Here is a 137,626-nt window from a genome sequence, read left to right on the forward strand (position 1 = left end):
CCTTGGACCCGACAAAGGCACAGGGAAGTACAGATGCAGAAGGAGGGCTTCTGTGCTCTGCTATGCATTGCCTCCATCACAGCCCCCACTGCCAGGCCCTGTTGCTTTGCTGAGGCAACCAAATTCCCCCTTGCCCAAAGCCCAGGACAGCCAAGAATGTGTTCACCAAAGACAGAGAACTACTGAGAAGAGCAGCCAAAAATCAAGCATGACACCCATTGCCAGACCCTGGTAGACCACCAGATGCTGAGGCACACTCCTAACACAGGCTGCATGCATGCAAGAGGAAAGGGACACACAGAACATGAAGGAGGGTGCAAACTTATTCCACAGTTCTGGCCCTTTCCTTGTTCTAGTTTCACAATTCCTTGAAATCAGTTTATAAATCAACATTGAAAAGGGCAGGTCCTCTCTTCTCCCATTCCCAGACTGTGGGTAGCCTAGTGACACCTCAGATTTGGTCAGTCTGGCCAGGCCAGCAGCCTTGGGCTGCTTGCAGTCAGCTCATGAAGCTGTGGACCTCTCCTCCAGCCCCATCCCCTGCAAAGTGACAATGGCGATGATCAAAGCTCTGCCGAAACTCTCCCTGCCTGGAGCTGCTCTAAGGCTCTATGACAGGAATTAGCCGAAGCTCCTTGGGGACAGGATCATGTTTGTACCAGATGTGTCCCTGTTCCAGAGGAATGTGATTAAGAATGTCTGGAGAGGCTTTCACAGGGTCACGCCAAGCACTGCGGCACCTGGTCCCCCAGAGAGCAGGAGCGTGAGGGGGAGTCCTCCTTCTAAGGGAGGATGGTGTGGGCTGGGGAGGGTTTATTTGCCTGGGCACCCTGCTGGCTCCTGTATCACTTCAGCCACCAGCAGTGAGCTGGTCTCACTGCAATGCACAGTGCTGCCTCTGCACACTACACTCTGCAGCTACACCCTTACTTAGTCTGATGGCAGTGCCAAAAGCTTCTTATCCCATCCAGGCACAGGACTACCCTCCAGGGCTGCCCTTTCTCTGTAGGTCAGGAAAACAGGATGTTGTCTTCATTTTCAGCCTGGGCACAAAAGCAGATCACTGGAGCAGATGGGCCCATAGGGTGGATGCTGGGCACATCCCAGCATCCATGTGCCATGTGCCACCCCTTGGCCTCTGAAGCACCCTCCTAAGCTGCATCACTGGGGCCAGCACTGTAGCTGGTACTTTCTAAAGCTCCATCTGCACTTGGCCGTCCTGATGAACCAAACCCATAATCAGGTATATCCAGCTTTCTCTGCAGATAACTGTCCTGGTCTTGTTCTTCAGTTCAACCCTTCCTTCCTTTCCCTTCCACACCCCAGGCCACACATCCAGCTCCTGGCAGTGACAAGCTGAAGTTCCCTGCCACTGCTCCCTTTGTGCTGCTGCTGGTTTGCCTGAGGCCACAACATATCTGTGTGTGGCTTTTACACCTTGGCCATGAGAAATGCAGTCCCAGTGATGAGACTTCTGAATGAGGGAGCTGAACTGCACCAGGCTATAATTACAGTAGGAGCATGTGGGAAGAAGCCAGCCGAGCGCATCCACCTCATTTCCTCTCCTATTAAGTCTGCCCTGCTTTTGTTTGACCCAGACCAAACCTTGCTATTAATGGCACAATGCTGTGGAGGTCACAGATGATTCTGCTACAAGCAGCTTTGTGGATTCTGCTTGACTAAATGCATAAGCAGGGCTTTGCTTGCAGATACCATTACTATGTGATTCATGCTGTAGAAAGTATGTCAGGCAGCTGTGGTGTAGGCAATTCCCAGACTGGGCTGTTTTGCCAGGGGAGCTCTTTGTCTCCTTCACAACCAGCAATGCAGTCAAGCAAGCAAGGAGGTTAAATCGTGTCATATCTCTACCCCTGGTTGTGGCTGAATTCTGCTGATGGGTGCTGGTATCCTGAGCCATGTACGTTTCCCCTTCCTGATCTTGTCTGCACAGTTTCAGCTTGCAAAATCATTTTTGTGCTGAAGGAGAGAGCTCTTCTTGCTGTGCACCTGCAGTCTAACTGATGCCAATCCCTTCCCTGTTTTGTTGTGCTTGTCCCTTTTAAGTCCCCAGAGGCAACCTGAAATGCTGTGCTCCTGGACTAGTGAAAGGAAAAAGCAGGCAAGGCTGTGCTAACACCTTCAGAGCCAAAAAGTGAGTGCAGCCCCAGTTGAGAGCTGCAGTAGCTGGCCCCAGCATCTGGCCATCTGTCTTTGCTGAGGAAGAGAGCCTGGCACAGCAGGAGGGCAGCCGCGCCCCAGCCTCTCCCAGCCCCAGTGAGGTTGCTGTACTTTGTGTGCTGGAGGGGGGGGACATCCTCCAGGGACACTGGGCTGACAGATGAAGGAACTCATCCAGCTGGGCTCCCACCGCAGAGATCACAAGGTCCCCCCTTCTCTGCAGAAATCATGTCCTGCTCAATGACAAGATCACATCTGGCAGCCCAAAGGGGTCACAGAACAAGGTGGCAGGAGAGACGGGGGATATTGTGCAGCACTGGTGCTCAGCCCTTCTCCTTTTTCTGACTCCTGCATGGGCCTCTCTGAGCCATGTAGGACACTCATGAGTGCCAGGCCAACTCCTTGCTGCTCCCTGCAGGGAAGAAGCTTTGGCAGTCCATTTCAGAGCTCAGGCTGAGCCTTCCCTGTCCAGACCTCCCAGCAGCATTGCCCCCTCTTTGCACCGGAGCTCATGAGAGCCATCTCTGCAGAGCAAGACACAGCAGCTTGTGATCAGGTACATCCCAGTTAAAAGTGTGCACCCGGACAGGGGAACTTGCACAGGCACAGAAGAATTGTCCCAGAAGTGCCTCAATCACTTCTGCAAAGATTCTCTTCAGAGACCAGTCCCAGCACAGGCACTTCAGAGACCCAGGGGGCTGGAGAGCCTTGAGGGGATGATGTGCTGGAGGGATGGGGCAGGGGCACAGGGCAGCAGCCAGAAAGCAAACCCATGGTAGAGGAGTGAAAGCCAGATAAATTACAGGAGTACTTGCCTGTATTGAAGAAACATGCTGTCTACTCCCGTGCCCAGAATTCAGACATCCCTACTAGAAAAATATCCTTTGCTAAGACCTGTGTGAGGGAAAAGAGCTGGACAAAGTCTCATCTCTGCCCTGTAGTTCCATGGCAATGTTTGAGAGCCTGGCAAGTGGCTCTGGGAAAGCCTGGCTGCAACACGAGGGACACATCCAAACCTGCTGTTCCCATGGGGAGGAAGGTTTTTGTCCATGCCTGAAGAAGGCAGGTTCCTCCCCTGGTGGTCAGCAGGGCCCTGCTTAGCACTTTCTTCTCTCCCTGGTGCTTTGCCTGGGGCTGGTGAGTCCCTTCTTTTGAGTGACATGAAGGGGAGGTGGATGGAGGACGGAAGACAGAGAGCACTGGGCTGGGGCCATGGCAGGGATGTGCAAGGTCACCAGTGTTCAGCAGTATTTGCTGAAGATGGTCCTCAGCATCTGCAACAGTGAGCATGACCTCAGCAGCTCTGAGCTGGGGCTGCTCTTGGGGCTTCACACTCAACCACTGTCCTACTCAGCATCAGCTCTGCTCTCCCCAAAATGGTGCAATTCACATCTGAACAAACCCACTTGTGTTGGGGATTGCAAACAGGAGCCACTCCTGCCAATGTGAGGAATGCACTGCGCTGCTGCCTCCTGCCATTGTTACCTGCCCCACACCTCCCCAGACCCCTCCTTCCCTTCCAGGAGGCTTCTCTCCTCATGGAGAAGAGGAAAAAAGGTTTTCATAATCTATTTTAATGAAGTTTTAGTGTCTGAAAAGCAGACACAAAAACCCCTGCAAGGACTTTCAGGCACACAAAGGGAAAGGGGAAACTTTGGCACTGGCTCTTGTTCACAGTTTTGTTGTAGAAATGCTTTTAGCCAGCAGTTTCCTTAACTTCCCAGCCATACGGCCATGTGAATGGGTGCCAGTGGTATCTGACAACAGAGGTGTGCCAGCCCCTCCTGGCTGCAGAGAACAAAAATAACTGGAGAAGATAACTTGAGTGCACTTGAACCCAGGTGGCAGAAACAGAAACCCAAACAGTTTGCTTAAACAATACAGTTGTTTAAAATAATAAGGTTGATAATTTTGGGAATGGATATTCTATTTTTAAGTCTCTGGACAGGCTTACTTTTGTAAAGATAAACCTCTTCTCATATGGCAGAGGGAGAAACTTCTGGTAGGAATGCAGTCCTGGTCTGGCACGAGTTCCCCCCTATCAGGGAGCAAGTGAACCATCCCAGAGCCCATCCCAGAGCACCCCCTGGAGAACTGGGGGCCTACAGACTCCTAGGGTCTTCTTCCCATCCCCAGCACAGGAGCATCCCCTGAATCTACAGGCAGCCTCTCAGTTACTCCCCCTGCACTACAGCAGTATTTTGTGATCCATCAGGTTCCTGGTGTGTCAACACCCAGAAACCTCTCCCTCCTCTTGTCTGACTAAAGTGGAGTGCACCCCTCGTGCCCCTTGCAGCCCTTTTACTCCTCCTGCCTCAGCTCATCCCTGTTGCCCTCCTCCTTATCCACCTGCAGTCTCTCCTTTGGCAGAGTGACCAGGACTGACTCCTGCAAGCTGGACAGACGTCCCACTCTTCAAGCAGCACACCAGTCTTTGGTAGAACTGATTGCTGACTGAGTTCACATGTGTGACCCAAATCAGAGCCCCCACAGCAATCCTGCCTACATTGCATCCTGGTGCAGTGTGTTCTCCAGGACATCCAGGATGCAGGATCATGTGGATGAGCTGTGATCCTGGTCAACTCTTCTCCATCACTGTGGCCACCCTTAGAGGTCCTCTATTCTGCCCTTGAATGGGAGATCAGCACCTTCATGAGGCATATTAAGCAGTGCCAGGAGGGCTTTGACCTGTACAGCCTGTACCACGTGCTGCTGCTGGTGCTGCCATGGAGCCCCTCGGGGCAGGTGGAGAGCTAGCAGCACCTGCAGAGGCTTGGCCACTGCCAGACTGGTTTGGCCAGCCCTGACATGGCCAGTGGCTATGTGGACTGGCTGGCCTCCTACCTGCAGCACCTGAGCACACTGAAGAGAGGTTTGATGCCAGGGAATCAAGGTGGTCCCTCTCTGTGAGAACTTAGATATGCATGAGGAGCTGACTAACTGCCCTACCCAGTGGTCCCCACTGGCATCCATCCCCCACCTGGCTGCACAACTCTTTGCCCACTGGCGTAACTGGGGGCTGCTATTGCGGGCGGGGACCCTCAGCCAGAGGGTCTTCAGCCTCCAGAGCTTGCATGACCTGTGTGGCTTTGCTGATGTGGGACCCTTTGTGAAGGTCTTGAGACTGGTCCCTGATGTCTTTCACCAGAGCTTGGCCATAGTAGATCTCACCCAGAAGTGGGTCTCTCTTCACTGCAACAGGCCACTCCCTGCCAGCATCAGCATCACTGTCACCATCACTGCCACTGCAGCCATTAGCATGGAGCAGAGTTGGCTCCTGGCACTGTACAGCCCCTTCCATGCAGCAAAGCCCCCCAGAAGCCCAATTCTCCCCTGGGCTTGCCCAACCCCATGATCCCACTGCAGCTTTCAGGCACAGGCATCAGTGCTAGGGCACTGGGAGCCCAGCTGCAGGAGAGCCAGGAGGACCTGCTGGCCCTGCTGGACTGCAGGGAGTGGGTGGCCACTCTTTGTGCCCAGGCCCGTCCTGTTTCCCAGTGCATCTGCCTCCTGTGCCTGCAGCAGCAGGGCAAGGGGCCGGGGCTGGCCCAGCCCTGGCAGAGCTCAGGTGTGGGGGTTCGCTGGTGTGAGCCTGCCCTGGCCGAGGAGCGGCAGAAGAGTCTGGAGCTAGAGGAGTACCACCACAGCATCCTAGAGGCTGACTGGCTGCTGGAGCTGGAGGTCAGGCCCATCCTCATCCGGAGGATTGATGCAGTAAGGGGCCCATGTCGCTCTGCTTGCGCTCCCTGGTCTGCATACCAGGGTGGGTGGGGGCACTGCTGTGGTCCGGGGTGCTGCACATCCAGGCGGAGATGTGAATCTTGTAGGACTAGGTACAGCCAAAATCTTTCCAGTCCAAACCAATGGCCTGGTGGTTTGGACATTGAGATGTGAGGAGTGAGAACTGAAGATGGGGAGTGGGAGTGTTTCCTAACATGGCAGAGCAGCCTGTGGGTCATGGATATTCCCATCCAGCCCAACTGAATATAGGCTCAGGATATAGGCACCCACATTGCTTCCTCTCCTGCAGATTCTGCAGCACTGCCAGACCCTGGAGAGGGTGCTGCCAGGCCAGACATTGCCTGCCCCACAGCACACCCAGCTCAGAAACAGGATGGCCACCACCTGGTAGAGGCACAGCCCTCTGCCTCAGCAGCCAGCCCCTGGAGCAGCCAGTGACTGACCATGGGCAGTGGGACTTCCACCTACTCCCAGCAGAAGCATCCTGGAGAGCAAGACTGGAGGACACCCAACCTGGCTCAGTTCTTGCCTGGGAAAAAAGCATGGAAAGAATATGTTTAATGAGATGTTTCTTCTGTGCTCAGCCCATGGGCCTGCCATTTGGTGTGTGGCTACAGACTGCACAAGATGGGCACTGTGTGCTGCCAAGCACACAGGCACAAGCATGCACATGTATATGGATGCAAGCAGGCAGGAGAATGGGTTTGTGGCTAAACATGGGGTTCAGCATCCTGTTTCCAGCAGCCACAGTAACCAGCCTGCTTGATGATGATGATGGAAAGCCCACCTCTATGCTGCTCGTGGGTAACATGGTGACAGTCCTTGCTCCAGGTGGGGCTTGGTACCTTGCTGGCTGTAGTGGGCAAGGAAGCTTTGTGCTGGGGAATTTAAATCCATTTAATTTATTGCCATTGGTGATAAAACTGAAAGTGTAGAGCCAGAGGCACAGTTCCTGTGAAGAGTTTATTGGTGTAGCTGTTTCCACTACAGTCAGAGAAGTCACAATGCACAGAAACAACAGGCCTCCTACACTACACAGGGAGGACAGGACACACATGGCCACAGACACACAGAGACACTCGTCTCTCTGCCCCAGGCCCTGTAGGGGACCAGGCTGTGGGCAGGACCTGCTGTGGGGGAGGCTTCTTTCTCTGATGGGATATTTCTGCAGCCTCCTGAGGAAGGCATTGGACCCTCCTGGTAATGAAGCACCAACCATCTCTCGCAGGAGCCAGGCTGGTAAGTGGGAATGGGGGCAGCATCTTCTCCCAAATCCAATGGTGAAGTGAGCATCCCAGCTTCCTCTAGAAGATCAGTCCAGCTCTGACCATCAGGAACAGGCTGGGCTGCCTTTCTCTTCTGGCACTACCTTTGGAGTTTTCAGGGGCAGCAAGGGCACCATCAGTTTCTGGGCCAGCTCTGAACAAAGGCTGCCAGCTTGGGGACACCCCAGGGAATAGCTGTGTCAGGTGGAAAGGTGTGATGCACAGCAAGTCTCAGCTGAACATGAGGAAGAACTTTACTGTGCAGTGACTGAGCACTGGAACAGGTTGCCCAGAGAGGTTGTGGAGTCTCCCTCACTGGAGATATTGCAGAACTGTCTGGATACAATCCTGTGCCATGTGCTCTGGGATGACTCTGCTTGAGCAGGGAGGTTGGATCAGATGATCCACTGTGGTCTCTTCCAACCTGACCCATTCCATGATTCTGTGGAGCTGCCCAGAGGTGATGGGGGTGGAGCGCTGGGCACCCTGAGTGCTGCTCCTTGCTCCCCTGGAGGGCACTGCTGGATGTGAAAGGCGATCTCAGTATGACGGCAAAACTGGGGCTGGGGTTTCAGTGACTTCCTTGAAGGCTTGCAGGAAGCCAGACTGCACAAGGAAAGGGAGGGGATCCAAAGAACTGTTTTGTGCTCCAGCATTTCTTGTATAGCTTCTTAAATGTGTTTTGTTCTCAGAGACAGGAATGTGGGGATCAGGAACTGGGATACAACCCTGTGATGAGTGTTTACTCCTGCAACCTCTGTGGAGGTGCAGAATGGCAGAGGACTCCTCTTAGTTCCTGAAAGAGGGCAAGCATTCAAGTCTTCAGGATACCTGCTTGTCTCCAGCTTGCCCTCCCTGTGCAGTTTGCCTTTGGAAATAAGGTAGGGAAAACTGAGAGGGAGAGGAGCCAAACAGCCTCTTCTATGTCAAGCAAGAGCTGAAAACAGTCATGTGGGAAGGTGACTGGACAAAAGATGGTTTGGAGTACTGGGCCAGGGTGCCAGTCCCTCTTTGCCTGTCTGCTAGGCTGCAGCAGCCCCATGGGCCAGTAGCTGTGGCAGAGGCCCAGTGTGAGCACTCCCAGAAGAGGGCAGAGGGACCAGGAGCAAGGCATCTGCCAGCTGAATAGAGGAGATTGCTGGCCTGGGAGAAGAGGCAGCTTCCAGCCCATTCCTGTGAGTGCTCAGTGTCACGTGCTGAGCTACCCAAGCTACCCAAGCATCATGGTAGAGGAAGAGAATGCAGTGGCACTAGCTGGCATGGTTCCCCTTCACCACCTGGAGACCAGGCACAGGCTGCCTCCAGCAGGGAGGGGACAACAGACCCCTGACCCATGGGCACTCAGGACCCACAGAGCTTTGGGATGTGAGAGACATCTCTCAGCCCACCAGGTCCAAGAGGAGAGAGACTCACAGCCTCTGCTGAGTGAGCGATGGGGCAGCCAGAGCCAGGGCTGCATCCTGCAGGGCTATGGAACAGCCATTCATCGGTCCAGGCAAGAGACAGTGTGACTCATGGCAAGTCTCCAGTTAGTTCTTGGGAGGGGTGAGCAGGCATGAGCCACCTGTCTCGCGAGCAGGGAGGGCAGCTCCCAGCTCACACAGGCATGTGCAGCTCGTTGTACTCGTCCCGGCCGTCCTCGTCGAAATTTGGCTCTGCATCCTCTGAGTCCAACTGGGAAAAAGCAGAGACCAGGCTATGAAGGCCACAGCTACCCCCAGTCTGGGGTCAAGCCTGGCACAGAGAGATCAGCACACAGCAACCCAGTAAGCTGGGCTGTGCTGGGAAAAGCAAAGCTCTTATTCCTTCCCCTCTCAACAGGCTCCTTCTTTAGATCCTCACGCCCATCCATTCGTCCCCAGCCCGAAGCCCTTTCTATTCTAATGTCTGGGGCTTTGGTCCAGCACTGCAGCTCCTTCCTCTCCCCCTGCTGGCAGCACTCACTTCTGGGTGCTGCTCCAGGCTCTCTTCCAACAAAAGTTCAGGATGTTGACAGCAGCAGAGGAGCTGCCAGCTCTTGAAGAGCTGCCAGCACCCTGGCACTGTGGTTACATGCTGAAGTGCCAACAGCCATAGGCTCTGATTTCCTGCTGGACTGTTGGAAGATGGAAGAGGAAACCCTTATTACAGGCCTCTGCCTGATAGGAACCTGTTTCCTTGCCCCAGGCTGCCCATCCATCTCATACTGCACTCCCAGGGCTACAAGACCCAAGGAAGCCATCCACCCACTTACTGCTATTGAGCAAAGACCCTCAAGGCTTTGCTGGCCCATGATCTCCCAGCCTTTCAGGCTGCCAAATCCCCCCAATCTCATTCCAGTGTTGCAAGCTAGACTGAGGACAGCTGTCTGCTCACCGCTTTGAGCTCCCTGTCGTGGAAGAAGCGGGGCAGCACGAAGCGTCGCAATGGCACTGTCATGATCAGGACAAAGGGGAAGGCCAGTGATGCCACTGTAGATTTCACCACCCAGAGCAGCACAATGCAGGCCAGTTGAATGCAGGTGAAGAGATTCATTCTCCAGGTCTTCACCTAGTAGGTAAATCCAGTCTAAGAACACCTCATCTTTCCACACAGATTAACAAAGACCCAACTGGCGAAACAACACTCTTCTGCACAGCATATAGTACAGCAGAGTACCTGCTGCTGCAGAGTCTACCTGCCTTTACAGCCAGGTGGGAACTCCATAACACATCAGCCTCTGTGCTACCTGGCAGCATACCCACCTGGCAGTGCAGTGTCCCTCTACTCCCTCAATGAGCACATCACTCCTACAAATCGTCTGTCCATCCATACAATACCCTGGCAATATATTCCTGAGTGCAGCCTACTAGCATTGTACCATCTCTGTGCATGGTTTACTTCTCAGCACAAACTTGCAGCCAAGCAGGATCACCAAGCCAAGTATCACTCTAGCAAAATACCATCCTCCCCTCACCTACTTCTTCCTCCTCTTGTGGTCATTACCTGTTTCTGTGCAATCTGCCTTTGCTCACCTTGACAACATAGATGTGGTCAGGGTGGTGCTTGGATGGCATGAAGATCAGGAGCAGGCGTTCGTAGAGCTGGATGCCAGTGAGAGACGTAACCCCCATGTAGAGGAAGATGCCGAAGAGCACAGCCAGGGGGATCTGCCGCAGCATGTTCCCCATCACAATGGACAGACCTGCAGAGACAGAGCTCAGGGCATGTGTGTCCCACACCAGCCTCTCTGCAAAGCACCTCAGCCTCCATCCCTCTCCCACCTCTCCTGTGTCCTGGGGCACAAGGGAAAGGAAGCTCAACATGGGTAGGTGTGTGCAGTCCTGCAGTGAGCAGGCAGAGCACGGACTGGCCCATGGGGCAGGGACACTGCCAGGAGATTAAAGTGCTCGATCCTGACCTCTCCCCTCCCGTGTTCCCTGAGCAGAGGCTCACCGACGAGGGCGGCAATAAGCACTCCGGTCACACGCTGCTCCTTCACCTCCTCGATCCTGGGCTTCTCCCCGGGTGCGATGGCCTTGCTCATGACGGTCAGGGCGTTGACATGGGTGACAGAGCGCACTGTCGCTGCCGTCAGCCAGGGTAGCCCAAAGAGAGCGCAAAGCCCCCCCATAGTGCCAATGAGCAGAAGGTCCAGGTGGAAGCCAGAGCCTTTCAGCAACTTCCTCTCCTTCTTGCTAACAATCAGCCTGAAAGAAAATAGAACCTGGGTCAGTGCAAGGTGCAGGTCAGTGCCCAGGGACAGCACGGCAGCTGAGGACAACACTCGCTCTCTGGAGACAGCACACAGGGGGGTAACAAGAAGATGGCTGAGGAGGGGGATGGTGGCTGTGAGCATCAGGTTAGAAGTTTCCTCCTGTGCTTGACTGAGCAGATCTCCACCACACCACACATATGCCAAGAGGGGAGACAAAAGTTGGGAGAAGCCAAGGTACAGTCTGAAATGGCCAGGATCTTGCTCTTGCCGCTCCTTTGCGATGCCTGTTGCATCTTCAAATAAACCAGCATCCATCCTGGCCTTGCCTGTCTAGGGGGTTAGCAGTGGTTGAGGTTGGAGGGGGAGGTACTCACGTAGTGATTTGTGTCTCCATGAAGATAAGAATGAAGACCAGGAGGGCAGGGATGGCAGAGGCAAACATCATCCACAGCGGAAAGGTCCCACTACTGCCCATGGGGTGGATGAACCAGCCACGCTTGTGAGGGGATGTGACCGACAGGCCAGAGGGGACATTCAGCTTCTGGTGGTGCAGTTGCAAAACCCAGCAGTTACTCATTAATACAAACAAACCCACAGCTTCACACAGCTTTGATCCTCCTGCTCTCCCTGGTCTGAATGCTTCAGATGATGGGATAAGTCACCCTGAACTGAGCAGGACTTTCTCATGGATAATCCCCTTCAGTGCAAAATACCCCATGTTCCCTAACATGGCCCTGTGTTATTTCCTTTCAGCTACTTAAATTCCCTTCATTTTTTTTCCAAGAGACGAAAGAAGTATCTTCCCTCAGGAACCTCACCCTTATGTCAGTCTACAGACCACAGTTAAAATGCTCCTTGACAAATTAAGTGTTCTGAACTGCCTACCATTTTCTGAGGAGGCCTTCCAGACTTTCCAAGGCTTTTACTGAGACATTTTACAGCATTGTTTTTGCAGTGCAAACCCCAGAAGTGGCCACATTCTGTGGAAATGACCTCGCCCTGACCATGTTCAGAGGGAATATCATGTTTGTGCTCCCATCAGACCACACAGAGTCCTACTTGTACATCATCCTGACCCAGCATTCATCAGCTTTTGAACCCTTGGCTCTGTGCTGCTCTACAGCAATTTCTGCTATCTGCGCTGCAGGCAGAGTTTATGATTTGCATTTATGTTAATCAGCATAAGTATGAATAATATTTCTGGAATGTTTGTCCTTGAGTTAAGCTGTGTAACTAAGTACCATTTTCTTGGAAAGCTTTGTACATATGCTGAGTTAATACTAAAATGATAATGCTTTTGATATTAACTGTAGAAATGTAGAAGGGTATGAAAAGAATGTAACAAAGTGCATGATTTTACTAATGTCTGATAGACTGAAATTTTCATTGAAATTCAAATGAACAAAAATGCATTTGGATTCCACCAAGCCTTGGGCTGTTTTGATAAAAAGCTTGCATGATGAACAGGAAATACTTTTCACCCTCTTCCCAATCTTACAAAAAAACCCCCAAAAAACCAAACCAAAACAAAAATATATAACTCCATATCTACGGAAAAAGAAGAAAAAATAAAACCTGTGAGATACGTTTGTTTGATAACATTAACTTAACAAACTAAAGTTTGTACATAAACTGGGGAAAAAATTGTGTTTGAGATAAAGTGATCAAAATATTGGTATCCTACAGTCAAGGAGAGAATAAGTATGTTGCGTACTAAACTCATGACAAATACCTCATTGAAACCATTCTACATGCCACCTTCTTCAGTGTCCATAAACAGTTTAGGTCTTGTTGATTGACTGCAAGTGTTTAGAGTTACAATCAAGGAACGAACTGCACTGAATCTCCCTAAAGCCCCTAAATCCTCCCATGGTAACAGCTGGAAGACCAGAGGGATACCAGAGTACTCCAGTCCCTGTAGCTCTGGCCTCAGCCTCAGCAAGACCCTTGGAGATTCCCTTCAGCGTGGGAGCGGGGATGAGGGGAATGTTTCTGTTTGCTTTGTGCTGTTATGACTAAAGAGGCAGGAAATACAATTTCCCCATTGCACAAGAGCAGGCCAGTGCCACAGGGATCACTGCTGGACTGCAGGAGAGGCTCTGAGGGCAGCGCTGGCACCTACCTGTGTGTATGTGTCAGTGATGGTGTAATCCACCAGCACCATGACCAGGATGGAGATGGGGATCCCAAAGTCTCCGATGATCCGCCGCGCCTGCAGAACACAGACCTGTCATTAGCAAAAGGAACAGGCCAGCTCCATGCCTGCATCCTTCTATAGGGAGCTTATGGCCCCAGATAGCGCCGAGCACCACTCCAAACCTGAGCACTGCTGATGGGCAGGGCAAGGAAACCCAGCCTCAACCTATGGGGCTGTGCATCCCACTGCCCACATAGCATACTCTTAAATGACTAGCTAAGTGCTCCTGCTGGCCTATTTAGACAGTGCTCCAGGTATTACACAGATAACCTGCATGTAGAGAGATGCCCAAAAAGAAGAAGTTGTGAGCTCTTCTTCCTATATTCTAGTTTAACCGACTGGTATCCAGTCCAAGGACCTTTCCCAAGGTCCAGAGGACTTTCCAGCAAGCCTCACAGTCTTTCAGGAGCAGGACAGTACAGATACCATCATCGACAGTCAGCTATTGTCTGCACCTAAGGGTGGGCTACCATCCCTCCTGAGCAAGGCGTTTAGAGGATTTCTGGTGTTTCTTTGGGTGACATCCAAGTGTTCTGGAGAATAAAGGTCTGTAGCCAGAAGCATTATTTGTTTGGCCTGTCCCTTGTCCATAACATGTGAGTCCCACAAACTTCTCACCTTTCCTCCTAAGAAGCGGCTGTTCTTGAACTTGCGCATAAAGAAGGCAATGAAGAAAGTGCCCAGCATGAGGATGAGGGAGAGCAGAGCAGTGTTGGGCTGCATCCTGGTTCCCAGTGACATCGTATCTGTAGAGAGCACGCTGGCATTCAGGCTGCTCTGCACATTTGGTGGGTAGAACTTCAGCAAAGGATGTTCTGCAAACACCTGAGCAGGTGAGAGAAGCAGCAGAGAAGTTACTGCAGGGAGGGGCAGGGGGCACTGTCACTACGGGGGCAGGGGGAAGCGGAGGTGTCCTGCTCTGTGGAGAGGTGAGGGCAGTAGATGGTGGGCACGGACAATCCCAGCATCCGTCACCTCGCCTCACAACCTACCCAGCTGGAGAGGGTTGGGGAGAGAAAAGTGGCCCCTCTTTAATGTCTCCTGCAGGAAGAGAAGGGGAGAGAGACATTAGGGCTCTTCCTGCCACCCTCTGTGGTGGCACAGGAGCCAGCTGGGCTGAGGCATGAGACCAGCAAAGAACTGCTCTGCAGAATGTCTAGGAAAGTTGTTGCTGAGCTGGACCTGTTCCCTCGCCTCCTGTGTGCTAAAGCAGCAGGTTCCTGAGGGATTAAGATATGCAGCAGCCCATCTCCCCAGGGAAGGTTCACCTTGTACAGTTTGTAGAAGGTCTCATAGATAAAGATGAGGGAGATGAGGAAAGCAAAGATCTCCTGGGTGAAGGGCGAGATGTAGCGCACCAAGAAGCTTCCTTCTGCTGCCACAATAATGAAGATGAAGACGATGAGCCACAAACCAATCCACACTCTGCCTGTCAGATACTCAATGCCTTGTGTCTGGCAGAACTGAAATGAAAAGGGAAAGGAGTTACTCATGGCTCCTCAGGCTGCCTCCTGCATCCACTCCCCATTAAGATCAAAGACCATCCTGGAAAAAAGCATCTACATCTGCTCAGGCATCCAGCACAGAATCAGTGAATTCATGGCTAGAATCACAGATAAATTTGCAGACTTTGCATTAACACCTGACAGCTCACACCAAGCAGGTCTTAACTGCTTCAGTCTTTGTAGCAGTACCTCCTTCATGCTCTACTGAAGCCAGCCAATGCATAACACACCCCATTCCACCCATATGGAGATGCTGTTGCTCAAATACAGCTCTCCATTGCTCCATGCACTCAACAGCACAAGCCTGTTCCCTACAAAGGAGAGCCTGAGCTACATCCCAGTGCATAAAGGCCATGATATCAGACAGCACCCTGAGTACAGACAGTTGTGTGTGTGTGGAGAAAAGCCCCCAGGCTGTTACCACAGAGGAGACCATCTCTACTGCACATCCACATACACCAACTATTTCCAGGACACATCACACCCCTCCCTTTGCAACCTTCCTCAGTACCACCACAGGCAGAGGTACTTCTCTGTACACAGTGACTGGACAAAGCAAAAGCAGTCAGTGAGAAGTGCAGTCACAGGAGAGCAGAGAAATTCCCACTCTGCAATAGCATCACCAGCTCCGAACTCTTGACAAGGTGAAAATCCAGCTGTAGAAAAAAACATGCTTTTTCAAAGACACAGACATGCTGGGAGTCAGAGACAAGGAGAAGAACTACATCCACTGCTTAAAAGTACAGTGATACAGGGATGCTTTCAAGAGCAAAGAGGTCATGCTACTTGAAAAAGAAACATATCCATCCTGGCTGGTCAGGATACCTCTGCATAAACCCTTGGGCTCATCCTTAGAGGTGGGAGTAATGTATGTGGCACATCCCAAATGGGTGGTACATTACTGAGCTCTCATAAAAGGAAACCTGGACACAGGTAAAAGTGGTGAAATCGTCTTCAAAGGAAGCCCCAAGAACAAGAAAGTTTAGGATGCAGCTACAAGTGCTTATCATGCCAATGAGCTGCAGCACAGGGCTGGGGGACAGCGTTCTCCTCAGAGTCAGCATGTAGAGGAGTGCTGTTATCAGCGTCACACCTCAAGGGATAATGGATGTAGCAACAGGAGTTCCTGTAGTGGAACCTGCAAAGGGTCAAGAGAGCCAAGGGCAGCCCTGGCTGAGCTGTGAGCAGCCTGGAAGGACTCAAAGAATTCACACTAACAAAGACTCTTTGCAGAGCTGAGAAATGCCAGCCGCTCTCTCCAGAGCAAGGACAGAGTGGGCAGGTGCCAAACACAGACACTGCCTCACATGTACCTTGTAAAAAGCTTCTTCAAACACCAGCAGAGGCCCTGAGAAGCCAATGACCAGGAGTGGCTGGGCTCCAAGCAGGGAGAAGAGGATCCCTAAAACCGAGGTGGAGATTATCAGCTCGGAGACCCCCATGAGACCCTCAGTTTTCTCTCCTGGGAAAGAGAACAATGTATGAGTGTTATAGCGTGGACATAGGTACCATCACCACAGACAGGCAGGCTGCACAGCTCCAGACAGAGGAGGCAGGTCCCCATCCCATCAGAGGTGCTCTGTGTTAGGCAGGGAGCACAGAGGGAGCCCAGGCAGCTGAGGCTGGAGAGGCCAAACGGCAGGGAGGGAACAAGACAGCAGCCGAGGCACAGCACCACCACTCTCCCTGAGCAAACAGCACCAAAGCCCACCCCAGAACAGCATCACACAGACACAGCCAGTGTCCCAGAGTGCAAAGAGCAGACCAGAAAGCAGGCCCATTACCTAGGAGTCCCCCGAAGGTGATGGCAGGAGAGAGAGCAGCAAAGTAGATGAAGAGAACGGCTGCGAGACACTGGCTGTGCAAGGCGTCTCTGATGTCACTGAGGTATTTGGGGTACCTGCGCTTTATGTCCCGAACCAGACCTCCAAAAAATATCCCAGTTCGCTTCAAAGGGTCGTCCTCAGCTTCCTCCTCTTCTTCCTCAGCTTTCACTTCACACAGCTCTGGAGGTGCATGGAGGGCAGGGCTTCAGCAAGGAACCCAGCTGGGCCCTTGGGCTGTCCCTCTCCCCAATACCTCATAGAGCAGCACTAGCCTGGTGGGCCCCCTGTGACAGCACATCCCACTGCCTCCAGCTGTCCCCAGCCACCAGAGCGGCCCACAGTCACTGTCCTGCTCCCTTGCATCGCTCCCCACTCCCACCTGCAGGACCCAGGCCCTGCTCACCCCTCTGCTGAGCTCTGGGAGGGGAGGGCCCATTGGGCACTAGGCACAGGGCACTAGGCACAAACTTGCCCAAATGTGAATGGAGAGACCTTTGGCTTCCTGAGCAGCGCCCTCCTTCATGGACTTCTGCTCCCTCTCTTTCCTCTTCTTCAGCAGCAACTTCTGGAAGGTGGCGATGGATTTGAGCAAGTCTTTCCCCTCCACCTCCGAAGGGGGGATGACAATGCTGCAGTCCAAGAACTCGTTGATTGCATTGAGGAGATCTTGACGATCATCTGCCATGTATGCAGCCTCATGGAAATGCTGAAAGGAGCAGGGAAAAAGAGAGAGGGTGAAGGCTCAGACCCAGCTAGACCCACAGCCTGTGAAAACAACATTTGCTGTGACCTTTAGAGTAACATTCTGCTCCTCCATCCACTACTTGTCTTACTACTCTGTGGCCCACTCTCCTGAATCCCACCACCTGTTTTGAGGGAGAAGCTGGTAGAGCCCCAAAGCACTAGTTATAAAGCACAAGAACCTGAGCAGGGGGCATAAGAGACTCTTGGGAGTCTCCACATGGGAGACAGAAAAAAAGCAAGAAAATAGGCATTTACAGCATGAGGGAAGCCATGCAAAGGAAACCAGGCAGAAAAGGGGAGAGATTTCTGACAGAGAGAGCAAGCAGAGAGGTGCTGGCAAACAGGTGGAAGTGCTGCACTGCCTCTGGAACATGCCTCCAGAGAAAAGGCTGGAGGATGATGAATGAGTGAACAGCCTGTAAAGGAGGTAGGGGACAGCTAAGGTCCCTGCAGCACACAGACTCCCTGGAGCCACAGCCTCAATGTAAATGATACTGTACTCTCTCTCCACGGCGCCAGGACTGTGTAACCTTGCTGTGCCTGGCCCTGGCTGCAGCAGCTGGCTCTGCTCTTCCAGCAAGAGGAGCAGAGACTCAAATAAATGAGGTCAGCCCACAAACACAGCACTGAAGCTGGAATGGCACCTCACCTCTTCTGGCTAAAAACACATTCTCAGCTGAGCCCCATGTAACTTCAGGGAAGGAATCTCGCTGAATCTTTCAATCTTGCTGCCTCTAACATACCTTTTTCTGATTGAGCCTCTTAGTCTCCAGTTCAGTGGAAGTTGTGCAGTAGTGGCAGTACAGAAAGGTTTGTTACTTTCTTATAATTACATGATTTGTTACTTGCTTATAATTACACGGCATCAGCAAGAAGGACCTGTGAACCTCTGATCCTCTTGTGCTGTAGGTATGCAGCAGATGCTCCTTTGTCTCTCTTTTGCATTTAATTCCTTACCAAGATAATCAATTTCACTGCCATCTAGACAGAATGGGGGGCTTCTAGCAGTGCACTTGCTTGGCAGAAAAACCTTCCTGCCTCCTCATCTCTCCCATATGGATGTACTCCTCTGCATGGATGCCCCAGCCATGGGACTCAGCTAGAAAGCTTCATCCAAACACCTACAAACAGTCCCCAGGAACTGCTGGGATTTTTTTTCAGTGTGGTCTGAGCCAGGTGCCATGGTCACAGGCATCACTCAGCCTCCCCACCTCTCTGTGAAATGTCGACTGAACATCACTCCTCTAACCCTGGGTTATCCTCTTCTCCTGCTTTTACACATGGTCCCTTTCTTCCCCCAGCCTAGCACACTCTGTCCCAGCCAAGTAAGTGTCTGTCCTACTCTTTCCTCTGCACTGGTGGATTCTTCCTTGGCCAAGCCAGGCTGATCTTAAAAATCCCAGGTGCTCACACGAGCCTATCCCACCTGAGCTTTTGCACAGCTCTCATCTCAGGACTGTCTTCTAAGGAGCCAGCAAAGCTCCCTCACAGCATCACCACCCATCAGCTCCTCACCTTGTCAGACATGAGGGTGGAGATTGAGCGGCCAATTTCGTGGTAGTCCATGTTGGCCTGGCTAGGTCCCAGCAACACAAAGATGAATCTGACAGGAATTGGGACCTCCAAGACAGATTCCAGGAAGACGGCCTCATTTAGTCGGACAAAGGCCATGGTTGGCTGCTCCAGAAACTGCACACAACCTACCAGGGGGCAATGTTTGGAGCAAAGTTAATCACTGGAGTGAGCTGTACTGGGCTGCCTTTAACAGCAGAGACAGGGGTTTTGGAGGTTCCTGCGAGCCCTGCAGTCATGTACTTTCTCCAGACCACGGACACAGCACTGAACTTTATGTTGAGGACTGCTCCATGCATCACTGATCATTCACAAGTAGTGCTACTTTCTTCAGCCTCCCAGTTAGCCCATTCTCAATCCTTTACAGATGGGCTCTACTGACACTGTAAGAGGCTAAGTTTAAATCAGAAGATTGTTTCCCACTTACAGAAGGAAACCTCTTAGGTGTTACTTTTATCAAACAAACTTCTAATCTCATCAAATAATTAAATCAGGTTTGCTTGACATGACCTATATCCCATAAACCTTACTGCTTGGCAATAATTACATTCATATTCTTTAGCTCTTTATTAATTGAATCCCATATTAGCTCTACCACTGTGTTGGCCGAGAAGGATGTCAGGTTAAACAGCCTATAGGTACTGGCTCACTGTTCTTCCCTCCTTGAGCACTGATGCCATGAGCTTTTTCTGTTACCTTTTATGCTCCCTGTATTCCTAAACTTTGTTTTTTCCAGAGAAAAGTAAGTCAGTGCTCTAAAGACTCATAGGTGCAAACTGCACATTTTGTTTTACAATGTCTGCATCTCATCAGTACTTGGCAGTCTCCTGGGTTCCTAGCAGATTGGGAAGTACTCCCGCATCCTCCAGCACACCAGCCGCTTCCTTCACGTACTGAACACAAATGTTTATTGAATACTGGTATTTCTCCGGCATTATTACTGATCTTTCTGCCATCTGTGTCCAGCAAAGAGCTGTGTTCTGGGTCAGGCTGGCAAATCTGGGCCTTCTGAGAGCCAAAGCAAACCCCAAGACACAGCCTTAGCTCAGAAACAAGCCAATGTTTAGTTATTTGAGTACACACAAGTGCATTTATGAACCTGATTTGGTCTTATCGTGATTAAGCATCAGTTTGGTTGAGCTGCCAAGCCTCTTTGCCTGAGCTTTTAATCTACTGGGTAGACAATGGCATTTACTTTGCTTGTAGTATAGCAGGTTTTGCTGAGAAGTTAATGCCAGCAAAGTGCCAAGAAGGAATACTCTTGCAATCAGAAGACACCAAGCCCACTGATGCTCAAGCCTGCCTGCTTACAGCCCCCCTCTACAGAGAAATATGTCCTGGTAGTGCTACAGTCAATATCTGAGACCTTGCCACCAGCCAGGCCCTGCTTCTGTCAACTCAAAGCTTGCTAGCACACACAGTCAGCAACCAATACTGGTCAGGGACAAGGCCCAGCTGCTGGCAAGGTGTTAAGAAAGAGAGCATCAATGGTCAAAGGGCAGGGTGATGGCTTGGCCATCAGTCCCTCAGGTATCACTCACCTACTTCTGAGTTGCAAACCCAGACATTCTGTGAGCCTGGCAGGACTTCTACCCCTAAGTTGGGCCCCAGCCCCCAGCAGCACTGTCTATCACCCTCTTTTTTAATTTAGGAAAAGATTACCCTGGCAGGCCACATATTTGCTATATACAAACAGAACATGAACCATCACCAAAGGAGGGAAGGTACCAGGCTCACTTCCCAGCTGAACATGTATGAGATGACCAAATATCCCTCAGGCGTGAGGGCACAGACAGCTGGGGCCACACCAGGATCTGCACTAGTCACTGGGGGACTCTACATGCCACCTCTTACCCACAAGGACCACTGTGGCCTCTGCATCTTCAGGGATTTTCTCCATCAGCTTCAAGTATTTACGATGGCCTTCAGAGTTATGAAGATGTAGGTTTTTCTGCCAGGAAAGAATACAAATAAGTATGTGTGAAGTCCCCATGCTTTGGTCTCCCTACACTGCCTTGCACTCCACTGGTATAAATGCAGCTGAGCTTCCCTTGGCTGCACACCCAACGCCTGCTTCACAGCAAGGCACCCTCACAGCAAAGGCCACCCTGCAAGTGCCAGGGCTGCTGCTGCCATTACATGCTCAAGCAGACATCTGCATACAGTGCAAAGCCAAAAACAGGTACCAAAATCATAATGCAGCAACCTGTTTTCCAGAGCTCCAGGTGATCCAGGGAGCTCAGTCCTCGCATTACAAGGTTTCCCCACGAAGGGGCTCAGAGGCGGGTACCATGGCCTGCTATCAGCCAACAGCTGTCCCCAGAATGTGGGAAAAGACACAGCAACACCCCCAGGTCACCCTCACCTCCTTGCACTCTGTCTCATTTGCCTTGGGGTCAGCCATCTCAATGCGTTCTTCCCCCATGAGGGGCACGCACGTGTCGGTTGTGTGGTTGTGATGGTGGTTTCCCACGATGGAGTTCACGCTGGAGCTGGAGTGGTTCCTCGGGAAGAAGCCCTCTTTCTCATCATTGGGATGGCTGAGGGGGAGAGTAGTGGCCATGAGGGGACCTGCCTCCCTTGCCACCTGGGGCTCACAGATAACCCCTGAGCCCTGGGAGCCCACATCCATGTCCACCCACCTGTGCTTCAGCAGCAGGGCACGCAGCACGTTAGCTCGATCTTCTGCCCTGATCTGGTCAGAGATGATCATGGTCTCCACCATGAGGTGAGCAATGCCAGGCAGAGTGGTCTGCTCCAAGTCAAGAAGGACAGCACCTGCCAGCAATGAGGGGAAGAGCCCTGCTCCTAGAGTGCAACATTCCCTATTGCATTCACACTCTGGGGACACAGCTGTTCCACCAGGAGCCAGGCTTTGATTGGGGAACAGATTCAGCTGAGAAATGCCCAAGTCCAAGTGCCCCAGGTCCTTTCTCTAAACCCTTGTCCCAAGAGAACCCAAAAGCTCCAAGATCCAGTGGTAGTTCCGGCATCTCCTATTTCAGTCTCCCACTCTGACCAAACTTGCCTTTCCACACCAAATATTGGTCCAAGACCTGCTGGCCAAGGCACAGCTAAGTGTTGCAGCTTCCACGTGCCTGAGACCAGTGAAGCAGAGCGTAGAACCAACACAGGCAACCTCAGGCGAATGCAAACCCTGCTGAACAGGCTGCAGGATGTCTGTCTCCACAGACTCTACATGAAGCCTGGACACAGACACTGTTTTGTGCCTCCAGTGAGGGACCTAACAGCAACAGAAGCTATCCAGCAAAACTTGTCCTAAAGCAAGAGACGAACCCTGGTCTGCTCTTCCTCACTCACCGTGGGCAATAGTCTTCCTGAGCTCCAAAAGACTGCGGAAGGACAGTGAAGCCACATGGGGTTTCCCCCACCTTGCTGTATCCTCCTCCACATCCTCCTCAAACTTGATCCAGCGGGCTGTCTCCCTCCAGTGCATCTCCTGGTTCTTATCCACCACGAGCTCATTCAGCTCCACAAACACCTAGTATGGATTACAGCAAGGACATGAGGTGCATACAGCTCTACCAGCAGCACACAGAAAGCCTCAGCTCTCTTCTCAAGGTCTGACATACTACTGGAACAAACCTGCCATAGTTTAACCAGAGGTTTACTGCAGCCAGGATAAATATCACTGACAGCATGGCAGGAGCTTCTGTCAGCACATGGAGCACCAGAAAGCTCCAAGTCACATGGTGTGGGCAGAAAGGAGAGAATGATGCAATGCTGCATCCCTTTCTACCAAACTACAACAATTTTGTCCTCTGTCGCCTTCTTGGTTCTCCCTAAATTTCCCACATTTACCAGAGATAGTGATGCTATTGTGCTGCCAACTTCCACAACAACATCACCATTTCTGTGACTTTTAATGTCTCTCCTAAGGTCAAAGCTTTGTGGTTTCAGGGAAATCTCCACTTATAATGAAAAAAGTCTGGTTTTAGCTCTCATGATAATGGGTAATAGCTTAAAATGTCACCCTCAAGGTCATGTAAAGAATTAATTATATTGAAACACATTTATCACTTTATAAATTGCATGTTTCTAGTCCTGATTTATGGCTTCTGAACAAGTGTGGGAGGACAGCACATGGATACCTCGTGGGGCTTTCTATCCAACTTCTTCTTCTTCTTCTTTTTCTTGACAGATGGAGTTGATGCTAATTTTTTGCTTGTCCTGGTGATCTGACTCCGAGATGGTTTTTTCATCAGATGCCTCCTCACACCTGGGTTATCTTCAAAGCGGTGGCCTGAAGACATAGGAAAGGAAAAAAGGCCACTAATTTGTCTAGTGGATATACACTGTCTGGAAGGGAAACACACCCAAGCACATCCTTCTCTCATTAACTTAGGCTACCAAAGAGCCCTGGCAGCTGGAGAGCTCACCATCATTCTTCAGAACTTTGAAGATCCTTCCTGCCTCATCTGCCTACTTTCATCTCTTCCAGATGTCTGTGAGCTAACATCTTCACAAAGAAGGCTTCCTCCAAGGCTGTGCATACACTTGGGGCTTCATCACAAAAGCTTTTACTCATGGTACCTGAACAAGTGGTTGGGAATCCTCCCCATATTCCCCCAACAAAAAGCAACCTGCAGCCTTGCCTGCACAGTTCTGCACCCACACATCAAAGGCAGGCACCTGGCTGGATGCTCAGCAAGTATAAAGGGCAGTGAAAGGGAAGGATATTTAGCTGCTGGTCTGGGAGACATAAGGAAATATCAATGTCTGTTTTATTTAATTGTGTGATGAGACTGTAGGATAACACTGCAGCCTGGGGCTGGCTCAGAGGCTGGCAGTGAAGTTGAGCTATCGCTGCTTCTAGATGATCCGCAGTGCTGCTGTAATGCCCTCGGAAAGGTCTGCCTTAGAGACTGGCTGGCTGAGGCAAAGCCTCACAAAGCCTCCAGACAGGCTGGTGAGGCTGCTCTACAGACCCATCACTGTGCTGTTGGCTAGCCAGTGCCCACCAAAATGCAGCCACAACCATGCCAGCCTTTTTGTAATGCCAGAGAAACAGCACTTAGGCAACAGCCTGCCAGGGAGAATTTCCCTGGACGCTACCCAGAGACAGCAAGTGTATCGTTCTCAGCATGGACCCATAGGAATGTGGAAAGCCTCAGAGTCTCGTTACAGGATGGGCAGGCTCCCCAACTAGATTATGGAGTAAGGGCTTTTGCTCAGCTTGGATCCATTGAGGTTTGCTGGCTGTGCTTGTAAGACAATGCCAAGGTCTTCTCCCTGGCAGAGCAAGGGCAGCTCTCCATTGGCCGGGGTGAATGTTCTGCCTGCACTTAGCTTCAAGACCTGTAGCTTTCAGGGCATGAGAGACAGTAAAAATCACAGTGTTTTAAGTCTGAGTAGTCTCTTTGATGTTGCAGAAAAATATCTGTACACCTCTGGCACAGAAAGACACACCCAGCATTAGGCCAGGCATACCATGGCCTTGCACCTTGGAAATCTGGGTCACTAAATTAAATATAAAATGAATCAATAGTTGGCCTCAGGGCATTTTCCCCCATTGGCTGCCCTGCTGATGCACGTCCTGGTGATGGTGGGACTCCTCCCTGCTCCACTTACTGCAGTGCAATGTCGATAGGAGCCAATAACTGCCCAATAACCACCATGAACGTTTCTGGGAGCCGGGCACGTGTGGGGCTTCTGTGGAGTTTCACATGGATTTCTCAGTTCCTGCACGCAGAGTAGCCACTTCAGCACACTCAGTATGAGCTCATGCATAAAACAAGCAGTCCACCAGGCAGATGATCTTGGTATAGAGCACCTTTGCTCCAATGCCTGCAGCTTCTCATTCTCTTATTCACCCTGGGACTCCTTCTCACTGTGTCCCTGGAAAACCGGGGCCGGAGCACACTCTGCCAGCAAGACAGAGCACAGCAAGCTTTCCTCACAGTGATGACAACTTATTACACAGTGCTCTTCAACAAAAGCCCTAGAAAGCATCCACAGGCATCTAGCCTTAGCCAGAAAACAGCTGGAGGACAGATAAAAAGCAAGGAGCCACATTTCCTGACAACACCTCTAGTGACTCCCACACTCACTGACAGGGACAGGAATCAGAGTGTTGCAGGGTCAGAGAGCATCAGGGAAGGCACATCTCCAGAGCCCTACATACAGCAGTCTAAGGAGAGATCTACTTTGCTGCTCTTCCTTGGCAGTGTTTGTGGCTATTGAGATGCCAGCTGGGGGATGCAACTCATAGGAGCAGGGTGGGCACCAGGTGTTTATTCAAGAGAACCACTCGTTTTGGGAGTCCCATGCAGAACCCAGCTGAAGTGCTCCAGGCTGCTCTACAGAGACCCTTTCTGTGTCCTGTCAGATTGGTGCTTTCCCCAATGAAAGTCAAGATCAAGAGAGCACCTAAATCTGAGGTCCTTATTCAGGACAGGATCTTAGACTGAGACCAAATGGTGATATGCTCAGGGCATAGGTCCTTCCTTCTTGTTTGAAGCCAAACTCCCCAGGGAGTACTGCTCTTGCTGTGCAATTGCTCCCCAGGATCTGAGTGTGAAGACAGTGACAATGTCAGAGAACAGAGAGCAATTCCTATGGTAGCTCCACTACTATGAACTGGTATGTTACCCTCCCACACAATATCTCTTACAGTCTCCTTAGAAGATGATCTTGTCATGTTAGCTTCCACAGTCAGATTTCTTCAGATGAACAAGTTCCTTTTCCACTAGCTTAAATCTGAATATGACAAATACGACTGCACTGGTTAAAGTCTTCCCCAAGAACGCCTTTGCTAGCAGGCAATTCCCTTCAATTTACACCATAGCTCCTGCTCCTCTTCTTTCACTTCCCTCAATCCACAAGAAGGAAGACCAGAAAGAAGCATCAGAGTATTTGTATCAGTAGTAGAGAGCAATCTGCTATCTGCAATGATTAAGTTATAACAAGAAAAAAGAGATTTAAAACATAGACTCTTGAAATATATAAAAAGACTTAAAACTCAGATTCTTGAAATATTTAAAACGAGATTAAATGAAGTGCTACCCAACATACTGTAAGACACAGGCCTGTGCTGGCTTCTGGAAAAAGCTACTCCGTGTCCTGCACAGAGCCCCAATATCTCCCAGCTGATGCTAAGTGCAATGTGATAGGGATAGCTCATCCCTGCTGCCAACCAGGTGTCCAGGTCCAGCACTCCCCATGCTCCAAACACTTAGAAGAATGCAAGGAGACCAAGGACTCCATTCTTTCAAAAGCAAATTGATTCCTCCTGCATCTGAGTTGGTCCTGGAAGAGGCATTGCCATGGAGTGAATAGCCAGGCAAGTGGCACTGGCTGAAAGTAAATTGGCTCTGCACAAAACAGAATCTGGTGTTTCGGCCATGTCTGACTCTGCCATACCACTCTGCAGGATTAATCCACAATGTGGATTCATTATACAGAAATAATTAAGAGCTGACTGTACAGTGCACCTGTAGTATTAGCTGTAGCAATCAATGAATGTGTTAAATACTAGAAAGCCCAATTTCCTCACTTTGTAAGTGATGCATTATCACACTTTGCAGAGTGATCTGCCCCTTCTACCTTCCAAAGAATAGCCACATTTTCCAAGGTGAACCTGGAACAATTTCTTGACACTTTGAATTTACAGTTCATTCCGCTTGAGACAGCTGATGGGACCAATTTGCTCCTGGTTTCTATTTTGAACTTTGCTACTATTATATCCTCTATCAATTTACAGTAACAAGTAGCAGACTTGTTACTGTAACAGCCAGAAGCTAATCCCCACTTGCTGGTCCCTGCAGAAGCACGTGGGCAGACATTTTTTCCCTGAAGGCTTGTAAAGATGGAACAGATGACAAAGACAACATGATGCTGGGACGGGGAGGCAGGGCAAATTAAGTCTTTTGCCCGAGATCAAACAGTCTGCGGCAGAGACAGAAGCTGAAGCAAGACATCCTGAGCTCCTGTTATAATCACTCTGCTTTCCCACTCTTCTGTGTAAAGCTGTTTAGTGGGCTAGTTCTAGGATATAACCCTCCCATAGGGTGCACCACCTACCCATGTGCACTCCTAAAATCCCTTGAAAAATTAACACATGATCCAGATGAAGACATTCAGACAACCACCCATTTGCCATGGCTATGAACAGTATCACTCCCAAGGTGGGCATTGTGTACCAAGGAAGGACCTCTGTGAGAGGTGGGAGTGAGGCTCTGGTTTCTGCACTATCTCTGAGACAGCTCAGAGATCACTCTGCAAGGGATGTGAAGGTATAGAAACAAATGCAGAAAACAGGAAAGCATTCTTGACTCCCAGGATTCCTATTCTCTCCTTCCCTGCTTTTCCCACTCCTGCTTCCTTCCTTCCTCTTTTCCCTCTTCCAGGCACCCCAGCCAGCCTGCCATCAGCTAGTTTCACAGCCATGCTCAAGCATGCAGATACAAAGACTAGGTTATTTTTTTTTCTCTGGGCAATTAGGCTATGGTGCAGAGCTGAGAGCCTGATACCCACCTCTGCCGTCAGATCCGCACCTTGACTCAAATTCCAGCAAACAGAGCAGCAGCACAGTCACCTTGTGTTACAAATGGAAGGGAAAATCTTTGTCCTTATATATACCTCAGAGCAGCTGCTTTTTCTCTGCCCACAGCACGGGCCACATCCTGATAAGCACAAACAGCAAGATGCAGCTGCCTCTGGAGCTGCTCGAGCGAGACACACACAGGAAAGCACCTCAGCACTACAACACAGATCGGTACTAAGACCTCACACATACACACGAGCAACAGGCAGCTCCTCTGGTGTCCCCAGACACACAGTGGGGCAGACTGTACTTCCTCTAAACCAGAAGACCAACCTGACATAGAGATGGTAGAGACAACAAACACAGGAGGGGGTTATGCACTGTAGCTGGGGGTTCTGATCTACAGCTGCAACCATGGGGTCACTGCTCTGGTACTTACAGGTGGGCTCCCCGCCTGGGTAGCCCAGATGGTTTCTGATGGCCTCCCATAAATCAAAGTCTTCAAAATTGAAGGCAAATTCATCAAAGTCTTCATAGCCGAGCGAGTTGCGAATGCAGGTGCTTATCACTACCTCCGGGCTGCTGCCCCCTTCTGATTCCTTTGTTGGCTCCTCTCTCTGTTGAAGGGTTGTCATTTTGTCCTTGTGAAGGTCAGGGGGCAGGTGTCATGAGTGACACGCCTTCAGATAAGGAGCCAGGATAGCCAGGCTGATGTGTGGAAAGCAAGCTGTCCCCCTGGGGTGCTTCACTACAGCCCTGGGGCCAGCCCCAGAGCCTCTCTCCCCTGCTCACGGGGCATGAAGGTGCCGGCTGCAGCAGCCCCGAGGACTGATGAGGTTCCAGGAAGACTGGCTCCACCCAGGGATGCTTCCGTGGGGGGCTGCCCCACCAGCTCCTCCAGAGCAGGGTCCTCGTTTTTCCGTGGGGTCTTTGTGCCAGGTGCCCAGGGATGCGGCCCCCGTGGCCCAGGGACAGCCAGGCTGCCTGTGCAGCACCGCTTCTCTCCCTCACTCCCCTCTGGTGTCTCCCTCCCTCTCCAGCCTGCAGAGCAACCTATTGAATTCTCCATGTCCTCGGGCCCGGAGCGTGCATTTCCATGACGTCTCTTCTCTCTGTCCTCGTGCCACGCACAGGGGCAGTCCCCCTCTGAGGCGCTCCAGAGGGGGCAGCTGCCTCTGCCAGGAGAGCAGAGGACAGGGGAGGCTCCTCACCTAGGTTTTCTGCAATACCAGAGCTGGCAGCGTGTCACGCAGAGGGCTGATTGCTGGGAAAGTGTGTCAGGAGAGGAGAGAGTTGGGTCTCAGGGAAATGCTGGGAACCCTGAACCAGAGAGGACAGGGGGATGGGTGGAGGAGCAGGCATCCATGGGGTTAGTGGGAGTAGAGATGCTGAAAACACACTGTGGACAATGCAAAGCTGACAGAGATGAGACACTGTTGGAAAAGAAAGATCTGGGGAACAGGAAGGCGAGGACCAGGTCCTGTGGAAGGCTGAAGACCATGCCTGAGGCTGCTAGGGGACACAAGAGAAGCACGGGACAAAGGGACACACACAGTGGTAATGCAGGTAGTGTTGTAAAGCCTCACTTTTCATGCCATCCAAGTCAGCAGACGCCAGCATCTGGGCCTCGGCCTCGTCTGTGGGGACGCGCTGGTACGCTGCGCTCTCCAGGGTGGTCATGCTGCCGATGCATATCCTCTCCTTCAAGTCATAGGTTGTCCTTTGTCCACTCGCCACCTGGCCCCAGGCCTTGCGCTTCTCCCACCCACGTGACAGACGCTCTCGAGGCCCGGGGGGGCTGCAGGAACCAAAGAGATTGACAGTAGTAAGCAGGGTGAATGAGAATGGGCAGTGGCCCTCAGGGGTTGGGGTCCCACAGCCCAGCCCTGACCAGCAAGTCCCTGAGAAGGAGCAGGGCCAGGAGTCATCTCCTGCAAAACCTGAAGGCTGCTCCTTCTGACCCTCCTCTTCCCTACCACAGAGTGGGATCAGCTTGTGCCCAGTGTTGGGGACCTACCCTTGAGTTGATGGCCTCATGGTCCCCTCCTGGGGCTTCCCAGCTTGCAGTTCAGCGTGACAGCACAAGTTAGCTGGGAAGAAGGGTACTCCAGCTGTGCAGCCCAGTGCCTCTACCCCTGCACTATGGGGATCCCATGGACCCAGGAGGTTGCAGGAGTCCCATGGAATCATTGTCCCACCAGAGAGCAGCCCTCTTGTTCACAGATGCTCTCCCTCTGGGGCCCATATCCCTTCTGACTCAACAGGCAAGTTCAGGCTAAGCACAGCCACTACCCCTGGGCACAGACTGTGCAATGACCTTGAGCTAGGAAGAGCAGCAGGCAGCTGGGCACTGCTCACCTACCTGTGGAGAGAGGCAGGGCCCTTGTCCTGCAGCAGGTCAGCAAAGCGAGGCATGGGGGACAGGATGCCACACTCCTCCTCCACATGGAACTGCACGGGAGCCAGAGTGCTGCTGGACTCCTCCTCATCGCTGCCAACGGTGAACTGCAGAGACAACAGTCCTGACAGCAGGAGCTGGGCAGACAGCCTTCACCCCAATCCTTGGCACACAGAGCCTCCTCAGAATGGGACACAATGACTTTTCCCACACACTGGGATGGGTCATATTGACCCCTCCACTATACTAGAAACCTTAAGAACAGATACATTGATCTTCCCCCATGGGTCTTACAGCCCCAAAATGCTCATGCACACCCACTCCTGCATCCACACCAAGCAACGACTTATCTGTCACTGTCCTTTGGTGGCCATCTCTGCTAGGCAAGGATAAAAACACTCTTCACACAATACTGCACAGCTACAATTTCTCATCCCTGATCAGCACAATTGCTGGCACCCTCCTACCACCTCCCCCAAGTCCAAGCCCCATCCAGATAGGCATGCTCTGGCCTTGCCTTTGGTTTGCTTGGGGACTCCAGCTTAGGGGATGTGTCCTTCCCACGAGCTTCGGCCTCAGACTCTGCAGAGATTTCTTTCTCTTGGACCTCCTCTACCTCAGATTCTCCTTCTTCCTCGTCTTCTTCCTCTTCTTCCTCCTCTTCTCCTCCCTCCTCGTCCTCTTCCTGGATGGTTGGGGTGACCTCTGAGGGAGGTATTGAGGTTTTCTTCTTTTTCCTCCTCCTTTTTTTCCTCCTGCTGGCACGGGGTGGCCTCTTTTGGAACTTGAGGGCAGAAGGGAGGTGAGTGGAAAGGGGATGATGGATGTGGTGCGAGGTTTGGCGGTGGACTGAGAGAGAAAAAGAGAGTCAGGGGCAGGAAGAGGCTGGGAGGAACCTGCCAGGCGCCCCTCCAGGAAACAGCATGGTCTGAAGATCAAGGGCCAGGAAGGGCAAGGAGAGCCACCAGCCCGCAGGGACATAGCAAAGCTCTTTCAGTGATGCAGCAGGCTATGTCCATCTTGGGGTAGGTGGGGACACAGCCCCTGTGCAGTGTCAAACCACCCCAACACAGCTTCACTGCCCTGGGGAAGGCAGCACTCCTCTCCCCATGCTGCCAAAAGACATTTGCATGGCTGTGAAGAGCTGCAGTGACCTGCCCCAGGCAACATCCCCTTCCTAAACCTAGGGAAATGTTTCTTGCATCCTCAAAGAAGCATGATTTGGGTCCTTTACAAACTTTCTCAGGACATTATTTAGTGGCTAGGCCATGGCTTAGTGGTGGACTTGGTGTAATGTTTACAGCTGGACTTGATGATCTTAAAGGTCTTTTCCATCCTAAATGATAGTGATTTCTTTTCTGCATAATGTTTCTTTGAGTTGAATAGATGTAGCTTATTTATCCCCCAGGCTTTGACAGAAAGTTCCTCCTACACCGGCACAGGAGCAATAGTGCAGATGCAACCTAAGTCCACATCCCAAGTACTTTGAGGGCATGTGTCTACCAGCCTCTGAAATTCAGGTTCAGTTAGGAGGCTGTCTTTTAAAAACCAGGGTAAAGAAACAGGGCAAAAGGACTTTTCTTTAAACTAATCTACAAAGAGAAATTCATACAGGCTTGACCTGGGTGTCATGGGAATTACAGAATGAGAAGAAATTGAGGGCATTTCTGAGCCTTCACTTGAATACAAAGGCAATGCACCAGGCAGGGAACAGGGTAAGCTCAGCATCCCACTGTGAGAGAAAGAGAAGCCATTGCTGCCAGGGCTAGCTTCAGGCATAAAGCCTTCCACAGACAGTCTGCAGGATGTACAGGTCCTGGGGCTGCACCCGGAGCAGCTGAAATCAGGGGGGCACTGGCCACTTGGCAAGGGGGTGTTGCTCAACAGCTCTTCCTGAGGAATTGTTTCCAGTCTATTTTGATTTGGTTCCTTCCCAGCTTTCCTGTGACATGGCAGCAAAATCTGTTTATAGCGAAAACTACCTTCAAAGGACATTTTCAATGTAGGCTGTAACCTTCTCCCTGGGAGAGCCAGGCAGGTTCATTGTTCTGCTGTCATGTTTCCTTTCCTTTGGTTTCTCAAGTCTTTTCTCCCTTGTTTGTTTCCCCCCTTGGGAACAGCAGGGATATTTCACACATCCCCCTGGTTCAGAAGAAGCAGCTTGTGGCAAGATTAGAGGAGAGTTAGAATGGTCAGAAGTCTGCAAATTGGAAAGATTTTGGGCTCTTTATAAACACTTTTCTCCCAAAAGTGGTTTTTTTCTTTGACTTAACTGGGTGCACCCTATTTCACTCAAAAGATGCGGCAGAAAGACCCTCCTGTCCTGCCACTGTACTTCCATATCATGCCATAGATAGGTCAGGCACAAATTTCTAATATAAGAAGCAAGGAAGACATTAACTATACATATGTTGCTTCTTCAACAGCACAAAGCTCCTGGTGAGGACACAGCCCATCTTTCCCTTCTGGCTTGTTCACTTCAGCCCAAGACAGAAACATTTATGTTTTGGATCAGAAGGAAACTGAAGCCTTGGGCTGCAGGGAAGGGCAGTGATGGTGTGTAATCTGGCACAGAAGAGGGGAGCACTGCTCTTCTCTTCACTCCTGCACTCAGCCCTCCTCGTGTCAACTGATCACATCTCCATGGAGGTGGTCTGGAGGTGGGAAAAACACACCTCTCCCAAACACAAAAGGATTCATACCTCCCTCTTCTTCCTCCTTGTCCTCCTGTGCATCCAGTTCCTGCCCTCCCTCTCTGCTCCCTTTCTTCTACTGCCTGCCTGTATGGAAAGTTACTGCCAATCTAGTGTCCCAGATGTTTGATTACATTTCTTGGTGAACTTGATAAAAGAGATATGGAAAATGTAATTTGGATAGGGAGCCCAGAAGGAAGAGCTGACATAGTAGGAATTCCTGGCTTCAACTAGAGCAGGAAACATTTCTAAGCCCAGAGAGCATTCACCTCTATGGGCTGGTATGTTATCTCTAAAAGTCTAATGACCTGACCAGATGTTCCAGTTTTATGAATACAAACTGCATAAAGCTTTTGATAACCAGGGTTGATGTCCTAGACAACAGAAATACATCTGGAGTTCAGAGGAAAAAAATCTTGATTCTGACAAAAGAAAAATTATTTTCCTATTAATAAGGAAAAAAACCCCAAGCCCGTACAGTACAAATCTCTAGTCAAATTTTCCAAAAGCTTCTGCCATGCATGCTCAAGCAGATCATCCATGTCCTCCAAGCCAACCCGCACACCTGGGCACAGGCAGAGCTTCTGAGCAGGTAGGTCCTACGGGCACAGGACAGGAATTCAACCCACAGCAAAGCTATCAGCACCATGCAGCCATGTGCATGAGTGACTGTGAGCCCAGATGGGAAGTGTTATTTGAATGGAGCCTCTGTAAAGAAATGACACAGGCGAAAAACCAGCAGCTGAAGTGCACTACAGTAATAGACTTTTACCAGCAAGCTTTTATAACAGCCATTGGAAATGAGTGGCCAAGCAGAAAACAGCCTGGTGATGTACTTGGGACATAATGTTCCCAAGGTTGTATCCCATCAAAGCCAAGCTGGAGAAGAAGCACTATGTGACTGTGGAGAGCCACAGACTGGGAAAATCTTTCAACCATTGCTGTGTCTGCCATACAAATAGGCTGCTGGATGGGGGCCTCTTCCTGCCCTTCACTGCTGTTTACTACAAAGTAACATAACCCACCTACACCAGGCAATATCTTACAGTCACTCTTGTTGGTACATTCTCATTTAACACCCAAAGTGACTTTGGGCATACCAATTGCCTTCATCATGAAAGAGCAGTTAGAGGAATAGATACACTGCTCAGATGAATTCAGGTGAGATAACTACAGTACTTTAAATTCACACTCCATTTTTATTTTGCAGTTCCTTTCTTTGATCTGATAAGCCCAATGGATTCTTGAGTGCTATTTAGAAATAGACAGGCATGTCTGACTGGAGCCATCTGCTTTCAGACAGGGGAGGACAGCCTGGCTTCTGGTCATATTTGGATGTTTCTTTGCAGCCACATGGAAGAAAAAAATGTTTTAAACTGGAAATTTCAACTTGGGGAAGTAGCTGCAGAGGTCTCAGAGTCTGGTCTAGGAGGTGAGCGAGCACCCCAGGCTGAGCCACGCTGGTGGGTGGGCTGTGCAGCAGCTATGCCTATGGAGACAGAGAAAACAGGAACAGACTGGAAACAGGCCGTGGGCACTGGTGCTAAACTATGTGTACATAGCACCTTGGGAACACTCTGGAGGAAGGAAGTGAATAGCAGGCTAATACAATCTGCAGTCCTGGCACAAGGCTGCAGAGCACATGGGACTGAGTGAGGGCTGGTGGTGAGGGTGGAATACAATGTTTCAAAACCTACATACATTCAAAATCTCTCTCACTGTAGCTGCGACTTTGCTTCTCCAGATTGCTTGATGCTGACTTGCTTATCAGGTCCCCAAATCTCTCGATTGACAAAGTCTTATCCAAGTCCTCATCGTCCTCGGCACCAGGAGAGGCTTTCTCTGCGTCATCTCTGCCCTGCACAGAAACCGCCAGGTAAGAATCAAACACGGCAGACCCCTAAAGCCCTCTGGATCCTCCTATCCTTCCAACAGTGCTGGCTTACTAAGGAGTAACAGGCTCCATACAACAGCCTGGGCATACTGCAACTCCTGGGGCATAATTTCTCACATAGAAGCACAGCACTGCTCAAAACCAAGTGCCAGAACAGACCAGCGAGCTCCAAGGCACACTCTGCAGGGACTCCTTAGTGGACCTCCACACCTCTCTTGAGTGGCAGGTATCAAGGGAAAATGCCAGTGCCTGTTTTCCCCATCAGAGGAAATGCATAGCTTTTGTTTGGCTGGAATTTCTCTTTCCTCACATTTAACTGCTGCCCTCTGGTCTTCCCTTTGCCTGGTCTGCCATCTCTCTCATTCTTAGACTTCCTCTGTACTTTCCCTTGGGAAACAGCATGCCTGCTCTAGTGAGCTGCCCTTGGGTCAGTGACCACTCTGTGCCTTCCCATCTCCCCCCCACACACCTAGGGACTCCCAGTTCCTCTTGGATGCCTTCTTCAGGCTTTTCCTCCTGTTTCAGGCAATGGGAACTTCTCTGCCTTTTGCTGGTGGAAGTGGCCTGAAATGAGCATCACCAGGTGTCTCCTGGCCTTTCTTTCCTTCTTTCTTTCTTTCTCCTGAGCAGCTGCAGCTGGTAAAATTTTCCATCGATATAGCTGAAATGCCAGCGCAGAGCTGTTGTGGACTCCTGTGTTTCCATGGAAACAGGAGGAGGCCCAACTGTGACAAATCTGCTAGGCAGAAAGAGGGAGCAAGGCAGCTTTAGCCGAGAGATCCCTCTGTTCGCATCCCTCTTCTTAGCTGTGGCCTAGGAACCACAGCTTCTCCTCTCACCTTAGTGCAGGCGTCCCAAGCCCAGCCTAAATGGAGATAGTCTATTTTCAAGCTGCTTAGCTCCTCCTGTCACTTGTGTACCCTACCCAATGGCACGTGAAGGCACAGGGACCTCACAGAGCAACCTCTGTCCTTTTCTGGGCCACAGTTTGCTGTCTGTGTGGAGAGGATACGGGCTCACGGGCAGCCTCGGGGCACGCTTTGTGCAGACCTGTCCCCGGTAATCGCAGGCTGTCTCCTACGCTGCCAGGACACCAGCCCCGCTCTCAGCCGGCAGGAGCACAGCCCCCGGGGAAGAGACAGCCCCGCTGCTGCTGGATTCCCACCTCACCTGCTGCAAGTCGATGAAGACATCTCCTACGGGAGGGGACTCTCCAGCTGCCATTTTGGTTCAGGACCTAAGGGCCTGGGCAAAATATCAACCCTTCTCTTTCACCGGCAGGCACCCAGCAAACCTGGAGAGTGGCATAACCTGTGGAGAGAGGGCAGGACAAGGGAATGTCGTGGGAGACTGCTGGCCACTGCCCTCAAGCCCCTGGCTCCTGATCCAGAGGTCACCTCATCAGCCCTTGGAGAACCTCCCTGGCATCATGAGGACTGGCCTATCCCCAGCAGTGTGCAGGGACAAGTGACCCAGCCCACACTGCTTTGGCCACCAGCTCCAGCTGATCAGGAATAGATGGGATCCTGTCCTTCTTTGAAAGGTCAGAGGGGCCAATGGAGACAGCAGCTATATATAGCTCCTGCACGAGCTGTGCAAGAGAAAGAAAAGCTTCCTGCTCAGCCACCTCTACAGCAGCACACCTGTACAAAGACAGGGTGTGACTGACCACCAGGGAAAGAAAACGTCGGAGAGATCAGGTGCTGGGAGTACATGCCAGGAGCAGGCAGCAGAGTGGTCCTGTGGTACCTAGCTTTAACTGGACAGATCCCAAAAAAGGCCAGAGGGAACCACAGAGAGAGCTGTGCAGACCACAGAGACAACACAAGGACAAGCAGTTCATCATTCAAATGCCACACACAAAACAACATATTACAGGCAGAGACCAACCTTCAGGCTGCAGATCTGTGCCCTGTCAGCACAGCAGGGCTAAAGGACACACAAGTCCCTGAGGACAGCACAAAGGAACAATCTGCTCAATATCCAGCTACAGGTGAGGAAAGTAAAGAGGTGCCACACTTGACAACGACTGGGATACAGACTAACACAGAAACACCTCTGGTCAAACCATTTACAGCAGCAGCACAGCCTAAGCACCATGGGCTGCACCCCAGCAAGAACTGAAGATGGTACAGAGACTGGCATTGGGTAGACACTTGTCCCCAAAAACTCATCTGAAACAGAGAAGATGTAAGCACATACACAGTGATTTAAACACAGGGAGAAGCAAAGTGTCCTCAGCTCACAGCACAGGAAAAGGGACATTTGTTAAAACTACAAGGGTAGAATACAAATTAATTCAAAATTGGCAAAACACTTCTTTTTTAGTGATGTCATCAAGGAGCAAAAAACTGCAAAGTCAGAGGTGAGCTTGGCCGTCTCTCTGGTAATGAGTTGTATTTATGGCAAAGAAAATTAAGAGAAGTTAAACCCATCTTTCAGAACAAACCATTCTCCAGCTATGAAAGCTTTGGAGTAAATAGTACAGTCTGTGTCCTGGCTATCTGCTAAGGGGTTTCTTACTATCTCATCTGAAGTACCTAGCATGGGACACTGTTCAAGACAGGTGACTAAAACACAAAAGATTGTCTATGGATGAAACCAGTAAGGCCACTTCATCATCCTTTCTACCTTTGAAGATCTCCAGAAGGTCTACAGTCTGCTTACTCTGCCTGCATGAAGAGCTTATTCAAACCAAAAATCCCAGGGCCATCTGTAAGGCAAGCTTTTGAGGAGCTAATCTGACCACTGATGAAGGATGCTCCACCTTCCTAATTATCAGGAACAAGGTAAAACATAATGGAAGAAACCCCTGAAATACACCTCAATGGACTCATCACTAATTTCATCCTCAGTAAGACCTCAAAAGCTCAAGAGAAATAGGCTGCCAAGACAGACATCTAAACAGCAAATGCAGCATACAGTCCATCCTTTTAGTAGGAGGCATGATAGAGAAAAGGTTAATACATGGTACTTTTTCCCCTTTTTTTTTTATTTAATTCAAGAAGAGAGTATAATTCCATTAAAACAAACAGCAGTACATTTGAAACTGAAGGCAGGGAACAATTTAATCCAGTGGGAAGAGCTGGCAGGGGAACCTCACTTTGTAGGGCCATGGCATCACCACTGTTAAAGAAAGGATTGGACATTTTTAAGGAACAGAACATTCACCAACTACAGAGTGACTGCAAAAATGTGTTGCAAACACTATAACTTAGGGAGTAAAAAGATAATAGGGCCTTGGACAGCAGCTCCCATAGAGGGAGAATCCCTAAAATTTAGCCAAATGGTAAAGGTAAATTACCAAAAGAAATGCTAATGCTCAGCTTCACCTCAATGCCATTAACATGCCTTGTGGAGCCTTTGAAGTAAACCAAAAACTATCAGCAGGGTTGTGAAGCAATGTGCTTTGTTTCAGGTCAACCTTAGGTATGTCTGAAGCCTGGCAGAGGTTCCAGGGGTATTTTATGCTCTGGGGAGGGAGGAAACCCACATCCTGGAGAACTGCTGGGTGCAGCATATTCTGCTGATACCAGCTTTGTAAGATGTTACACTGAGTTTAAAACTACAGCCCAACTGCCTAAACGAAATTAAAAGGGAGGGAAAATCCAGCACTTAGTCTTTCTTTAGCCGTCATAGCAGCGCATTCAGAATTATGCTGAAGCTATCACTCTAATGAGGCTGAACAGCTAAAAGCCAGACAGTTGTAGTAGCAGTAAGAGAACCCTGGGGACTTGCTTTGAAATTTCAGAGGGACTGGGAGATACCCATGGGGTTTCCATCAATGCCCCACTCATCACCCTGTGAAAGCAGGATGTGATGTGTGGGCACCCCAAGCCAGTAGGACTTGGGGCCCAGCTCTTGGAAAGCTCTGAAACTTTGGGGGTGAGAGAGAGGTGAGGATGAGAGATGTGTTCTCCAATTCTAACCCTATCAGCTCTCCTGTTTCTGAAGAATAGAGAGCCCACAGCCTGAAGGCATTGCTGCTCCCCTTCGGCACATTCACAGCTGGCCACGGCCACTAGAGGCCACTTGCCCCTTACTCTGTGCCACCTCTGGAGAAAGGCTGGATGGACACCTACTGGGATCCTGCCTGGCATTTTTATCACCCTCAACAGATGGAGTTCAGAGAAGAGCAAAATTTTGCCAGTGGGCCAGAGAGATTGATTTATAAGGAAAGGTTAGGAGCTAATTTTGTCTACCACAATATGGAATGACTAAGATGGGGAGGGGACAAACCCTCAGCAGTCTGAAAAGATCTCAAGGGTGTACAACCAAAGATTATTTTTTTGTCAGGCAGCCCTTCATAAAGAGACTTAAGAATGGGTTAAAATTTAAAATAAAAACTTAAAAGGAGTATTGGAGAGAATTCTGCCAATAAGCACCATGCTACAGTGCCGAGCCTGCCAGCATTGCTGCCTGGGTTGCCATAAGAAGGGCAGAAGACAAAACGGGAAACTAAAAAAACAAACAGCACTAAAGAAAAGCAAATGACTGATACCTTCATCCTACTCTATCTCCTGGTTATGGGGAGTACGTGATTCAGCATTCCCGCTAGAAGTAATTTTCAATAATAGAAGCGTCATGCCAGCAGGCCAGATTCAAAGGGAGGCCAGAAAAATCCACAGCCTGCCAACCTGTGTGCACTCACACCCCCCCACTCTCTCCACAAGCACATCAGTGAACAGAACTGGCTCACATAAATCACCATTACATGTACTGACCATCTAGGCTTAACAGATTCTAAAGGAAAGTGAGCAGGCATGTCCCTGCAATGCTGGCAGCTACAGCATCTCTCACATGTTGCTCACAGGGACTCCAGCGGGGCTCCTCCTCATCCCCAAAGGCTGCTTCACAGGGCCAGTGCTACCCTGTTTTGCTGAGAAAAACGCAATCTGGCACATCTTCGAGGGCCAAGACAGCAGTTCACACTGTCCCTTTGCAATAAAGATGAGTCGGTAACGCTACAGGCAGGCTGCCCCAGCTCCATGGGCAAGGGGCTGCATGGAGACAGCATCAGGTCCCACATCCATCTCCACTGCTCTTCCCTAATCCCTCGGCCATCGGTTGAGAATAATTTAGCTGTGGAGTGTCTAGACTAGGAGTGGATGTTAAGATAGGGATAAAGCCACAGGGGCAAAGCTGGTTTGAGGATAGGGGAGGAGAAGGGACTCTGGCTGATAGACACAGACGGGAAGAGCTCACAAAGGAGAAGGATTAGAGGCCTTGGAAGATTTTCCTAGGAAGAAATACTGATGTGCGTGCCCATGGAGCAAAGGAGCAGGAGGGGTGCTGCTGCATACATCAAAGCATTTGGATGCTACTGTGACACTGACAGCCTCAAAGCCAAACAAAACAAGAGTGGGCTGCACAGCCCCTGCCTCTCCTCTGTCATGGCCGAGGAACACATACACCAGAATGAAAAGGCAACAACACATAAGACAGTAAACACACAAAGTTTTCCAGCATGAAGGTTTTAACCTGTGGATCTCTCCACCACAAAGCTGTGCTGAAATTTGTATTATTACACAAGCACTTTAGAAAGCTTAAATATTTCAACGAATCCTATACTCCACTGAACTACCCTGGATGAACCATCACAGCCATTCACTCCAGAAGCACGGTCTGTTCCGCGACTCTCCCTCATAACAGGCCCTTTATAGGGCACAGACGGGACGGAGCCCGCACGGTCCAGACACACAAACGAGCACACGGAACGAGATTCACTCCAGAACGAAGTGCCAACACCAGACAGTAACAATAAGCCACCTCTCCACTGGACGGCTCTGACAGACACACGAACAGCCGGGAGAGACAAGGGACGCGATCAGGCACTGGGGTCACCGCACCAGGTCCGTGCCTGCCCTGCGAGCCCGTGCGGGACCGCGCCGCATCCCGCCCCGAGCCCCGCGCTGCGAGCCGTGCCGTGCCGTGCCGTGCCGTGCCGTGCCGTGCCGTGCCGTGCCGTGCCGTGCCGTGCCCCGTGCCATGCACCGCCCCGCACCGTGCCATGCCATGCCATGCACCGTGCCCCGTGCCCCGCACCGCGCCACGCATCGTGCGGCACCGGAGCGCCCCGCAGCCGGGCCGGGGCAGGGCAGCCAGGCGGAGCTGCTGCAGCGCGGGGACACCCCACCTCCCGCCACCCCCGGGCCGTACCTCGCACCGCCGGAGCAGGAGAGCCGCCCGCCGCCGCCGCCGCGCCGCGCCCCGGCCCCGCCGCCGCGCTCCGCCCGACACGTGCCGTGCTGCGCTGGCGGCGGGCGGCGCTGCTCCCCGGCCTCCCGCCGGTCCGGCCCGGCCCGCCCCGCCGCCGCTGCCGCCGGGCCGCCGGCGCTTACCGGGGGGGCTGCGGGGCGGGGGCCGGGCGGGGGCCGGGGGCGCGGGCCCCGCCGGGCGGGAGGGGGACGCCGGGGCGGGCTCCATGGCAACCGGATGTGAGCGGCGGCCGCCGCGCTGGGGCGGCGGAAGGGCGCGCCTCGGTAACGCGGAAGAGCCGCGCGGCGGGACCGGCCGTGCCGAACCGGGCCGAACCGGGCCGGGCCGGGGGCGCCGCGGCCTCCCCGCTGCAGATGGCGGCGGCGGAGTCGCTGGTGCGCGGCCTGGCGCGGCTGCTGCAGGACGCCGGTGAGTGCGGCCGCCGCGGGCCCCGCCGGGCCGGGCCGGGCCGTGTGGGTGCCCCCGGTGTGCGGACACTCACGGCCTGGCCCGCCCTTCTCCCTTCCTGCAGGGGACCTCGTCCTGGACGGCTCCAGCACGCTGACGCTGCTCACCTCCACCCTGCAGCACCTCACGCAGGTCTTCGAGCAGCACCTGGGCTCCCGCAACCAGAACCGGGGCTTCGTGGCGCTGCCCTCGCACCCCGCCGAGACGGCCGCCATCCTCCAGGCGCAGTTCCTCTTCGACGTCCTGCAGAAGACTCACTCTCTGAAGGTCTGTACGGGCCGGGGCCCGGGTGCTGCAGGGCAGGCCGGTGGAGGCGGCAGGCACAGCCTCAAGCAGCCTCCTCCGGTGCCCACAGCAGCTCCAAGGGTCGGATGGCTCTCGCAGGGCTCTTGCGGGAGTCACTCAGCACCACAGTCTATAGCTACCTACCTAGAATCAGCCATGCAGCTTAGCGGAAGGTTTCTCGGAGTTGAAAACAAGGGCAGCAGGAGTTAATTGTGTTCTGACCTTGGTAAGGTGTTGTCATTGTTGGACAGATTATTATTTCCTGAAGTGCTTGAGCAGTTCGGGCAGTATCTGGCACGTGAGCACAGCCGAGTGCTCCCGGAGTGAGGATTGATCTGCCCAAGGCAGCCCAGCCGGGGAACTTGGGCACAGGGGTCAGATGTTGTACGCTCTGAGGCTGCTGCTTACTTCAGCAGCCTGGGCAGTGGTTCTGGTTCATCAGTTTCACAGCATGGGATATTTCTAGTAATGTATCCTCATTAATTTTAACAATAAAGGCTGTAGTAAGGAGGCTATAATAAAGATAAAACTGCAGATCAAGGAATTCTTCAGAAAGGTTTTTGAAAGGTGGTATGTGCTACAATGCTGCACATGATTCTGCACTGGGGTGTGCTGGGGGGGGGTAGTAGAGGTGAAAGGAGCCTGAAAGGGAAAGAGGCATTAGCAGCTGTTTTGGGTTCCACAGCAGAGCTCAAAAGGTATTGCAGCTGAGCCCTAAAATCTGTGATGTCTTTAAAAATGTGTTTTCCCGTGAGAGTGGAGTGATGTCAGAATATTGTTGGGAGGATTTTGTAACAGTGTAGTGACTGGGGAGATGGGAGTGAGGCCCAGGATCTGTGGAGAAACATGGGTCTCCTGGCAGGAGGAGGCAGGGAGGATCACTGCAATCAGGAGGATGTTGTGGTGAGTGCTCCTGTTCACTAAAAAATGTGCTCTCTCTGCAACAATCCTATAATGAAGGGGAAGCTGCCCATTAATGTCTGCTAACTGGTTTACTTGGAGAAGTTAATAATTTATATCAGCCTGACAGATTCTTAAGATAGTGGAGGGAGAGGAGATGATCAAGACACACAGCAAGAATGGTGGCTGAAATAAACTTCGCAAAAACTGATCATTGGAGCTTGCCAGTGCAAGCTCTCCGTACAAATGGTCTTGTTCAACATGCAGCATTAGTGCTGGCAGGCAGTGGACAGTGATTCATTCCTGGCAGGGCTGTAGCTGTGGAAGCAGTAGTGGTGATGAGGTCTTGGGATGTCTGTTCTGGACCTGATGACTCACTTCTGCATTAATATATATATAACTGGCAGAGATGGTCTTTCTGGTTGTGCTTTACTGTCTACAGTGGAAGTGGTAACTACTTCATTACTCACTTCAATAGCGGCCACAAATACTGTTTATGCACTGTCTTTAGAAAGCATAAGAAGGTGTTTTAATAAGCTGCTTTATGGTACATGAACACAGCCTAACTGTGCTGAAAGGGCCTGTGGCAGTTCTACAGAATGCAAAGAGGAAGTTTGCAGGCACCTCAGTCTAACACTAACAGTGCCTGGGAGACCAACTGTTTTCCATTGTATCTGCTTGTGATTTGCCTTATTTGGCCTCTTGTGAAATGCACATGCACACCTCCCACCAGTGTGCTAGTTCCACTCAGTTGCTTGATAAACATACCTCCAGCAGTTAGTTTTGTTTTTAGTAGATTTGCTGGTTGTGGCTGACGAGGGATCCAGCTGTCAGACCTCCCAGTGGTGCTGAAAGCAGTGAAGCCATGTGGGCAGAGGAGATGAAGAGGAGTTCTATGAGCTGGCAGATCACATTTGCTAACATGCTGTTCTCTGTGACCTCTATTGTACTATGGATCCGGGGAGACAGTGCCACTACCAGCACTGGGAGAGAGGTTTTAAGAGGTCACCTGAGCTGGAGGGACAGCCTGTTCAAGGTGCTGCACTTGGTGCATCAGGAAGGTGGTAATGCAGCACAAACCAACCTTGACATGAGACTTCTTTTCTCATTTCTCTAGCTCGTTCATGTTCCAAACTGTGTTTTGCAATCTGCTGTGAAGATCTTCCCTTTCAAGTCCCTCCGGCATCTGGAAGTAAGTATAGATGGCAAGAGTGGTTTTGAGTCTTGCTTGTTTGGGTTTTCTTGACTAGTTTCATGGTTGCCAAATGCCTCTACTAAAAACTGGGTAGGCTTTTGTGGCTTCCCTAGAAGGCTAAGACTAAACTCTCACAATACTTGCTTGGGGTAAAACTTGGATCTGCTCCTCCACTGTAATATTTTGATGTATGTTGTTCTTACTTTCTCATCACTGCTGCAGTTGAGGTCTGTCCCTCCACACTGCCTCCGGGGACTGCGATTTGTCTATTCTCAGCTGGAATCTCTAACATGTTGCAAATGTATCAGTACACTGGAGGTGAGTGTCTCTACACAGCTCATGCGGTAAATGGCAAGAGAAAGGCTGTCCTGATCTACAGCTCATCACACAGGGAAGATGTAGGAGACAGTGTTAGCCCTTTTATTCATTCATGTTGTATATGGCTTCATCTTTGTTTCCTGTTCTGGGGTCCTACCTCTGTCTCAGGCAGTGTTGAAGGATTCCCTGCTTGCAAGCAGATGTGCTCTGTAGTCTTCTCTTTAGCATCTTGAGAATTTCTGTCTCTAAATAACATTTGTGTCAGCTAGGTCTGACAACTCTGTGTATCTGTCTGTTTCCACATTCAAGGCCTGCAGCTGGTCAAGGTTTATTTCATTGTACCTCAGCAACCTTTTTATTGTCAGAGGAAATACTGTGCCCCAGTGTCTTACCCGTGCTCTTTTCTGAGCACGGCACATTTCTGAGACATGAAGGCAAGAACTGAGTAGCTGGCTCTGCTGGCCATGGGCCTCTGGGCTTCTTTCTGGGATGTAGAAGCAGACACCTGCTAGAGAACAGGAGCTGATGGTAGGGAGTGCTTTGAGAGCTTTTTTTATCTGTCAGGATACAAGTGCGTATCTTGCTTTTGTTTGAGGGAGGTCTGAAAATGATTTTTGTTAGCATGAATCTTTGTACTCAATGTTCTGAGCCTAAGAAATCTAACAGATTTCATTAACTATTGCCACTTTAGTGTAGGAAACTAAAGCATCTCCTCTTCTTTCTAAATATCTGGCCATGGGATTCCCACCACCTCCAAATATTTGAATTAGAGACATGAAAGTCACTGCCTCTCTAAGCAAGACAAGGTCTGTAAAGCACAGTATATCAGCCACCTTCTAGACTGTTCTCCTGTGTCCATCTGCTTTTACTGTAACAGCGAGTACTCACCAAGGAATGGCTCCTCTCTTCTTCGTAGGAAATAATTTCAGCATGTGGTGGAGATCTGAGCTGTGCTCTCCCATGGTTGGAACTGCAGACTGTGAACTTCAGCTATAACTCAATCACTGCCTTGGATGACTCACTGGTGAGTGGGGGCATCTTTCCTGCATGGCTGAGGAGAAGAGAGGAGATGATCACAGCCAAGAGCCAGGCCCTCTGTTATGGATGCTGCTAGGTCTGGGTGGGAGGAAGCGGGCAGTGTTAATTTTGCTGGCCTCTCCCAGCAGGAGAGGCTTTTCATGCTGTAACAGAGACACTTGTAGGATCTGACCTAGTATCTTTTTGTCTCTCAGCAATTATTGAATGCTCTAAGGGTCTTGGATTTGAGTCACAACAAGATCCAGGATTGTGAACACTATTTAACGGTGAGTATTTTGGACTGACCGGCAGAGTTTCCTCCTCTGCAGAGGATACTGCTAAAATTCTGTAATTGTTGACATCACATTCCTACTAGGTGAGGTATAATTAAAAAAAAAAAAAAAACATCACAGATGTGGTATGGCTTAGAGCTAGTGCTTGCAGTCTGAAAACCGTATTCCTGTATGTGCGATCTGAGTACCACCGTAGCAAAGAAGGCAGTGTTCCTCACCTCTAAGACAGAGAGCTAGCTCTAGATGTCACTTGGCAGTCCAGCATGGCTGAGTGGTAAATGCACTGATACAGGGTACTCTGTGTACAGCCCCTCACAGGGTGGGCACTCTGCTGTGGCCAAGACTTTGCTGTAATCTGTGCAGCAGGTGAAAATTACATAACCAGGCATGGGGCTGTAGAAACTTACTGTTCAGTTTGTTCAAACTGCCAGTATCATTTAGTTCTTGCTCTCAAAAACCAGTCAGTTACTCTAGAAAAGGAATAGTCCATCACAATGGCATGTGTGTTTCTGGGGAACGGCAATGAAATCCGTGCTTTGTCGGGCTAGATCTGCTTCTTTGAAGCAAAGCTATGAAACAGCTTTTTGTGGAGTTGGTGGGGCTCACAAGGTATTCCCCATTATCTTTACAAAGGTAAGAAAGGATTTCTTTTGGTAGCTCACTCCTTTTGCTGAGGCAGGATGTCCAGTCCTTTCCTGTGCTCCATCAAAGTTGGAGAAGAAAGAGAATTGTCCTGACAAATTCTGCAAAGCAGTTAGATGATGCTGAGAGCCCTTAAACAAACCACTCCCAATGTGAACATTGAACTATTCCTGCAGAAACAGTCTTAAGAAACTCACTTGTTGGTTCACCTTGTTGGGATGAAAAAAATGATAGAAGCTAGTGCCCCATCTTGAGTTCAGGGCCAGTCTTTGAAATAAGGTCCCAACTGATCCAATGCTGCTCTTCTCTCTGAACAGACCCTAACAGAGCTAGAATACCTCAATCTGGCATACAACTTCCTGTCCAAGGTGCCAAACCTTGGCATCTTCAGCCGATCCAAGCTGGTGACTCTGATCCTGCGCAACAATGAGCTCGACAGCATTAATGGTGAGCCCTCAAGGGAGAAGCATTTCTGAGTTTGAAGCCTTTGTGTCGTCCTTGAGAATGAACAGAACTTGTAATCTTGGGCACAGCTGTTTTTATTAGGGTTCAGTTTTGAGGGAGATTCCTAAATTATGTCTTCTAGCATACTGATGGCTTCTTGCTTTGTTCACAGGGGTGGAACAGCTTGTGAATCTGCAGCACCTGGATGTGGCCTATAACCTGCTGCTGGAACATGCCCAGCTGGCACCATTGTCCACTCTGCACTGTTTAAAAAAAGTAAGCATAAAGCCTGATGGGTTGGTAGATTAGGGATTTCGTGGTCAGGGCATGCAAGACTTTGTGGTAACCAGAGAGTTTTGAAAGATAAGTTCAACTCTTGAGCATTTAATTTTATTGCAGGAAACTCATGGGGGATCCTTAGACAGATGCTTGTGTTTCAGCCTTCATTTTTAGTGACCTTTCCTCAGGCTAACCTTTTTTCATATATTCATCCCCACTTCCTTGCTCATCTTTTCTGATTTTAACACTATCAAGTTCAGTAAAGATTGTCCCATAATCCTATTGTAGATTTGTATGTTCAGAAAGTCTGAAGGAGTATGGCAGTCACTATAGTGGTTGTGAAAGAAGATAATAGAATTGGAGAGTGGTTTTGGTAGGGACCTTAAAGATCTAGTTCCAACTCTCCTGCCTTGGACAGGGACACACCTCCCATGAGACCAGTTTGCTCAAACCTGCATCCAGTCTGGCCTTGCACATCTCCAGGGGTGGGGCATCAGCCGGTTCACTGGGCCTGCAAACACTTCTCAAGAGTCAGTACTGAAAAAGCTCATAATTACTTACATCATGAGTAGGAGGTACTTTCATCTCCTTCTCTATTTGCTGAACTAATTTCAGGAAGCATTGTAAAAGCCTAGTCCTCTCCTGGAGTGATAACTGTTCCACTGCAAGGATATTTTTTGAAGCAAAGTGAAAGACTGGAGCCTGCAGGCAGGATAGACTGGGGTAGAGAATATTGCTTCTTGTAACAACTTGTCTGTTTCCCTCATCCAGCTGCATTTGGAGGGAAACCCAATATGGTTCCATCAAAATCACCGATCTGCAGCCCTTGTTCATGTGTCTCCCAGGGCAGCCTTCTCCAATGTGAGTATTAGCCACCTGCCTTCTGTCCCTGCTGTTGAAGGCATAGGGTGTTCTACCACTCAGAGGCAAATGAGGGAAAAGAAACTTGCAGATTTTTATTCCAGCTGTGTAACACTGGGCATTGTTTTGTGGTTACTTCTTTGTTTTGTTTTGTTTTACCTGCAGTAGAGTAGTTTAACCTTAAATTTTTACGTGATATGCTGGCCAGCACAGAGTTTAATACTGATCTCCGGCTTGCAACACCTCAGATTTTAATATGTCTTCACTGTCTACTTCTTCAGTTTTGCTCACTAATGGAGCTTTACTCTGTTCCTGCAAGATAGTAATGATGTAGCTGGACTGTGCAAAGAAGGAAGTCACAGTCTTGGCCCGCCTTACCTAAGTATGTACTACATTGTCAGCCATGGGCACCTCTTTGTCTCCTTCACTCTGCTCTCAGCCAGGTGTCATCACTGTTCCCTTACACTCCAGTGCTTAGGTCAGTTTTTGGTAATCTGATTTCAAATAAAGAAGCCAGCAAAGCCAGTGTTCTGGCAATTTAGCAAAATAAACTTACTTGCTAAAAGGGTCAAAGGTGTTCCAAAGCTGGTCTGCCCTTCATACTAGTGACAAATGGCTGGATTCATTGTCTTCAAATTGCATCTTGGAAAAAACTTTCAATGAGCTCAAGTTACTGGAAGCTGTGTGGAATCAGGCTAGAACTAGGATACAGGCTTTGAGGTGAAAGTGAGTACCCTTCAAAACAATTCAAGTTGTTGTAGAATAATCTATTGTACCTCTTCCGCGAACTGTCTTGGATACATTTCTGGAAGTTACAAAGTCTGTAAACAGGAAAATCGCAACGGTCCCTTCTGGCCTCATATGCTATTAGGTCAGGTAGCTACAACTAAAGGAGTGGTGGATAGGCAGGAACAGGGTTGTTTCTTTGCAGTTTTTTTGCCAGGGATCCCAACCCTAGGGTGGCGTGAAGGGGAATAGGAGTCAGCAGAAGTTGTCCTGAGTATGTGCCAGCCAAATGGAATTTGACTGCAAATGGGTCTCTAATTACAGTTCTTCTTGGATGGGGAGCCACTCTCTTCCTCAGATCTAATGGTAAGTATAATTGTTAAAAACTGATCTTACTGGCTTTGGGACTGGGAACTCTAGCAGGTTTTTGCATTGTCATGTGTCCTATTAAATCTTTATGGGCTACCTTAGCTTTGACACAGATCATTTTGTCTCAGTTCATGCCGATTCCTAATAACTGCTGGAACTGGCCAGTGTAATTTATTCTGGCTTATGTAACCTTGCAGGCCTTGGAGCCTTGCCTGTTTCCTCTTCAGATACTGTATGGTACTTGACACTTGAACTACATGTCAGCAAAATAGTTATCAGTTTCCCATCTGCTGTTTTTAAGAAAGACAGAGATTGAATTAAATCAGAGTGGTTGTGATAAACAATTCAAACAAGGGCAGGATCTATTGTCAGTGCTTTGACTGAGATAATGGAAGCTTGGGGTGAGGAGCAGGAAAGCTGTCAGCCTGAGTTGTGGCTTGGTTACCTTGTCTTCCCTTTGTACGCAGGTGGTAATACTCTCTTCTTCTTGCTTTAGCACCTTCCAAGGCTTGTGCAAAGTGTGTCCCAGTCCATCCACACTTCTACCTCAGAGAAGACTGCACTGGACCGCAGCGTACTGGAGAGCTCCTGTGCTGCAGACTTCAGTGACAGCCAGTCCCCATCAGAGAATGTGGCTGTCAGGGTCCCTCGAAAGAAAAACAAGGTCTGGGATTGCATAGCTTCTTAACCATGTGGCTGGCGTGTTGGGTGAAGGGAATGCCTTGATGTGGAATCCTCCTGCAGTGAGCTGTGGTCTGGTACTGACTGTGTGGTTAGTGAGCCTCTACACTGCTGTGTAGGAAGGAATCTTCATATACCCTGACAAGCGTTTCATGATGTGTCTCTACACTGTAACAGCTATAAACCCTTCAGCTTGGCAGAGCCTCTCATCAGGTGCTGTTTTCATTGTTCTAGTTCCGCACAACTACTTTTATCCTATTTTTTTCCAGGGAAAAGTCAAAGTGCGCAGAGCAAGTATTTCAGAGCCAAGTGACACAGAACACGAGCCCCAGACATTACCCCTCTCTGCTGGTGAGGCTTGTTGTCTTCCTTAATAACATAGCAGCTAAACTGCCCACAGTAAGAGGAGTGCTCTGGCCTGGTGACTACTTTCATACTTCCCAAGTTTTCTCTCTGCAGGTCTGGTCCTAGAGCATCAGAAGGAGATGAAGCGCTTGGCCAGCTTCAGAGATCAGTTTGGTGCTGACTGGCTGCAGTACAAGAGACACCTGGAGGAGCATGACCAAGTACCTGTCATGTCCCACAGCCGTTCTGTGGATGAGATCACAGGCACACCTGCTGTAATGGACTTGCAGAGCGAGAGCTCTGACCCAGAGCAAGAAAAGCCCCAAGTATCCCAGGAAGGATCCCCTCCTCCTTTGGATGACACTGCAAAGGAGGAAGAGCCTGAAGTACAGCAGGATGAGCCTTTGGAAGGAGAACAGAGAGGAGAAGAGGAGGCAGATGAGCTAATGCTTGGAGAGGAAGAAGAGGAGAAGGTAGAAGGTAAACACATCCTTTCACTGCTGTGTTTGGGGGCTTAGATGATAACAAGATAGATTAACAAAATGTGATTTATCTCTGAAGCTGTATCATCATGCAGCTTCATCATTCCCAGTATTGTGGGAATGCTAAGGACCTGGGTCCAGCAGGACTACTGCATGTACTGACCTGTATTGTGTCTTGTTTGGCAGTGGACCTGTGCCAGCCAGTGCTAGTGAGCCAAATAGAAGGTGAAGGGGACCCAGAGCCAGACTGGATCTTCCTGCGGGTCACAGCTAAGCATGTGATTGAGGTGGAATTGAAGGCTGCCAGAGTCCTCCACAAGCTGGAGCTGAAATGCCTAAAGAATGTGGAGACCTCTGAGTTGACCTGGAAGAGGATGGTGAGTTACACTTCTCTGTGAGCCTTTGTCATCTTACTCCCTGTGTATGGCAGCATTCTGGATTTGGGCTCCTGTCGAGAATCCTGCAGGTCTTTTCCTAGCTCCTGCAAAGCCTGATTGAGCATCTCTTCAACCCAATGCATGTGTATCTAATGGCGTCTGTATTGCTTAGACTACCTGCGATAATGCAGCAGAAGCCAGCATCAAATCTATTCCAAAGCTGGAATTTAAAGACAATGGCTGGACTTGTTCCAGTATGGAGGAATGAGAGGCTTCTCAAGAGGAACTTAAATTAAATGGAGATCTCCTTCCCATCCATTCCTTGCTGGGATATCACCCTGGCCTTGAAGGACTCCCTGTGGATTGCATTGTTTCTAGAGCAGCACAGAGCCTAGTGTGATGTTTAAAAAGTTCCTGGCAGCTCAGTGGGCAGTTTGCCATGTGCTCTAGGTGCACACTTCAGCATTACCAGCCCTATTTGGGTTTTGTAGTTCTTTAGAAAGGGAGTTTGGAAATCTCTTTTTCCTTGTGGTGGGATTTTAACATTCAGTCTGTATACAACATGTATACTTGTTCACAGGTTTCTCTAATTCTGTTTTCTGTAAAAGCTCTAACTCATTTTTAAACCCTGCCCCTCTGCCTTTTTGAATGTTTGTGGCTTGATATTCTTCTGAAATGCCTTCATGAAAAGGTGTTTTGTTTGAAATGCTTTGTTTTAGGCCTTGAAAATTACTGTTGTAAGTTTCAAGCACTCATGCAATTTTTCAAGTACTCAATGCAAGTGTTGTCAGCACTTACTAGTTTTATATTTGTTTATTTATTTCTGCCCATTTTACCAGACTCTCAAGCTGTGGAGGGATGCTTAGGACACTAAATTAAAGTGCTTGTGTTTATACGCGAATGTAGTCTATGAAAGCTCCCTCATCCTAGAATGAGTGTTTTCTGTCTCCTGCAGGACCTGGAGCGAGTTTTCCCTGTCCTCACGTTGCACTTCAGCTACATTCGCAAGGACCGGCAGAAGCGCAAATATGTGGTGCTTGACGACTGCCCAGAGCAATGTCTGCAGGTGGGGGAGGCTTGGGGGGGGGGCAGTGTCACTGCAAGACACTGAATTCTTCCAGTCAGCATAGGGCTACTGTTCTCAGAGCACGTGAGCACCTGCTGCCCATGTCTTTTTGTTGGGATTTCTTCTTCTGCACAGATGACCTATGGAGGGGCCCGTGAGCTTGGCCATGGGCAGTGGAGCTCCTGTAGCATAAACGGTGCTCCCAAGGAGAGAGTCTTGCAGTTTTCTCCCTCTTGGGATGAAAAGCTTGTAGTCAAACTAGTGATCATTACTTGTGGGTATGCAATGTAATGTTTTGTGATGCTGAGCAAGCTGGCCTGTGCTTGGTCCCCTGGACAGTGAATGTCAGTGCTATGTCCACACAGCTGCTGTAGGGACTCTGGTCTCTAGTTCAATCATTTCACTCAAGATACTATTTAAGAACATTTAAACAAGTTGTTAGAGACAAGACACAAATAGTTGGGACCTTTGAGATCAGAGTTCCAGAGGGAGCCTGTCAGTATGTAGCTATCAGGCGCAGACCTGCAAAAACAAGTTGTCCTGGTCTTCTGCACTGAAGCTCCATGCCCTTGGCAAGTCTTGCACCCCTAACACTCTGAAATGCTATAGTGAGGCATGTGAAAATACTTGTTGGTGTCAGAAGCTTGATTTTATTACAACAATCATAGCTACCTGACAGCATCCTTTTCCCCATGCTGCTATTTTTAGTGTATCCTTGAAGTGTTGTCCCCAGCTGTTGAGGAGAATCGGCGAAATCAGGACCAAGAGAAGGGATCCATGAAGCTCCAGTGCCTGAAATGCAAGCAGGAGTTTTCACAGTCCCTGGGCCCCTGGCATCAAGGTTCCTATCCTTCAGAGCTTGGAGACACCAAAATCCTGGAGACCCTAGTTGCCTCAGATCAAGGTAAGCTGTGGTGCCCAGGAGAAGGATGTTTGCTAATTAATACCCAGGCAGACTTCCAGAGTGGCAGCTGCGGTGCGGAGCATGGAATGTATAGGAGATGTGTTGACTGTACTGGAATTTAAAACCTATTGTGGGATAAACTCTCACTTGGCCTACTTGGACTGAGAAGAGCTTGCCTTGTTTTCTAGCAGGAATTAGCCACTGATTTAAGGTTAAGCAAACAGTACTCCTGTTCTGGGTGGCCTGGGGGAACACAGGGGTGCTGGAAACTGGACTCTGGGAGAGGACTTAAAGGTCATGTAGTCAGTTCTGCCACAGAGACTTTATTTGTTCTAAAGAGCTTTTGCTAAAGGAAGCTTCCAGGGAATCTGCATCAGTATTTCAGGTAAAACTTTGGCTGTTAGACATCAAACAAACAACCAGAACCCTAATCTAAGTCTCCCTGTCTGTGATCTTAAGCCCAGTCTTGCTCTCAATTTGGAGGAGCAATTTATTCCTTTCTTTGTACTTGAGGGCCATTGTTTTCCACCAGAAACTCTTCCTGGTTTCTGTCCTCTAGACTAAATAAGCTCAACTCTCTAGATAATTTACTTGTCAGTCATATCTTATACACTGAGTTTCTTGCGGGTCTTTGTACTTTTTCCCATTTGCCCACATTTTTCTTTGTCTGTTTAAAACTAGATGTGGTATTTCAGCTGAGATGTGGCTAGTCCTGAGTAAGCATCTACTGATTGATGTGTTTTTCAAAGCTCAGTTTATTATTCAAAGTGGGGAGTGCCTTAGCTGAGAAGATGCTGTTTGACAAAGCATCCTGGGATTGACGTACTGCAGTGAACACAGGAGTGCTGCCCTGGCTGCAGCACCTTTCTCCACCCCAGGACACTTTCTTCTCCCTGCCAGAGTAATGGGAGTCCCATGATCCAGCTGGGAGTCTGTTCTGGTGTGGGTGAAGGGAGCAACAGGAATCAGGGTCAGAAGGGATGAGGACAGCTGGGGAAGGGCACAGCATGCTGGGGATGGAGGTGGCTAAGGAAGATTAGATTGACTGGTCATGAGCTCGGGCTTCAGAGGTTATATGAGCATTTGCAGATGTGAAGTGGAGGAAAGTCATGAGCCAAAGCCCTGATGCAATTTCAGTTGCAACCACAGCACACAATGGGCACCCTAAATCTGAGCAGAACTATTTCATGTGGCACTGATCCAGAATTTCTGGTTGATTTGTGAGGGGAGGTATGTAGGATATGCTTCTGAACAAGTTGTTCAACAAGCTGCTCAAGTCAGACTGTAACTATTCTGTACCTTGAAAAGGGAGGGTTCATGGTTTGCAGAGGAGGTGGGGGGAAGTAAAATCTTGCTGGGGAGAGCTGTTCTGGCTTTTCTTTATATCTTACAAAATCTTTCACAGGTCCTGCAGCAGCTGGTGAGCCCATAGCCTGTCCCAATTGTTCCAGTGACCATGTGGTCATTCTGCCTTCAGAGAAGTGCTCCAGCACACCTCTGCTGCCTGGTGCCGACAGCACGAGTGAGGACCTGTCAGACTCAGTGCTGGAGGGAGGCAGCCAGCAGGAGGGCCCAGAGGAGACATCTGTGCTGGCCAGTGAGAGCGGGAAGTTCTACATTGGTGAGGAGGACAGCTCGGAGATAGACACCAGCAACAGCGCCAGGACCCCGGAGCTGAGCACTGAGCCTGATGGCACTCTTCATCCCACCTCCCATGGATCAGATGGGGGCTATGGGAAGGAGCAGGGCATGAAGAGCCAGTACTTGTCCCTCAGCCACACAGACACCAACGGGGGCAGCCTGATGGGAAGCTACCATTACAGTGTTTCTCGGGGGCCCACTCCGTCTCCACTCTCTTTGAACTCTGAATCTGAGGAAACGTGGAATCTCAGTCCTTGTGAGTATGAGGAAGCTGTGCAGGGTTTAGGGGTGTTGACAGCTTGTTGCTGGCTTTATCACTGGTGCTTGCAGGGTACACTTCCTCCTGCTTAACAGGGAAGGGAGACATCAGGTATGAGCAGCCATAAACATATGGTTCTTATGAGCAGAGATTTTCATTCCCCTCTCTGTTAAATCCTCATGCCTGAAGGTAGGAGAAGTGAGTCAGCTCCTAATACCTATTATTGCTTAGACTCTGAGTAATAGGGTCTTGTTCTGGAAGCTGCATTGCTCAGTTACAGACACACTGGGTTCCTGTGGCATCCATGAGCTGCCAGCTGGAGCATTACCTTTGGAGAATAATATGCACAAATTCTCTTTATTTATTCTTTGGCTAAGTGCAGTGTGAGGCTGGTGTGCTAGTAGGCGACTCTGGTTTGTGGATCTGCAGTTGCTTGTGCTTTCCTCACTTTTTTTGTGAGCTTCAGATGACAAAACCTGTCCAAGAGACTGCATGCTGGCTGTATGAGGACTGTCATGCAAGACAGGAGGTCCACAAAAGATTTTTCTGAAGGACCTTGGATTTCTGATGTAGCAGACTGCCTTTATCTGGGTATCAGCTTGTGATTTACAGAATAACAAGTTGGAAAGGAGCTGTGGAGATATCTGGTCTAGCCCAGCAAGTGACTCTACTGCAGCTGAGTGTAGTTCTGATTTGCAAACCTATTGGTTTTTTCATCTATTGAGGTTTCCCCCAGTCCTTCAAGACTGGTGTGCCTCAGAAGAGGAGTCAGTGTAGAATCACAGTTTTAAGGTTGCTATGTTTAGTCTTGCACAGTTGAAGTATGAGAAATAAAGCAGTCTCTTTTCTGGGGTCAAATTGCAAGGTCGCAATTTAAAACTGAGCCTATGGAAAGTTCCTGCTGAGGGCCAGTTGGTTAGTGTAGTGTTTCTGGTGGAGAACAGGCTCTGCTGGGAAGTGAGAACTCTTGGGTGATACTGTGGCTGTTGTATAAATTATTTGGTTATACAGTTTCATGACAAACCTAATTATACTCTTCAGCAGTTTTATTGGTGTCTTCCTCAGGCCCCTTTAACCTTGCCTCGATCAAAGTCAGACTGAAAAATTTGACCTGAGCTGACACCAGCTGAAATAAGAAAAATCTTTCTGGCTTTGTGATAAAGAATTGCCCTCCAATTTGCCCTTGCCAAATCCAGCAGCAAAGCAATGTCCTTCTGTGACTAAACAGCCAAGCACAGTTTGAAGCTGGCTTAGACCAAAGCTTTGTATCTCTGAAAAAGTAGCAAGTGTTGGATCAGTGAAGTCCTCTTTTATCTCCACATGGAGACCTGTGGCCTGCAAAGCCCTGTGTTTGGCCCTTTGTCTTGAGGAGACTCTTGATGGAAGCAGGTGTGCAGAGGAGGTGACTGCTGCCCTGGTGTGTGTCTGCATGCTTGGGCAGCCTCTGGTCAGTGGACAGAGGGTCACTGCTGCCCCTTGCTCTCCTCAGCTGTAAACAACGTCCTGAACACGAGGGACTTCCGGTCAGTGGATCATCGCCTGAAGCTGTACCTGGACATGGAAGTTTTTGAGGAGAATGCTGAGGAGTTCCAGTGCTTCCTCAAGGTGGGTTCCCACAGCACCACTCCTACAACTCTTCAGCTGTCCCTCTTGCCACCCTGTGAGTTCTGCACTGAGGTGGCACTTCAGAGACAGTGGGATGTGAAGGGAGCTGAAGAGTTTTTGAGTCTGGCCTTTCTGTGGATGAGCTGTCAAGGGGCAGGCTAAGGTTATGACCCACCCTCTGTGTGCTCTAGGTGGTCGTGGTGAAGTTTGGCCGGCAAGGAGAGTTCCTCTCAATCCTGGTTGCTTCTGATCTCAAGATTTATGTGCTAGAAGTCACTGGAGCTATCAGGTGAGGACCTGCAGCAAGTCTGTGAGTGCTGGGTAGTGCCAGCCTGTGCTAGCCTTGCTGCCCTTACCCTGGAGGGGTGGTGATATGCACAGGCTCTTCTGGCAAGCCCCCTGCTGCAGTCTGATGTGGAAGAGGAGATGGGGCAGCCTGCTGCAGCTGAGGGCTGTGCTCTGTGATTAGGGGACAACCTGCAGACTGGCTGAAGAAGAATGACTCTCACTACCTGTCTGATATTTCTCATCTGGAAGTGGGACTCTGCCACCAGAGCTTGCGAATGGAGTTTGAGAACCCAAAAACTTCCTACAACCTGCTGATCCGGAATCAAAGCTGCTGTGACCAGTTCCTGCAGACCCTGACAGGTAAGAGTAAAGCAGTAGGAGGATGAGGAAGAGGATCTGAAAGATTTGTTCTTGGGGAACTATCAGGACAGCTATTGTTGGATATATGTTGGAAATTAACTTCTGGACAGCTCAGAAAAAAAGCTGGGAGAGAATCGCACTGGCAGCATACCTTGCAGCACCTCTCTGAACAGTAGAGAAGTGTCCTGAACTGTTATGTACGGCCCTTGGGTTTGCAATAAAAGACACCTGCCTTCTCCCCCTCTTTAGATCTCATGCAAGAGCTGCCTGCTAAGCACAGGAGTAAGGTGAAGGAAATCCCCACTGTGGAAATGAATCCCCAACATTGGCTGTGGTAAGAGCCTGTGAACAGTTGAGATTTCAGGTAGAAAGGGATGTCTGCTTGTCCAGCAGACCCTGGGAAGCATGGTGGTGGAAACAGGGTAGCACAGAAGGAAGCACTACTGGAGTTGCAGCCAGGCCTGTGTTACTGGTTTAAAGCAGCTGTCTCAAGTGCCTGCTGCACAGAGGGTGAACAGGCAAAGGGGTGTCATGGACTGAGCCAGGCAGGGCAACTTCAGCTCTTCTGGAGGAGCCTGAGCAGGGTATAATTGAGGGAGAAAAATTGGGAGGCAGAGGGCAGCCTTCCTATTTGCAAGAAAAATTTGGCTCCTGGCTGGCAAGGTGGTAGTCAGAGGACCAGGAGAGGGAGAACTTTGCATTATATGGAAGAGGACTGGGAACAGTAGCTAGTTCACATCAAACCTAGACTGGAAACAGTGCTTCCTTATCAGCCCACTGTTGTATCTCCTCCAGGCCTCTGCTAGACTCCAGGACCACAGATTCTGCAGCTGCAGATGACACGTGTTTCTTCTACCTGCTGGCCTACCTGATCCAAGGTACAGGAGATCTCAGTAACCAGATGTCCCACACGTTGTGCTGTCTGCTTACATGCTTACAGTCTGGGGGAAAAGAGCTGTGCCTGTTGTCCAGCAGTGAAATGGGGTGGCGGCATGGATGAGGACTCTTTTCTAGTGTTGGGTTGTGTAGGACAGCAGCATACTTCTGTACATCCAGTGAATCTCCCAGAACTTTTCTACATGTAAGTCTAGGCTCTAGGGAGCAGCTGGTCTTGCACACCAGTTTTGGTGACAGCTTGAGAAGCTAGAGATTATCTGAGGGCTGGATCATTGCCCTGATCTGAGGGAAAGATGAGGAGTCATAAAACCAGCTGGTTTGTGTGAGTTGCTGAAAGGCTCCTTCATTACTGGCTCCATCACTTCTGGAAAACAAAAGTAGGTGTCCAGAACCTGAGATGATAAGGGAGGAGCCTGCTGGAGCCTTTCAAGTTCTGTTCCAGGCCTTGCTGAGGGACAAATGTGTTAAACTTGGGATTTGAGTCTTCAGGGAACAATTCCAGTGCCATCTCAGCTTGGGACGCTGAGCTCTTAATCACATTCTGACCAATTTGTTACAGCTTTTGCACCCCTGGGGACCACTAACCACTGGGGAGGTATGAGAGAGTGAGGATCAGAAGGAATCTGTGGGAAGTACGTTTATTGGTATCCTCAAGCTGAACAAATAGTATGTGGGAGGGAGAACTTACAGTGCATTTTTCTTACTCTGCAGTTTTCTCCTCTTTTAGAGCATGGTGCCCAAAACTGGACACAGTCCCAGCTGAGATCTCATTACCAAGTAGACAGGATTAATTAAACATCCCATTTCTGATAGTCCTACTAATTCCCAAGAGTGTGATGTGATGAGAAAAGCAACATACTGCTACATTAGCCTGTGATCCCCTGTGACCTCAGCCAGTTTTGCTAATGTTTCCCTATTACTGTGTATCTAACTTACTCCCAAGTTCTAGTGCTTTTAATTTGCATCCATTAAAATAGCTGGATTATATTTATGTTCCCTAAAGTTTATCAAAACTACTTGCCTTCCTCTCATACTTATGACGCATCCCAGCTTGGTATTAAACTTTATATATGTGCTCTCTGTTTCACCCATCAGATATCTGCAGCCAGACAAATTCAGGCCGAAAAAGGCAGCCTTTGAGCTGCAGCTGCTAAATTTTAACTAAGGAGTAGTAAAATGTTGTTTAAGAGGTCAAAGGACTTGAGTGACTTCTCTTGCCTCACTTGAGGTCATGGGCTGGACATGCTTTGCTGGGCAGTGGTCTTTCATATGCAGTGGTCTTTCATATGCTCCTGCAAGAAGCTTGGATAAGCTGGTCAAGCCCAGCCACATTTCAGTGCCCTGGTCCCCTCTGCAGTCAGGAAGCTGGATAAGGTTGTTCACCCAAGTTACTGCTGCTGTAAAGGATTTCCCTAGGGGAGGAATGGAGAGCAAAGCTGGTTCTGTGGTGACTCAGGCTCTCAGCAAAGCTTTTCTTATTCCCTAATATCCTTTTAGGGGCATCTGCTTTCCCTGTGACCCTGCTGAGTACCCGAAGCATGCTATTTCTGCTGGAGGAGAATCACCAGTGGCAGGTGCAGCCCTCCTTGGATGAAGACCATGAGGCAGAAGTGCGTCCTAGGAGCAACATCCAGTTGAAGGAGAAGCAGCCAATCACCAGTATTAGCAATATCATAACCTATCGCCTCTGTCCTTGTGACATCAAGCTGATGCTTTACGATGAGGTAACTGGGAGATAGTCATGGGGTCAGGATGCTGGGGGCTGACTGTGCTCAGGTCCTGTTCCTGCAAGAGTATCTTGGGGCTGTCATCTTCCATCCTAACTTAGGGCCCTGTACCACAGAGCCAGGGGAGCACAGTGGAAAGTCATGCAAGGAACACGAGTGCTGGCAGCAGAGAGGGAGGAGGAGGTCACAGAGGAATTAGGAGGAGCTGGCAGCTGTGCTGGGGGATGGTGGCTCAGGGCTGATCAGTGCCTCTCAGGCCAGTCTGTTCATTCACCTCCTTCCCTTTCCTCCCTGCCAGGTACTGAAGCTGGAAAGCACTTGGCACATCCGCACAGAGTGCCCTGAGCTCCTGGTAGAGCTTGTGGAGTGGATCCGTGGGCCCTGGGAGGAGATGTTCTCAATTGAGCTCCGGAAGGCTGTGTATGAAGCACTGGAGTGAGCCTGGTGGCTGCAGCAGGCGGGACTTGGAGTCAAGTGCTGCTGTGCCAACAATGGTGCACAAGTGTGTCCCACTCTCAACTGACCTTGCTGTTCTGCGGCCTCTGCTTTCCACTCTACTCTTGCCCCTGGCCCTTTCTGGTGAGTAAGAGGGGAGCACACGATGGTTCAGACTGCACAGTCATTTATTTGCACTGGACTGGCCACAGAAGGAGAAGGTGGAGAGTGTTCCTTGTAATAGTGCGTAAATTACCCAAAGGCAGTCAGGTGCCATTTCTGGCAGATGCATTTGCTGCTGCCTTAGCTGTCTCTAGACAGCTACCATCATATGCTGATGACTTTTTTTCCCTCTCCCTCCTTCTTGTCCATGGTTTCCCTAAAGCTACCTGCTTCAAACAGGAGCCTGATTGCACAAGGAGATGAAGCATGTTGTACACTACCCCACAGAAAGCCCTTACCTGTCTGCCTGGTGGGGCATGGCTCAGTCTGCTGCTGTAGTCTTTCACTGTCACTGGGAGGAAGGAGCCTCGAGGTTCTCAGCACAGAAATGTGTTGCTCATTGCTTAGGGGTCAGGACCTTTATGGGCACCAGCAGGTATAAGCGAGGCTTAGGCTTTTCTGAGCAGTCCAAAAGCAAGAGTCTATTTTAACATGAGTTTTACTATTTTCTATTGTAATAAAAGCTTATATTTATTGAATTGTCATGTTTTCCTTGTTTCATTCTTTTGCTGTGCTGTAATGTCTTTCTAAGGGCTTCCATACTAGCTTTGCTGCTGCCTCAAGGGTTCCCTAACATGTCACCAGGTTTGAGCCATTCTCCCCTTCCTATTCAGGGTGGGTGCAGATGGGCTGCTAGGCTAATCTTCTCCCCCTTCCTGGCTTATAGGGAGCAGCAAAGGAACAAGATTTAAGCAGGATTAGATTGACACTAGGTACAGGTTGTGGTGTTCTCCTTTGACAGTTGCCCACGGGTGGGGATCCTGTGGCCATCCAGTGCCAGCATGCTGCTTACTGGCTGCACAGGCCCTCAGAGGCTTGCCTCTCTCAGGAGCTGTTGTGGTGTGGCTCTGGAGGTGGGAGTGCCTGCCTCTAAGTTCTTTCCAATACGAGGCTTTACCTTGTCTCAACCTCTCCTGCACTTAAAATGCAGCTCAAAAAATGCTGCTGCCTGGCCAGGGCTTTGCTATGTCTTAGTCTCTGCCCCTGCCCAGTAGAGAGCAAAGATAGATACTGTGTGTGGTGTTTTGATGCAGTTGAAGCTCCCTGTGGGGGTGGGCAGAAATGGACCTGTTACATTAAGGTGCTGATAGGTGGGATCTGATACCATAAGTAGGGACCTTTGTTGATGGTAGCTTTTCCCAGAACAGCATCTCTGTTTTCCTATGAATATTCAGTCCACTGCTTCAGGGCAAGTTTTCTAACTGTTCAATCCTGAGTGATGAATCTGTATTTTATGTCAATATGATCTTGATTTTTATAAAGACGTGCATTTAACATTCAGTGACCTGATGCCTATTTTCTTTGGATATTGAATATGGCAGCTATTCACAGTAGTCTCTATAACATTTATGCTTTCCACATGCCCAGAGTTGGTGTTTGTGGCTTCAGTTTCTGTCATCAAGAAAACAGCATGGACTTGGCCCCACTGCATCCTGCTGCTTCCCTGAAAAGATGCAATAAAGTTTCCCTTCCTGCTTCAACCCATCTATGCCATCCTTATAGCCTTAGGAGAGCGGGAAGTTCAATTTCCATCCTGGGTCTGAAGGCCACTCTTTCTTGGGGTCACTGTACTATTGAAGGTTCTTCTGTCACTTCCAGAGGCAGTTGAGTTGCTGAAGGCCCTCAGTGGCCAACATTTTTATCTGGCCTTCTATAGACTTGATTGCCAAGGTCTGTACTGTCTGTAGGCAGATGTCACAATTCATCCCACTTTCTCAGATCCTAAGTGAGCTCAGTCCCCAGCTTTGTCTGGGGGAAGGACTCTGAGAGAGCTGAGCCAGTAAACACCAGTAGGGTTTAATGTCTTCATCTTGCCATTTAAGGAGCTTGTGTAAGTTCTGTCTTCACCTTCTATAGTTGCATTTTTCACAAACAGCAAAGTCAAATTTGGAATTACTGGACAAGCCTGTTGATGTCTCTTCTGCTCAAGCTGATTCCTTGAGAAAACTCATCCCTGGAACTTGCTTTTCTGATCCAAGCCAAGTTGCATCTTTGCTACTCCAGTATCTGTTGAGGGGGCTGACAGAGTGTGAACTGCCACAACCAAAGGTTTTGGTTGTGTTTCTGTCCACAGCTCTTCCCTTGGTCCCGTTAACAGCTCCCTGCTTTTCTGCATTCCTTTGGCTGCTGTGCTGACAGGAAAGCTCACATGCACTGCCGCAACCTGTCTCCTGGCTCTTCATGAAACACTTGCTTTGTTTTTGCTTAGCATTTTCTCCTGGTTATTACAGATTAACCCCTTTTTGGTTACTCCATGATCACAAATGCTTTGCTGTAGGGCCTCTTGCACTTGGTGCAGTGATTACATTAACTGGTCTCCTTGCATCAGCTGGGTGTGTGCAAGGGCTCCCCTGACACACTCCACCATCCAGCACTGCAGGCATCCCACTGATGGCTGTGTGGGAACTGGGGCTGTATAGGACAGCTATTGTTTGCAGAAATGTGGAATATATATTGAACCAGCTGCAATTATCTTCTGCCTGTCTCAGTTTTGATTACGCAGTCCCCCAGCTTGCTCTTAAACAATCTGGATTTTTCCCCTTCTCCTTTTCTGTGTGTACATGGCTCAGGCACTCAGCTGCTAGCACAGAGCAAGGCTGGTCTGAATCTCCATTTCCCTGCCTGTGCTTGCCTGTAGCAGTCTCTTCTCAAGATGTATGTAGCTGAAAGGATTCCCAGGCTTGGGGGTCATAGGGCTCTAGAAGCAGGCAGCAGGCAGCCATGGGCTCAGGGTGGCCACCACTTTTCCACGGGCACATACCAGCCCTGCTTTACTCTGCTGTTACCAATGAAAATTATGCCTTCAGTCATGGGTTTGGCTATTTCAGTGCTTCCTGCTGCATCTCTCTGCCTTCTAAAGCAGTACTGCCTTGAGCATACATAGTTTGTGGGTTAACTGTCAGCCCCCTTGCACTATGTCAGAAGTCAGCACCCAGGAACTGTGAAGGACACCACAGCATGAGAGAGGTGAGCAGGGGCTGTGCTGTGTAACCCCCACAGCCCCCACTGTGCTGCATAATCAAGTGGCGGGATACAAGGGAAGGAAACTTTATTTCAAAGCCATCTCAGCCTTTGCTCAGCCTGTGTTGGAGGGCACAGTCATTGCCCTTGGTGCTCTTGCGATGGAGTGTGTCTCTGCCTGTTATCAGAAGAAGGGTATTAAGCTAGTTATGGAGCTATCCTGTATCAGGACAAACAGTCCCTAATAGAGTTATCTGCTCCCTGTCCCAGTGCCAGACAAGTTGTTTAATCTGGGAAGAGCATGTTCGCTGCCAGGGATGCATGCTGCCTACCTGCAGTGCTGCCTACCTCCAGTGCTGCCTGCTCAGCCCTGCTTGAAGAGGGTGGAGCTGGCTTCCTCACCCTGCCAAGTACCAACCAGGGATTGTCCATGTCACCCTGCAGCAAACACGCCCAGGGTGCCCAGCCCCACCATCTGCCTTACTGCCACTGTCCCCAGATGCAGAGGCAGTCACAGCAGGGCCCAGCCCATCCTGCTGCATTGATCAGAGCAGAAACTGAGGCTGCCATCAAGAACCAGACAGGGCCTGCACCCTCTCTGCACCCTGTGTCTGGTAGCCAAGGCAGGGTCTGGCACTGGTGTCTCAGAGGGTGCCTCTCTTGCAGCATTCTGCCTGAACAAGGAGGAAGGAGTGCTTGCACAAGTCCCTCTGAGCTGCAGCACTTGTCCAAGAAGTGGATGTTCTTCTTATCCCTCTGCTTACACTCCCCCTCAGCCACTATCTCCTCTTTTACCAGCTCCCCTTGCTCTTGCTGGGCTGTGCAGCTGTCCTTCCGTGGCTCTGCCCCACAGACTCAGTGGTTTGGGGCTGATCCTGGTTTTTGCGGTTGGTGGCAGTGTCCCTGTTTCCTCTGCAAAGCTGATCTTTGAGCCAGACCCCACAAGACTGCTGGGCTGTACATCCTTCCTGCCCACTATGCTCTGTCAGCCTCAGCTGATGTGGAAAGGGATGAGGGTGGGCAACACCCTTTGCCCACTGTCTTCCTTTCCCGGATGATGTGGGTTTTTCCTCTGCCCCAGGGTGAAAGGGTGATGCCTCTGCAGGCATTTGGGTTTTGCAAGCTTAAGAAAAGGGTAGGAGTGCGGGAACACCCAGGGCAACATCACAGAGGAAGCTGGAGGGCTCTGACGCCTATGGCCAGATGTTCACGAGCAGTTACGCCTGTCCATGGGGTGTGTGACACCAGCCCCAGGCCTGGCCTTCCAGGGCAATCCCTGCCCTGCAGTCCAGGCATGGGCTGAGCTGTGCAAAAATGCTGCAACAGTGGTGCCTGACCCCATCCCAACAAGCACCTTCATTCTGGGCACAAGGGCTTCAGTTTGCAGTGCCTCACAGGTCACACTCCCCAGTTTAATGTGAGGCTGGTGAAAGAGGGGCTTGTTCTTAATGTGCTGAACACCAGAGTCAAAGGGTCATATAGGTCCCTTACTCCTGGCAAACTGCTTGGCTGCTGGGGCTGAAGCCAGGCTGGAGGCAAGTTTTCCAGGCTGGAAACACTTGAAAACAAGTGGTTATTGTGGGAAAGCCACAAGTCATTTTAACTACCAGGCAGGAGCAGGAGGTTTAACGTGTGCTGCTTGACCTCCCCAGCATACTGGAATGCTGTCCTCATGTTAGCAGCCAACTGCCTTGTTCCCACCTCTCCATGCTGCACTTGCAGGTGCAACCTCCCAGCAGCTCTGGATTTCATTTCTGGAGCTGAAAGCTCCCCTACATTCTTCCAAAAGCTTGAGTTTCTGTGCTTGGCTTGCTGTCTCCTTGCATCCACCTCTTCCTGTTTCTCCTGGCCTGGGATGGAGATTGTGACTAGAGTGTCTGTGCTGGATCTGGAAGGCAGTTTTCCCTTACAGAAATGTTAATGCCACAGTTGCATGCATTAGAATGGGATTCAGTGGAAACTATTTCTTCACGTCCTGGTCAAATTCCTCTCTATTTGCTGCAGCTCTCCCTCCATAGAGCTTAATGTGTCACTGGGACTGATCCATCCATGAGCTGTGGGGTGAAAGGAGTGAGCAAGAGCCCAAAGCAGGGCCCTTTTCCCCAGCCTGTTGTGCACACACCTGCATCTCTGTCAGGGTACAGAATGCTGCTCTGGGGGGTTCCAGTTGCCCTCGCATGTAAGAGCACCAAGCCTGTCTCCAGGCCCTACGAGTGCTGGTACAATGCCATGGTGGCATTGCTGATTTAGGGAACCAGTAGGGCTGCTGCAGAATAACCAAAACCCCACACTGGATGTGATGGCCAGTCCCCATAGCTCTCCTTGCCCAAGCCTCATGGCCTCAGCCCCCAAAGCCAGCCCCAGTGCTACACCAGAGTGCCTGTTCATAGAAACCCTTCTGCAGAAGGAACACATGCTTCAGTAAGGAGAAGCAGTGCTTCGTGAGGTTACGCAGACACCAGTTTCAGCATGACTATTTGGGTTGTGCAAGACTGCTTGGCATCCCTCCTCGCCCCCACACAACAGGGCCCAGGATGTGAGGGGTGTGGGTGGCCCAGTATGGAGACTCAGCCCCAACAAATTTCCCACAGAGCCAATTATAGCAGTGCAGTGAGTGTCCAGGGTCCTTGGGTGAAAGGACAGGGCACGGCTCCAGGGTGGTGACTCAAAGGCACTGCTGCCATTGCGCTGGCCTTGGCGGTGCAGTAGGTGACTCCAAAGGCACATCTCGAGGTGCTGCATGCTCAGCCTGGCCCTGCTGTAGGATCTTGGCCTGGGACACGAGAAGCAGCAAGGGCTTCAAAAGGCTTGAGGCACGTTACCACCACACAGGCACGTCTTGTTCTGGGTTTCCACCATGTGTGGGGCCACTGCTCTGTGCCACCAGACCGCTCCTTTCTTCCATCCTCGCTCTCCACTAGCGGGGAAGATCGCTGTGAGGAGCAGGAGGTTATTGTGCGGAAGACTCTCAGGCCGGAGCGGGAGTTCCCTCCGCTAACCCAGCGGCCGGACTCGTCCCTCAATACCCGGCGGGCAGAGCCGCACCCGCGGTTGGGAGCGGGCTCCAGCGGGCAGGGAGCCGCCGCGACAGCGGCCTCCCGGGAGCCAGGGGCTGGCGGGACGGACAGACAGGGCCGGTCAGCGGGGCCGGATGGAGCTGCTGGGGCGGGAGCCGCCTCTGGGAGAGTTTTGGCCGGCGCCGGCCCCCGCCCGGAGCCCTGCGCGGCCTCCCAAGCCGCGGGCGGGGGGCACCGAGGGCGGCACCGCCCGACGGGCGCGGGGCGGGCGGGGGCCGGGGCTCGGAGCCGCGTGGTGCGGCCGCTGCCGGGAGCGGAGCGGGGCCCGGGGAGCGGGACAGGCGGGGCGGGGATGCGGAGCGGGGCCCGGGGAGCGGGACAGGCGGGGCGGAGATGCGGAGCGGAGCGGGGCGGTCGGTAGGCACCGGCGGGCGGGAGCGGGGCGGGGCGGCCCCGGGCCCCTTTGTTCGGCGGGAGGCGGCGGCGCGCCGCCCCACCGCTTTGTCCGCCCTGCCGGCGGGAGCCGCTCGGTCCGGTGCGCCGTGAGTGGGGCCGGGGTGCCGCGGGAGGGAGCGGGGCGGCGGGGCAGGGGCAGGCAGGTGGCAGAGGACGGTGCCCCGGGCGGCGGGAGCCCCAGGCGCGGGCTGGAGCCGCGGGCGGGCGGATCGGGGGATTGGGGGTCTCGGACGGGCGGGGGAAGCTGGGCTGGAGGCCCTCGGGGGCTGGAGTCGGTAGGACCGGGGACGTGGAGAAGGCTGGGGTTGAGGGGTGCGTCCCCAAGGGTGGCAGGGGCCACTGGGACAGCGGTCCCCGATGGGCAGGGGCCCGGGAGCCCTAGGGTGGGATGCCTGCTGCTGTGCCCCTGGAAGGGGAAACTGGAGGTCTCAGGGCACACAGGACAGAGGGGACTGGGAGCCCCACGCAGGGGGATTGGGGTCGGTAGGACTGAGGCATAGGTGAAGGGCCCAGCCAAGGTATATGGTGCTAGTCCTGACTCCCAGTGTGGCTGGGAGGCCCTGGATGGCTGTGCTGCTTTGAAAACTGGCCTCTGGCCACCTGCCCCAGATAGGTGACAGGCTGCAGGTAGCTCTGTGCTGCCCTGGCCATGCCCACTGCTGCTGCCATCCCATGTTCCAGCCATTCCCATGCCACACTTCCATGGCCACCATGACAATGCCACCTATGTTTTTGCTTTCCTTGGGCTTGGTACCTGTCATGGTTTGACATAGCTTGGGTTTTAGTTCCTGGAACTGTCCTCCTACCTGGTCCTTTCACCTTGTTCTTCACCCTAGTGCCAGGGTGGTGTGCTGCTACAGGCTAAGGTAAAGGGAGACACAAAGCATCCACCTTCCAGGGAGGTGGTGTGGGGGAGAGGGGCTCACACCTGGGAGACAGAGCAGCAGTGCAACCTTGCAGGGCATGTGACCACAGGAGGATGTGGCCCTGCTGGGCTGAATTTGGGTCTCTGGTGTCAGCCTGTGCTTCCTCCTGCAGCAAGAGCATGTCCCCAGCATGGATTCTTGTGCTGGAGGGACTCTTCTGCCTAGGTGAGGTAGGTTAGGAGGCTGTCTGAGCTTAGTGTAAAAGATCCTCTTATTCTGGACAATAGTGGAATCAGTGCAGCATCAATCACCATCTGCAGGTGATGGGATGGGGCTGGCAGGGGCCACTGGGGACTCTGTGCAGACACATACCCTCTGCTCGCCCTGGGCTATCCCTGCCACCTGCTGCCCTGGCTTGCATCATCTCACAGGCTGCTGAAACCAGGGGTGGCAGGGGGTGATGTGGGTGTCTTGTGTCTTCTTTGGCCGGGATATGTGTAATGGTCCTTGTAATTTCCTTGTAATTTCCTCCCCAGTCTCTGGCGTCAGCTGTTTTGCCAGGGCTTTGTGCAATTCCTTGGCTGCCCCACACTGCCCCTTGCTATCACTGTCCTGCCCCCTATTTCATCCCCCCACCAGCCCTTGCTATGGAGCTGAAGGGTGCTGTGAGCACTGGCCACTGCAGGCTTTAGTGGCTGGGGTCCTGCAGGAGAGAGGGCACAGCACTGAGGTTTAGTGGGAGAGTCATGCTGCATCTCTACTGGTCCTCGGAGGAGAGCTCTGTGGAGTGAAGAGGACCTGGCTGATTTGCACATGGGGGATGCTGCTCTGGGGACCTGCCCCCCTCAGTCAGGCTCAGGGCTGGCAGCTGCAGTGGGCCAGTGGAGCTGCCATGTGTTCCCTTCCTCCAGTGGCTTGTGGACCCCCGTGCGAGGGTGTGAGTGCTTTCACAGGATGCAACACTGGTTAGGGACCTGTCCAGTGCCAGGTGATAAATGGATGCTGTGGCACCAGGGGAGAATGAAGTGGTTCTGCTCCTGCCTGTCACCTCACAGTCCCCAGCTGGTGCTGCCCTGCACTGGCATGTTTGCTCTGGTTGTGACTGTGTTCACTCTTCCCCTAGATGTGTCCCTGCAGGCAACCAGGATGTCCCAGCCTTCCCCCGTTGCCTCCACTCACCTGTCTGGCAGCAGGGCAGGAGCAGGATGCAGATGGGAGCACAGGGAGGCAGTGCTGAGCAGGGGATAAAATTTTGGGGTGGCAGCTTCCTGAGCAGGGCTGTGTTTATGGATCTGTGGGTAAGGGAAGGAACACTAGTGCTGGAAGAGAGAGCAGGACAGAGCTGGGCCAGCAGCTGGCAGACTTCAGGGTCCTGGTGAGGTGCATGCGGATTTGCTCAGTGCCTCTTTGCCTGTCCCTTTCTTGCAGGATTTGAGTCAACTGCCTGGTCAGGATGAGCTGGAGTTTCCTGACGCGGCTCCTGGAGGAGATCAACAACCACTCGACCTTCGTAGGCAAGATCTGGCTGACTGTCCTCATTGTCTTCCGCATCGTGCTGACCGCTGTGGGCGGAGAGTCCATCTACTACGACGAGCAGAGCAAGTTTGTCTGCAACACGCAGCAGCCGGGCTGTGAGAACGTCTGCTACGATGCCTTTGCGCCCCTGTCCCACGTCCGCTTCTGGATCTTCCAGATCATCATGGTGGCCACGCCATCGGTGCTCTACCTGGGCTTTGCCATGCACCGCATCGCTCGCATGCCGGAGTCCTCGCGGCGCCGGACGCCGCCAGCCCGGCGGGCACGCATGCCTGTGGTGCGCCGGGGAGCCGGGCGAGACTACGAGGAGGCAGAAGATGACAACGAAGAAGACCCCATGATCTTTGAGGAGATTGAGGTGGAGAAGGAAAAGAGCCCAGAGGGCGGAGAGAAGCATGATGGCCGGCGCCGTATCAAGCAGGACGGGCTGATGCGTGCCTATGTCCTGCACTTGCTGTGCCGCTCGGTGCTGGAGATGGTTTTCCTCTTTGGGCAGTACCTGCTGTACCGCTTTGAGGTGAGCCCCTCCTACGTCTGCAGCCGCAGCCCCTGCCCGCACACTGTCGACTGCTTTGTCTCCCGCCCCACTGAGAAGACCATCTTCCTCCTCATCATGTATGCCGTCAGTGGGCTCTGCCTCTTCCTCAACCTCTGCGAGCTCTTGCACCTCGGTGTGGGGCGCATCCGTGATGCCCTGAGCCAGGCTGATGGCCCCCCACTCCCAACTGGTGACAGCCCTGCGCCACAGTACCCCAAGAAAGCGCCCAGCGCTCCCCCCACCTATCACTCGCTGAAGAAGGAGCTGCCACTGACCAACAACAAGCTAGACTACCGGGAGAACCTGGCCCAGGGGCGCTTCCCCCTGGCTGGAGCTCCCCCAGTGCACGAGCTGGACCGGCTGCGTGAGCACCTGCGTCTGGCCCAGGAGCACCTGGAGGTGGCCTTCCACCTGCAGCCCCCGCCGCGGCCCCCCAGTCCTGCCCGCAGCAGCAGTCCCGAGGCCAATGGCATCGCCGCTGAGCAGAACCGCCTCAACCTCGCCCACGAGAAGGGGACCGCTGGCTGCGACAGGACCACAGGTGAGCGGGAAGGGGGATGGATCCAGCCCACTGGGGTGGAGGCATGGGGGGCTGCCCTTCCCCCTGAGGTGGGTGCTAATCTGCTTTTTCCTCCCCGCAGGGCTGTGAGTGCTGCCAGGGACAACAGTGGTGTCTGCTGGAGTGGCTGCCACCGCCACCGTGGGATAGGCGTCCTGCCAGGAGCACAGGGCAAAGGATGCCACGCGCCTGCCCAGCGGGGCGGTCTGGGAAGCCCTGTCCTGGCAGGCAGCAGAGGGGTCAGGGGCCATGGGGTTCATTCCTACTTAATTTTCAAAAAGGGAATATCTTATTTTTGTACGTTTTTATAAACTCATCAACATGTGCACCCTGGCATTTTTATACTCCATCCCAATCTCCACTCTGGACCTGTGCCCGCCATCTCCTGTTTCACCCACTTTTCCTCCTCCCACACCCATTTTTCCCAGCATGTTGTCCTCACACCTCCCTGTGCCCCCTATGCCCTCTGCCACCCATGGCAGCACCGGCTGGTGCTGTGCATGTGCTGGTGATTTTGGTACTGCCCTCTGAGGTGTGGGGGACTCAAGGGAGCAGGCTGGGGGTCTGGCTGGCTGGGCCAAGCTGTAGGACAGAGTGCTGGGCTGGCATTACACTTGGAGGGGGTGGGAGGGGGTCCTGGTGGGACTGTGCTGCCAGAAAGTGACTCTGTGGCTTGGGGGGCCACGCTGCGCAGCATCCTGGCCTGGGGCTATGAGTTATGGGGCTGGCATGCTTGGAAATGTCTGTGCAGAGGTCAGGGGCCGTCCTTCCCACTGCCTCCGCCCTGTCCTGGCAGGCCACCCTTGGACCAAAACTTGTCTCCTCCCACTCTGGCTGCAGGGCTGGGACCCCCTGCACGGAGCCAGACCCTGACCTCACAGTGTGGGGACGTGGTGCCCCGAGCTGGGCTCGGCCTGGAGCCAGTGGAGCATTCCTCATCATCTCAGCCTGGGTCACATGGGGACTTTTGTAGTGTTGTTTTTTACTCGGAAATGATTGTCACTCTGTTTTTCTTTTTTTTTTTTATATCTATATTAGTAAAGGCTGAAGACATTTTGTACTGAACTGCTGCATCCGCTCATTCGAGAGGAAGGGGTGGGAAGGGAATCCTGTGCGTCTGGGCCAGCGCTGCCGTGCGTGCTTTGGGACCTCCCTGCTGCCCAGGGTGACTCAGTTGTTCCTGCTGTGCAGAGGCGGTTGTGGCCAGGGCAGCCTTCATCATCCTGCTAGAGAGGAATTGCACTGGCCACATTCCTATTTGGCTCTGTCACTGTCAAGGGGCCAGGTGAGGGGCTTTCCTCTGCCTCCCCATCCTCCCATCATCCCCATGTCTCCCCAGCCCTCTGCTGCCCCCGTTCCTCCACAAACTGTTTTCCAGAGCAGAAGGGATGTTGCTCTGCTCTGCACTCCCCTGCCTGGGGCAGGATCCTAAACCAGCCACACCACGCCCATTTTGGCCAGCATACTTCACTCCCCTCTCTGGTACCCCAAATCAGAGCTGGATACCTCTAACACTATTTGCCCATCCCCTCATTTCTCCATCTAGAAGCCCCTGGGGAGGTCATATCTCATTGCACAACCGCATGCCACCTCCGTGGCTGCCTCTGATGGAAGCTGGCATTTCCAGGCTGCTTTAGTAAAAGGAACAGGTTTATTTCACTCATCCCATTAAACTTTCCAACAAGCTGTGCTGCTGGGAGAGGGCTCACTTGTGGTGCCACATGTGCTGCCAGCCCTGCCACCCGGCATGGGCTCACCCAGGCACATCCTGATTCTGTTGCAGCAGCCTGGCCCTGCCTGGAGCACAGGGGAAGCTGTTGAACTCTGCAGCAGGAGCAAGACACCAATCTTTATGGGGGCGCAGAATTACAGGAGGGAAGCAGGTTGGGAGAGATGAGGGCTGATCTGGTTGTAGACGGCAGCCTGGCTTTGGCAGGGTGGTGATGCCTTTGCCATAGGCTGTGCCTATGCCTTCCCCGCCATGCCCTGATTTGCTCTGAGCTGGGACTGGCCCTAGGGCAAGTCTGGCAGTGTGATGGTACCTGGGCCACCCCAAAAATCTGGCTTGTGCAGGGAAGGGTGGTACAGCCAAACTGCCCCATCCCAGTGGCCAGAGTTCCAGTGGGTGGGAAAGCAACTCCTCCTGGATGGGATCACGGTCCAGGGCTGGGCTGCAGGATGTCCTAGACACAGGTGCAGTCCTGGGCCAGAATGTTGGGCACCGTCTCATACTTGAAGGAGTACCCGCCATCGGAGGTGGTGCGGACGCGCAGGGAGCGCATGGTGCCGGGCAGGGCAGCGCAGCAGAGCTGCACACCCAGCCGGTGGCTCAGCCCGTGGCCTGCAGCGCAGCTCCCATGGCAGTAGTGGAAAACAAAGCTGCTGGGATGCACGATCCACTTGTCCCAGCCCAGCTCCTCGAAGGAGATGTTGAGGGAAGCCCGGCGACAGTTGGTGTGGGCAGCTAGCTCCTCAGATGGACGCTGCAGCAGGCTCAAGGCGGCTGGGGACCAGGGCATGGCAGAGCGACGAGCCCTCTCACTGCCCTTGGCCCGGGTGGTGGCCACCAGGAAGGGCATCTTGTCCCCCTCAGCTAGGCAGGGGCAGCCAGGGCAGCGCACTAGGAGCACGAAGAGTGGCTGTGAGAGCTGGGGCAGCAGCACCGGGGCCAAGTGAAACACTGTCCAGTGCTCGGGTGTCCGCTCTGCCATGGCTGTCACTGGCACCCGGCCCTGAGGTGACAGGGTCAGCACGTCAGGGGTTGAGTGGTTGGGGGCAGCCGAGGGGCCAGTGTAAAACCAGAGCTGGGCAGAAGTCACCACACGGCTCAGGGTGTGTGCTGAGGGCTGGAAGAGGTAGGTGAAAATCCCTTCTTCCTCCAGCAGCTTGTCTGGCTGTGTGGGCTCGCAGGGCACATCTGTGGGGGGGAAAAGATGATCAGGGTGTGTGCCCAAATCTAGGGAGAATCTCCAGTGCCAGATGGAAAGTGGGATGTTGTAGAGGTCTCTGGAGTGCTGGCAGGGCACCTGGCTGCTGGCATAGGCTGTGAGAGGGTGTGGGGGAGCTGATGTCTAGTGCTGTGCAGAAGCTTCTGTGCTGTGCCCTAAAACTGATCCCTGCTATGCCCTAGGCTGGTCCATTACTGTCACCCCTGTCCCCCAGGATCCTGCCCCATAGCTGGTTATCTTGCCCCTTTCCCCCAGAGTCCATATCATGCCCTGTCCTCTATCATTCAGCCCCATAGCTGGTCATCCTGTCCCCTTTCCCCCAGCATGCATATCCTATCCCATCCCCCAGCATTCTGCCCCATCTCCTGCTGTCATGCTTTATAGCTGGTCATCCTGCCCCATCCTTCAGCATCCTGCCCTGTCCCTTAGTGTCCCAATCCATTTTCCGGTATCCTGCCCCATTCCCTCATGTCCCACCCTATTCCACCCTGCTCCCCAGCCCTCCCCATGCCTCTGCATCCTGCCTGGCCAGCTGTTTCCCAGCCTCCCAGCACCCCCTTTGTGCTGCCTGTCCCTCTGCTGTCTGTCCTGAGGTGCCCTACCTTTCTGTCTCCTGGCTCTCCACCAAATCTCGCTCATGCCCATGTCCTAGCCTGGCATACCTTCTTCCCGTTCTCCCACAGAGAACAACATCAGCCTCTCCATCCTTCAGCATCTGCATTACTCCAAACCCACACTCTGCTTCACCCTTCTGCCCTCTCCATTTCATCAGGATGTTCTCACCTGTGGCAGGGAATAAGATCACCTGGGAGGTGTCCTCCAGCTCCTCTGGCTCCACTTCGGCGTTTTCAAGGATGTCTCTCCGGTGTACCCTCCTTGCTTCCATCTGTGGCTCCTCCTGGAGAAGGGGGGGACTCAGATGTTCCAGCACCCGCGCCCGCACCTTGGCCAGGATGAGCTGCCGGTCGGCACCCGCCCCGCTGCAGCTGGCCAGGGCGGCGGTGGGCAGCATGGCAGGCAGCAGGTGCAGGAGCAGCAGCATGACCGTAGGGCACACAGCAGGGTGGTGGCTCGGGGGGCTCTGCCGCGGGCTTCTGCCTGCCTGCCCAGCCCGTCTGCCCACTGCGCTCCCCCCGGGGCAGGGTGGCATTGAGATCTATCTGACACTGACGCAAACGTCTGCTCGCCGTGAATATTATCTCTGAGCTGTGAAAGCGCTGAGACGTCTGGAATGCGAGGACTGCAAGGACAGTGTGGTCTGGGGGGGGCTGGTGCCTGGACTAGGGAGCGTGTGTGGGGGATGCTGCCGACAGCAGTGGGTGCGTGGGGCTGGGGAGGCCGGGCTGTGGGTAAAGTGGTGCCAGGAACCTAAACTGGCAGGGATGGAGGGGCTTCCTTGGGTGAGCTTTGCAGCTGCTGATGCTGGGTGCCCCCAGGGCAGAGGAGTTGAAAGTCTAGGACTTCTGGAGAGCTAGTGGGAAGTGGCAACATTTGTGCACAGCAGGGAAATCTGGGCAAGGGCCTGGTGGGGATCAGAGCCCTGTGACGCTCTGGCACGGGGGAAGCACTTTGCAGGTGGCAGTCCTCAGGCCAGCCAAAATGTGGGAATGGAGCCTTGGAAAGGGGAAGCTGAGGGGCAGGGTGGTTGTGGCACCTCCATGACAGTCTGGTAATTGGCAAGGTCCTGGGGACATGAAACAGGAGGGATGGCAAAAGGACCCTGCTCTACTTGGGGCTGGGGAACACTTGTGCAGCTTCAGGGGGGGAAGAGCAGATGAGACAGAGCCAGGCCAGCTGGACACCCTGCAGCAGGTCCAGGGGAAAGATCTTGGGGTGCTGCTTGGGCTGTCTAGCCATGTTCACAGAGTGGGAGCTGCAGGAGAGGCATAGGCTGTAAGGAGACACAGTGCCCTTCCTCTCTGCTGCCTGAGGGGACAGTGCCAGGTGCTCCCTATGCATTAATTGCCTGCCCTGTGTATGGTGTGCAGCCTGTGCAACCTCTCTGTGCCTTCAGCAGCTCGGTGTCCTGCATATCCCATCCAATACAGCCTGGCATCTCATGCAGCATCCAGTGCAGTACATCCCCCAGCATGTCCTGTGTACACATCCTGCAGTCTCCCTGCAGTCTGGTGTCCAGCTCAGTGTCCTGCACACCCTGCACCCTTCACCATGCACCCCATGCTCTCCACAGGGCACGTTGTCTCTCGCTGCAGGCTGAGCCAGCACAGAGGCACAGCCAGGCCTGCAGCACCCCAGCTCTCCGGGGTGGCTCCTGCTGGGCTGCTATACATAGGTAGGCCAGCCCAGCCTCGGCGAGGCGCTGAATGGAGCAGGCTCACTCTTATCAACCCCGCGTGTCATCAGAGGGTATTTTTGGGGACAGCAGCTGCAGGCATTTGTAACATTTGGTCCCTGCGCACTGACACCAAGAAGGGGAGCTGGGGGAAGCAGCAGGAGCTGAGCGCCGGCACTGGGAGACACAGGGGAGAGGTGGCAGAGCCAGGTACGTGAGCGGGGCAGGGGACTGGGCTGGGGGGCTGCCTGGGGCAGGGTGACTGGGGAAGGGAGTGGTTGAAGGGTGCAATGGTGCAGCCGAGCCATCAGAGCCGCCCGTTTGTGTCCAAAGGAGCTGCTGTGGGGCGGCCCATGGGTCAGGGGCGTGTGTGGCTGGGGAGATGGCTCTGAATGGGTACATTGTTCCGGGAGTAGGACTCTGGGAGGAGAAGCTGAACGCAGTCCCCGTCGCTCCTTGGGGACCAGCCTTCTCCTACCCTCCGGCTCATTCAAGAAGTATTTTTGTTTCCCCTCCCCCTGCCTGAGCAAGTTAGACACGACCCTGCCCCAGTCCCAGCCGTGGCGCCGGCAGAGGCTGGGGTGCGCTCACCGTGTCCTGCTCCTGCCCCTGATGGTGGGCACGGTTATCCACAAAGCTGGGGATGGGAGCAGTACCCTCCAGAAGCAAGACCCACTTCCCCGGCTTTCATTTTGCCCCTGGGGCTGATGATTTCCAGCTATGGTTTTGAGTGCATGAGGGCTGGATCCTGCCTGTGGGACTACTCTCTGGAAGGGCGACCCCTTCCCCAGAGCCCCACTTTGCCCCAGGGCACGATCCTGTGGGGCGGCCGCCCGGCACAGGGGGTCCCCTGCCCACCCAAGTCTGGGAGGAAATCCCAGTCCGGGTCCAGCCGGGGCCTCGCGCCCGGGACAGCCCCGTGTCAGCACCTGCCCGCTGAGCCGGCCCAGATGCTGCAGGAATGCGGCTCTGCCACCACCCGATACTGCAGGAATGTGACTGCCCGGCGGGTGGGGAAGGGGCGGGGGCCCTTTTGCCTCCGCTGTCCCCCAGCCCCAGCATCCAGCAAGCAGCTGCCCATGCTCCCTGTCTAGGCAAGGGTCCCCCACCTCTGGAACTGGAGTTTCCTCTGCAAATGTCTCAGCCCCCCGGTACAAAGAGCCACCTTTTGTCACTTCTCCTTGGGCTGGGAAATTGATGATTTGGTGACACGGGGCAAATCCAGGAGGGGTGTGCTGCTCCAAATGAGGGTGATGCTCCTGAAGCAGGGGACCCATGCTGGGGATTTTGCTCCAGGTGTGGTTTCCTTCTGGTTGGGGGCTGCAATGGTCCATCTCTTTGATGAAGCCTGAGCCCCCACTGTAGTCTGTCTGTACATCTCCCCAGGCTGATGGTCCCGACTGCTGCTCCAGCCAGCTGCCTGCAGTGACCTTGGGGAGCTGGTGATGGAGGGGTTCAGAGGAGCCCCCAGGTTCCTGGCCTATCCACGTGCCTTCACGGTCCAAAGTGGCACCAATGTGGTCCTGAGCTGCCAGATCATGGGTGATCCCCAGCCAAGCATCATCTGGGAAAAGGACAAGAATACCATTGAGCCCTCAGGCCGTTTCCATATGGAGTCCAAAGGGGACCTGTACAGCCTGCTGGTGTCCTGTGCCACCCCCAAGGACAGTGGACTCTACGTCTGCAGGGCCAAGAATAGTGTTGGTGAGACTTACGCAGCCACTGCACTCAGGGTAGAGCCAGTGGAACCCCGGGAGGAGGAAGGATGCTCAGGCAGTGTTGCACCTGCCTTCCTCATTGCCCCCTCGTCCATGCGGGTGTGCCGGGGGGAGGATGTGATGTTCACCTGCCGGGTGTCTGGGCAGCCCTGCCCCGTGCTGGAGTGGGAGAAGGACGGGCACAAGCTCTCCGACCTCTTTGAGAGCAGCCACTATTTACTGGGGCAGAAACCAGAGGACTGGCACTTCTTGAAGTTGTTCAGTGCCCGGCCGCAGGATGGGGGAGTGTATGTCTGCCGGGCACGCAGTGGCTCCCAGGAGGCCCTGGCTGCTGCCGTGCTCCTGGTTGAACCGCAGGCACTGCTGGACAGGCTCCCCAATGGCTCCCCTGCTGACGGTCCCGAGGTACTGGCGGAGCGGCAGCGGTGGCGGCGGCAGGCGGTGGGACGGCGTGTGGGACCAGAGACCTGGGTGCCCAATGGCGCCGTGCCAGCCAGGGTGCCAGGGGCCAAGGCGTTTGCCGTGAGCGCAGGGAAGCACGCCAAGTTTCGCTGTTATGTTACCGGCAAGCCCAAGCCAGAGATTATCTGGCAGAAAGATGGTGAGCCCCTCGCCCCTGGCCGCAGGCATCTCATCTATGAGGACCGGGAGGGCTATTTCATCCTCAAGGTGCTGTACTGCAAACCCCAGGACCAGGGGCTGTACATGTGCACTGCTTCCAACACGGCTGGCCAGACCCTGAGTGCAGTGCAGCTCCAGGTGAAAGGTAGGAACATGTCCCAGGAGTGTCAGAGGTGGCCAGGCTCTGGAGGGCTCAGGGAATTTCGTCTGGCAGGGGTGTGTCTGTGTGGGAGCCCAGCATCTCTGGGCTCCTTTCTGCCCTGTGCAGTGAGGGTCACACCAAGCTCCTCAGGACAGAGCTGTGGGCTGAAAGCAGGGCATACGGGGCTCCTGCAGGAACTGTGTCCTGCTCCATGTCTCTCTTTGCAAACAGAGGGGTGGCTTCTTGGGATGGCTGTGGATGTCCAGCCACAAACAGGGGAGGGAGACAGTGCCCTGGTGACAAATTCCCCTGGAAGTGCTGAGTGATTTTGGCAGGCAGCCCTTCAGGGCACGGCTCCAACAGTCTGCACTGGCTGGAGCCCAATTCCCCCCAAGCCATCCAGCCAGCTGGGGACAGCCCATGGCTGGGGTTACCCAGTAACTGGTGCAGCCCCTACCTACACCCCACTGCTCCCCTCCACTGAGATGCCTGCTGCAGCATGTTGTCTTCCATGCTCCTGCATCCCCCAAAACTCCCTGTTGAGATAATGGGGGCATCCCTGTGTCTCTCCAGGCTGTGGCCTGGTTCTCCCTTCTCTGGGGGATGTGCTTGTCAAGGCAGCATCTGTCTCATGCAAGCCAATGGAGAGGGCAAAGGAGGGCCAAGGGTTTGGTGCCCTTTGTGAGCTGGGAACACCTTGAGTTAAGAGCTGACAGGAAGTGCTGTACCCCACACGCCCTAAGCTCCTATCTCCTCCTGTGGCAGAACACCGGCTGCGGTTCCAGGTGCAGCTGGCAGACGTGGAGGTAGCAGAGCGGGAGGATGCAGTGTTGGAGTGCCAGGTGCCATTGGAGACCATCCCCACCTCCTGGTACCTGGAGGACAGGGAGCTGCAGCCCAGTCACAAGTATGTGATGGAGGAGCAAGGGGTGGTGCGGCGCCTGACCATCCGCGATGCCCGCATCGATGACGATGGCATCTACCTCTGCCAGATGAAGGACAAAGGGCGCAGCATCGCCGAGGTCTCTGTCCGAGGTGGGGGTCAAGTCTCCGGCAGCACAGCTTTGCCTTCCTATTCCCCTCCTTGCCAGGGTCCCCACTGCCCCCTGCATTTGCCTTCCCTCCATTTGGCTGGTGCCTGCTGCTGCCCCTCCTCAACCTCCTCCTTTCCCACCTCAAAGCACCCATTCTGTTCCCTAGCATCCTTCCCCTGGCCCTCATATATTTCTTCCCCTAGGGGTGATTGTGAAGCGGCTGCCACGGAAGCTGGATGTGATGGAGGGGGAGAATGCAGTTTTCTGTGTGGAGACGCGGGATGTGGTTGAGGGGAGCTGCTGGAGCCGGGATGGGCTGCAGCTGCGGGAGTCACCCCATACCGTGCTCAAGAGCTTCAGCAGGACACACCTCCTGGTGCTGGTGCATGTGACCCGCCAGGACGCAGGCATCATCTCCTTCACTGTCGGGGAGTCGCAGACATCCTCCCAACTCCGAGTCAAGTGTAAGCTCCAGGCTGGAAGGGGTCCTGGGTCCTCTCTCCTGCCTGTTTATGGGGGATGATACAGAAGGGGAGATGGAATAGTCACCCAATATGCTACGGGTGTGATGCTGCAATGTGTTTTCTGGGAAGGGGGCTTTGAGCAGGGCTTCAGGATCACAGCCTCACAGGCACTCACAAACCCCCGTAGCCAGCAGCATGCTACATGGGAGCAAGACCATCCTTTCCATCAGAGAGTGAATCCCCAAAGAAACAGGCTGTGTATTCCCACTCAGCCCTTCTGCCACCCCACTTAGAGCCTCACTGGCATCCCCAAGCAGGCAACTTGAGCTGTGACTTGCAGGTGTGAAGCACGACCCTCCAAGTGCACCGGTGGCAGCTGAGATGAGCGTGGTGGAGAGCAACACGGCTCTGCTGACTTGGTGTCCCGCACCTGACTCCCACCTCCGCCCCGCCAGCCACTACCTGCTGGAACGTCGGGAGGCAGTGGGAGGGGAGTGGGTGCAGTGCCTCGCCACTGACCTGCCCAGCAGCGTACAGGTGCTGGGCGACAGTGTGCCTCGTGAGGCTGACTACTGCTTCCGCATCTCTGCTGCCAACAAGCACGGCAGGAGCAGCCCTGTGGAGTTCCCTGGATCTGTGCATCTTGGTGAGGAGACAGGCAAAAGCTGGGATGTCGTGCCACAGTGTGCTGGTAGTCAGTGCCACTGGGGCTCAGTCCGACTGTGCTCCAGCCCCAGCAGCTCATCTGGAGAGAGGTCTGCAAGACACGTGGGTGAGGGATGGTGAGGATGCACGCTTCTCCCTGGAGCTGTCAGCTGTGGTGCATGGATCCTGGTTCCTCAATGGTGCCCGGGTGGGTGAGGAGGAGGATGCAGGTGGCCGGTGCAGTGTACAGCGCTGTGGGATGGAGCACTCGCTGCTGATCCGGGGAGCACGACTGGTTGACAGTGAGGCCCAGGTCACCTTCGTGTCCGGTGGTGTGCGGGACTCAGCTATCCTGCATGTGCAAGGTGATCAGGGCACTCACCCTGGGGTCCTACCAGGACCCCAGCAGCAGGGGCTGTCATGCTGGAGGATGCTTCTCACCCCTCCTCAATGTCTCTCAGCCCCACAGGTCCACATTGCCCCAGTGTCTGAGGCCGAACGGCTCCGGAAAGTGCCAGAAGGGATGCCTGTGCTGCTGGAATGCCAGGTGTCCACCCCGGATGCCCCTGTTTGCTGGCTGAAGGATGGCAAGGCCTTGCCCCTGGATGACATTATCGCAGTGCAGGCAGAAGGCTGTGTGCGGAGGCTGCTCCTCCGCTCAGCGTGTCCCTCAGACACTGGTGTGTACACCTGCGACGTTGGGGATGATGCCGTGGACTTTGTGGTTACTGTGACTGGTGAGCTGGGGACTGTGTGTGGGAGCCTAGCCCGTACCTCCTGGTAGTGCTCCTGCCCTGCTTCTTGCCCCCATCATGCAGCTGAAAGCTGCAGCCAGTCATGCTGAGGCCCACATTATCCCTGGCAGAGGTGCCGGTGAGGATCATCAGCTCCAATGAGGAAGGCCCCCACACCTACATGGCCGGGCAGCGTGTGGAGTTGTGGTGCCAGCTGTCCCGCCCAGCAGCCTCAGTGTGCTGGTACAAGGATGGAGAGGAGGTGGAGGTGGGCAAGAGCCTGGTGCTCGAGCAGGAGGGGTCACGGTGCAAGCTGGTGCTGCCCTGCGCTCAGCCACAGGACACAGGGGAGTTCGTCTGTGATGCTGGTGGGGACTCTGCCTTCTACACCATCACTGTGGCAGGTAAGTATGATGCAGGAGGACTGGTAGGGTCTCGGGGGCTTTCTCTGGCAGTGCAGGATGGCACAAAGTGTGTGCTGCTGTCAGTATTGCTGTCACTTGCTGCAATGGGATATTTGTCAGACATGCTCTTGCCAGGTGCTCGCCAGCAGTTTGGTTGGTTGTTCAGTTGGGGTCTTTGTGGCACTCAGACCAGCTGCCAGAGGGAACAGCTCACTCTGTCTGTCCAAAATACTAGAACACACGAGAGCACCCAGCACCTGCACACCAGGGTGTTTGTCAGCTCTCTGCCATAGCTAGAAACGAAGCCTGCTCCAAGATCCTAAAAATAGTGGGCCTGGCACCTGGCATGGGGTGAGTCATGGTTGGTCATTGCTCTCTCTGATGGACAGCGTTAATTGCTGACCTGATAATTAGCTGTTGCCTGGAGACAGATGGCTGGGTAGTGTTTGCTGGGTGGGAGCAGGGCTCAGCATCCTGTGGTGGCTGCCCCGGCTGTGGAATGGTTGCTGGCGTTGCAGGCTGGCAGAGGATAATGAAAGCTGAAAGCAAATGAAAGGCTTCCCCTTTCTGGCCCCAAAATCCACATCCCACAGCCACAGGAAGGCAACCAGGGGCAGAGCTAAAGCCCAGTTGAAATGTGGTGTGACCACAGTGGTAAAGCCTCGATGTGGTGCTAACACAGGGCAAAGGGCCAAAGTTGATGGCCAAGGATGTAGGAATAAAGATAGGATGAGTGATAAGAGAGGCTGAAGAGTCAGTGGAGTGGCGACTGCTGTGAGGATGAAGAAGGGAGGGGTTTTAGTGAGATAAAGGCAAAATTGCCAGTGGGAAGGACAGGCAGGATGGGCTTTGTGCAGAGGCAGGAGTCGTGTGCTATGTGGGAGTGTGGGGCATGGAGAGTTCTGCTTTCCTAAAGTGGGAGAGAGAAAACCATCTGTTGAAGCTCAGCCTTTTAGCTGAGCAGCTTTGCATCATTTTGACAGAAGGGTCTTAGGGAGGCTGTCTTGGTTCAATCTGGATTTGGACATCAATGTCACCAGCAGGGCTGGGGGTGGGTGCCTGGAGGCTCAGGCTGACACCTCTCTAGCACAAGTGCCAGGCTTGCTGCTGCAGTCAAGCACAGCTGTGGCACGCTTGGGTTTCCCTGAGGCATCTCAGCTATCCCCCATAGGGCTGTTGTGGCATGGAGCCTGCCTGCCTCAAGCTCGGCCATCCCCACGCACCTCTGGGATTTCCGGCAGCTGTTGAGCACTGGAGCTCCCTCAGAACTAGTGAGAGGCTGAGGCCAGAGCGATGCTGCCCGCTGAGGGCTGGCACATTATTCCCTCACTTCAGTGCCGCTCAACATCTCCCGCTGCACTTCAGCCATGTGATTGCTTTTAGCAGGTCCGGGGCGAGAGGCAGTCGCCAGTCGTTTGATCAGGGAGCTGGGCGGATGCAGGCTCAGCGTGCGGCAGGTTAATCGCCGCTAACTGGCGCCGCACCGTTCCCGCACGCCGCGGGGCAGCGCTGTGCTGCTGAGCCTGGGCATCACAGCTGGGAACCGTCTGGGAAGCTTCCACCCGGATGCCCAGCATGGAGCAGCTGCGGGCTGTGAGAAGGGCAGGCTGTTGCTCGTCCACCATTGTGCCCCAGCGCTGGCTGTGCCTTATGCCTGCATGGAGCCACGGGCCTGATGAGCACCCACGGCAGAGCCCCGGCCAGCTATGGCTGGCTGCAATGCGCCAGGCAGGCAGTGTTGGCTGTGGATGGCGTCCTGAACTTCTCCCAGGAAAGAGAAGTCACCTATAATTTGTACTGGGAGCCCTCTGTCTTTAGAGCTCTGACAATTCAGAGGGGTGATGGGAGAAGTGGCACACATTTTATGTAGCAAATTAATGGTGATTTTAGTGATGACTGAAACCTGGAATTTGGTCCTGGGCCCTGGTGAGCTGGAGGGATGGGGCTGCTGGCTGCAAACAAACAACATGCCTGTGCCACAGTATAAGCAAATGCCAAGGCTGAGCTGTGACAGAAGCACCAGCTGGCACCTGGTGCCCTCTGAAACGGGGAGATAGGCAGAGGGGAGGGCACCTCCTGGAAGAACAGCTGCAGGGGCTGGTGCTGGCACCACAGACAGTGGTTGTCAGTGCTGGGGCTTGCCTGTATGCATCCTCCCTCCACAACCTTCAGCTCCATCATAAGGGCAAAGCAGGGCAGGTACCATGGGAGCAAGGGCACAGTAGCAATTTACAGCCAGTTCAAGGCCTGGTGCTCCTCCTGGTTGTAATGTGTGAGGAGAAGAGGGAGACCCATGCACAATGGTCCAGAATCTTGTGTTATGTAGGATGTGGATGATGTGGTGCCTTCCAGCCCTAAAGACAACAGGTGGTGAAGCCATCACTCCACACTGTGACTGCCACCACCACTGGCCCTGGTATTTATGTCCTGGCTGAGTCCCATGTCTCTCTGTGACAGAGGAGCCGGTGAGGATTGTCAGCTCCAACAAGGAGGCCTCCCACGCCTATGTGGCCGGACAGCATGTGGAGCTGTGGTGCCAGCTGTCCCGCCTGGCAGCCCCAGTGCACTGGTACAAGGACGGGGAGGAGGTGGAGGCAGGTGAGAGCCTGGTGCTGGAGCAGGAGGGGCTGCAGTGCCGGCTGGTGCTGCCCTGCGCTCAGCCACAGGACACAGGGGAATTCGTCTGTGATGCTGGTGGGGACTCTGTCTTCTACACCATCACTGTGGCAGGTGGGTGCAACAAACACTTTCATCCCTCTCCCTCTTCTCCCTCTGCCCCAGCTCCTTGCTCACACTGGGGCTTCAGCACCTCAGCTGCCTCTCATCTCCTTGCCCATGGCCTTGGGTTGGAAGGGGATGTAGGCAGGAGCATACAAGCTGGTCTGTCTCCTCCAAGAGCCCTGTGTCACACTGCCCTCCTACACCCCAGAGCACAACCAGCACCTGCCTCTGGGTGATGCCACCTCACACCCCAGCCCTGCTGTTCCCTCACTTTGCAGCTACCAGCACTGCAGGGCGGGGATATCCATGGCCACTTCCCCAGAGTAGGTAGGATGGGAGACCAAGTGACACAAGATCTTGATCCTCTCAGCCCTGAAGGTCCAGAGGCACAGCAGCTCTGGGAGGTGGTAGCAGGGCTGCCCTTGGTGTTGGAGTGTCAGGTGTCCCTTCCAGATGCCCCTGTCCACTGGCTGAAGGACAGTGAGGTCATGGTCCCAACGTAGGTCTTGGCCACCTGCTCAGAGGGATGCTCACAGAGGCTGCACATTGCTGCAGCTGCACTAACTCAGGGGTGTACACATGCCATGCTGCGGATGATGGTGCCAGCTTCAGGGTGACTGTGAGCAATGAGCTGCCATGGGGATTCCCGTCCTACCATGAGACTCACACAGCACCATGCCTGAGCCCTGCCATGTCTCCAGCAGAGATACCAGTGAGGATTGTCAGTTCCAACAAGGAGGCCCTTCACTCCTACGTGGTCGGGCAGTGCGTGGAGCTGTGGTGCCAGCTGTCCCACCCGGTGTCCCCAGTGTGCTGGTACAAGGATGGTGAAGAAGTGGAGATGGGAGAGAGTCTGGTGCTGGAGCAGGAAGGGCTGCAGTACCGGCTGGTGCTGCCCTGTGCCCGGCTGCAGGACACAGGGGAGTTCATCTGCAATGCCAGAGATGCATCTGTCTCCTACTCCATCTTGGTGGCAGGTTGGTGGCACAGCAGGGACATCCTGGAAAGGGCAGCACTCCACCAGCTCTGTGCTCTGGGGTCCCCAGCCCTTCTCCCTGCCCTCAGCATTGTGGAAGAGGGTGTGCAGTTTCATCTCTGTGCCCGCTGCCCCTGAGCAGCTCCGACCTCTTTGCACTGGAGTGAGAGGATGTAGCTTCCACGCAGCCCCATGGGGACAGGGACACAGGCGACAGTAAATAGATACAGCAGAGCCAGGAGCAGAGCAGTGAGCAGGTCTCATACCCTTCCTCCACATCCCCAACAGAGCCACCAGTGAGGATCCTGCAGCCTCCACAGCGCTCACTGGAGCTGCTGGTTCAGGCACCAGAGTGTGTGGAACTGCGGTGCGAGCTCTCTGTGCCAGATGCTCCAGTGCACTGGTTCAAGGATGGGCTGGAGGTGGATGAGACTGAGAACCTGCTGCTGCTGGTAGAGGGGGCCTGGCGCTGTCTCTTCATCCCAAAGAGCAGTGCAGAGGATGCAGGCGAGTACATCTGTGAGACCAAGGATGAGGCCGTCTCCTTCGATGTCAAGGTGTCAGGTCAGTGGAGGTGCTGAACTCTGATGTGGTTCTGGCCACCAGGGGATGCCCATCCATTGAGCCACCCAGCACGGGTGCCCAGGGCTGCGTTGTCTCTGTGCTGCTTTGTATATCACAGACTGCCATACCTGCAGAGCCTCCGGTGAAGATCCTGCAGCCCTGCAGACCTGTCCCAGTCATGACGGTGTCCCCAGGGGAGACGGTGACACTGTGCTGTGAGCTGTCCCGTGAGGATGCACCCGTGTTGTGGGCAAAGGAGGGTGTCAGGCTCGAGGCTGGGGGCAGCCTGGTCCTGGAGGAGGAGGGTGCCCATCGCCGACTGCTCATCCCCGCTGCCCAAGCTGAGCACTCTGGAAAATACACCTGTGCCACCGCCAATGACACAGTGACTTTCACCATCCAAGTGTTGGGTGAGCATGAGGCTAGGGAAGAGCACAGTGTGGTGTGCTGGGTGCAAAAACACCAGAGGCCTCAGCTCTGTTGGTGCTGGATGCTGCAGATCCGCTGGTCAGGATCCTGGAGAAGGATGTCCTGCTGACTCACCGGCATTGCCAGGCCATGGAGGACCTGGTGCTGGAGGTGCACCTCTCGCACACCCATGGGGAGGTGAAGTGGTACAAGGACGGGGAGAAGCTGCAGGACACGGGGCATGTGCGGCTGGAGGAGGACGGGGTGCGCCGATCCCTCGTGATCCTGGGTACCACGGGCAAGGATGCTGGGGAGTATCTCTGTGACACCGGTGATGACAGTATTGTCTTCTTCATCACTGTAGAAGGTGAGCAGGAGGTCCTGGTGGGGATGGCCTGGGGGAGAGGTCTGAGGGGGGTCTGTGGCTGCTGCCAGGGTGGTGCGAGGCTGGGCTGGGTGGCAGTGAGCACAGGGAGGCTGGTGGGGAGCACATGGGGAGTGGGCTGCACCTGTGTGGTGGCCCTGTGGAAACCCCTGTGCTGCTCAGCTGCAGCCAGAGGAGCCTGGACAGGGTCTGGATCAGAGATACCCAGCACAGGCTGCTTTTGTGGTGACAGCCCATCTCTCCAGTCCCAGAGCCACCGGTGACCATCGTGGGCAACACGGGCACCATGAGACATCACTGCCTGGTGGCTGGGGAAGACCTGGTGCTGGCTTGTGAGGTCTCCCGGCCTGACGCCGTTGTTCACTGGCTCCGGAATGGCCAGGAGGTGCATCCTGGTGAACGGGTGCAGATTGAGGCCTGTGGGGTGCTGCGACAGCTCACCATCAATGGGGCACAGCCCAGTGACACAGGGTGCTACATCTGTGACGCTGCCAGCGACCGCATGGTGACAAATGTGGAGGTGTCAGGTGGGCTGGCTGAGAACCCCAGGGACCCCAGAATGGAGGGATCATGCCACAGATCTGGACAAGGGGAGGGGAAGCCTCCATGACCCTGCTGATGCAGAGACCAGGGTGGCAGTGTGGCAGGGAAGAGTGGGAGCGCTGTACCCAACTCTACAGGAGCCGTTGGTTAGAAAGAGACACGTCAGGGTCGTGGCTAGACATGTCCCTGCTGCCTCCCCCAGCCAGGGGCTGTTTAAATTTAGCCTTGGCTGGCTCCCAGGCGCCGCTCCTCCTGCTTCAGCTGCCAAAGGCTGAGCTCAGCCTGGACCCTTATCACTGGGAGATGGAGGGGTGTGCAGGGTGGGAGGGGGCCTGTTGCAGGCGGGTGCCCTGGCTCCCCAGCAAGGTGTTCTGGAAGGAGTTGTACAATGAAATTAATGGTCTCAACGTGGCAGCTGTGCTGCCTGTACAGGGAGTGATGTGGGAGTGATGGCCTCTGCTGCTGCCCTTTCCCTGAGTGAAACCCTGAGCTGCCAGACCCCTCCAGCCTGCATGGCTGCCCCTCTAGGACCCCTGTCTGGTCCCACCATGACCCCCAGCCAGCCCCACAATCCTTCTGCCCCAGGGTGACTCACTGAGGGATCACCTCTCCACTTGCAGCAGTCCTACTCCTGTATTGCCCCACACCGTGGGGACATCCCTGAACCCTGCCTTGTCCCCTGTGCCCCTCAGCCCGGCCTGTGTGCATTGTCAACAAGGAGGAGGCGCAGAGCCCACTGGAGGTGCAGGAGGGGGACAGTGTCACACTGGTGGCTCGGCTGTCCCCGGAGACAGCGGCAGTGCAGTGGCAGAAGGACGGACAGACGCTGTGCTCAGGTGGGCGGCTGCTGGTGTGCAGCGAGGGTCCCACGCGCAGCCTCACCATCAAGCAAGCAGAGCTGGGCGATGGTGGCATCTTCCTCTGCGATGCCGGTGATGATGAGGCGCATTTCACACTGCATGTAAAAGGTGAGCCTGGAGGTGTCCCTCGTCCACGCCACGGGCAGGAGCAGACTCATCCTGCCGCACGCCGGGATGCTTTGCACCCCCATTCCATGCTGGTGCCACTGGCAGGGCCACAGCTGAGCCCAGTGCTCCTCCGGCAGAGGCACCCGTGCTGTTCGTGAACAAACGAGAGGAGCAGGAGAAGCTGCTGGTGCTGGAGGGCGGCAGTGCCGTGCTCTCTGCCATCACCTCCACAGAGCGAGCCGATGTCACCTGGCTGGGCCCGCAGCAGGCGGCCGTGGCCGGCGAGCGCTGCGAGCTGCGTCGGGATGGCCGCGTGCACAGCCTCATCATCCATAATGTGGCCATGGAGGACGCTGGCACCTACACCTGCCTCTCACCCCACGACCAGATGCAGTTCGACGTGAACGTCCGAGGTGGGCGGCAGCGGGGCCGTGGGGGTGCCCGGGGATCCCCCTGCAGTGGCAGCGGGTGCTGATACGGCGGGGGTTTGACTGTGCAGAGCTGCGGGTGAAGTTCCTGCGAGGGCTGTCGGACGTGCGAGCGCGGCAGGGCGAGCGGGTGGTGCTGTGGTGCGAGCTTTGCAAGGCGCGGGGCGACGTGGTGTGGCGGAAGGACGGGCGGGTGCTGGCGCCCGGCCCCCGCCGGCAGATGACGGCAGAGGGACGGGAGCGGTCGCTGGTGCTGAGCCGCGTGGAGCCCGGAGATGCCGGCGAGTACTGCTGCGAGTCCAACGACGACCAGACTCTGGCCACGCTCACGGTGCAGGGTGAGACCAAGGCTTCCCCACCACCTCAGGGACTCCTACTCCATGGGGGCGGTGGGGATGCTGGTAAAATGATGTCAGGATTGCAGGAATGCTCAGCGTCTCTGCATGACAGGGGGTCATGTATGTGTGCCTTATGCTGTGCCCTGACAACCCAGCTGTAGTCCCCAGGGTGGTGGAGATCATCATGGAGCTGCAGAACCTGACAGTGCTGGAGGGAGAGGATGCCACCTTCAAGTGCCTGGTGTCCCCCGAAGATGTGGCTGTGACATGGCAGCTGAATGGCCAGCCCGTGGTCCCCAGTGAGCGTCTGCTGGTGACAAGGAGTGGGCTGTGCCACAGCCTCACCCTGCGGCAGTGCCAGACAGGTGATGCAGGCACTGTGACAGCCAATGCCGAGGGGCTGGTGAGCACAGCTCGGCTGAGTGTACAAGGTGAGGGGGAAGGAGAAGGCTGGGGCTCAGCCCAAGACACAGCCCTGGGGCCAGCTGCTGACCCAGCACATGGGCCATGCAGAGGCACAGGTGCTGTTCGTGCAGAAGCTGCAGGATGTGGTGGCAGAGGAGCAGGGAGACGTGTGTCTGGAGGTGGAGGTGAGCCACGAGGCTGCTGAGGTGCAGTGGCTGAAGCAGGGCATCCTCCTTCAGCCAAGCAGCAAGTACCTGCTGCAGGAGTCGGGGTGTCGGCGCACCCTCACCATCTGCAGCCTCAGCCCTGCTGACCGCGGCACCTACCGCTGTGAGAGCCTGCACGATCGCACGCAGGCCAAGCTCCATGTGGAGCGTGAGTACCAGGCTGGGGATGGGGATGGAAGGGCAACAGGGATGGGGATGGGGACAGGGAGGGCACCCAACTGCTGCAATGGGAGCATGTGGGCAGAGCTGGTACTTGGCTGGAAGGGGTGGTCAGAGAGGTGAGTGTATGGGCAGAGGTGGGAGTCTGGTACAAATAGCTGGATTTAGACAATCACTCCAGCAAGCACAGACAGGGAAGCCAGGGGCTCTGTGGTGGAGCAGACACTGACGTACAGAAATGGGTCCCTCACAGCCCGGAAGGTGTCGATCCGGACACCACTGGTGGATGTGGAGACCTTTGAGAAGGAGACAGCCACCTTTCACCTGGAGCTGTCTCACCCTGGCGTGACTGGGGTCTGGACACGGGACGGCATCCGAGTGAAGCCCAGCAGTACGTGCCGGATCAGTGCCACAGGCTGCGGGCACAGCCTGACACTGGAGAGGCTTGCACTGGAAGACTCAGGCACCGTCACCTTCACTGCTGACACTCTGCGCTGCAGCGCCCACCTGCGTGTGCGGGGTATGGTCCCTGGGGCAGGCTGGGGGGGTGTATGGCACTGCTGCTGTCTGACCTGCAGCTATTCTGTACCAGGAGACACCAAGGCTGAGCTGGGCCACCCTGGGCAGGTGTCCTCCTGTCCTGGGCACATGTGTCCTCCTGAACTGGACAGGGGTGACAGTGTGCTGGCAAGTGTCCCCTGTCCTCAGGGAGGAGATGTGAGCTGAGCAGTGGGGACACCCATCCAGGGTCTGGGTCCAGAGCAGCTGGAACACCACTGATGAGTGCTTGCCCATGGGTAGTCCCACTCTCACCCCATGCTGAAATGCCCCAGCCACAGCTACTCTTCCCTGCAGCCCCAAGTCCATGCGTTTGTCCTACCAAGCCTTCCTGTCTTGTGTCCTGCCTCCTCAGAGCCTCCAGTCACTATGGTGAGGGTCCCACGAGACCTAGGAGTCCCAGAGACGGGGGTCGCCAGCTTTGAGTGCGAGCTGTCTCGCCCCAATGCAGAGGTGAAATGGTTCAAGGTGAAGGTTCACCCTAATCCCCTCCAGCAGCACCTGGCCATGTCCTCCTCCTTGCTTTGTCCCCTGGCTGCTGCCTTCCCTGCCAGGGCTGAAGACAGAGCAGAGGGGCCAAAGCAGTGGGATGCTGCCTGTTTGTCTCCATGCAGGATGGACAGGAGCTGCGGCCAGGGCCCAACTGCCGCATCTACTCAGCGGGACGGCGCCGCATCCTGCAGCTGAACCGCTGCGAGCTGACCGACACTGGCAGCTACACCTGCGATGCAGGTGACTGCCGGGCCTCTGCCATGCTTCACGTCCAGGGTATGGTCACCCATCTCCCAGCAGTGTGCACACCCCTAAACCCTACGCTGCCTGCTCTCTTCATCCTTGGCTGCTCTGGCACCCTGTCCATTATCCGCAGAGCGCCAGGTCCACATTGTGCAGGAGCTGCAGGACGTCGAGGTGCGAGAGGGTGACAATGCAGTCTTCACCTGCGAGGTGTCACATGGAGATGTGAAGGGCGAGTGGTTTCGGGACGGGGAGAAAATCAAGGTCTCCAGCACAGTGAAGATACGTCAAGAAGGTGAGGGTGCAGGTGGTTCCACACCTAGTTTGGGGCTGGGAAAGGGCAAATTTAACCCAGAGGAGTTTGTGCAGACAAAGCGGGGTCCACGCCCCCATGCTTACTGAGCATGCATTGCTGTCACCTTGAGCCAGCCTCTCCCTCCCCAGGGACCCGGCATTTCCTGCTGTTCTGTGGTGTGCGCCCTGAGGACAAGGGACTCATCCGCTTCACAGCCAGAACAGTGATCTCAGAGGCCAGTCTGCAGGTGGAAGGTAAGAGTGTGGGCTGTGAGGTGTGGCTGGGCTCCAGCACCAGGGCTGGGGTGTACCAGGTCAGCTTGTGGTGTCCCCATGGAAGCCTGCTCACCCCATGATGCTGATGCCTTGCCCCCACCTATCAGCACTGCCAATCCGGATTGTGAAGCCACTGCGGGACAAGACGGTGCTGGCGAGGCACAAGGCGACACTGGAGTGCACTGTGTCCCATGCCCGGGGCCGGGTGCGCTGGCTCCGTGGTGACACCGAGATCTTTGCTGGTGACAAGTATGAGATCTGCAATCTGGACTGCTACCGCACACTCATCATTCACCACGTGGGCCCTGAGGATGAGGACTCGTACACCTGTGATGCCTTCGATGACCGCTCCACTGCCCGGCTCCTTGTGGAGGGTGAGTGGGCACCTAGACAGGCACCACTGGTGGGTGCCAGTGTTGATGTGCCTGGCAGTGAAAAGACACCAGAATCCATGTCCCTGTCCCTCACTGCTTGCAAGAGTCTGAGCGCTGGGCTGGAGGGAGCAGGTTGGATACAGGGCCAGGGGTCTGTTTCTCCTTGTCTGAACCATTTGGGTTCCCCACCAGTTCTGGCAATGCCCCAGCTCACTCTTGACTCCCATTGTTCCCACAGGGAGCTAGAAGCCAGGATGCGGTTCTCAGGGCCTGCATGCAGACTGATGCATGCCACTGCTGAGAGATGGGGTCATGCTCCCCCTGGCACGGAGAGACACACGGACACCATCCCCAGCCTCAGGGCTCTGCATTAAACAGCCTTTTTTTCTGACATGGCTTCTTCCACACCAGCAAGTCGGGGTCCCGTTAAGAGAAAAGGTGGTGGCAGCACTCTACATCCTGCTCAGCACCCCTGGAAGCCCGGCCCTCTGGGTCCCCCCTCACCCCTGCCCCCCGCGCAGCCCTTGGCTTTGCACGCCGGACTCCGAAAGGCTCTTTACTGTGTGGCCGAGGCCTCAGCAGCGTTTGGCACATTTACAAAAGAGACTGAAAAGGGGGATGGCAGCACAATGCTGCGGGAAGGGGGTGCCTGGCAGAAACATGCAGTTCCTGGGGCAGCGGGGCCAGCTGAGCTGGGCTGGGGGGGGGGGCTCCCAAAGCAGAGGGCTCCCCGGTCCAGTCTCACCACCATCCTGCCTGCCTGGCCATGGGGAAATCCTGGCTCACTCCATAATAAGTTAATACAAATCACAGCAAGAGAAATATATACAAGGCGTGAGCCTCTGCCCGCAGCAGTGCTCTGGGCAGGGGCTCCGGCCCTGCCCTGCCCCAGGGTCCCCCGGCCACTATAAAAATCCAGTCGCCAGCAAAATAGCGACGGTCTCTGATGCTGCAGGGGTCCCCGCATCCCTGAGGCAGCCCAGCCTTTGCCCAAAGGCTGGAGCCAGTGTCCTGTCTCCCATCAAAACGTTTTGTGGGGGATGCACCCTGCCAGCGCAGCTCCTGATGGACAGGCACCAATTGCCAGCATCACCTTGGGAACCACCTGGCTGTGGCAGTCTCTGCCCCAGGACCACCCCGGTCCAGCTTGGGAAAAAGGAGTGGCGAGCCGCTCTGGGGTGTAGGGAGGGTGGCTAGGGCAGGAGGATCTTCTGAGCAGGCAGGTTTTGGGAAGCACTGCCTGGGAGCTGCTCTTGGGGACAGGGTGGGACAGGGCACACATGCTCAGGGGATTCCCTGCTGGGAAAAGGGCCATGGGACCTGCTCTTTGAGGAAAGGACATAGGGGACAGGCACTTGGGGAGTTGCTGGGGGTGCAGTGGGGTGGGGGCAGGCATGGGGAGCTGTTTTTGGGAAGGGGGGGGACTCAAATATGGGTAAATGTTAAGATGCAGGATGAGCGTGCCCGGGCCATAGGGTAACGCACAGCAGTGGGGGCTCAGGGACCCACCACCCCAGCAGAGCCACTCGCACTGCACGTCCATGGGTTCTGGTCCTTGGGCTGAGTCCCTGCCAAAGGGCTTCCCCAGCACCTTTGGGTCCCACAGGCAGCTGGGGCTTCCCCAGACAAGTCCCATGTGTCTCCAAGAAGGGTCTCCATCTGCAGCCCCACGCCACAAATAGCCACCTGGGGCTGAGGACAAAGCCCTGCCTGTCTCAGGGGTTCTGTCAGAGTAGGCTGGGGTGCTGGTGTTGCTCGAGGTCACTGCGTTGGCTTATACCCTCACAGCAGGGCCAGAGCCCGTGGTGAGGGGCACGGTGGAGCTGCAGTCATAGTCCAGGTCCACCACGGCATGGGAGCTGGCGATGAGGCTGTTCAGTGACGGTCCTGTCTGCCGCTCTCGGAAACTCTGGATGTAGCTCTGTGAGAGTGGGGGAACAGAAAGTGAGTGGGGCTCTGCTCCTGGACCACTCCACCCCACCTCACCCTAAATGCTGCTGCAGCCCCTCCCTGGCCCCCCTCAAAAACAGCCCAGTGAAATCCTCAGCACTTGGGCCCTCCAGTGGCTGGCCACAGCAGGGAGCACAGTCTTATCCCTCCCCTGGGCATTTTGCACCTTGCCTACTGCTTGTTTCTATTATACCCACAGTGCTCTTGGCCAGGAGTTTTCATTTGCTTGCAAAGGCTGAAGTGCTCCATGGCCCAGCTTAGCCCTTCTTGAGTTGCTCAGTCCCTGGGACACCCCAGTCTCACCCCTCAAGGAGCTCAGATGTTAGCTAGTGCCTGGGCACCTCTTTATGCCCGAGCCCACCCATATGGAGAAGGAATGGCTGTGGAGACTGGGGGAGATCTCTACCCTGGCTGCGGGACTCACGGGGGAGAGCACGTCCCCATCAAAGCGGCGCACAGGGTTGGGCTTGCGGCGGTAAGCAGGCTCAGGGGGGTGGGCCTTGTGCTGGTGGGGTGGTGGGTGGTGGGGTCTCCGTTTCTTCTTCTTCTCCTTTCGGTCTTCCCGTTGCTTGATGCGCATCAGTTGCACGCGGCGCTGCTGCCGGCTGATAATCACTGTGGAGCAAAGTGACCTGTGAGCACTGAGGAGCACATCCAAATGATCCCCGCAGCCAAACCAGCACCAGCTTTCTGCAACCAGGCCTCCCTTGGGTGGTGTGCTGCCAGAGAGTCCTGAACCCCGTATTTGTCCTTGTGAACCAGGTGCTGGAAACATCCACCCCACTCCCCAGGTTCCCAACTCCTACACTCACCCTGTGCCACGCCCATCTGCCCCACTCCCCACACACCTTCTGTATGGGAGTAGCCTTCAGCTGTGACCTTCCACTGGACCAGGACACCCAGTGTGGTGAGGAGCGGCCAGATGCCCAGGATGACCCAGCTGTACCAGCACACGGGGCGAGCAGGGGCCACCTTGATGCGCTCATAGATGTACTGCACCAGGAGGAAGAGCTCGATGAAATAGTCGACAGTGACGGTCATGATGGCGCTGCCAAAGACGGCGGTGGACAGGGTGGTGAAGAAGCGCTGCCACTGCAGGGTGAGGACAGCAAAGAGCATCCCCACACCCAAGAGCAGCGCGATGGGGATCCACACCGTTGGTGGGTGGTAGAATTGCTCCATCACCACCAGCGTGGCCACCGCCAGCAGCAGCCCCAGGAGCAGCCCCACCATGAAGAGGCCAACGCTGCGCACCAGCATGGTGACCAGCCCACACAAGACTCCGATGCCCAACCCAATGCCCACTGAGGCCTCCACGCTCAGCTGTGTGTCCAGCACCCGCTCCTTGTAGCACAGCATGAAGATGATGATAGAGCCAAACATCAGTCCCGTCAGGAACATGACAGCCTTGAAGCAGCGGTAGCCTGTGGAGAGACCACCATAGTCAGGGAGTGGATGGCCAGCACCCCCCAGCTCCCCTCTGCCCTCCTCCCCAATTGCCCCAGCAGCAGTCGAGCTGGCCTGGCTCACCAAAGAAGCAGTAGATGATGCCAAAAAGGCAGCACATGGCGCACACCACTGAGGGCACCACCTGGTAGCGGCGCTCAATTTCCTGCTGGCAGCTGTGCCCCCACTCCTGGCCTGGCTCGTGCGGCAGCAGCTTGAACCGCAGCGTCTGCACAGTTGCAGTCATGGCTCTGGGGACTCCTGGGAGAGGTATCAAAATCTCCACTCCTGCCTCACAGGTCGCCGGCAGAACTGTGTCCCGGCACCCGCCCCACCTGGTGGGAGAGAGACAAGGAGAATGGAGGAACTGGTGGCACATGCCCGGCAATGATCCCACCACTCAGCACCCAGCCACCAGAAATCCTGCTCCGTCCCCCCCACCTTCCCATGTGGGAAGAAAGGGAGGGAATGGGGGAACAGCCTCATCAGTGGAGATGCAGATTGTCACCGAATGTGTGGCTGAAAGGATGTGCTGTCCCCAGAGAGCCTGCCTGTACCCCCGGGAGCTTCATGTTGCTTAATAATTTGTTTGTGGTTTGAATTTTCCTGCCCATCCCTCTCCGGCACCCTTTTCCTGCTCGATTAACAGGAGACTTCCACAACTTGGTATTTTCTGACTGTGAAGTAATTATGCTCAGTAATTAAGTCACCCCTCAGTCTTCTATTTTTATAGGCTAAACAGATTGAGCTCTTTAAGCTTGTACTCCAAGGCATTTTCTCCAATCCTCTAATCATATTTCTGGCTATTTTTCATCTCTGCTCCAGCTCCCACTGTCCTTGTAAAAACAAACTGGGCCTTCACACTAGATCCAGCCCTCCCATGCCAATCCAGGGGGCTGGAAGGGCACCAGCTGTAACTGGCACTGCCCCTTACCCAAGGGCTCACCCGTAATGCTGTGGCTGTGCTGGGATGCTGAGCAAACAGTTACCGGGCCCCCTGCAGCGCTTACACAGACGGAGGGGTCATAATCCCCTACAAAGACTGATCCAGCTTCAGTTTAAACCTAATTACAGCATCCGTCTGCCCGCTCCCACCTGGAGCCAGTTCCATCACCCTTTCACTCCCCTAGTCCCTTTACAGGCTCAGTTGGTTTAAAATGGGTTTATTGTCACAAATTGTCCCCAGGCCAGCATCACCCCTTCCAAGTGCCAAGTTTATGCGGCCAGTTCAGGACAGCTCACAAAAGCAGCGCTCTGGGAAGGAGCTGGGAAGAGGGCAAAGGCTGCAGTCATGGTTTCCTGCTGCCCAGCACCTTGCTGCTGCCCAGACGGGCTCCACTGGCATCTCATCCCCTGCCGACAAGCTCCTTCCTCCCTTTGGCTGGGGAAGGCAACACCAGACAGGGCAAATCCCCGTGGGGAAGCCGAGCACAGAGCCTAATCCCAAGGAAGCAGGCGGGCAGGGAGCGGGCAGCCAGGCGCTGGGCCCTCGCTCCAGCCCCCGGGGGGACGCTAAGCAGGATTGGACTTTACCCGCAGAGCCCAGGAGCGGCACTGGCGGGGATGGGCGATGGTGTGTGGGGTGAGAGCAGGGCTCTGCCGCCCCAGGGGACCGGGGATGCGGCACGGCACGGCACGGCACGGCACGGCACGGCACGGCACGGCACGGCACGGCACGGCACGGCACGGCTGGCCGGTGTGGGGCCGGCATGGGCCGGCACGGGATGCCGGGCAGGGCTGCGGGCAGCGGCGCGGGCGGCTGCGGCGCCCATTGGCGCGGGCACTGTTGCTAGGGGAGCCCAGCGCCTGCTCATTGGCGCCGGGACTTACCCACCTGCTGCCGCCCGCCCGGGCCCCCGAGCCCCCTCCCCTCCCCGCGGGCCCCGGCGCGGCGGGAGCCGGCAGCGGCGCCCGGGGCAGACCCCGCCGCGGCGCCCCCACCGCCGCCCCCGGCCGGGCCCCGCTGCCCCCGCCGAGCCGCCGGGGCCCGGACCGCCGGGGCGGGCGCGGCGTTGCCGAGCGACGGCCGCAAAGGCCGCCGGGGCGCGGAGCCGCTCCGCCCCTCTCTTTGTTCGGGGCGGGGGTCCCGGGGGCGCCACGCCGGGCCCCCCGCGCGCCCATCCGGGGCTCCGCGCTCGCTCCGCCGGGCGAGGGAAGGATCGGGAGCCGGACGCCCCGGCCCTTCCCCCGAGGGGCCCGGAGCGCCACCCGCCTGCCGGATGCCCTCGTGTGCCCCCCCTCTGCCGCTCCGCCCGCTCCCACCTGCGCTCCCGGCGCGGCAGCGGCGGCGGCCCCGCGGCGCCCGGCGCTCCCGGCGCTCCCGGCGCTCCCGGCCGCGGACCCCGCGCATGGTGGCGGCGCGGCCGCCGCGCGGTGCTGAGCGGACAGCTCCGCTGACGTCACCGCGCCGTCACCGCGCGCCGGGGGCGGGGCCTCGGGGCGGGGGCGGGGCCTCTGCGGGGGCGGAGCTGAGGTGGAGTGAATTTGGGGTGCGTGTTGGGGTGTACATGAGGGTGTGAATTGGGGGTCTACTCGGGTGTGCATTGAGGTGTAAAGTGGGGTGTAGATTGTGGGGTGCACTGGAGTGTGCACTGGAGTTTAGCCTGGGGTGCAAAGTGAGGTGTAAATTGGGGGTGCACTCGGGTGCACACTGGAGTGTAAAGTGGGGTGTAAAGTGGAGGTGCCCTCGGCTGAAATGTACATGAGGGTGTAATCTAGGGTGTAAATTGGGGGGTACACTGGAGTGTAAATTGGGGGACACAGTGTACATTGGGGTGTGCATCGGGCTGTGCACCAGGATGCCATGTCCTGTGCCACGGCGTGTGCAGGGACTCAGCCCAGGGCTGTATGTGCAGTGTAGCACAGCACACCCCAGGCCAGGCCATGGGTACCATGTGCTCGGTGTGCAGTGACTGTGAGGGCTGCAGGCCCCTCAGTGCTGTGTGCAGGCACAGAGGAGTACGGGGTGCAGGGCTGTAGGTGTGAGAACTGCAGGATAATCTTGTGCCATGTGGGGTCTGACAGTGCAGTGTGCAAGGGGCTGTACCAGGGCCACGGGGACTGGAGTGCCTGTGTTCAAGAGGGGGCAAATGCACGTGTCAGAGGCATTTGGAACAGCTGCCCACCTGTCCCCCATGGGCAGATGGGAGATATAGCATGGCAAGCAGGTGGGGGAACGTGGTGCTCTGCAGAGACAGAGCTCTCTGGAGCTGGCACCTTTTGGCTGTAGTGCCTAGGGACCCCCGGGAAATCCAAGCACACAGAAGACTCTTGGCAGCAGCTGCCATTCCCCTGGCAGCCCCTTCCCAGCCCCATGCCAACTCTGGGGAGACAAAGGCGGGAGCTGCAGCTGGCGGGGGGCTGAGAAGGGGCTGCTGGAGGAACGGCACTGCTGCCTTCCTGCTGCTTCCCTACGGAATCTTCCAAGACCACCAGGCACGGGGGCCCTGGGCTCAGCCACTGCCAGGCAAGCCCTGGGGAGGTGTGTGCTCTGCCCTCAGCTTCCCATGCATGGTTTCTGAGTTCAGAGTCTGAAAACTTCATTACTTCCTCTGATCTGCACCTCTGTCTGAATGTAACTTCAGATCAACAGGGTCATTTCAGAATGAAACTTCTCATCACTCACATAAAATGATTTGGGTTTGTATAAGGTGGTTAAAGTTAAATATTCCAACCCATAAAGGAAATCAAATACATCTATTTCTAATGCATTTTTCTATGTACCAAGAACAAGATACTTTGGGGTTTTTTTCATCATGGCTGGTTTTTGACCTCTGTGCATAGAAGATCTCTGTTCCTTTCTTAGCTCTGCACCTTTTTTTTCTTTCTGGTATTTCCTCATCCCATTGCATTTTCTCTGATTTTAGTTTTTATATGTTCTTCATTGAACTGCCATCCACGTGACTGCTTTTGCCTATTGCTTGTCTTGGTCTATTCAAGAGTAAAAAGGCCTATGAAAAGCAGCCGGGCTTGGATGATGATCTAGTATCTCAGGGGGGTGGGATGCTGCCAACTGCTTTCCGATGAAAATAGGCTGCTTTGTTTTAGAAAATGAAAGAGATCCTAGGGCTGAGTGGGCCCCCATGTGCCCTCAGTGCCCTGCAGTGCTCTCTGGCCGCTGGTGCTCCCCAGGGCAAGTGAGCCATGTTTCCTGGGGAGGGTGGAATGCACTCCCCGCCCAGAGTAAATCCACAGTCACTTGAGAGTCCCAACGGCTGCAAGGCTGTGGGAGTCAAGCCATGGGTTGGGAATGGGCGGAGACGCCAAGTCCTCCTTCTTGTCCTTATTCAGCAATGCCTGGCACGGAGTGGCCATGTAGGGCTGCTTGCCTTGCAGCTTCTGACCGGGATCATTCCTGTGCTGGAAGCTCCGTTTGTGCAGCAAACTCTGCCCTGATACGGTTCCTTCAGCTCTGTCTGCCCCGGGGGCTCTTTCTGCCGGCCGCTGCGGTGGTGGGTCTGAGCTGCAAGACAGCTCAGGGTGGGATGACCCGACCCCAGCTGGAGGAGCTCCCGTTGCTCCCGTTTGAAGCACATGATAAGGGTCCCTCTTGCTGCAATGTCCTGATGTCTGCCTGCCCTCCTCCTGCCCCGGGATGGTTTGCTCCTGTGCATCCAAAGGTCTTCCCCCGCCGTTTGCTCTCCTGGTGTGCCTGCTCCCCGGGCACCCGCCCGCAGCCCGCACTGTGCCATTCTGACCTCAAACACAGCCCCCACTGTCCCCCACGGCGACTCCGCCACCCCCCACACCGACAGGACGACCCTCGGGCAGCGGCCGAGGGGTTTGGGGAACGTGGCGGTTCAAGGCCACCATGACTTCACCAGGCCGTGGTTTGGGCTGTCCCGGGGAGGGGACACACGGCCCCGCGGAGCTCCCCGTGTCCCGGGCACAAAAGGCAGGGTAAATGCGCCCTAAAGCCTCTCAGGTGCCGCCCCCCGGAGATGTGAGCCGGCAGCCGGGGCTTGAGGCGCTGCCCTGCCGCCCCGCAGCCCCGGGGGCGCTCACGGCGGCCCGGCCGGTGCGGGGTGCGGGGTGCGGGGTGCAGGTGCGGGGTGCGGGTGCGGGGTGCGGGTACGGGGTGCGGGTGCGGGGTGCGGGGTGCAGGTGCGGGGTGCGGGTGCGGGGTGCGGGTACGGGGTGCGGGTGCGGGGTGCGGGGTGCAGGTGCAGGTGCGGGTGCGGGGTGCGGGTGCGGGGTGCGGGTGCGGGGTGCGGGGTGCGGGTGCGGGGTGCGGGGTGCTGGTGCGGGGTGCAGGGTGCAGGGTGCAGGTGCGGGTGCGGGTGCGGGGTGCGGGTGCGGAGTGAGGGGTGCAGGTGCGGGGTGCGGGGTGCGGGATGCGGGTGCGGGGTGCGGGGTGCGGGTGCGGGATGCGGGGTGCGGGATGCGGGTTCGGGATGCGGGGTGAGCGGTGTGGGGTGCGGGATGCGGGTTCGGGGTGCGGGGTGCGGGGCCGCCCCTCCGCCCGCTCCCGGCCCGGTCGCTGCCCCGCGGTCTCCCGGCAACCCGACCCCGCCCCCACGCCCGGCCCGCCCCGATTGGCCGCCCCGCCCCGTGACGGGCCGGTGGCGGCGCGGGCCATTGGCCGGGGCGGGTGACGCGGGCAGGGCGGGGCCCGCGGGTGACACGTCGGACGGCGGCGCCGCCAGCGGCAGCCGGTCTCGGTCCCGGTCCCGGTCCCGGTGCTGGTCCCGCTCCGGCCATGCGGCTGTCGCTGGTGCTGTCGGTGCTGCGGCCCGCCGGGCCCGTGGCCATCGGCGTCTCGCTGGGCTTCACCCTGAGCCTGCTGAGCGTGACTTGGGTGGAGGAGCCCTGCGGGCCGCCGCCGCGCCCCGCCACCCGCCCGCTCCCCGACGGCGGCCCCGCGCCGCCCCCCGGCCCCGCCAACGGCAACGCGGCGCGCAGGCCCAACGCCGTGCCCGCCGCCCTGGGCGCCGAGGACTGGGAGCCCCGCGTCGTGCCCTACCGCCCGCCCAGCCCCGGCAGGGCCGCCAAGAAGGCCGTCAGGTGCGGGGGGGCCGGGCCGGGCCGGGCCGGGGGACTGGGCCGCCGCTCTCCGGGGTTTATCTGGGGGGAGCTGCGGGCCAGTTCAGGTACTGCCTCGCCGGGGGACTCTAAAGGGGGGCTTTGCAGAAGGCTCAGCGGTATGCTCTATCCTCCTTTCAGCCACCTAGGGCTGCAGACGGGTGTTTTCTCATTGGGAGTGCCTTTCCCAGCTGCTTCCTTTCCTCACTTGTGCCCGGCTTCACCTTGCCCCCGCCTCCAGCCAAGAGCCTCTGCCTGTGCTGGTGCTGCAGCACGTGCTGCCGGGCACCCCGCGGCCGTCCCCTCCTGTCTGATCAGGGACCCCTCCCCTGGTGGCACGGCCCCACCGAGTCCTGCAAACGCCACCCCGCTCCGGAGTCGGCTGCAGCCCCATCCCAGCGTCCCCTGGCTGACAGGGAACAGGCAGTGAAAGGGCCCCCTTGTCCCGGCGAGGTGGTGGGTGGATGAAGGGGGCTGAATGGGGCCACTGTGTACCAGGCGGCGGTCGGGGGATGTGATGGGGGGGTCGCTTCCTGCTACTACACCAGACTGGGAGAATTAAACCTGAAAGTCATTGTGAGTGCAACAGCTGGGGGTCGTGGTGGGGAGGGGGACACAACCAGCCCCTTTGCTGGCTTCAGCAACCAGTGTGGGGCCTGGCTTCCCAGGGAGGAAAGCACGGGCTCTCCTGCCTGCCTGCTTTAGAGTAGTATGACTGGCAGGGGTGGCAGGAAGGTGGTTCCTAGTTCAGACCTGGCTGGGGCTAGCCTCGTGGTTGGGGTGTCTGGTGGGTCATGTCCCTGCTAGAGCTGGGTTGTGCAGCCCTGTTTCCCCCTTTTAGCTGTGCTCAGCCTTTTGAGAGCATCTGTTTTGAGCTGGACTGGCCAGCTTATGGGAAGGTAGGGTTCCCTTTGGTCTCAAGTTGATGGGGGACCTCAACAGAGTGCTCTGCAGTGCCTCTGACACTGGTGGCAGCTGGTGACACTGGGATGATGTCTTGTGTAGGTGGCTGAAGCCTGGGAGCAGTTCCTGCAGAGGAACTGAGGTCAGTGCCATTGGTTACAACAGGGAGGGTGCAGGCTGGGTAGGTTGAAGTGCCCTTGGGGCCATACATTGTCTCCTTCTTGCAGGACCCGGTACATTAGCACAGAGCTGGGGATGCGGCAGCGACTCTTCGTGGGTGTGCTGACCTCCAAGAGCACGCTGAACACGCTGGGGGTGGCTGTCAACCGCACGCTGGCCCACCGCCTGGAGCGCCTGGTGTACTTCACCGGCACACGGGGCCGCAAGGTGCCCCACGGCATGACTGTGGTGACACACAGCGACGAGCGCCCCATCTGGAACATGTACCAGACCGTCAGGTACCTTCTGGACCACTATGTGAATGATTTCGACTGGTTCTTCCTGGTGCAGGATGATACCTACACGGAGGCTCACCGCATCAGCCGCCTGGTCGCCCACCTCAGCATTGACACCCACCTCTACCTGGGTCGTCCTGAGGAGTTCATCGGCGGGGACACTGAGGGACGTTATTGCTATGGAGGGTTTGGCTACTTGCTGTCTCGCAGCCTCCTCCTGCTCCTGCAGCAGCACCTGGAGAGCTGCCGCAATGACATCCTCAGTGCCCGGCCTGATGAGTGGCTGGGCCGCTGCATCATTGACTACACAGGTGTCAACTGTGCTGAGGAACATGAGGTAGGTCCTGCAGCAGAGATGGCTGCATCCTGGCCCAGTGCTTTCCCTCCTCCCTGTGGGCTTTCTCAGCCCTGGGAGGACTAGCTGTTACACCCTGACATCCTTTGAGCTTGCTGTGCTGGCATCTGGTGGTGTGGGAGTACAGGTTGGGGCTGGCTGTGACCTATCTCTCCTGGCTGACACAGGGTCTGCGTTACCACTATTTTGAGCTGGGGAAGAACGTAGACCCTGAACGGGAGACTGACCTCCGTTTCCAGAGCGCCTTCACTGTCCACCCTGTGCTGGATCCCCTCCAGATGTACCGGTTGCACAAGTACTTTGCACAGGTGGAGCTTGAGAGAACCTATCAGGAGATCCAGCAGCTCCAGGTGAGATCTGGCTTGGCTGGGAAGGGTCTTGGTTCTGTTTGTCATCCCTGTGGGCTTTCTGGTTTCTCTGTGGGTTTCTCATCTGATCCTATTGTTGTACAGAATCAGCTGAGCTCATGTGGCTAAAGAGGCAGTGGTGTTATCTGGAAACCCGCTTTGGACCTAGATGGGTCCTGGAGATGCAGTGGTGGTTCAGGGTAATGAAGCCAGAAGGGTGCAGAGGTCTGTCACAAAGGCTGGATGGGGTGGGAGAGAAAACCTGAGGTGCTGGACAAGAGTCAGTTGAGGGCAGAGTTGTTCTGGCACTGCCTTTTGAGCCAGCTCTGACTAATCTCTGAGTATCGGAAATTAGCTTGAGTGCTGCCAGAGCTGGAAGACCTGCTTGTGCTTGCCTTGGCTCTCACTCTTTCCATCTCTTGTCTTGCAGATGGAGATCCAGAACGCCAGCAGCCTGTCTGCAGATGGGGACCACGTTGCCACATGGCCCATTGGCATCCCACCCCCATTCCAGCCTAAAACTCGCTTTGAAGTGCTGCGCTGGGACTACTTCACAGAGGAGCAGGTCTATGCCTGTGTGGATGGCTCCCCCAAGTGTGAGCTGCATGGTGCGGATCTGGCAGACGTGGCCGATGTGGTGGCCACGGCCATGGAGGAGCTGAACCGCAAGTACCAGCCAGTGCTCCATGTCCGCAAGCAGCAGCTGGTGAACGGGTACCGGCGCTTCGACCCCACACGTGGCATGGAGTACACACTGGATCTTCAGGTGGAGGTGGTCACCCAGAAGGGACACAGCCGCTCCATCACTAAGCGAGTGCACCTGGTGCGGCCCCTCAGCGAGGTGGAGATCATCCCCATGCCCTATGTGACAGAGGCCAGTCGCATCAATGTCATCTTGCCACTGACGGCCCATGACCGGGACTATGCTGCCCGCTTTCTGGAGGCTTATGCAGCAGCCGCTTTTGAGAGCAGTGAGAATGCAGTGCTCACCTTCCTGTTCATCTATGACCCCTTTGAGGCCCAGCAGGTCACCCAGAATGACATCTTTGCCTCTGTGAAGTCCCAGATCACCGAGTACGAGCGCAAGTATGCAGAGGTAAAGATCCCCTGGATCAGTGTTAAGACAGACGCACCCTCCCAAATCAAGGTCATGGACATTATCTCCAAGAAGCATCCTGTGGACACACTTTTCTTTGTGGCTGGCGTGGGGACAGAGGTCACCATTGACTTCCTTAACCGCTGCCGGATGAACACCATAAACAACTGGCAGGTTTTCTTTCCCATCCACTTCCAGGGCTACAACCCAGCCATTGCTTACCACAACCAGGTGCCACCCACCACGCTGGACCTGCTGAGGGACATGGGGCGCTTTGACCGTGATGTCTTCCATGAAGCCTGCTTCTACAATGCCGACTACATGGCAGCACGCACCCGCATGGCGGGGGACGTGCAGGAGAATGAGGACATCCTGGAGACCCTGGACATCTATGACATGTTCATCAAGTACTCCAACCTCCATGTCTTCCGGGCTGTGGAGCCTGCCCTCCTGCAGCGCTACCGGCACCAGGCCTGCAACCCCAGGCTCAGTGAGGACATCTACCACCGCTGTGTGCAGAGCAGCCTGGAGGGCGTAGGCTCTCGTTCCCAGCTGGCCATGGTCCTTTTTGAGCAGGAGCAGGGGAACAGCACCTGAACCCTGAATGGTGGAGGGGCTGGCCCTGCCATGTTATGCCTGCCTGCCCACTCCACTTCTTCTTCTTCTGCCCAAATCTGTCTTCCTTCTGCAGTGGCTGCAGAGATTGCTGGTGTCCAAGCTCGTGACTTGCCCCACTGGGGTTCCCCAGGCCGGGGTCTGCCAGGCCAGGGTGCCTGGGTCTTTCTCAAGCAGCCATGGCTGTGCAGACCCCAGGCAAGATGGGGTCAGAGTCACTGAGCTGCAAGCTGGAACGCCTGGCTCCTCATCCAGAGCTGCTGGCTGCTGGCCCCATCCCTCTGTCCTGGCCCTGCTGCTGAGCACTGGGGAGATAGGCTGCCCTGTCTCTTGCTGTCCCCCCTTAACTGGGGGAATGTAGAGCCCAAAGTCCCCCTTCTGCAGGGCTGTGGCTGCCACAGGGCCCTCATAGTTCCCCCAGTGACCTGGAACAGGACTGTGCCCCTTGCTCCTTTGGAGCATTGGCCTGGTTGTACAAGGAGGAACATGTCCCTGTGCCTGCCACAAGCTTGGAGACAGTGGAATAGGGCACATCCCATCCCAAAAGAGCAATAAGGATATTGGTTTTGGGGTTTTGCCACTTGGCAATGAGCTGGAGTGCTCCTGGCTGGTTGGGGTGTGAGGAACTTGGGCCCCTGGGGCCAGTGGGTGTAGAGGGTGCCAGAGGGGATCCTGCTGATTTCACGTACCGTGAGCTGCTCCCCATGGGAACCATGACCCAGGCCGCTTTGGCCTTCGCAGTATTGATAGGACGTCGGAGGTCACAGCCTCAGACGAGAGCCTCCTGACAGAGGTGGGATCCCTCCCCACTGTGGGGCTGCCCTCAGGGTCGAGAGATGTTGTACCTGACACTGATGGGCATGGCAGAGGGTTTGGCTGTGCATCTCCTAAGGAGAAAGCGACTGAGGAGCCACTCTCTGCTCCTGGTTTGTATTTAATAGGGGGGAAAGGAGGGGGGATGGGGTGCATTTACATTAATAAAATGGAGAGATGTACTGGTGAGTCTGGCTGATTCTCTCATGAAGCAACTATGGGTGTTCTGCTGGGTGTCTTTGTGGTGATAGGTGCTGGCTGCTTGTATAAGTTCTGTCTCCAGCTGGCTGGACAGATTCCATACAGATTTCCCCAAGCACCTGCAACATCCTTTACCTGAGCAGAGAGATGCCTGCTTCTTCTTAAGGAGGCTGTGGGAGCCCAGTGCCTTATGTACAGGCTGGCAGATGTTGTGCCAAGCAGACACTTGAAAATACCTGCTTAAGCCGCTGTGGTTTGCAGCAGGAGTCCTGCACTTCCTCTGATGCTCATGGTCTCTGGGGCTATCCTGCTGTAGCTACCTGCTGCCAGCACTGGTAGTGTGGCAGGATGCTGAGCCCCCTGATGTGGGAAGTCCGGTGCAACTTGTTGGCTGCCCTGTCTTTCCCCTTGCTGTAAATTTGAGGTCCCACTGACCAGTCCTCCTCAGCCCTGTCAATGGGTGGAAAAGCACCAGTAAAGGGCTGGTGCAGTTGTGTGTCTTCCCACATCTGCTGGCTCTGTAAAAGCCTGTATGTGAGTAATGGGGGACTCCTGGCCCATGTCAGAGCAGAGGCTGGCTGCTCAAGTAAAGTGAACTCTGCCCTCCAGGATCTGCTCTGAAGGAAACTCCCAGGCCAGAAACTGAATCTGAGCACTGTATTGGATCACTGGGGCTAGATCTGCTCTTTCTGCCTTGCTCTCCTTCTTTTTGGGCTGTCTTACATTTCAGGGCTTCTCAGCACTTGTGTTTTCCAATTCTTAGGTGTTTAGAGCACTGTGGTCCTGTTCTGGACTATTTCATCACCTGCGCCTTCTTATTTGCATTATGAGGTGTGGGGACTGTGTCCCCTGCCCATGCTGCGTGCTCCAGGCATGATTTTCATGACTATGTGCTCTTCCCACCAGCCCTTTATTCATCATGTTTTACTGCTTCATGAAACACATGTATTAAAGAGACACCCCCAAGAAAATTAACTGAACCTACTCTCTATTACTTACCAAGACTGCTAGTGCTCAGCAAAATTCATGGAGAGACCCTGGGCTGTGTGATATGCCTTTACCAAGGATACCTCATTCATCTCTTCCTGCTCCAGTCTCTGTATCCATGGTGTAGGAGTGTATATGTTTAAATATAATTTTATTATATTTCAGACAGTGGCTGTTAGCTTGTTCTGAGTATTTCTATTTTTGATCTTCCCTGAGCATATCCTTAATTCCCTTCAAGTGGAAATCTGGGGCAAAGGGAGCGAGGCAGATGCAGGTGTGTTACAGATACATTTATCCTCTGAAAAGCAGACCAAGTAGTAAGATGTGATTAAGCATTAGAAGAGTATCCAAATGGTAATAAAGCAGCTTCAAATCAAGTTGGCTGCGAAAAGAAATCCAGAATTGTCATTTAATTATCATGAGACTGTCTAGATAAAGTTACTCTTGCCTCACTGCTGTTTGCCCAGACAGCGTTAAAGGTATTTGCATACTTAACGCTCTGCACTATCAATACCAGCAGAGGCTCACCACTCTGACATATGCATGAGCAAATGACAGTGCTTGTGGCACTCCCAGCACGGTTACTGCTCCCTTTTCAAGGGAACTGGGAGGGTTTGAAGCTGTTTTAGTGTTTGCCAGGCTATTTGCAGCATCAAAACATGATGAAACCCCAGAGAAGGATGTGCAAAACTTTGGGAAGGGGTTGGTGACATGAGCAAGGTGCATGCTGTCTGTGAAGTGAGGGCCATCTGTGCTTGCTAGGACGTGGCAGAGACCTGTGACAATAGGGACATGGGCACAGATGCACTCTGCCTCTCTTCTGCCCTCACAGAGCTGGCAGGTGCAGGCAGGGCACCAGACCGGGACAGTGACACCTTTAAAAGGGGCAGGAGGAGCAGCCCTGGGTGCTGATGTGGGCGGCTGAGAAAACAGACATTCTGTGATCCCTCTTCAGGCTTGACCGGTACTTTCATACAATGTGTGCATTTCTGCACTTACCCAGTTGCAGAGGCAGGGCAGTGAAAGGTCAATTTTACAAATGAGGCAGGAGAAAATTTGTCTCCTGCGTTGTAGGCTTTGCTTCCCTTGCGGAAATTATCCAAGTGTTACTGGCTCACCACAGCAATCAAGAGAGACAGAGCAACTTCCTCTTGGAAAGTTTTTCAGAAGAGAGAGTGAAGGGGTGATTCAGAGCACTCGGGAGCACGAGAAGGAATGTCTGAATACACTGGGCCTGGGTGGTCACCTACCTTCCCTCCTGCCTCCTCTCTCATTTCTGCACTGTGCAAAGAAAGAGACTCAAACTGGGGAAAACTTAAGCTACCGCTGTTCCCCCCCCACCCCCGCATGGTTTGTTTTCCTGTGTATGCAAACACAACAGTGAGCCTGTGAGCAGGGAAGGCAAAACTTACTTTTCTAGGGCTGGTTGGGTCACTTCAAGCTGTGTTAAACTCTGTGGTAAAGCTACTTCAGCCTCAGCAATATTAATCAGTTTGATGGCTGACCTTTGGGAAGATATGGGAATTGTGGCTGTAGCAGAAAAGGGCTGGAGAGCAAAGCGAAATGCAATGCACTTTCTTTGGGAAGGGGCCAGTGGTGCCTGTCCTGCAGGAGCAGCTCTACCAACCACAGGCCAGGACCCAACTCCAGCAAACATTTCCACTGTCTCTAAATGAAGGCAGAAGAAGCTGGTCTGCTTGAGGAGGAGCAGACAGGGAGGTGCCAAGCTGGGCCTGCATCCAGTGCCTTGGACGTCCAATATACTGCTTAGCCCCTCTGGAGGGTGTGAGGGCCTTTGGTTAGGGGTTTTTTTTTTGGCTGAGATCAGGGAAATCGGAGCATTTCAATGAAGAAGGGAAGCTGTAGGTGCAGGCAGAGCTGCTGTCAGTGTGTGCCTGCCTGCAGGGGTTTCCTTCCATGGGGTGTCAGCATATCTGGCTATGCCTAGGGATGTCCCCTCTGGAGCCACACCACCCCAGCATTGGCAGAATGCAAGACCCTGAAGCTCTGGCACTGGGGGAAGAGGCAGGCAGCTTGTTTGGACTTTTATTTTAATTGCCTCCTTGGTTTTTCCAGCCTCCTTGCCCACTGTCAGAGGCTGAGTGCTGGAAGGTGGGTGCTGTGTGTCCCTTGCCTGGCCCGACTGATTGGCACCACCAGTCCATTTTTTTCCAGCAAGGTAGTCATGGACAAATGATCAAAGAGCAGAGCAGTGAGCTTGGCATTTGCACATCATAGACATGCTGAGAGTCACTCTTCTCTGCAGGTGTCGCCTGTCACCATCAGCATCTCCAGGCAGGAGATGCTTGGGGAGGAGGTGACAGCAGTGAGGCCACGTGTCCCATTGCATTTTGGGATTTTGCATTTTTGGGCCAATGCATTTTTCATTTACTTCTAAACCCTCTTCTCCCAAGCTGCATGGTGGGGTTTTTTGTTGTTGTTGTTGTTGGTTTTTTTGTGTTTTTTGTTGTTTTTTTTTTCTAGTGCAGCTTTTCTATGAGAACAGCTGTAATTACTGTTTGTGGCAGTGGAGGCATGTTGGAAAGTGCCCAGAGGAGATATCTGCCCCATAGATGGAAGAGATCCTTGCTGCCTGCTCCATCCTGGTGCCTACTTCCTACTGCCACTCCTGCTGTGTCTTCTGGGGTTGTCACCTCTACAGTGACAGAAACTGTTACCAGCACAGCCCATCCTGCTGTGATCAGATACTTGGCATTTGTCCAGAGCACTGTGCTCATTAAAATTAAGGGCCTGTTTCACTGTAGTGGATCCCTGTCTAATTATGCCCCAGCTATTTCATGTGGTTCATTACAGGTGTTTCAAGCAGTGCTGTGCTGGGTGAGCCCCAGGTGGCAGCATCTCCATCTCTGGAGAGGACCAAGCCCCTGGTGGCTCTTGAATATGCACAACATGGAAGGGGGCACGCAGGAGCCACAGCAGTGGTGTTTGTGGTTGACCCCGGGGTGCTAAAACTGAGTCATCCCACTGGCCCTCCTCAGCTCAGTGCTATTTGCACCGGGACATGAGGTATGTCACAGGCAGGGAGTGGTGCTGGGTTCATGTCATCTGCCTGCCCTGTTTGGAGAAGTGGGAGACCCTACAGGAGCTGTCACTTCCAGATAGCACTTGGAAGTCATCAAATTAAAGAACAGAGGTGCTGAGAGCAACAGAGAAAAATATATGTCAAATCTTGGTTAGGTCATCACTACAGGGCTCCTGGGAAGGGTCCTGAGGCCACTTTGTTGGCATAACAGCTGCGATGGGCCATGCACGAAGCTCTTCCATTCTTCACTCCTGTGCATGGTGCTGGAGGAGCTGGAGGACATCCTGAGGAAGGACCTCCTGGGCTCACCACACAATTCTGCTCTCCTTGCTCAGCTCCTGTGACATGTCTTCTCTGTAGAGCAGGAGACACCGTGAGCTAGCTCCCAGTTACTGCCTTGGTTGGGGTGAAATGATGGGGCATCCTGGAGGGGCAGATGGGTCAGAATCTGGTGGGAGGGACAGTCTCATCCCAAAGTGATCCAGTCTTCTTACATGATGATAACAAGATGTGGAGGATGTAGTTATTTCCCTGCTTTTCCCTTTACCACCCAAGCTCAGTCCTCTTCTCACAGGGCATGGTGTGAGCTGTGGGATGTGTCCCAACTGCACCCAGTTAACTCAGGCTTTTTCAGCCCTCACTGGTTTAGAGGGAAACCTGTGGTGCCTGGTGCTGGCAGCCTTCACCAAGTGATCAGCTTCTGTTTCCTAGTGTGGGAAAGTCCCAGCAGGGTCCCTCTTGCCCTCTACCCACCCTCTGTCTCCCCTGTTTTAGTTTCACCCTGCACCCCTTGTACATGAGTGCAGGGCTGTAAAGTGTTCCCTGGGTCCCACCACCACCTCTCCTCTAGGGTAGTGTCTCACTCATCTCTGCCCCATCAGCCCTTGCAGGCATCTCTGGACCTACTTGTGCCTCTTTATTAGGGAGCATTTGTACATTTATAAAACAGTGACACACATCTCTCACGTTCACCAGCACAAGGGCGGTTTGTGCTGGCCGTCCCACCATGGTGCCCATGCCCATCCCGCTCAGGGCCTGCTGCTCCAGCTGGCAGGAAGGGGACACACCCTGTGCCCCCCACTTGCCGCAGGAGACCTTGGTGTAAGGCTGGCTGGCATGGCCGTGGCACGTTCCTGGGATAACATGTGGCACCCCTCTGGGGACCCTCCTGCTTGCAGGTTGGCGTATGGGAACCCCATGGGGAGCCAGCATGGCTTCTTCTTAAGGAGGCTGTGGGAGCCCATTGCCTTGTGGACAGGCTGGCAGATGTCGTGCCAAGCAGACACTTGGAAATACCTGCTCCCTGGGGAGCACCAGTGTGGCTGGCCTGCTGGGAGGCTCACTGTGTATTCCCCCACGCAGGGGAACATGGAACACCATGCAGCTGGGTGCTTGCACTCACAGGGAACATGCTTACATGTGGGTGCATACTTTGGGGGAGCTGTTGGACCACACATACCCAGAGCCAAGGCTGCTGGTGCCCTGGTCCCTGCCCTGTGCCTCTCATGTGTGGGGCCTTGAGGGCTGCAAGGATGATGGCTCCTCCTGCATCTATGGCTTTGGGCATGGCATAGCATGGCCATGTTCCATCTGTGGGGACCAGATGGATGGGGACCAAACCAGCAGAGCCAGAGGCTGCCCGGCTCAACCCCAGCCTTCCCCAGAGGTCCCAAATTCCTGCTCTGGGGTCCCCCTCTGCCAAGTGTGTGTGTTGAGGGGCGCTTTGCCAGCTCGCCCCCCCTCCTGAGATATTTTGGGGCAGTTTACCCTGCGCTGGTGTCTGCTGCTACAGTGGAGGGGGTGGAGGCAATGTACAACAGGACAGGGGGAGTGCTGCAGGTCCTGCCTTGCATCCTGCCGTGGGTCCTGCCATCTCAGGGCAGGCAGGAGGACTGTGGGCACCAGTTTTGGCCAAGGCTCCGGCCAGCAGGTTGGACTGTGGCTGTGTGGGCAGTGCTGGGTACGGAGCACCCTCCTAACCATGTACAGTCTGGGGGAGGCACAGCGGGTGCTCAGCACCTGGGGTTGGGAGCATGGCAAGGGGTACGTGCACGGTGCAAAAGAGCAGCGACAGGCAGGGGAGTGAGGGCAGGACCCACCATGCTGCTTGGGCTGTGCCGGGCAGCTACGCCAAGGGATGAGCCACTCTGGGCAATACCTGGCAAGGAGAGGATGGGTTCACAACAGATTGGGGCAGGAGACAGGGGAGGCAGTAGGTTTGCAGTGCTGAAATGACTGGGGATTATTGGGGGCCAACACTGGAGTGGCAGGGGGAGTCACAGTGCAGGGGTCTGGTTGGGAACAGTGATGTAGGGGCTGCAGCCCTGAGAGACTGCATGAGGTTGGGCCAGGGTGGGCAGGTGTTTAGGGCCATGTCACAGTGGTGGTGGTGGTGCCGGGGGTCAGGGTGGTGCCATGCAGGTGTGGCTGCAGTTGGGGTGTCCCTGGGCTGGCCACGGGGGCCATGCTGCTCAGAGGGGTGCCCTGCAACGCTGCCCTGCCCTGCAGCAGGAAGGGGGGGAAGTGGTTCCTGGGCAGAGGGAAGCTGTTCCAGGCACATCTCTCTCCTGGGGAAGACCACGCGGGGCAGAGACCACCACCCAGGAGAAGTCAGCAGGGGAGGGCCTGGAGGGGCTCACAGGAACCTTAGCTTACCCCCTTCATGCTCTGCAGCACCAGGGCCTCTCTGGGCCACACCTGCTGCTCCTCCAAACCCCCTGGCACACCCATCCCCCTCCACGCTGTGTGCTTGAAACTGGGCTGAGCCCACGTGCTAGGGGCAAGCAGAGGGGACAGGCAAAAGGGCCAGGGGGCTGCTCCAGTGCCAGTGACTGAGGCAGCTCCAGTGGCATCACCGGGGGCGAACGGTGTGGCTGGTCCTGGCAGTGGGGTGGGGGAGGCAGGGGCCCGTGCCCACCGCACCCAGTGCCGCGGTTCCTCTCCATGAGAACGCTGGGGAGGGGGGTGACAGGGCTGCCCCCCAGTCCCAGTCTTGCCTAGCAGGCGAAGTCCTCGAAGACTCCCTGGTGAGGGTAGTGGTGGCGGTGGTGGTGGTTTGGCAGGATGCCCGCATTGTAGGCGCCCTCCACGTGCCGACCCAGTGTCTCACAGGGGCTCTGTGGGGAGGGCAGTTAATAGGGTGGGCACAGACTCCACGCACCCTGCCACCTCCTTAGTCCTCCCACCCACCACAGCCTGTCCACAGGAGCTCCCTGGAGAACACCCAGCTCCCTGCCTCCCTGGGAGTGCCCTGACTCTGCAGCCTGAAGGCACCAAATGCAGAGCCACAGACCCTCGATCTTGGGATGATGTCTCCCCACCTGGGATGGGGACAGACACATGGCCAGGCCCTGTCCTCGTAGCCTCCAGGCAGCCCAGCCCTGCAGGGGTACCTGGTCCTTCATCTCCTCCAATCCCAGTGTGGCGATGCTGCCCGAGGGCTTCTTCAGAGGTGGCTTGGAGCGGCGCAGGACCCGGCTCACCTTATCTCGGATCACCTGGGTGCAGATGGGGGGTCAGACCCAGACCTGCACACAGGTAGCACCCTGTCTGTGGACATCTCAGTCTACACAGAACTGCTGCCTCCTCCCCTTCTCACCCACAGGGACAGTGGGACAGTACCTTGGCCCACCACCCTCCCTGTCCTCAGGTCACTGAGGAATGCTGGGGAACCCATTCTCCCCCCACTGCCTTCCTCTGGATGTTCCCTAATTTGGGGGCTGTTATAGCCCTTTGGGGTGGCCATGCACTTTATGCCTTCCCCAGGAAGCCTGTCTCTGCACCCACTGCTGAGACACATCCCTGAAGGCTAAGCATACCTCATAGATGTAGTCCAGGATCTCCAAAATGGTGAGGATGCTGGCACCAATGAACAGGCCCATTTGCCCCCCGATGTCCCCTGGAGAGAAGGAAGGGAAGGTGGTCACCAGGAGATTCTGTGCAGCCCACTGGAAGCCTGGAGTGGGCCAGCAGGGCAGTGGGCAGTGCCAGGGCTGCCATATGGTGGGGAACAGAGCAGTCATGGGGCAGGGTCAGCAGGATGGAGGGAGTGGGGACATGCAGGATAGAGGACAGTCAGCAGCATTCCACCCTTCAGCCAATCCATGGCTGGCTGCTGCTCTGTGTGATCCCTCCCCCACCAGACCCCCGTCTTCCCAGGGCTGGGACCCAGAGCTCTGCGCCTTAGGGCCCCACAGGAAGGCGAGGGGAGTCACCGAGAAGCCCAGCAAGGTCATAGGCTTTCTTCTGCTCAATGGCTTCGTAGTTGAGCGCCTCAAAGAAGATGTCCAGCACCAGGAAGTTCTCCCTGTGGGGAGACCACTGAGCTCAGCAAAGAGGGCTGGCTGGTCATCGACCCTCCTGCACCACTTCCCACAAACCTCCTGTGTCCCCCAGCCCTCCAGCTTCCAGGTGCTCCCAGGTGCTCCCGTGGCCCTTGTGAATTATTCAGCCTGGTGTAATGGGCACATGGATGGGGTATGTCCCAGGCCAGGAGAGACAGTGGGGTGGACAGGTGCTGGCAGGAGGGCTGGGAAGATTGGACAAGTCGGGAAGAAGTTCTAGTGAAAACATCCCTGCACAGAGGATATTGCAGAGACCAAGTATGCAAGGAGCCTCTCTCTGCATGCTGCCAGGAATGGAGTGGAAGCTCCCCAGGTCCCCAGCCCCCTGCCCACCCCCTGGCATACCCCAGTGCTGGCAACTCACCGAATGTAAGTCTCATTCTTGTTGTACTTGCGGGCGAGGTAGCGCGCTGAGCCCTTGTTGGGGATGCGGACCATGGAGATCTCCTTGCCATAGCGTGTCAGGTTGCATGGTGTGGGGCAGCTGCAGCGCTCCTGGCTGTCCTCCACTGCCGCATCTGGGAGCAGATACCCATTGGCAAAGGCACAATCTCCAGTCCCCTCCCTGGGGCACTTGGCTGGCCCCTAGATGCCCACCCACCCACTGCCGCACTTACCCAGCGTGTGGTCAGCACACTCGATGTACACATTAGGGGAGCAGATGGACTCGTTGCCTGTGGAGAAGCAGATGGTTGGGAGGAGGGAGGTCTGGTCAGATTCTGCCCCCCACTCTTGACTCACTCCCTTGGACGTAGTGGGACAGGGTGCAGAGAAAATGGAGATGAGTGACCCTTGGGTGCAGGTTGGTTGGGGCAGATGTGGCCTAGGTACATGGCAAACAGGGAAGGGGCTGACCTGCGGTGTAAGGAGAGTAGGAGAGGAACTGACCCAAGCATGTGGAGAGGATGGGGTGGCCCCTGGGTGGAGTGGGATAGGGCCAGAGGAATCCTTGGGTGCAGAGTGTTGAGGCAGAGGTGATCTTTGGGTGCAGACTGCAGGGAGTTGGGGCAACCCCAGCAGGACTATTGGGGCAGGGGGGCACCCCTCATAGCACCACGCACACCCCTCACCTGGCATATGGACCATACGGCAGTGGCAGCTCTGCACCACAGCCTCCTTCTCACACTGGAGGCGGCAGGCAGCGATGCTGTAGGTGTCATAGCCAGGCAGCAGCTGCTCCCCCTGCATGCTGGCCCGGCAGTTCCCCCATGGCTGTGGCAGGTAGGTGAGCTGTTGGGGTGCAAAGGGCATTACTGCAGGGCTGTGCTGGGCTGAGTGCCCACAGGCACCTCCCTGGGGCTGTGGGGCATCCTGCCTTACCCGCTGCTCCTGGCAGGACACAAAGGTCTGGAAGCCAGGTGAGACACCAAAGCCTAGCTGATGGATATAGGGTGGCTCATCCTGGCTGTGGATCTGGACCCGGATGCCAGCTTCAAATGATGTCTCATCTGTGGGAGACGGACAGAGGTGCTGCATGCCTGCACCAACCCAGCACCTGCACCCCTCTGATGCCCTGATTTATCCATCGCCCCCTCACAGGGTGTTCTGCCTGCCCAGCAACCCTGCGTCCTAGCACCCCTCACTTCTGCCCTGCCTGAGCTATAGCCCCACTTACTGGTCTCTCTCCAGATGGGCAGGTACTCTTCCTGCTGAATGTCCAGCATGATCTCCAGCCCATTTCCCATGCCACCTTGGCGGGTCACACGTGGATTCCTCCGATCCCCATTGAAGGTGTAGCACTTACCATAGCGTGTGTAGACCTGGGGATGGAGAGAGCAGCGGTAAAGGAGCAGGCAGGGATCTGACTGAGTATTCTGCAAGCAAGATGAGATCCAGAAACTCCTTTCCAGTTCTGTGGAGGTGATGGAAGGAAGGTACAGTCTTGCATGACCTTTGGAAAGGCTTATCTCAGCCTGACTCCCCACTCTGCCACCCCTCCACCCTTGCTGGAGTGGGGGTGAAGCATTATTCCCAGTACCCATGGGGCAGACCATGTCCTGGGCCTTCCAGGAGTGAACTCACGGGAGTGAAGTCCTGGGGGCCACAGCGCTCTCCCTGAAAGCGACACTCCACCAGCATGTCCTCAATCTGGTGGCCCAGGCGGTGAAAGAAGCTCTGCATGGTGCGCTCGGAGCGGCGGGGTGGCAGGAAGCGCGAGTAGTTGGCCAGACGTGTCAGCCAGGCACGCTGGTCCTCCCCCAGCACAGCCAGCATCTCGGGCACCAGTGAGTGATTCTCTCGGGCCAGCCCCAGCCACTCCCCCACTGAGTAGAGGTCGGGCTTGGTGAGGTGCAGGAAGCGTGCCCGGTTGGGGTTGCAGAGGGTGACAGCCGGGAAGCGGAGCTGGGGTGCCCAGGCGAGGCGTGCGCGGGTGTGCACGGGGCGAGAGAGCAGGTGGTGCAGGCGGTCGGCGGTGCTGGTGGCCAGCAGCCCGGCGGAGGCCAGGAACGCCAGGCTCCAGAGCAGGCGGCGCAGGCGGGACTGTGGCCGGGTACACATGTAGTGCAGCCCAGGGATCCGGGTGGCTCGCAGGATGCCAACAACGAGCTGGGGTGCGCTGCTGTCCTGGGGTGGGGTCAGAACTTCCCCATCCTGGCAGCAGGCAAGGGGCAGCGGCATGGCTGCATTCAGGGTGGCTCCTCTGGAAAGTGGGCTGCAGGCTGCCCCTGAGGTTGCCCAGGGTCCCTGGTCCCTTCCAGGGATCTCTCCCTCCTGGGAGGCTTTTGCTCTGCACCTTCCTGGTGACGAACACGGCAGACGCCTTTCTGAGCTGCTTTGGTGATGGGTGAGGGGAGGGAGAGGAGGGGGTTGCTACAAACACGCCTTTCCCTAACCTGCATTCGGGAATGGAAAATTCCTTTTCAAGCCGGGTTGGGACAGGGGTGTGTGTTGTCTTACCCCAGGCGAGCTGAACTGGCAGCCCCCAGTGTCCCAGCATGGTGGGCATCTGTGTCTGGATAGTGATGACCTGTCTCAGGCACACTGTGTGAACCCTGTGCCTAGGAATGTTGCACCTCAGGTCTTCCTCCTTGTTCCTTGCCATGCATTTCACTGCAGTCACCACAAAACACTGCCTGGACCCCTATGGTCCCTAACTGTGTCTCCTCTGCAGCTGGGGACTCTGCCTCACAGAGGCAGGACAGTGACAGCATTGGGGGCCATCACCTACTGCCAGAGCTGCTTGGGACCTTGTCCAGCTTGGTATCCCTGTCCCTGGAGCTGAGGACCTCAGTGCATCTGGGCCAGGTGGGGTGGAAGAGGCAAGACTGTGGGTCAGGAGGAGTGGAACCATGGGGTGGGAGGCTGCATGGGAACCCACCTGCGCCTGGCGGGTGCTTTGAAGTGACGGCAAGGCTGTGATCAGAGCGCAGCAGTGGCGGGGGGTGTCTGTACCCGGTTGTCAGCGTGGCTGGCAGCACCCCGACAGCCTGTCAGGTGCCTTCAAAGCTCAGCATTGCACTCTTCTCAGCCTCTCATCTCCTGCTGCTGCTGCTTCCAGGCACCCACCTTCAGCACTCACCCGGCGTGGGCTGGCGTGGGGAGGGGTGTATCCCTCATCCTCCACAGCCCCGGGACAAGTCAGGGCTACTGGGCCCCGTGAAGAGCAGCATCCTTGAGCTCCATTGCATCAGGGCAGAAAAAGGCCAGTGATGGCAGGAGAGATTGGAACAAAGGGAGCTCCTGATCACCTCAGCAGTGACTCCCCAGCACCATCCCTGCCGCAGGCCTTGATGCCTGAGCAACACGAAACTATAGCCACGATGGGGACACGGCCAGGATCCCATCTGGCAGCTTGGTTACAGACACAGGAGGACTTCGGGCGGGTCAGAAACAGGACAGGGGCCGAGGGAGCGGAGCGGAGGTGGCGGGCAGCACCCAAAGGTGGCAGGGCCGCGCACCCCGTCCCTCACAGGCCCTGCCCGCGGGTGCTTGGCGGGCGCTGCCCGGCAGGGGGCAGCAGGGCCCCGCGCTCGGCCCGGCCCCCGGCCCCGGTCTGGCCCTCAGGCCCCGCCTGGCCTGGCCTGGCTCTCAGGCCCCGGGCAGCCCCTGAGCCGGACCGGGGGACCGCTGAGCTCTCCGGCTCCGGCTCCTGCCGTGGCCCCGCCGCCGAGCACAGCGCTGGCACCTGGCATCCCCGCCGCGGGCTGCCCGTTCCCCGCAGCCTCGGGGCCCTGTGGGTCACCCCACCACACCCGCCCTGAGCTGTCCCCTCGGCCGCTGTATCCCCGCAACACCCCAGGACACGGCCCGGCCCCTCTCTGTGGGGCGGCTGGGGCCGGCTCGGCTCCTTCCTGAGATTTATCGCGGCTGCGAGCGCCGGCGGCTGCCAGCCTGATACCATCAGCCTCGGCACACCAGGGCAGCTTCTATATTGGTTTTCTTTAAACGGAGGATAAGCTCCCCAGGCTGGAGAAAATGTCATTTCTGTGAACGCTTCCATCTCGTGTCGGTTCAGACATCTCCGGGCGGCACGGCAATCACCCTGGGGCGGGGTGAGGGATGGGGATGGGATGCAGAGGCTGGGGCACGTGGGGACAGAGCTTAGGGGCAGGGGCCAGTGTTGGGCAGGATTGGAGGAGGGTCCAGCTGTGGTGGTGGCCGTGTTCCAGGCAGGTGGGCACGGCTGTAGGAGAGCGTGGGGAGCAGGGGTGCCCATGGCGTCCAGCTGAGTTACTCACTTGTCGGCCACTGGGGTACCGAGGCCAGCTGTGAAATCACACTGGCGAGAGCACAGCATAGTCCTGAAGGGCTTTGCCTTTCCAGCATGACAAATCCAATTAGATAACAGGGAGAGCACGAGGAGGAGGACGAGGAGGAGGAGGAGCAGAAGGAGGAGGATGAGGAGGAGGAAGAAGAAAAGCAGAGGAGAGCCTGCCTGCACCAAGAACATGATTTTCTCCCCACAGCTGACCCAGAAAAATACCTTGCAGGACTTTAGCACACATGTCCAGCCAAGGATAGCAACTGGGGCATGGGCCCTTGGGCACCTGGCTCTGCCTGCTGGGCCCCCACGAGTGTTGCAGTCTTAGGGCCAGAGAGGCAGCATTCCCGTGTCATGTGCTGGTCTCCTTGCTCAGCCAGTGCATGCCGGCATTCCCACACCATGCTCACACGCAGGGGAGACCCCATTAGGGAGGTAATTTCTTGACATGATTCCTCATTTTCCTCTCTCTCCCGTGGAGACACACTGACCTTGACAGAAATAGCTGCCTGTGCCTCAGCAGGCAGATCCCAGTCAGATATTGATGGGGACCCTGGCATCTTCTTCTGCACCCCACACAGTTCTGGTGTCCCCCAAATGCCCTCCACACTCCTGAGACTTACCTCCCAGCCCCCCTGCTATGGGGAGCCTTTTGGGAGCAAGATGCTGACCCCCAGCATCCTCATCCTGGCTCACGCCAGCCCACCCATAAGCACTGGGGGCATGTGGACCAACATGACACATTCTCAGTCCCCCATCCCCAGTGCCGCCAGCCCATTGTGCCAGCCTCGGGCTGATCCCAGCTCATGCAGGTATTTCCACGGCTTACACGGCTCCCCATGGTATTTAGCCTCTGGAAGACGACGTTAAACATTGCAGGCACTGACAAATCCTGATTGCTATGAGGAGACAAGAGGCCGCACTAAGCTTCCAGCCAAATGTTTTCATGCGAGGGGAATGAGCTACAACATGTGTGGTGCCAGCAGGTCCTGCTGCTGCATGTCCTGTTCCCACATCCCCACTGGGGCAGCCAACTCTGTTCCCACATACCTGCTGGGACATCCAGCCCTGCTCCCACATTCCCACTGGGACATGCAGCTGACAGGAAGGCCCTGGGCATGGGCACACCACACAGGAACGATCACCCCAGCATAGAAGCACCCCTAAGAACAGTCATCATTGGGGCATAATAGGGATGGAGACAGAAATGGGAGGACACCTGAGTGCTGCCCACCTGGACTTGGTGGGGATGCCAGCCCAGGGGTAACCTTGAGGGTTATCTCCAGTACCCGAGCCCAGAGAGGAAATTAGCATGGGCAAGATTGTGGTTTAAAGGAAAGCAGCCTCCAAACTGGAAATGCTGCTTCCTAAGTGAGTGCAGGCAGCTGGAGCACAGGGATGTTCCTGGACAAGAGATGGCACAGGAGCTGGGGCCAAACTAGGATGACACTGGTAGAGCTGGGGCAATGACACACCCACACACCCTGCCTCCTGCTCTGCTCCTGCCCCCTGCTATGGCCATCCCAGCCTCAGATCCCAGCTCTGGGAGCCCCTCACCATACCAGAGGCCCCTCCCAAGGCAGCCCCCCCATCTCCAGCAGCCTGCTCCCCCACACAGGGCAGCCAGCCCCGCCTGGGTGCCCCGGGAGGGAAGCCGCAGCGCTGACGCCAGCATTACAACTGCCCGGGATATGAGATCCGCTTGGATTCAGCAATTTCAACTCATTTCAAGCCCGATTCTGCAGCAATTTTCTGAGCCAGTGGGATGTTTTTGCCACTGCAAACGTCCCTTCTCATGCATGGTCGCACCATTTCCTTTCCCTGCTCTCAGGAGGATTTGGGGAACGGTGCCAGTTTGGCTCGACCCCAGCTCTGGCAGTAGCACAACCATCTCCTACACTAGCAGCTCCTCAGTGCAGCCCCCTGCCCCACACAGAGCCGCTGGGATGCCTCCTGCAGGACACAGCCCTGCATATGAGGGCTGGGGCTGCTGCCTCCATGGGGCACCAGGCTCTGCATCCTCAGCCCAAATGGAGCAGGGCACCTTTGGCACAGTACACACAAGTGATGGTTTAGACTTCTTGTTTCTCCATCCTGTGAAGGGCTGAGCTCTGGAATATCTTCTGTGGCTCCCTGATCTGCCTCCAAAGGAAGAGTGAAAACAGTGTGGGACAAGGGGGCCAGAGGCTGCTGCAGGCATATCCCAGAGAGGCCAGGACCTCTCCTTCCACTGCAGCTGTGCCTCTCTCTGTGTTACAGGACAACCCTTGCCAGCTGAGTCCCCTTGGCTAGGCCTGAGCCAGCAGTGGAGATGTGGGCGTGTGGGGCTGGCAGAGCCCCTTTCATGCCAAGCAGGCTCGCTGCTGGAATACCAATTGCTCAGCTGTGCTGCAGGCTGTGCTGCTGGCCAGGCAGAGCAACGGGAGACACCCGAGCCCCAGCACTGGGCAGGGCAAGCAGGTCACAACCTGGCTGCTGCATCAGGGACAGTGTGTAACCCATGTCCCCAGGAACAAGCAGGATCTAGACCAGGGCTTCCTGCTCCTGGTGGGTCAGGAGCATAAGGATACAATGCAAGGCAGAGGGATGCACCGTGCACATAGACAAGGACACCCTCCCAGCATATCTGCCCCAGCAGTGTCAGTGACTGTTTAAGCAGAGGAACATTCGCACCATCCAGCTTTCAGGATCAGCATCTGTGACAGCATTCCCAAACTCATGTGCCAGAGAAGGACCTTTCCCTGCAAACCATTGCCCCAGGAGTCCTGCACTGGTCAAGCCAGAAGCTGTGCTGCCCATGCTGCATGGAGCCAGGGCGGCTGTGACACAGGGGGGAGTAGTTGGGGACCCCAGCTCCTCACCTCTCAACTTCACTGCACAGGGATGGCAGCACACTGCACACACATGACAGCCTGTGGTAGCAGAGAAAGTGCCATCACATAGTTGTGCTTTCTACTCCTGCTGCTCCTGGGGGGAATTTGTCCCAGAATCTCACTCATTTCCAACCTAAATTTATTCATGGCCAGTTTTTACCATTTGTTCTCATGCCAGCATTGTCCCTTAGCTTAAATAGCTCTCTTTCCTCCCTTGTGTTTACTCCCTTGATGTATTTATAAACAGCAATCCTATCCCCTCGCAGCCTCCAGCCTGCCAGCCTTCACGTGCCAATCGCTTCTGGTTTCCTCTCCCGATTCAGCCTCTGCCTGCCTGCACAGCCCGGCTGCCCGGCACAACATCAGCTCCAGCTCCTCAGCCCTGGCTGCCCAGCGCTCACACACAGCTCTCCCCCTCACTCCACAGCAGCCGTGGGGCAGCATCCCAAGCCGGTGGGGACCGCTGCCCCAGCCGGGGCTAATCTGCTCCCTGCAGATCTCCCGGCAGCTTGTGCTTTCATACAGCTTGTTTTCATTTTCAAGCATCCACCAAAAGCGACACCTGGGCAGGTGAAGGAGCCAATACCAAAGGAACTGCAGAAGATGAAGTGCCAGTGGCAAAGGCATGCTGCAGTGCAGGGCAAGGATGTGAGGGGCAGGACGGGCAGGAGCAGTGAGATGAGGGGGCAAGGGCTGGGGAAGTACATTTCATCCTGTTGGCAGCCGGAAAATCCCTCTGTGTTGCTAAGCATGTTGCCTACCTACCCTCGTCTCTCCCTTAGTACGAGTGGGGTGCTGGAGCTGCAGAAGGTTTCTGCCCCAGGTTTCTGCCTCCTGCTCCAGGGGGTGCTCAGGCTTCCCACGGGAAAGACTGCACCAAACCTACCCCCCCCAAAAAAATGCCAGAATGAGTTTGTCGAGCTGCTAACACACTCCCTAGCTTGGGTTTGGACTGTGCTGAGCAGCAATCCTGCCGTCACTCTGTGCACCCTCCGGCGTTCTCCAGCCGGCTTCCCACCCTCAGACACCCCCGCGCTGGGCACACGGCTCCCGGGCACACAGCACAGCACTCTACGGATAAGCACTGGGATGGGCTGCAGCTCAGCCTCGCTGCTGCAAACCCAACAAAGCACTCACATACACAGAGAGCAATAATGATGGGTTTGGGAAGCGGGCTCCCCTTGGCAATTGGAGAAGATCCAGCACCATGTGCGGTACTGTGCAGACACAGCTGGCCCGTGCCACTTGTCCTCAGGACCAGAGAAGGATCCCCAGCCCTGTGGTTTCACAGAGATGTACCACGGAGCCCACACATCTTGCAGGCTGGAGGAAGCAGGGAAAATCAAGGATACCCGAAAGCAGGGTATGCAATGTCCCCGGGGCTCCTTTGTGGGGCTTAGGCAGCCTCGGTTCTTCGACTGTTGTCACCCCGCAGGAACCCCGGTACATCGGTGCCTCTGCATGGTATTGGTTGGGCGCTGGTGGCTTTTGGCTGCAGATCCTGAGTACCCCCAGCCCTTTCTTGCTCTTCTTCGCATGCGGGGCCCTGCGGGGATGTGTCCCCGCATCCCCCCTTGGCTCCGCGGGCAGCGCATCCCCCGAGGACCGCTTCTCTTTGAAATCAGCCGTACAGGGAGCTCTGCCGCCCGTCCCCAAAGGGTTAACAAGCAATTTCCTTTGCTGACAGCTCGGAGACCGTTCTCTATCGACTGCGGGAGAATAAGAGGGGAGAAGCAGGGAGATAAAAAGGCAGCAGAGCTGGCACCGCCTGCTTAATCCCAGCGTTTAATCTGCTGGGGCAGCGCAGGCAGCCTTATCTCGCCGTCCTTCTGCTGCTCCATCTCATTACTGCTCCCACGGCTGCCGGGAGATGGGGGAGCTGAGCCGAGGAGCGGGGCCCGGGGCAGGGATGCCGCCCGCCTCCCCGCTCATCAGCCCCCGCTCCTGGCACCACCGCACCCCTCGCTGCTCGGCCGGAGCGGGGGGGTGGCACACGCCGGGATGGGCACACAGGATGCACCCACGAAGCATGCTGGCTCGCGCTAGGCGCTGTCACACGGCCTCGGGGACACATTGCCAGTGTCACACACTCAGTCACACGTTTCCCGATCACTGATGCACTCCGGTGGTCCAGCCTGCACGATGCCCAAGCTCCCATTGGCTTGTGAAGGATGCAGGGCTCCATGGGACAGTGCATGTAGAACAGAGTAGGGTCAGGACAACAGGCAGGGCAATGCAACCTTGTTATGCTTGTGCCCTTCCCTCCATCCTCACCTATCCAGGTATCCCCTTGCCGAGTCCCAGACCAGGCCCACTCTTCCCACCAGGCACATCATGGCCATTGTCCTTGGGACACACTGGACCTGGCAGCTCCCACAGCCTCAGGGCAGGGTTAGGTGGGAGGGAAAGGGGGTCCCTCCAGCCGTGGCATTTATCTGTAAATCCACAGCACTGACACGGTGAAGATGCAGCCTCGGCTCTTGCCGGGTTGTCACGGGGGTTATCCTCCTGCCTATGGATGGGTTTGCACTGATAAGATTTATCGTCGCCCTGGCTGAGGTACCACCACCTCACTGCCTGCCGCTCTTGCAAGGCTGTGTTGCCTGTCGGGGGTGTTGTGAGGGGTATGAGCAGCACCTCAATGAGTACTTGCCAGTACAGTGGGTCCCCAGACAAAAGGACAGCCAGACATGGCCGTCTACTCCCTGCTGCCGGGGCTGATGGGTTCCCTGCCCACTTGTTGCAGGGTGCCTCACACACTCTCTGATCATTTCAGCAGGATGTGGGGAGATTCTGGTCCCCGAGCTGGACCATGCTGAGCAGAGCACACATCTGTGCTGCCACAGATTTGCTGACAGTGCTGGCATTGCAGCTCCTGTCACAGCTCGGCAGCTTTGCGGCGCTCCTGCATAGTGTGGGGAGACTGGGACTCGCGGGGCTGCTGGGGCAGCCATGTGTGGAGCCAGCACAGGCAGTGTGGCCTGGGTGGGGAGCGGGGGGCAGACTGCATCCTGCAGCCTGAACTCAGCACCATGCAGAAGCTGGCAGGGTGGCTATGGGAAGCAGGGCTTCATGCACCCCCGTACTCCAGGTGACATGGGATGAGCAGGGATACCCTCAAAAGGGGAACTTGGCTGCAAAACCGTCTGCTGTGCCATGAGCCTTCATCTGCTCCCTGCTGTCTGCCCCCACGCCACGCTCCCCACCACTGATTTCCCTGGGGCCCGCAGGGATTGCCCTGAGCCGCCTGGTGCAACCATGCAGGGGCGGAACCAGGCTAAATCCCTGAGCAGCGGGAGGGGTAGCCGCCTGCCAGCATCCTCCCCGTCTCCGAAGTCACCGCATAAGCCCCGCACAGCTCTCCCACCACCCTGCCCCATCCAAACTCCCACTCTTCCCTTTCTCCTCCCCTCCGCTGACACCGGACACTGCTGCGGGCTCCGCTCTCTCCCACAACACGAATTTGACTCCAATGTGTCAGAACTGAAGGAAACAACATGCAAGCAAAAAGCCTGACCCTGGATGCACCTTCCTCCCCAGGGCCAGCCCAGGGGACCTGGAGGCCAGGAGGCCAGTCAGGATGATGGTGCAACCCGACAGCACATAGGGAGTCCTAGTGAAGTGGGGTGATCACAGCTCAGTGGGAAAGGGCTCGTTAATAGCTGAGCCCTTTTAGCGGAGATTAGGGAGCTGCACGGCTTTGATCTTTGATTGCCAATTTGCATCTTGAAGGCGCTGGGACCTCGTCCAGCCTCAGCGCAACCCTTTGTGGTTATCTCGTGGCTAATGGATTTGTTCTTAATGCTGGAGCGTGCAGGCTAAAGGCTGATTAAACCCTCTCTGCGGCGCTAAATCAATGGAACAAACATGATAGGGGTTGGCTTTCCCCAGCCTGGGCGCTCCCAGGCAGAGGGGCTGATCAAGAGTCCCCGCGCCCTGGCACTGACAGGGGCTCCCTCCTTGGGGCTGCCGGGAAGGGGAAGAGATGTGGGCACTGGCAGGCAGGCACAGCCCTGCAGCCCATATCCTTCTATCCCTATATCCCCATTATCTGCTCTCCATGTAGGTGATGGCTGGGTGTCTCAGGACTCCCAAGGCATCTGCTTCTCCTGCCTGTTTGGGCCACATTGCCTATGTGCTGGTCCTTGGCACCTGCAGGAGCTCCTCAGTTGTCCTCTTCAGCTCCTCCCAGCTCCCAGGGCTTGCTGTGGGAGCAGGGACATGTCCTGGCAGGAATGGGATAAGGCAACCTGCCCCTGCAGCTGGGGACCTCTTTCTCCCCTCATCATACCCCTTTGCCTCCCATACAAACGGGAGCAGCACTGGCAGCTCCCACCTCTCTCTTCAGACCATTTCCCCTTGCCCCTACTTGGATCCAGTGCCTCATTCCCAGGACTGTATGCTGCTCCCAGCATTCCATACACATGCTATGAGCAGGTGTATCTGTGCACTCTTTCCATAATGCTTGAGGTGTCCATTGCATGGACACTTCAGGACAGCTTCAGGAAAATACAATTCCCATTGTGTTTGCAGGCAGCATGAACACAGGGGTCAATATGCACCCTGCACGTTCATGTCCCATGAACAGCTGGTCCTTCATCCTAACTGTTGCCTGCACTGTGGGCCTGGGAGCTGAGCACCTGACACAGGCAGGACTAAAGTTTTGGGGACTAGGAGTGGTGGGGAATAGGAGTGAAGATGAAGGTTGTGTGGCTGCAAGCTGGGAGGTGACTGTCTGAGAGCATTTTTCAACTTTTGCTTTTTGCAGAGCTCGTGGCATTAGCTCAGCTGCTGCCAGGTCAAAGCTACCTGCAGGTGACAGAAGCCCTGCTCTTGTGCTGGAAGAGGATACCTGCAACACAGGTAAGCTCAAAACAGCACCCTGCTGGGAACCAGTTTGTGGGGAAAAGGTGCTAGAAGCAGCCCCATGGGCCCTAGACTGTGCCCATGCCAGGCTCAGTCCTGGTGAGCAGCTGCCTTAGAAGCAGCTGGGCTACTGCATGGCATGGAGCTAGTGGGATCACACACTGAGATTCCCATCGGCAAATGTCACTATTGAAACATCTCCTCTTTGCCAATATTTGCCAAGCACGGGAGATAAAGTGGCTACAAGTCATGACTGCTGGCATTTCAATCTACTAGGGCTAGCAGTGGAGGGGCAGCCAGGCAGCCAGGCAGCTCCCAGGGGTGGAGGGTCCTGCCAGTTCAGCCCCCTGCAGTAGTGCAAGGAGAGCCAGGACCTTCCACGCTGGTGCACAGCACCTCTGAGGCCTGGGATGGATGCTGTTGCCATGGGCACTACTGCCTCTGCCACCCTGCCCTGGGCATCAGCACAGCCCCCTCTCCTGCCAGAACCCCCACCTCTGCACCATGACAGCCATCTCCACCAGGTCAGCATCTCCCTGAAACCCTCAATGTAGTACCAATCCCCTGGCTCCAGCACTGTGCCATCCACTCCATGTCATCCCAGTGACCCCAGTATCATTGCCCTGCCCTGCCTGCACCACACATCCCTTTCTCCCCCTTGCTCCAGGCTGCCTGTGCAGTCTCAGCAGTGGTCCATAAGAGGATGAGGCAGGACACAATGCTGAGATACAGCTCCTGGAGGAGAAGCCCAGAGCATTATCAGCACAGGGAGTTAATTAAGGTCATGTCAGGCGATAAGGAAACAGGATGTCAGAGCAGCAGCAGCACAGGGGGGTCAGAGCATGAAAAACTCCCTCTGAAAAGCAGCTCCACTGAGATGTGATCAGCCAGGTGCTCAGGGACAGAGCAGCTGTCATGGCCACACACAGGCAGGGCTCCATGTATGGCACTGTACATGCTCTACCATGTCCAGTACAGGATAGAATGGGATGGGGTGAAATGGGATGGGGATGGGGTGGGGTGGGGTGGAGTGGGATGGGTTGGGATGGGATAGGATGGGAAGCAGCTGGACAGAAGGCCTGGTGATACCCCATTTCCTGGGCCAGGAGAGCCTGCTGAACAGTCCCGGTTATTTCCTCCTGTCCTCATGAAGAAGCAATGCACCTTGGTGTGACCAGTATCATGCCAGCAGGGCAGGAATTACTGTGAACCCCTGCCCATAATTAGCACATGTAATTGCAGACACTCTCTGATCAGCAGGACCTCAGAGCTGGGTATACCAGACTGCTTGACAGTGCTTGCATTGTTCCTGCCTCAGGCTGTTCACCCCCTGCTCAGTGATGACTTCACTCTTGAGCCAGGCAGTGCCATAGGGCTGGGAGAGCCAGGCTGACCTGGTGTGGCACACCACAGTCACAGCAGGGTGGTGGGAGCAGGCTGTGGACAGGGGCACAGGCATAGGTGACACATCCAGTGCAAATCCATTTTTCCTGCACAAACTGCAGCACGACCTGGCGCCCTGCTTTGCTGGGCAAGAGCTGAGCTGATGGGACATAATTAATACTTGCATCAATCTCAGCTGGATTTGCATAGTGCCCTCAGTCCCGTGCTGCTTGGGAAGGCAGGCTGCTCCAAACCTTTCTCAGGAGCAGCAGCACCAGAAGCTGGGCTGGCGCTGCCTCCTCTGCAGGAATCACAGCCCCAACATGGCTCCTGACTTGCCCCCACATGCACCCTAGCCCTCCTTGTCCCAGGGCAGTGGGGACACCTGCAGGCCTCTTCCCTGCCCTGCTCCAGCCACTGGAGCATTGAAGACAGATGGAAATGCTTCTCTCTGCTGTGGTCTCCCCCTCAGTCCTTACACTGTGAAGAAATTGTGAAGAAGGCAGCTTGGGAGTGAAGGACACCACAAGTTTTGGAGGGCAAAGGGATAAGGCTGAGCTGCAAACACCCCCAGGCAGCTGAGAGGCATGGAAGTGCCCACCACTGCATGCCCCGATGGAGTTTAAGGTCCACGAGAGTAAGGCAGCATCCACAGACAATGCCTCTTTCCTGAAACACGAGTTCCCTCCTGCCCCTGTCCTGCTCCCATGGCCCAGGTGAATTCCCCCATCCCACTAGTGAAAGGGTCGGGGAGGAAGAAGAGCCAGGGGAGAAAAGAACCTGGGGCGGTGGCAGGAATACCAGGATGCAGGCAGGACCCACATCCCTCACTGTGGGCTGTCCTGTGGGTGCACATGCAGGTGGTAGAGGGAAGGGGCAGTACAGGGACTTGCAGGGTGTCATTGACCCTCAAGATGACAGGCTGGTGACATATCCTCGTGCAGCCAAGCGCAGTGCCTCTCCACAGCTCCTGACACCACTGACAGCTGCTCCCAGCCCCATGACACTGCAGGGACCACCATACTGCAGGCACAGCTGGACTGTCAATGGATACAGGAGGAGACATGGGCACATCTCCAGCCCCTGGCCCTGCTCACAAGCTCTCTGTAGCCACTGCCACCGATGTGTTTCACCCCTGCCTGACCAGAGGAGCCACAGCATCTGCAGCACCTGCATTACCTGTAGTAGCTGCGGCACCTGCTATCCAGCCCACCAGAGACACGGGGGACGTGGCCACTGATTGTGACTGTGACCGGGGGGGGGAGGGCGCCACCTGATTGCAGCTGCCCAGATGAGTGCATCCAGCTCAGTCAGAGCTGCACAGCCCTCCTGCACGCCGGGCATCGGGAATTAAACTGCTAATGAGCTGCTGGCTGGAGGGCCGGCAGTTAGTGATTAATCAGAGGCTCTACTCTGACAATGCTGAGCCTCCTCTCCCTTCCTGCCCTGCACATCCCAGACCTGGTGGCCAGCAGTGACCAGTGTGTCCCCCAGCTCCTGCTCCCTGCCTGCCCAGCCGTTGTGGGCAGGGGACAGCCTGGCTCAGCTCTCCAACACAAAGAGGGGTTCCCGACCCCCATCCCACTGGGACACAATGCCCACAGGTCCTTCCAGCCACTGGCTTTCCTGTCCTCCAGCTCCTCCTGCACTCACCCTTCCCAAGTCGCCATCAGGTGAGAACCTTTTGTTCTGCTGGAAGAAAACCTGTTGAGCCCAGCTGAGATCAGCTGCTGTTCATCATGTGCAGAGTGTGCTCAGGCTTCTGTCTGAGAGCCCAGAGATGGGCCAAGTGATCTAGAGGGCATCCTTCACAAGGGAGGCAGGGGAGGGAGCAGCCATGCAGCCACTGACATCTCCTGGGGACAGAGTAGGCACATGCAGGAGCCCTGAGTCCCAGTGCATCAGGATGCAGGTCCAGTCCCCCCATCCCAAGCCCAGCAGCACAGTGCCATTTGCTACCCTCCTGCCTGCTGCTGGCACAATGGTGGGTGATGGGGCTGGCAGAGCCCTGCCTGTGCCTGGCACAGGGCACTCTGGCATGAGGGAAAGCTTTGCAGTATGAGCAGGGGACAGCCATCCACCAAACTGTGCAGGGAGCTGCAGGGAAGCTATTTGACCTTGAGGCTGACTGCTCCCTGCTGTGACCCTTCATGGTCATGGCAGAGTCAGGACAGAGCAGGATGTGGCAGAGGTGTCAGTACCCTCCTGTCCTTGCACCCTCCCTTGGCTGCATGTCGGGGCAGCACCTGGGAGAAAAGGCCAGCAACTGGCAAGGAGCAGGTTAGAGATGCATGGTTTCCCCTATTGCACAATTAATCATGAGAAGTTTTTCCTCCTTTCGTGCATGAAACAGAATTTGGCAGGGCGCTCTGACCACAGGGACTGGCTGCATGCTCTCCAGTAAAAACCCAGACACATCTGGCTAAGAAATAACCTCAGAGCATCCCTGTGTGTGCAGGTGGCGAGAGACAATGCTGGGCCAGGCAGGAAAATCCAGCGGGGTTTGGTCCACATCCCCTCATGTAGTGAGCATCTTCAGCTTGTGGTGTTTGCCCCCCCTCCTTATCCCCCAGCACATACATGGCCATGTTGAGCTGTTGGTGCCTTCATCCCTGCCTGCAGGCTCTGTTATTCCAGTCGTGGACATAAAAATGCCTAGGCAGGGACATCCACCCTTGTGGCAGCATCCCCTGTCTGGGCTCTCATCCCACCCTGTCTGCCTCCCCCTGCCCACTCCATCCGCTAGCCTGGCTGGAGCCTCAGCCCATCCTTTCCCAGAGGGAAAGCAAGCTGAAGCCTCCCCAGCAGCGTTCCAGTTATTTGTTATTGGAAAAAGGGGGAAATACGTTTTTCGACAATTATTGTTTTTTCCACCTGACTGGCTGCAAACTTGTTAATTTTTTTCTTTAATGTGTGAACAGTGTCGACGGCAGCTGCATGTCAAATGACTCTACGCCCTATCTGCGGGTCCCTGGCTGGCTTTCAGCACTCGCACCGCAAACATTGCCTTCTATAAATAAAGGCCTATATCTCATCAATGGCAGAACAGCAGAGCTTTATATAGTCGTCTTACATAAAACCGTCTCTCTTTATGGGCTTCAAACCATTTGCGTCACTTAGTGCAGCTCCGTAAACCTCCTTCTCCAGACACTCCCTCATGGAGGGAGACCCGGCACGGCTGCCCTGTGCCCCAGTGGAGAGCAGGGATCCCCGCTCTGCCTGGGGCTGTCCCTCAGTGCCTCCACAGGGCCAGGTGGCAGCTGCATCCTTGTTCCTCTGCCCCACAGCCCTGGCACGCGCCTCCCTCCAGCACGCCCAGCCTTGGCACCAAGTGCCATGATGGCAGCTGGCACTGCCAGGCACTCCAGAGCTTGGGCATGGCTGGCCAAGGGCCAACATCACTCGCCCTGCTCTTGTGACCCTGTCCTGACACCTGTACTGCAGCAGCACAGTCATGGATGCTGGGAGGTGCTGCTATGTCTTCCGTCACTTGGGAATCAGGGACCTGAGGGTGCAGGGTGACTGGGGACATGGTGCCAGGCTGGGGGGACAGACCAGCTCAAAGCAGCTCTAACTCTGACATGCAGGGAACACAAGGCTGGCCAGTGGCTCTCCACACCACTGACCAGTGAGCTCTGGAGTGGAGGATTCTGGGCGCTGCCCCCACGGCCACAGGTCCCAGCCCCAGGCTCCGGCAGTCCCCAGGGCCCTGGCTCCATATGGCAGAGCCTTCCTTCCGGCTCGCCGCAGGCGCCCGCCTGCACGCTGTGATGGGTCGGGGCGGGGGGGAGGCAAAGCGGGGCGGGGGCGCTGAGACTTCTGCTGGGGCTGCGGCAATGCCGGCCTGCAGGAGGCAGCCCACACCCCTTCTGGGGCTCCAGGAGGCGGGGGGTGCGGGGGGGAGGGACAGAGCTGCAGAGAACATGGCAACAAGCCTTCATTTACCTCCATGACATCCCATCTGACTACTCCAGGTGGCTGGAGCCAGAGGGAGACAGGGATCTAACAGCATCATGGCACTGGAACCTGTGGTGCACTCTGACCCATGGCTGTCCCCAGTGCTGTCCATGGGACTCCTGCCACGGATGGCACTGGCATAAATGACGGGGCCACAGCAATGCCCTTCAGCAATGGGGCCACGTGGCACCCAACCATGGCGCTGGCACAGGGCACCTGCACCCCAGCCAGCCCTGCCCCATGCCCAGCCAGCCATGTGGCACCCCACGAATCCCCTGCCCCATCTGTCACCCTGCACCCTGTCAGCCCCACTGCCCCGTGTTCCCGTCACCCCACGGTCTCACAGCCCTGTGGCCCCGGGCACCAACAAGCACCAGCTCCTGGACCCCTCCCCTCTGCGTGTCTTGTCCCCATTCCTCTTGTGGCCACTCGAGGTGCCCAGCCCCCTCTGCAGTCAGCAGTGCTGGAGGGGCACTGCCCCACAGTCACCCCAGGGGTGCCCTGGCCCCAGGGGGCAGCAGCGTCCCCCTCCCCTCAGCCTGGCACATGCGCCCAGCCTCATGGCACGTCCCACATCCCTGGGGAGACACACCAGGCGCGGGCGTCCTGGCCGCTGGCTCCCCCCGTATCGGAGACAGGCTTATTAAGTGTGTGATATTAAATTACCCAGATAAGAGCATAAGAGCTTTTAAAGTCAATTCATTAAATATAATTATGAAGAGAGCTTTTTTATGCTCACGGTGATCCGATCTCAATCAGAGAGACGGTGGGAAAGCCGTCGGCTCCTCCAGCATCTCTGCTCCCCCGCTGCGTCGCCTCCGCACCCCCCTGCTCCCCCGCCTCGCCCCCGCCTGCAGGCAGCTGGCACCCACTGCCATGGCCCTTGGTGCCTGCCCCACTGCCCTGGCACCCTTTCCATGTGTTGCTGCTGGTGTCAGTGCCACCCCACTTGGATGGAGTCGGCATGGGGGCTGATCGGCAAAGGGGTTGGGGAAGGAGAGGCAATGGGTGTGAGATGGTAGGGGCAGTGGCATTGGGGGGGAGGGCTGCAGGGTATGGAGATGCTCAAGGGCAAGAGGCAGGGGTCTGGGAGCTCAGCATAGGTTCTTCCCAGCCATGATCCAGCCCCCTCACTGTCCCCTGCAGACCAGTCTCCTCAGAGACCTAATTGATGCATCCCCACTCCCCAGACAGAAGGAGTGCATGCTTCCCTTCCATCCTACATTCATTAAAGGCACTTTGTGACCAATTAAAACCTGCCAACCAGGTGGTACCTGCCCTGACCTGTGGCTGAATCCCTCATGTGCAGCCCAGGTGGCTCCATGCCAGGCCCATACATGGGGCACCCCTCTTGCTCCATGCACTCCCAGCCACATCCTAGGGTGCAGCTCCACAGGAGACTGCACCCAAATTTATTGGGGGAATCCATGAGGAAGCAGTGGTCCCGAAGACACCTCATGACTCCCACACCAAGAACGTCTCCTCAACCATCTGAAAGAGAGTCAGATTGCCAAGCCACTTGCTTGTTCCCTTGTCACCCTTCCCCACTGTCACGAGGGACTTTGCAGTGACATCCCTAGGTGCAACCAACCCTATGTTCTCCCACCACAGTTTCCAAAAATTCCATTATCCCCAAATACACATACTTGCTGCCAGAGCCTGAGCACCTAGGACAAGGAGCAGCAGCATGGCTGGCAGGGAGCAAGGTGGGCTCCAGACTGGGGTCCCTGCAGAAGGCTTTGGTGGGGGCTGGTGGGAGCAGCTACCCGCTGCTGGGAGCTGCTGGACTGACATTTATTTTTAGACGTGAATTGTATAAATTAGCATTTCTCAGCGGATTAAGCAGCAGGAATTGTGTAAAATTAAATGGCAACGAATTGCATTAAAGTCCCCCGTTTTCTGGCACAAACAGCGCCTCGAGCCGTGCCCAGGCGGCTCATGTGTAACAGCGCCGGAGATGCCGCTGCCGCTGCTCCGGACAGGAGCACGGCCAACCTGCAACACGCCTGCCCTACCCGGGACATGGGCCCGGAAATGCACAAGCACAGTGGCCAAACTGTGAGGATGGAGGGTTCCAGATGAGCTGTGAGCCCCTGGGTAGCTGGCTCAAGTGCTGGGCTGGGACTGCAGGATGTGGATGTAGTGAGTGGAGTGCTGTGACCCAGATGGGCATAGATGGGCTCAGCTGAGCAGCTCACAGGCATGGGATCAGTGAGTGATGCTCCAGCCTCTCCTGGGCACTGACACCACCAGCCTCAGCCCAGCCAGTCCGTGCCAGGCATGGCAGGACACCCATCACAGCCACAGCCATGCCACCCTCCAAAGGAGATGATGCTGTGCTGGGACCCATATAGCACTACCTGGCCCAAAAGCCACCCTGTGCCCCAGCCAGGGCAGGTTCTGCAGTAGCTGGAGCCCACTGAACAGCTAGGGGGGGCCCAGCCCTGCACAGAAGTACAGGGAAAATTGAGTGGTTGAGGGTAGCCGGGGGCTGAACAGGCACCAGGCAGGGCAAGGCAGGTGAAAAACAATCAGTTCATCTCTTTACCCAGTAGAAATAAGCTGAAAATGTGACATTTATTAAGTACAATTCTGGTGGAAAGGTCAGAGAGTCCCCATGTCAGGAACAGAGGGAGAGCCTCGCTGGGAGGAGGCAGAGGTGACAGCCTGCTGCCCCCTCCCACCCCCTGAACCAGGATCTCTTGTGCGCATGTGGAATGCAGCTGAGGATGTTGCCCATCTCAGCATAGGGCTTCTCCCTCTGGGGTCTGCATGGGGTGCTGGGGAGACCCCTCACACTGCCCACATCCCGGGCAGGCAGGAGGCCCAGCATGGAGAGCCGGGGCCGGTGCCAACTCTGAGAGGCACTGCCAGCTCTCAGCAACCTCCCTGCTCCCCCCCAGCTTCCAGCCCCGGCACAACTGGCTTCAGCAGCCACACATCACAAACAAAAGGCTTTTGACAACGAATGAGGTTTTGAGAAAGGCACTGGGCTCCTGCCCGGCCGAGAGCGGAGGCTCCTGCTGCAGCCACTGCCGGCGAACAGGCGGGATGCTGCTGCCAACTGAGGAGGCCCCCTCCATGCACTTCCTCCCACAGCCCCCAGACTCCTGCACACCCCATCTGTCTGTACCCCCATCTCCAAAGCACTGTTGGGAAGGCTCTCTCTTCCCTCAGTGCCACCTGACACAGCCAGAACTGGCCCTGGGTTGTGCCTGTATCAAGGTGCCAGGCAGGGAGGTGAGGGTGAGTGCAAACAACCCACGGCAGCTCAGCCCCAGCCCCGTGGGGACCCTTCCCAACCTCCTGCTTAATGGCATGTAAAGAGTGCCATTGATTTCCTGCACCGGCACCCTCAGCTCTGCAGCTGCACTTGCCCAGCCAGGAGTGCTCCATGCCCGGCACCCTCACCAAGGTGTCCATCGGACAGTGGGCTGGGGGGCACTGGGCAGTGCCCCCGAGCACAGCAGGGACTGGGGGGCTGCGGAGCACACCACAGCTCAGTGGGGTCAGAAGAGGCTCTGCCAGGGCTCCAGCAGGGCCCTCTAGCAGCCGGCACAGGGGGCACATTTGTCAGCGGGGCTGCAGGGAGCCTCGCTGCGGCTCAGGGTTGTCCCTGCCGCTGGGGAGATTTACAGCCCAGCCGGGCTTTATTACATGGAAGATGCTTACGCTGGGGATTTTTTTTTCCCCGATAGTTTCTTAATTTGCTGTCCCATAAAGAATGTGGATTTGTGACGTTGAATAGGGGAAGATCATTTAGCACTCACGGCTCTTACTTAAAGGATCCGCACGCGTTATTTATTACGTGAGCACGGGCTGCAAGCAGCAGTGTGAGGGGACATGCTCCAGCCCTGGCGCTGCTCCTGGTCCTGGACCAGAAGTCAGCGGCAGCCCCACAGCTTGGCCACTCTCATGCTGAAAAACTTCCAGCCTCTGGACAAAGTCCACCTCATGCCCAGAGGGAAGGAAAGACTCCAGAACTCCTGCAAGCATGGCTGCAGGGAAAGCTCCTTTCCTTCTCCAGTATCGCTGGGGGACAGCCTCTGCTGCAGAGGCTGCTTGCTGTGGGCTTGCTGCCCTAGGACCCCAAGCCATTTGCCCTACTGGGATGTGCTGCAGTCTGGGAGCCCTCCATCACTGCTAGGACATGCCATGACTCACACACTCGCCCACAGCAGAGCGGGTACAAAAGCTTTCTGAACATGAAAGCTCACATGGGGACCCAGAAATGGGACCAACAAAGCTTGGAGTTCCCTGCCACATGAGCAGCCCGGGTGCCCCTTCACTGCGGGGACCACAGCTATGAGGCACAGGAGTGCCCAAGCCCACACAGCACAGCTGGGACTCAACCTGCCTGCCAAGAAGCCTGTGCAGTGTTTCAGTCATTCTCAGGAGGCACAAGGGACCGACTTGGCTCAGGGAACAGGAGTAGAAGGCTCCAGCTGTAAATGGTGCGATGCCTTGACAGGTCCCACTGCTGCCTGGCAAGGCTTTGGGACATGTGTATGTGGCAGAGAGGTATATCACATCTTCACCCATCCCTCCTCACACCCATCTCTGCATCCTCTCCTGCCCCAGGTTCACCTCTTTGCTCCAGGCAAGTAGGAGGTGACAGTTACACCCCCTTCTGCTGACAACCCCTAATGCCTCAAAGGCCAGAAATGTTGAGCTGTGGACAGGATGGGTGGAGGCTTTAGGAGTCCTATAGTCCCCTTCTTTGGCCATGAGCCCACAGGTCAGTTTGCCCATTCTCATTCCTGAAACCTGCTCCAGTGCAGGGTGCCGGTACACAGAGCTCGGCTGCCTGGGCATCCCCAGGGCATACTCGTAAGCAGATGAGGTAGGCAGGCCAGCTGGTCCTGCCTGGCCACACTCTGAGAAATTGGGTCCCAGTGACTGTCCTGGTGGTCACCCTTCACTGCCACACAGGGCATGCCACACACTCTGTCCATGCTGTGGGAAGCCTGTACTGCCCCATCCACCAGAGCTCTGCCCTGCCAACATCCCAGTGTGGCTCAAATCCCGTTGCCACGCTGTGCCACTGCCCAGCACAAGGCTGGGCTCGCTGCCTCCCCCGCAAACCAAAGCTGTGCAGGATCCTCCAGGAGGATCCCAGGGCTGGAGTCAGCATGGCCAAACCACGTGCAGGACTGTCCAGCACCAGAGCTTCCTGCTCCAAACCCTGCTGAACCACACTGCTCCCCGGCAAACTCAAGCAGCTGGCGTAGAGCAGGCACAGAGCCCAGCAAATCCCCAGGAGGACTGGGGCTGCCCGCCCGCTGTCCCCCACTCCTTCCCGCTCCACTGCAGTGCCCCATGCCACCACCACCCCCCCGCACAGGGATTCCCCCCCCCAAACGTCTCTTTCTCAGGGACAGCATCACTCTGCACATCGAGCAGGCGTTGTACCGATGGGTACGAAGTGAAACGGAACATGCTGCATCAGCCATTTCCCGCCCCACGGAGCCTCCTCTCCTCCCCAGTATCCTGCAGAGCCCATGGCATCGCACCCCAGTCCCCGGCACAGAGCGGGGTCCGGCTGGCAGCACAGCTCCTGAGAACGCGGGAGCCAGCTGAGCAGTAGCCGCTGGCAGCCGTAGGAGAGAGGCGGCTCATTTCCAGAGTCATTAAGGTCTGAAAAGGGTCCCATCAGGTATTCCGCCCGTTCAGCACATTTATTTTCCCAAACCACAGTGGGGATTTGTGATTCCAGGCTCAATATTGGTGAGAGCTGCACACTGGCGGCGGTGCTCTGGGCCAGGGGCTCTCTGCCTGGGCAGACTGGGCGCTGCTTGGAAGAGGCCCTGCTGCCAGTCCCGGGCAGTGAGTGGGCAGCCCCGGGCAGCCCCCTGCTCACCTGGCTGTAGACATGCCTCCAGAGCGGAGAGGCTCGGCATTTGTGCTCGGCATGTGCACACGTGCGTGTGCAATGCCGGCAGTCTCCACATTTACACACATCCCAGTGCTAATCCCGCAAATGCAGGAAGGTTCCCCTGTGTGCTAAGGGGTCTCTGCCTGCCCCCCTGCTCCAGCCCCTCTTGCTGAGTAAAGCACCCAGTGTCAGGGCACTTTGATCCAGGACAAGAGCAGGCTGGAGCAGGACTCTATGCCATAGCTTTCCCCCTGGCTGCTGCACACCCACCCTGGGGACCCTGAACCCTGCTGCTCACCCACCGCGGCTCCTGCCCATGAACCCCTAGGCACAGACCTGCCGACAGTCCTGTGGTGGTGCAGAGCCCTGCTGAGAGCTCCCACGGAGGATCCTCTCCCTCTCTCAGTGAGAAACTTGGAGGGAAACTCAAACAGAGAGAGATGCAAACTTCAGCAGCCGGAGCGAGCCAGGGAGCCCTGCTCCAGTGCGACATGGATGGGTGGGTGCCCCCATGCCGACAGGGGCCCCTAGGGAAGATGAGCCAGGTGTGCACTCACCACAGTGAAATCACGGGACGAGCAGTTCTCGCCGCTGAAGTTGCAGCTCTTGAGCATGTCGTCG

At 55.3% G+C, this 137,626-nt stretch overlaps 8 protein-coding genes across 12 annotated transcripts in view; 4 read left to right on the forward strand and 4 right to left on the reverse strand.

Annotated features, from left to right (window-relative positions):
• Positions 1-6,879: 6,879 nt before the first annotated feature.
• On the reverse strand, positions 6,880-40,411 carry SLC4A3 (solute carrier family 4 member 3). Its single transcript, XM_083865172.1, has 23 exons — positions 40,355-40,411; positions 35,366-35,506; positions 34,003-34,159; positions 30,126-30,457; positions 29,573-29,715; positions 28,797-29,008; positions 22,817-22,968; positions 22,026-22,206; positions 21,347-21,482; positions 21,070-21,244; positions 20,559-20,655; positions 18,648-18,832; positions 16,881-17,094; positions 16,347-16,568; positions 15,876-16,024; positions 14,326-14,520; positions 13,676-13,882; positions 12,983-13,072; positions 11,235-11,401; positions 10,599-10,852; positions 10,178-10,347; positions 9,540-9,713; positions 6,880-8,858 (listed from the first exon to the last, which is right to left on the reverse strand). The coding sequence occupies exons 2-23, from the start codon at positions 35,417-35,419 to the stop codon at positions 8,781-8,783; spliced, it is 3,744 nt and encodes a 1,247-aa protein (XP_083721298.1). The 5' UTR covers positions 35,420-35,506; positions 40,355-40,411; the 3' UTR covers positions 6,880-8,780.
• Positions 40,412-40,737: 326 nt separating this feature from the next.
• Positions 40,738-60,074, forward strand: STK11IP (serine/threonine kinase 11 interacting protein). 2 transcript variants are annotated; one of them, XM_083865646.1, is made up of 24 exons: positions 40,739-40,822; positions 40,926-41,128; positions 43,164-43,238; positions 43,464-43,559; positions 44,476-44,583; positions 44,792-44,863; positions 45,829-45,958; positions 46,128-46,231; positions 47,006-47,095; positions 48,146-48,187; positions 48,687-48,854; positions 49,141-49,222; positions 49,331-49,696; positions 49,885-50,075; positions 51,031-51,141; positions 51,850-52,045; positions 53,451-53,942; positions 55,435-55,550; positions 55,742-55,839; positions 56,020-56,198; positions 56,448-56,532; positions 56,994-57,076; positions 58,593-58,819; positions 59,121-60,074. In XM_083865646.1, the coding sequence occupies exons 1-24, from the start codon at positions 40,768-40,770 to the stop codon at positions 59,259-59,261; spliced, it is 3,510 nt and encodes a 1,169-aa protein (XP_083721772.1). In that variant the 5' UTR covers positions 40,739-40,767; the 3' UTR covers positions 59,262-60,074. The 2 variants fall into 2 exon arrangements, 1 of the variants encoding a protein (XP_083721772.1); XR_014590585.1 differs by lacking the exons at positions 56,994-57,076; positions 58,593-58,819; positions 59,121-60,074 and having other exon boundaries at positions 40,738-40,822; positions 56,088-56,198.
• Positions 60,075-65,947: 5,873 nt separating this feature from the next.
• On the forward strand, positions 65,948-70,691 carry LOC310911634 (gap junction gamma-1 protein-like). Of its 3 annotated transcripts, none has more exons than XM_083865378.1 (3): positions 65,948-65,992; positions 68,208-69,394; positions 69,495-70,691. In XM_083865378.1, exons 2-3 carry the CDS (start codon positions 68,233-68,235, stop codon positions 69,500-69,502), a joined length of 1,170 nt encoding a protein of 389 aa, XP_083721504.1. In that variant the 5' UTR covers positions 65,948-65,992; positions 68,208-68,232; the 3' UTR covers positions 69,503-70,691. The 3 variants fall into 3 exon arrangements, with proteins under 3 accessions (XP_083721504.1, XP_083721505.1, XP_083721506.1); XM_083865379.1 differs by having other exon boundaries at positions 65,961-65,999; XM_083865380.1 differs by lacking the exon at positions 65,948-65,992 and adding an exon at positions 66,160-67,009.
• Positions 70,692-71,595: 904 nt separating this feature from the next.
• INHA (inhibin subunit alpha) lies at positions 71,596-73,402 on the reverse strand (the record flags this gene model as incomplete). Its single annotated transcript, XM_083865483.1, has 2 exons — positions 71,596-72,329; positions 73,144-73,402. 2 exons carry the CDS (start codon positions 73,400-73,402, stop codon positions 71,596-71,598), a joined length of 993 nt encoding a protein of 330 aa, XP_083721609.1.
• Positions 73,403-76,098: 2,696 nt separating this feature from the next.
• Positions 76,099-90,232, forward strand: OBSL1 (obscurin like cytoskeletal adaptor 1; the record flags this gene model as incomplete). The annotated part of the gene is made up of 22 exons (XM_083864896.1): positions 76,099-77,137; positions 77,900-78,169; positions 78,372-78,632; positions 78,973-79,278; positions 79,364-79,642; positions 79,739-80,014; positions 80,143-80,415; positions 82,873-83,145; positions 83,838-84,113; positions 84,401-84,676; positions 84,811-85,086; positions 85,176-85,451; positions 85,721-85,996; positions 86,705-86,980; positions 87,118-87,393; positions 87,480-87,746; positions 87,902-88,177; positions 88,260-88,526; positions 88,791-89,057; positions 89,451-89,563; positions 89,710-89,863; positions 89,964-90,232. The coding sequence occupies 22 exons, from the start codon at positions 76,099-76,101 to the stop codon at positions 90,230-90,232; spliced, it is 6,522 nt and encodes a 2,173-aa protein (XP_083721022.1).
• A 966-nt stretch (positions 90,233-91,198) lies between these two features.
• On the reverse strand, positions 91,199-94,497 carry TMEM198 (transmembrane protein 198). The gene is made up of 4 exons (XM_083865669.1): positions 94,255-94,497; positions 93,573-94,148; positions 93,149-93,339; positions 91,199-92,695 (listed from the first exon to the last, which is right to left on the reverse strand). Exons 1-4 carry the CDS (start codon positions 94,415-94,417, stop codon positions 92,549-92,551), a joined length of 1,077 nt encoding a protein of 358 aa, XP_083721795.1. The 5' UTR covers positions 94,418-94,497; the 3' UTR covers positions 91,199-92,548.
• A 5,371-nt stretch (positions 94,498-99,868) lies between these two features.
• Positions 99,869-104,944, forward strand: CHPF (chondroitin polymerizing factor; the record flags this gene model as incomplete). Of its 2 annotated transcripts, none has more annotated exons than XM_083865814.1 (4): positions 99,869-100,173; positions 101,322-101,886; positions 102,072-102,254; positions 102,682-104,944. In XM_083865814.1, 4 exons carry the CDS (start codon positions 99,869-99,871, stop codon positions 103,942-103,944), a joined length of 2,316 nt encoding a protein of 771 aa, XP_083721940.1. In that variant the 3' UTR covers positions 103,945-104,944. The 2 variants fall into 2 exon arrangements, with proteins under 2 accessions (XP_083721940.1, XP_083721941.1); XM_083865815.1 differs by lacking the exon at positions 99,869-100,173 and adding an exon at positions 101,020-101,236.
• Positions 104,945-112,002: 7,058 nt separating this feature from the next.
• ASIC4 (acid sensing ion channel subunit family member 4) overlaps positions 112,003-137,626 on the reverse strand; it is a gene marked incomplete at both ends in the record, with an annotated part of 26,136 nt that continues 512 nt past the window's right edge. The window contains 10 exons of the mRNA XM_083865484.1: positions 112,003-112,122; positions 112,399-112,503; positions 112,825-112,904; positions 113,221-113,312; positions 113,714-113,867; positions 113,967-114,023; positions 114,420-114,579; positions 114,670-114,797; positions 114,965-115,109; positions 137,563-137,626. The exon at positions 137,563-137,626 is cut by the window's right edge and continues 512 nt beyond it. Of these exons, the coding sequence (XP_083721610.1) occupies positions 112,003-112,122; positions 112,399-112,503; positions 112,825-112,904; positions 113,221-113,312; positions 113,714-113,867; positions 113,967-114,023; positions 114,420-114,579; positions 114,670-114,797; positions 114,965-115,109; positions 137,563-137,626 (1,105 nt within the window). The remainder of the gene's footprint in view (positions 112,123-112,398; positions 112,504-112,824; positions 112,905-113,220; positions 113,313-113,713; positions 113,868-113,966; positions 114,024-114,419; positions 114,580-114,669; positions 114,798-114,964; positions 115,110-137,562) is intronic.

The sequence above is a fragment of the Zosterops lateralis genome (assembly GCF_965231275.1).
Source record: "Zosterops lateralis genome assembly, chromosome: 7".
In the NCBI taxonomy this organism is placed as follows: Eukaryota; Metazoa; Chordata; class Aves; order Passeriformes; family Zosteropidae; genus Zosterops; species Zosterops lateralis.

What these genes read in the sequence shown, in the direction of transcription:
- LOC310911634 (XM_083865378.1), top strand. Translation starts at nt 68,233, where the DNA reads ATGAGCTGGAGTTTCCTGACGCGGCTCCTGGAGGAGATCAACAACCAC.
- TMEM198 (XM_083865669.1), bottom strand. Translation starts at nt 94,417, where the DNA reads ATGACTGCAACTGTGCAGACGCTGCGGTTCAAGCTGCTGCCGCACGAG. An exon ending in AGGCTACTCCCATACAGAAG is followed by an intron (nt 93,340 to 93,572) that starts GTGTGTGGGGAG and finishes TTTGCTCCACAG; the next exon opens with TGATTATCAGCCGGCAGCAG. An exon ending in ATGGGGACGTGCTCTCCCCC is followed by an intron (nt 92,696 to 93,148) that starts GTGAGTCCCGCA and finishes CCACTCTCACAG; the next exon opens with AGCTACATCCAGAGTTTCCG.
- SLC4A3 (XM_083865172.1), bottom strand. Translation starts at nt 35,419, where the DNA reads ATGGCAGCTGGAGAGTCCCCTCCCGTAGGAGATGTCTTCATCGACTTG. An exon ending in CCTTCTACAAACTGTACAAG is followed by an intron (nt 13,883 to 14,325) that starts GTGAACCTTCCC and finishes TCACCTGCTCAG; the next exon opens with GTGTTTGCAGAACATCCTTT. An exon ending in ACCACATCTATGTTGTCAAG is followed by an intron (nt 9,714 to 10,177) that starts GTGAGCAAAGGC and finishes TTTACCTACTAG; the next exon opens with GTGAAGACCTGGAGAATGAA.
- STK11IP (XM_083865646.1), top strand. Translation starts at nt 40,768, where the DNA reads ATGGCGGCGGCGGAGTCGCTGGTGCGCGGCCTGGCGCGGCTGCTGCAG. An exon ending in ATTGTGAACACTATTTAACG is followed by an intron (nt 44,864 to 45,828) that starts GTGAGTATTTTG and finishes CTCTCTGAACAG; the next exon opens with ACCCTAACAGAGCTAGAATA. An exon ending in GACATTACCCCTCTCTGCTG is followed by an intron (nt 49,223 to 49,330) that starts GTGAGGCTTGTT and finishes TTCTCTCTGCAG; the next exon opens with GTCTGGTCCTAGAGCATCAG.